The sequence below is a fragment of the Ciconia boyciana genome, chromosome 4, assembly GCF_034638445.1.
Source record: "Ciconia boyciana chromosome 4, ASM3463844v1, whole genome shotgun sequence".
Taxonomy (NCBI): Eukaryota; Metazoa; Chordata; class Aves; order Ciconiiformes; family Ciconiidae; genus Ciconia; species Ciconia boyciana.
Window position 1 is genome coordinate 57,951,852 of NC_132937.1, and position 117,883 is coordinate 58,069,734.

Genomic DNA, 117,883 nt, shown 5'->3' on the forward strand with positions numbered 1-117,883 from the left:
ATCTGACCTGGATGAAAAGATGCTTGAGCTATGCTCACTGTTTTGGTAAACTTTCTAGTTATGCAAATACATATGCATTAACACCTGGATCCACAGTTTTAGATCTACAGTTGTGCTCCTCAAATAGCATTCTACTTAGTGTATAGTTTTGTGCTTTCGTTCATCAAAAATCGTTCACTGTTTATCAAAACTGACTTATATGTTAAGATATCTTTCATAGACTTGAGTTAATGCTGCAGCAAATTTGCTTCTAGTCATTGTATATCAGGGCGATCAATGGCTCACTGAAGAGCTTTCATTCCAGGCTGTTATCCAAATAATTCTGAGGTTCATACAATTTAAATACTTAATAATTTATTAAATGATTAAATATTAATATAAAAGAATATTGAATTATTAACAGAATGTGTGGTTGGGTGTGGTTTTTTTAATCTAAGCAATGGCTACATTAGGATATTTCAGTATAACAGCATACATAGAAGATTCTTCAAATAAAGGTAGATGGTTGTGTATTTTAGGTATTTTACAGTGCATGACTGTAATCATAGGTCTGATAATTCTCATGTTTACTTAAATGTTTCTTGGACTGTCTTGTCATCCTGGTATCTTGTTCATGAGATACACATGCAAAGTAATGAGCGAACAACAGATGAAAAGAAATGAAAAATGTGATGTGTCTGCATGGTCATTCTCTTCTACTTGCACTTCATAATATTTATTTGTTCTCTGGTATAGGGCTTCAAATCTTCCACTGTTTTCCAGTTCTAATAAGTATAAATGTTCCCCAGCTACTAATAAACATATGAAGACCTCTAGAACTCCTTTGCTGGATGCCAGAAGGCAGTGGTGGCACTGTCTGGTTTCTCAGAGGTATGGAGCATCTGGCTATTCCCCTGCAGTCTGTTTGGGGTTGCTACACCTTTGTAAAGCAAGCCATGGATTCACTGCTTCCTTCGTAACAGAACACTTGAGGCACCTTTGAGAGCTACTTTTCTGCAGTATCTGATAGAGAAGTAAAAAAAGAAAGGAAGTGGAAGCGTTATGTTAAGAAATATCTCAGTAGAAAGGGGTAAGTTGGTGGGGCACAGCATGAAAAAAAGCATGGCAGAAGCAGTTTGTCATTTGGCTAAGTCTTACCATTACCTACATGAGATGTATCTGGCATGCAGACATGTTGACAAGCTAGGAAAGCAGTGTCTAAGGAAAAAAAGCCTTTTGAGCACAAGCATGTTTCAACATTTGAAGTGGAGCATTTGTAAGGGAAGGAGTTTCCTATTTTACTGTGGGACAGCTTTTTTATTTCTCTTGCATATATGCTGTCTTAACTCTGACATGCCCCTTAGTATTAGTATTTCTTTTGCCGAAGTAACCTTTCTTGGTGGCTTACAGCTCAAAAGACAAGGTGGATAACAAAGATTTTAAGCTGCAGAACCCGTGGGGTTTCAAAGGTTTTGCTTGCTTTCTCCATATAAGCTTGCTTGTTTAAACAAAAGTATTAATCTGCCTGGCACCTCCATCTGATTGGAAAAAGTGACATCTCTGAAGGTGTGCGGAGTGATTTCCATGGCAATCAGTGATTACCAAGTGGAGTCAAATAGAAGGCAGGAAGAGAAAGATCAGTCCAGCCATTCATTACCATTATCCACCGTAAAGCTAAGAGCATACATCTTTAATTAAACACATACAGGCATGAAGCAAAGTAAGACTACGAGGCATCCCAGTTCTATACTGTCACTTCAGGTTAGCACGTCTGTGTATGCATGTTCAGCTGTATGGGAGATGACGGTATTTTTAGCCAGAGAGATTTATCAGAGCTGCAAACAAATCAAGGGAGCCATAAAAATTTAGTAGCCACTACTAAATTTCTGTTGACCTTAATTTCTTTCCTCATTGGGGTGGCTTCACTACTGAAGGTCAATATAGTCTTTTCTGAGGAAAAGGGAAATGGGAACCTTTCTCTCCATGCATAACTGCTGTCTTTACAATATACTCTCTGGCCCTGTTTTGCAGGTGACTGGCCCCTTTTGTACCCCTTGCTGTTTACCACTGCTTTCTTCCTCCCCATTCCCACTCCTGCACATTCCTTCATCAGTCTGCACAGCTCCACCGACCCCCGTCGGGCATCCCGGACCCTCAAGTTTGCATCCTCATCAGTTGCAACTTTCCAATTTGCCTGCAGTTTCTTAATGACCCATCACTTAGTGTGACTGATGAGGTCTGTTTCTTGCCCTTGTCTCTGTTAGTTCATTTGTTGGGTTTGACAACAAATGTTGTCAAACTCTCTGTGTTTTCTTGTTTATGGTTTTCCCCTTTACTTTTTATACTGTTCGGTATCAAAAAGGTCCTTGATCAGATACCCTTAAGGGAGCAGAGGCTCTCTCCTACACACCCTTCCACAAACAAGTTTGCCTGTTTTCAGGGAAGTTGAAAACCTTGCTCCAGCGTAGTTTATCATGTCCCATGACAGCTTTATTCTTTACTTTCTGAAGCCTTTTCAGTTTGACTGGAAATGTAAAAGCTTTCAAAAAGCCTTAAAAAGGAATAGATTTATTGGTTCCTACAGTCCCAGCAAACACACCCTATTCAGTTTAGCAGTGCTTGACTTGAATTAATACAGAAACTAAAATATGCTCCCAGCTGCTCCATCTGTGATTGCACCATCTTACAGGGAAAACTGCAACTACTGCTCTAATTGAGGAATCGGAGAGGAGAGTGGGTGGCAGAGGTGAGAAGTAGTTTCTTAGGGGCTAGAATGGAGATGGAAAGGGAACAACATGAAATATAAATAGATCAATTCCCTTTCTGTGTTACAAGACTTCGGGTTTTCTCAGTTAGCAGTAGGTCTTCAATTATAACAGCCCAAATCTTGTGTGAGAAGGAGAACATACTTGAATAAATGAAGTGGATGCCACCTGGTTAAAAATAGGGATGCAGACTTAAGATGCTCATTGGTACACAGCAGGGCGAAGCTGCACTGACTCATATTTAGGAACTGGAAAATGAACTGGGAAAATGTCAGTTCTTTGCTATCCCTGCTAACAGTACTAATCACTGCAAACTTACCAGCACGTGGGTGAAACTGTCAGATCACCTGTGGGAGCTAGTAGAAACTAGCACTGGGAAGACTGTGGATGAGTGTGGACATTGAGGAGACAGAAAGGAAGGTACGTATCTCCATCCCTCTCTAATTAGAGGTTACCATAAGGGAAGCAGAAATATAAAGCATATTTTCCCTTCAACCTGGAGGGCAAAGGAGGGCATGAGGAGAAGCCTACTGAATTATTTAGGTCGTTGTCACACTGAATGTAAGATGGGGTCACTACCCGGAAGGAGAGTAATCACACAGCGTGAGAAACCTGCTTTGCCACTGCAGGGAGTGGGCCAAAGGACCTGCTTGTCAGAAGATCTCAAGCCTGATCCGTCCCTTTTGTGATGGATAAAAGCTGCTTTATGCCGAGTGTTTCTGGGAGTCTGACTATGTCAGTGAAGTTGAGCCTTCCTTACGCCTCCCCGTATGGTAACTAGTTGGCAAGATGTTGTCATACTTCTGTTTCTCTCCCTTTGTTATTTTCTGGACCAGTGAATGTGGGTGTTGCCTTTTTTTTCTGTAGTGCCAAAGGTTCAATAGGAGGAACAAAGAGCATGCTCCCACTCAGGCAAAGAAGATAACTGTGATTGAATACAATATGTGGTAGTTAAATGTGCTAAGCAGTATGCTGTGGCATAAAACAGGAGTGATTTGTTATTGTAGTTGTTTGCGTTTTGATGAATCTGCAGGAGAAGGACAGGATTTCATCTGTGCTTTTTTGTTTAGCACCTGGCTGCTATGACTTTCGTTCTGAAGGGTTTAAGTCATGTCACATGTTGTGAAAGGGCTTGTAGGTTACACTACAGCAGATTATTAACGACCAGAGGTAATGGAAAGAGAGAAAGGAAACAAAGCTCTTTGGTCTTATAGGTGTTGATCCTTGGAGTACAGCACTTAATAGTGTTTTGGTAGTCAACATTGCCATGGCTGGCATCTCTATGCTTAGGGAGTCTACAATGTTTACTTCATACTGGAATGAATGGCATTTTGATATTGGTATTTGACATATAGGATTGGATATTTTCTTTAAGGACAATGAATCTAGCTATTAATGCTTTAATTCCATATTTTGCAGTTTTCTCAGTTTTCCTATGAAATAAAGCAATATTGCCCATGCTTTATACATATGTTATTAACATAGTAAAGCTAAAGACTAAAGCTGAGAAAAATAACCAATAATTTTGATCCTGCTTTGAAAAACCTCAGGCCTTTGTATACAGAGCATTTAATGATATACATCACATTTTACATAGCCCTTCTAACATGCAGCACAAAATTCCTTTTCAGTGGCAATGCTCTGCATTGCTCAGCACACCACAGCTCCTACTAGGAACCCGAAAAAACAGGAATACTCAGTGTGCATATATTTAACAAAATGCAGATTGGTTAATGCACTGTCGCACGAGACACAGCTGTCTGGCTTGGCTCTGAGCCTCCACAGGCCATCCGTCATGCACTCAAAGGAGATAAATTCAGTCTGCGTGGAAAATTTTTATTCCCGTTTGAGTGATCTTTGTCTTCCTATTTTTTTTCAATAATACAAGAATATATATGCATGTATATATACATTTTGTGATTTCAGTTTCTAAATTCTACAAAAATAGTAGATGGAAAGCGCTTAGATTAATGAGTAGCAGGTGTAATTTTTACTAAGACTGCAATGTTGTAACTGCAGCGAAGAATCCATGGTGTTTTTGTGTTATACCACATACGAACCACAGTATTCAGTCTTCATATTGATACTTTTTGTGTGAACATATTGCATAGAGAAAAAAATTCTAATAGGTTAACTGTTTAAACTCCTACTTACCACAGTTTGCTTCAAAAACTGCTAGTGAAATTAATTTCTGCACATATTGTTTTCACAGCAGCCTTGAGTCAGGAAGGTCTCTAACACTAGAAGTTCTAATTTCAAACACCATCTTCTGTTTCATGTAATTAGTTACATTGTAACAGTTAAAATGCAAACAGTTTACAAATAGCAGTCTTGCTATGCATTAATTATCTATGAAGCATATTATTTTCAATGTAGACCAATATAAAGCAATAATACTATAAATCAATAAAACCAGGCTTTATTTTAATAAAAGTTAATCTAAAAAAAAAAGTGCTTCCTGCCTTCTTCACTCTTTTAACATACTTCAATGTATCCTTATGGTGACATATTGTAAAACCATGACAATAAAAAATGATGAGAGGTCAGAAATATCAGACCACCTTCAGCTAAAATTAAAATAAAGTAAAACAAAGAGAGTACACAAAACCGTAACAGTTAGCTACATCTTTACAAGAAGACTAACTTTTTTTAAAGGAACTGTGCTGTCAATACTTTAAATTTGTCTATACTGGTTTGGTAACACATCTGTCTCCTGTAACTCTCCTAAGAGGGACAAAAATGTAGATCTCGCATCTTCTCTTCCTTGTGTCTTCCTTCTCTGTGAAAAAACGGTTATATGTGAACATACATTTATGTACCTATGTACCTATTTTGAGCAGGGAAGAAATTTCCTCACCAAAGTAATCAAAGATCCCATTTCTTTAGCAACAGCCATAAAGCTGCCTTTCACCTTAACTTGGTTCATATGCTAATGCCAGAACATTTCTCAACTAGCCATCCACTGACCCCTTTCACTCACTTGTACCACCTGCTCTTTCCACCTCTCCAAATGAGAGTCATCCTTAAACCTGACCCAGCAATCTTACTTTACAAGAGGAAAAAATGTCAGTGGAGAAGAACTGTGCATGAAATACATCGTCCTTCAACTCTACTGGACTTTATATCTCATTTGTCGCTGCCATCTACCATTTGGTGACTAATGTTTATGCATAGTCCCCCATTAAGTGAAGGTTTTACAAATGGAGGGTATAAAAGGATCTTTCTACACCGAACATAACAGACATATCTGAACTTGACCTAAACAAGCAGACCTCCTCCTGGGCTCATTTACTTTGACAAGGAGGATGCTCCATTCTCAGCACAGAGAGTAACACACTTAACTTTTAGAAGTTGATTTATCTCTATGCTTCACCATCACCTTAAAAAATGTGTTATAACAGACTTCAGATATATTAATAGCTTTTATAATTTGAACAAATGCAAATATTAGCGTAAACACAAGTCTAGACAGATCATTCTTTTTCATTTAGTCTATTCCTTCTGTGTTCTCAGAGAACATGAAGACTATTTCAATTTTCCACAAGGCTTTATTATCCAATTCTACTCATCATTAAACCACAGAAATATCCCTGACTTCTTCTATGACAGCTTCTCTTGTGTTGGGTCTGCTAACTCTTGTATATTTCAATTGCTTCATATTTCAGTAAAAACTGTTGACTTTTTTATTCTTATATTTGTTCCTGTGGTCTGAATGCAGGCCGCCACCTGGATTATTTCCCCATTGATTTGGAGTAAGTTAGGCTGGGTTGGGTTTTTGGCTTTGTTTTTATGTATTCACTGAGCTTCAGACAAGGCACTGACTCCCTCAGACTTATATGACTTTTCTCTGATCAGCAAGGCCCTGGTATCACAAGTTATCATGAAACTGACACTTGAAAAGGGACCACATACAATTAGTGGCCACTTTAAAATGAAAAAAAAACCAACAAAAAACCAGTTTCACTGGCAGTTCTCTTTCAAGCAGTGTTTAAAAGAGCACGTGTGGTGCTCAACAGCAGGTGTGATATAATGTGATATATTTTTTGCATGGGATAGCTACCACTGCGACATTTATATGCTTCAAAGAAGAAATGATAAAAGATCACACCTGATATCTGTCACAAGCTTCACTCTGAAAAAATAGGACTTGCGGAGCGTTCTGAAAACCCCCACGTGCAAGTGATCTGCTGGATCCAGTAGATCACTAGCAGGAGGGAGTTTGTGCCTCTGGGGATCCTTCACTGGGAGTACCTCTTTTTGCTCTCTCTTGGACTTCCTGGGGCTACCAGTGGAAGTGCCTCAGCTGAGGTTCTTCCCACTTGCTGAAATGCAAAACTAAAGCTAGCATGAAGGATACCGGTGCTAAGGCATTAATTTAAAACCTGAAATTGCAGGTAGGAGGCTATGGATTAAAAAATGGCGCTGAGCCTAATTCCAGACTGTTTTTGCCAAGCAGCTGGGCTGATGCCGTGACTGGTTCCTATGGCACCGCATGCCATGCTAGAAGTACCTGACTCCAGGAACCAGCGCACCAGTGAGGGTACCATTTGGCTTGTTGCTGAAGGGACAAAAAATCCCCATTGAGAAAAAAATCCAGTTGCCTGATTAATGATACAGCCATTTGGGGTTTTTCACATTCTGTAGAGCAAGCACTCCTACTGTCCGTGCTCCCTGCAAGTGTCTTTGCCCAGGGGTTTTGCCTACCTCACCAACAGATGGAACGGGCACCGACTCTGCCAAGTCCTACACTTCTTTCAACCTTGCAAACCACATGCCACTGCTGCCTTCTCTGAATTAGGCTTTAAACTCACTCACATCCCCCTCCCTGAGACACCTCAGAAACTGCACTGTAATGGAAAGATGAAATGGAGGTGAAGCTATCGGCAAAATCACACTGGTAGAAGTCACACAGTCCAGAACATCCCTTTCAACTTTTTTTTCCCTGTATGGATGAATCTGAACCGCAGGCTGGGACTCTGCAGCGTCGCTGTTAGAGAAGGTCATTTGGGTGGACTGACAATGTCCTATCTCCATCTGCTGTTAGCTCTCAGATGGGGAAGAGCAAGGTGGTGTTGAATTGTCCTGTCCACTGTGTAGATCTCATAAGCAGGTAAATTAACGTATAAAACCAGCCGTGGAGCTATTTGGTGCACTTTGGCAGCATGCCAGCGGAGATTGCTACGGGAAATAATTCAGGTCTGAAAAGAAAGGCCTGGAAAATGGGAAGTCAAAGAAGTATGAGTGACATTCAAATCTTCTTGCTAAAAAGCTTAGCGCGAAAGATATTCAGAAGGAAAATGCTCGTGTCTCAGGAGTTTTTGGTGAGGGCAAAGAGAAGCCATTTTCAGCAAGACCATATTTCTTAACTCTTGCCTGAAAAATGCCTTCATACCACGCAGCCCCAGGGAGGCAATGGCAATGCCTGTGGCTGTTCCCAGGAGTCCCAAACCCACTCTTGGTTCCAGCAGCTGCCGACAATTAGGATGCTGCCAACAGGTCAGCCCCTCAAAATCTCACGTATGAAGGTAGCTGAGGAGGAGTGTAAGGTAAGGTAAATCAAGTCAGTCTTCTCCAGGCTCCCTGTGCTCTCTTTCCCACTGTTCACATGTGCTGGCTCCTGTAACCTACTAAAGATCTATCAGGGTCAAACTACAAGGGCAGCTGGCATATTGTTTTAACCTTTTTATTCCTTCCGAGAGGTTCCTGATGTGTAAGTTTTGTTACAGATTCCCTTGTGCACCTGTATGAAAAATATGAAAAATCCCAGTTGGGTGTACTAAGTGCAAGATACTATTTTCTGAATTCATTGGCTTTGGTAAATATCACATTCTGTTCAAGGCTGCTCTGAGAAAAAACAGCCAAAGCAGTATGAAGCCAGGTATTTTACACAGATAAATTCTTCAATCTGATTATAAAGTAAGATGCTTTATACTCACTACACAAACACTTCTTCTGACTGTTATACCTGGAAAATACATTTTATTTTCCATCACTGTGGTCATTAAAAGTCCTAGGGTGTTCATGTCATAGTCTGAATGTATATTATAATCTATAATACAAAGGAGGTTTTCTCAAATTGCCTTTAAACTGTTACAGCTTTTTAGAAAAATATACAGTTTTGGTTTATTCAACAGTTCTGTATAAAGAACCACTATCAGCTTTATTGCTTACCTATGCTTATGTCTCAACAAAATGTAAAAACAGCATGAAAATGTGACTGATTCACTAGTGAAGGGGAAGAGTGAAGCAAACGTTCTACAGTCTGTAAGAAAGGGGATAGTAAATTGAGAATGACCTTCAAGTAGATTATACTACTTTAGCATACTTCCCAACTTTCAAAATTGCCTACTTCAACGTGCTGCTGCTGAATTCCTCAAATACTACCACATATCATGATATTATCCATATGGCTGATTCCTGACTGATTATTTGTTCCTTTTATTGTACCTCAAGCATTCAGAATTTTTTTAGATCTTTGGGATTTTGTTTATTTTGTGATTAAGTCTATTGCCTAGTATTCTGGAGGGCACGACAGTTTTACTTTCTTATACCCTGAAGAGCTTTCTCCTTGCCAGCTGTGTATTTAAGGCCTCTTCATAGATGAGGCTGCATTCTTTATAATTTAAATTAATTAAATATTTAGTATATGGCCCCTCAGACAAAGTAAATGCTTCAAAGCATAACTAGTGATATACTGTCCCCTCAGATCATTATAATCTTAGAAAAACGACAACGTGTTTTTACAGGCTATGGGTGGGCAGGCTACAATAATTGCAACCCAACAGAAATGAAGTTTTCTATGCTAATATATGTGATGCCTGCTCCAAAGCTTGGTCAATGGGATGATGGGAATCATCAGAAAATAAGATTTGTAGAAATCTGCACTGAACGTTTTGGGAGCCATGACCAATGCTTGAAACACCTCTAGGAGACTTCAAGGGGTGTTGAATCCCAATTAATTAGAGGCTATCTTGCTGGTGTGTCATACGATATAATCAAAGAAAAGGGAGAAGAAGCACTTACAGAATAAAACCTTTGAGATCTTCCAGTACTACCTTAAAGAATACACTCATTCAAGTGATTAAGAAAATGCCAGACACCCTCCTTGTGCACTCCTCAAGTACAGCAGTGCTTGAACATATGTTAAGGTATCATTCCCTGGCATGGGAAATCACTTTATGAAGGAACATGCCTGTGGAACCTAAGTGTTTGTTGTGCTGCTAATGAGTTACAGACTGGATGCAGACACACAGTGAAATTTTACAGGTATGTTATATGGGAAGTCAGAATAGTTGACAATACTGGTGACTTCTAGGCTTGAAAACCATAGATCTGACTCCATACTCCTGACTTAGCTATTTCAGACAAAGCTGATCAAGAAGACAAGCTGGTTGAGTCTAGGAGATATTATTCATAGAACTGCCTTCCTTCAGTTCATTGATCCAGTATCAGAATTTGAAAACATTTCCATTTCTGAAAGACACCTACTTCAGTACCAGCAAGCACCTCTGAAACAGCCTACACTCTTCTAGCAACAGATAATTCACGCACTACTAGAGTCAGAGATTAATGCTTTTTGACACATGAAAGCTGTAATCCCAAGCTTTCGGACAGTAAAAAGCATTCATTTCTGTCCCTCATGGACCTTGAGCTATTTGACCTTAAAACTATGTCAAGCTTGCACTGGTCTTTTCAGCGTGCAAGAGCTGTTTTGCCCAAGGCTGAAAGTAGCAAGTCATGGACCTAGGATCATTGCAATGTCCAATTCCTGAAAATACATACAAACTGACTAGATTAGCAGACTAGCATAGTAAAAACTGTCTGAGCTGCCGTGGCCAAGGCTTTTATCTAGGCTAATGGGTATATAAATAGAGGTGGAATGTAGACATGCTGAATCCAGTTAATGTACTTTACAGAGCATAGTTTTTTTCCTGAAAAGAGAAACCTTCAGCATAACTTCCTCCCCTACGAAATATCCAGGCCCAGCTAATGAGACATCCATATGAAGCCTGGGCCAGGCTCTTCCCCATGAGATAGATGCTTTGCGGATACTCACACAGCAGCTTGTGCCAAATGACCCTAAAATATTACAAGAACAAAGGCAGACTGTGGTGTTGTGGAGCAGATTTAGAAACCCCGTACAACTCTGTCCACGAAGCCCATAGGAGCTCTGCGTGTACGCTGGAACCAAGGGGAATGAGGGCTCTCTCAAATCTGACAATTTCCGTCTGCCTTTCTACCTTCACAGCAGCGCTGAGCAGCAAGCACAACCACAAGCTGTATGGGCTGGTCTCAGCTGGTGCAGGACCCCTGGGAAGGCGAAGAAAGGCCTGTTTACACCCATTTTCCCCTAAGGTAAGCATGTCTTGGTCACTGGGGGGGGGGGGGGGCACCGAGCCTTAAAAGCCGTTGACACGTGGGATGATGCAAATGCTTGTCTTTAAATTGAAATACAGGAGGGGAGCAGAAACTATAGACAATGAAAAATCGGTTCAGTGTAAATAGCACTATTTACATAGCAAGAGTGAATATACCAGAAGCTGGCTGATTCGCATTTGTTACAGAATACCACAATGACTTAGAAAACTGTCACCCTCACAAGGTTATCATTGCATGTCCAGCAGATTGTATAGATTCATCCACAGCATTACTTCATTTTTTAAAAGTTACAAATTAGTCTCAGTGCTTTGGATACTAGCTTTTCAGTCAGTTTTTTAAATTTACTATATTTAAATATGAACTGCTCAGTTTTAAAAGGGCAGTGTACATTTGTCCAGGACGTTAATTTCATATAAGCATGGTTTTACAAAACTCAAAATTGTTTCTACATTTTCAGAAAGAGCTAGAACAAAACTGTGTTGCATAAATGAAAGCTTTATCCTGAAAACAAACAGATCGCAATTTCCAGCATTTTAATTGCAAAAATTGACAGAGAAAAAAAATTGGCTAATTAATGATGATCAGACTGAAAACATGTAAGAGCCTGAAGGTCAATGCTAATGCAGCATACTAATACTGTTGCATTAGCAGTAGCATCCCTTCAGGTTCTCAGACAACCTGCGCGCTAGAAGACCTGTCATGATGAGCTGTGAAACAAATGGGGTAAAATGGAGCTCTGGAAGAAAAATGCATTTAGGATATGGAACTTTTCTTGGATATAATTTAGCAGTCATGAAGACTGCTGTTATTAGTCTTCTGAAATTGTAAGAATGTAAGAGAGTAAGGTAGGTCGGGAAGGACCTCTAGAGGTCATCTGGTCAAATCTCCCTCTTAAAGCAGGGCAAATCTAGATCACATTCAGGCCTAACTGCTTCTTTATTTTGAGAGAGAGGACAGGAAGAAGGAATTGAATCACAAGTGAAGCGTTTTACCTAATGTAACTATCCAAGAATCAATAGTTTTGGAAGTCTCTCACATGCATTCTATGCACCCTAAATTGTGGTAACCTGGGTCCATACCAGGGCCGTATATCCAGGCCATAGAAAAGAAGAAGGGAACAGAGATCTCCTCCAGGTTTTGTTATTTTCGCTACAAAAGTTATCAGGTTGGAAGATGTCTCCAGGATAGGAGAGAAAAACCTCAATGAATAAAAACTATTAGCAAAGGAAGAAAAAAACCAAAGTGTTGCAATGTATTAAAAATAGAGGAAAGGATTTTGGCAGCCGTTGCCTAAGCAACAAAAGTCACTCATATTTTCTTAACTTCTTCCTTCTTTTTCAACAATTTTTTTTTCATACTCTCATTTTCAAAGCCTTCATTTGCAGAGTACTGCAGCATTTTGGCCAGGATATAAAAGAACATCTGTGCTTACAGAGTGGCTGAACCATATCATAATAGGGGAATAAGCGCTACCCTATTACCAAGAACCGGAAAGTCTCTTTCAGGTATGTTTTTGGAAGGGGAAAAACAGAATTATATTCCAAACTAACATGGTGTTATCATAGTAATTAACTACAAGCCTTTATATGTACAGATTACTTGCGATAGTTTGCAGTGGGGTGTGCCTAAACACTTCACGGATGTTTACCACATTCTCTGAAGAGACAAATTCACAATACTATCAAAATGTACCAATTTAGGTTGCGAATACTACAATTTTGCATTAGTTGTCAGGCATCTTAAAGTCTCCTATCCTTTTTTAAATGGAAAACTGATTAGATATCAATCTGGCTGTGAGAAAAAAAAAAAAAAGTGTGTTTCTTCTGAGAGTTTATTTTGGTTTTGACTGTCCAGCCATATTGATTTAAATACCATAAAATGCAAGACACTGTCTTGAGGAATTTAGGATTTTTTTTGTACGTGTGGAATCACTGAGGCAGTGAAGTACGAGCAGCAGCAGCTTGGAGAAGCAGTTACGAGATACAATAGCTGTTACAGGCTGGGCTATAGATGAAACGTAAGTACTAACACTATGTTCATGTGAACACAGGAGTAAGTGGCCCTCTTTCAGGAGAGAGGCACCGGTAAGAACTTTCTAGCAGGGAAATAAGCCTCCATACGGGCTGCTCCCACACTTTGGTTGGGAGCGCAGCACCTCGGTCTTGCAGCTTCTTCGCAGCTGTGGAGGGTGCCCGAGGCCGGCTAGCAGCTGCAAAGAGGATGCACCGCCGTGCTACATCCACCTTGAGGCCGTGCAGCTCCACGGTGGGAGCCTGCTCCTCTCTCCTGGGGCAAGCCAGGGCTGCGGGCCCGCGCGGAAGGGACGGCGAGAAGACAAGGTTCGCTGGGCCTCCCTCGCTCTCCGCTGCCCACGCAAGAGCTGCCGTGTCAGAGAGCGCCGAGCGCTTTATCGGGGGCCACTTCTGCACCGCCCGGAGAGCCGCGCTCCTTCGGGCCGGGCCCCCTCCGGCCGGCTCCCGCGAGGCCGCCCCGCAGCCTGCCGGGGCAGCTCGGGCCTCTACCCGCCTCCGCGGGGCCGCCACCCCCGCGCCCCCTGCCCGCCCGCCCGCTCCCCCGCGCTCCCCCTGCGCCGCCTTCCCGCGGCGTGCGGGGCGGGGGCGGCGCGGCACGGCACGGCACGGCACGGCACGGACCGGCGCGGCGCGGGCGGGCGCGCTGACGCGGGGAGGGCGGCGCGGCGCGGCGCGGCAGGAGGGGCCGGGCCGGGCGGTGCTGGCGGCGGCGGCGGCGGCAGGAGGAAGATGGTGGCAGCAGCAGCAGCGGCCGGCTGCCGGGCTTTCCGCCCTGCGCTGCGCTGCCACCCCCGCCGGAGCCGCCCTGCCTGCTGAGGCGGCGGCGCGGACCCGCACCAGGTGCGGAGGGGCCGCGGCCGGGAGCGGGAGTTGGGGCCCGTCCGTCGTCCCCCCGCCCCCCGCGCCGGTGGGCGGCGGGGAGGCCGGCGGGCCCGCGGGCGGGCGGCGCGGGGTGGGTGCCCGGTCGGGGGGCGGCCAGCCCGCTCCCGCTCCCGCTCTGCGGCGCCTGCCGGCAGCGGGGGGCTGCGGCCGGGGTGGGCGGGCCGCGGCGCCCCGTGTGCGCCCGGCTGCGGGCGAGGCGGGCGGCTCTGCACCTGCCCGGGCTGCGGGGAGCGGCATCCGCGCCTACGGGGATGCCTGGATTCCGGCCTGCGGCGGGCAGTGACGTGCTCTCGCTCGTGTCATCGCTTGGATGGCCTCATGTCGTGTTGGTGGGCATAATACTGCGTGGAGCTGTGCCTACCCTACTGCACTGGTCTGCTGGCTTTGCTTTTTTCAGTTATGTTTTTTTCCCACCCCGCATCTTTTCCGTGGCGAAAAGGGGAAGGAGAAGTGGGGGGATGTGGAGATTCTGCGGCCGGGCGGTCACGGTCGCAGCAGGACGGGGAGCAAAGCCCTCTCCTGCAGGAGGTGCTGCCGGGCTCTCTGGCCGCGTCCCGGTTTGCAGAAGGGAATCCAGCGGGGCCTGGGTCTTGCCGTCCTCCCTGTGGGGTGCAGCGAGTCGCCTGCTCTGCTCTCCATCCCTGGGCTGGGGGGGAGGTGACATCTCCTGCCATCACGTACTGGTTCCAGGAAAGGGAAGGCGTCTTGATCTTTTCTTCCCGGAAAAGCAGTTTGATGTAACGATCGCCTAAATCACAGTCGTGGTCACTGCAGCCCTGTGTGCTGCATCTGCTTTCTGGAAAGATCAGTGTTAACAGGAGCAATTTACCGAGACCTGTTCTACTGCCGTCATCTGTAAAGCTGCCTTTTAAGAGAGACGGGAACTTGGGCCTAGGCTGGAAAACTGCAACATCTTTTTGCTTTCCCCTGTTGTAGTTTTTTTGGGCTGTGGAACTGCAGTTTGCTTTAGAGAGCGCGTTGCAGATCCGGCTGTTTTCATAGCTGCTGAGGCACTACAAGGCAGAGATGTTTGCCTGACTCTGCATATATTAAGCGTGAGCTAATGTGGGTGTAGGGCAGATCGGGCATGTAGCATTTTTCTTGTCTTTGACATGCGTCATGTTACGCCAGCTGATAAGAGTACGCCCAGGTGGCTGCAATTTCGCATCTGCGACCGTGGCCCATGGGGTCCCAACCAACTTGCCCTGGAAAATATTCCAGTCACAGTACCCCAGGTTCTGCTGCATTGCTGTTAAAATCTGGACTGGCTGCACCTGCCTTTGCAGCCCATGGCTGGAACAAGCATGTGATGCCCGATTTTCCCAAACACTGACGGTGACACAGAATGTGTTTATTCTCTCGGTGCTACGTCTTAGCAGTATGTAGATAGCCAAAAGTGAGGTGCATCTTTACCTTGTGCTCTAATGTAAGATTACATTAGAGACTGGGGGGGAGGGAGGGCGGGGAGAAGGGTAGACTGCCCAGAAACGCTGTTTGAGAGTGAAGGAGAACAGTTACTGTTGAATTCTCTGCATTTGTGTGTATTTATACTGAAAAATTAAGTGTCCAGTAAATAATAGTGGAAGACCACAGGAAACTGCAAAAGCAGAAAATTTAGTGTTCTAACGCACCTTGGGAGGGATGTTGTGGATGTCTAATGAGTGAAAGACAGCTTGCCTTCATTGGAAAATGCGATCTGAGGTTGAGACATCTGTGAGCTTTTAGGCCAAACTGATTTCTACAAAGTAATGGCAATTCAAGGTTGGCTGTGTAGTATGAATCGTATAATTCATTGGTCCAAGTTTTCTTGGACGTTTCTAGTTGTAGCTTGAGGCGATACTTTTATCTTACATTAATGCATTGTCCTCACTTCAAATAGCAATTTTTCTGGCTACTATGCTGTCTTCTAACAGATGCAAGGCCAGCCTTTTGGAAGGCTATTAAAATAAAGGTATTCACAGATTAGCCCTTTGGTTATAAAATGTAAGAATGCTGGGAAGGTGAATTGGTACATCTAGGTAGATAGAAAAGTTAGTTTTGGTGTGTTGGAGTGGCGGGAGAGACACGAAAGCTTTTTACTATAACTCTTTTTGGTTACTTAATGTAAAATCCTTTTCACAGTTTCTTGAGTTAATAATTTAATTCTCAATCATTTGTTTATGATAAGTTTGCAGTTCCTTATGTGTTGGGAAGAGTGTAAATGCATTCCTAATTTTTTATTTGTTAAAACTGTCTTTGTGTGTTTAAACCATAGGAAGTAATACTTTGGAAGAAATTTTGTGATGCTGGATGTGGTGGCATGGTGGACACCAGAGGTGAAAATCTTGGTGTAGTCCATCATGCCCTTATTCTTGTGGGGCAGGGAAAGTGGGTGTGGGTTTTGGGAGATAAGCCTGAACCTGTTGTTTGCTCTATGTGGATATAAAGACTCCATAGTGCTTTGAAATCGGGGACTACTAATTTTGAGGCTAAAGTTTGCGTCATCTGTCTAATAAGCAGCACTAACCAGAAGCCTGATTTCTTTGCATATGAGATTTGAAGGGATTTTAATTGGACCAGGAATTGGCTTTTGACTTCTTTGATACCATTTTAAGCTGCAATCATACACAATGCTTACATTCTTAAGCTTAAAAAGCCTGCAATATGAGGATTATGTGCATCTTTAAACTTAGTTAGCCTTTTCTTTTTATAAGCAGTGCCTACCGGTGCTAGAGCCGACATGAAAGACATGCGGGTGCAAAGAAATGGGATCTCCTGTTCAGCTGCTTATTTTGTATTTTTAACAGGCCAATGTGGGTAGTCATTTGCAGTGGTTTTGTTGTTTGGCTTTAGGTTGCCTCAGTGTGTGGTAGTGTTTATGGCAAACAAAATTCAGGAAAACTGAATAGTAAATCTGGAAAAGGTGACTGTGAAAATACACACTATGCTGGTTCTGTGGTGTTACTGCATGTATGTGAGTTCAGGGTTAGTATCCCAAACTGATGATCATGTTAAAAAATAAAAATTATAAAATACACTTCAAAGTCATCAAATAGACAAAATGAAGGAAAAATCAGAGAGCTAAAACTTTTAAGTTGCATCTCATTGCCTAGATACTTCAGATGAGATCCAGCATTTTTTCCCTTGGCACACAAATTGTCTGCTATTGATCACAGCTGTTCTGGATTTATATGAGATTACAAATTAGAAGAATCAGACCTTTTCTCTTATGCTTAAAAAAATAAATAATAATAATAATAATAAAAATTAGAAGTGCTTCAGATAGTTTAATACATGTTGTCCATAGACAGTGCAGCTTGATTAACTGAAGCTTAACTTTGAACAAGATCCTATTACTGTAGGTTTAAGTCAAGCGTTGATGTTCCAGTAATGCATTTTTAAATGTGGTTTTCTGGTTTCACAGAAGGTGAAGATTCCTGCTTAATGAGAGATCTAGCAAACAACCCTCTGCTCATTTATTTCTAATAGATTGCATGTAATACATATTGTATAGGGGTTAAAGGTTTCTGAAAAACAGATTGATTATTTTTGCTTCATAGTATTGATTGATTTGATAAGCCAGATGCTCAGAGCAGTGTGATAGTATTTTTCTGTTTCCACTGCATGAGACTGTGTTCTTCTAAAAAAGCTGTATGCTTGTTGCTTTACTGAAGGGGCCTAGAGAATATGTTTATTTGCTGCTTTCACATATGCAGGCTAATAATGATGATAATACCTGTACTAATTCTGAAGAAATAAATACAGGAGCAGCGTAATGACAGCTGTGGATGGCAGAGGACTTAGCTGAGGATACTCTAGGACCATACGGCGGTATTTTTCCGCTAGACCCTTTCTGCTGGAGAGGGTCCATCTTGACATGGGAGGAGGAGTGGGAATAGGAGTGCAAGTCTGTTTCCAAGGTGTCAATAGGGAGATGCCGCTGGGAAAGTAGCATCTCACCTGGTCCGTCGTGTTGTCCTTTACAGGATCATGTCCTACAATGTGTTTCCTGTGCTGTGTTCTGTCTAATTGCAAATACTTACTGTGAGAAGTTTCCGTCCTCCAATAAGCCTGTATAAGCAACTGTTTGTGGATAAGCAGTGGGGTTTTGCACATCATCAAGGAAACTAGGGAAAGAAATGGATTAGAAGTATTTAAAACAATAAATAGTCTAGGTGAGGTAGACCTCACTGGGAGCCTCTGTTTTTCCCATTGCCTAGCGAAAGGAGGAGACATTCTGTAACGTTTAGCCAATTATTTCAGAACGTTTAAAAAAATTAAAGTGTTTAAATTTTTTTTTTAGACAGGTACCCTGCCCCCATGCTGTCCAACATGTTCTTGGATTATCTATTTGGTCTGTCAAATCTTGCTCATAAGCCAGCAATTAAGCATTACTTGCTTCTTTCTTTTTAATGAGCACTTCAATAAAAATTACTCTTCGTAAGAAGATGACCACCTTGTCACCCATCTGAGGAAAACGTGAGAGTAGGGAGTGAGAGACTTCACTAAAAGTCTGTGGGTGAATGTGACAGATGAGCCGCACATCCTTGGAATTGGGGCTGAATTCTGTGGTATTTTCTTTTTTCAACTAATTAAACTCTTCTGAACCTCCATGGCACCCTTTTTGTGCATCAAGAACATCCCTGCTGAATTTGATATTCAAACTTTAAACTCTAGAAGATGAGCACAGATCAGGAAGACACCAGGACAGTAGAGCCATGGAGTCTACAAAGCTTGGCCATCTGCTACCAAGATTGATTGAGCAACTACCCTACAATAACTCACTGTTGCTTTATTTTTTCCATGCTGGGGATGTATACCAGGGGAAGAACTGCCTTTCTGTATATGTGTGGTTGAGGTACTGGTTCAATATCTAGGAGATACAGGTTTGGTACCCTATATTGATCTGGATAAAGAATTTTGTTTCTCTGCAATTATTTTCATTTTTGTGTACATAAGAGAAAAGTTTTCTGATTGTTCCTCTTCTGGTGGTCATTCAGAGTTTTTCTTTGACAAGAAACATATTTTGCTCAAAAACTGGTGGGTATTTGGGTGGGCAAGACCTTAGGGGCTGGGTAAAAGAAGGTATCTTTGAAAAGAAGGAGGAGGAAAAAAAATCAGAACATAATAGAAGACTTAAAACATACATGAATATGACTTTTTTTTCCCTAACATATGCATAGGTTTTATTCGTGGATTTTCTTTTTTTTTAATCTGATATACGAGTTGCAATTCTTGCTGACAGTGTTACTGTTACCATGTATTTATATAGTGTCTGTTCTGATGTGACTTTGATCATGTTTGGAATCTTGGTGCTTTGGAAATCTTAAGTATAACTCTTCTTTAGACTAAATAAATTTAAATTAGAAAAACATTTTTAAAAGAACAACTGAGAGTAATATCTAAAAAAGCTGCTGCCAGAGCAGGGGGAGGAAGTGGAGGGTAAAAGCTCTTGCTCTAGGTCTTCCCCAGGCTAACGTAAACAGAATGCTTTAACTAACACTCTTCAAATCCAAAGAACAGGCAAAACCAGTAGTTTTCTATATGTTGGCTGTCTCAGGTGCATTTCGGGAGGGTGGGTACTGCCTTCACTGCTGGAAGAGGAAATTGGTACATTTCGTGTGATGTGTGTGGGGAGCTGAGGGTTTTTTTCTTCTCTTAACAGCTTTCTCACACCAGCTTTTTTATGATCACAGAGTAACTTGAGTTGGAAAGGATCCCTAAATGCCATCTGATCTAAGCGCTGCTCAAATCGGGTGACTAAGGCAAGGGCTGCACATGCCATGTTTGTAGCTCTTGGCTTACCTAAAGCATGAAGCTCTGAAGCCGAAGCGCCGTGCCTCTTGTGGGTTTCCTACACGAGTGTGCAGAAGGTTTTGCTTGCTGCCCCGGCGGGATGGGGCATGGCTGCTGGAGGCAAGCCTTCCTCCCACCTGCCCTCCTCCTCGGCCGGCCGAGCCGCCATGCAGAGAGCTGCTCGCTCTGCCACTGCCATTGGGGCGATGGGAGTGTTGGATGGAGAGTGTCTACCGTGTGAGGGAAACGGCCATTACCTCCTGATGGGTGCTGGTCTTTAAGTCCGTCTTATCATAGTCATTCCACCCAGGAAAGGGCTGAAATACAGATGTATTTGCTGTATTAGCTTACCCAGTGACCGGGTAATTTTTTAATTTTTGTTTTTAAATTGGATTTTTAAGATGATCAAAACAGAGAAAAGTAATGTCCAGAAGTTTAGAAAACATTTTTTTGTGTTAAATTATGTTGCAACAGTTCAAAAATTAGACCACTAGTTTTAAAAAATGAAAGATTTATTAAGCAGCATTCCTACTGTTTATGTGCTCTGCAGTTACATTTACCTAATGAAGAAAATCACCCCCAGTAACTTTGTGGTGAGCTGACAGAGACTTAAAAGAGTCAGTGTAAAACCACTCTGGTTTGTAATTCCATTGCATTTTCAGTGGGCATTTTACATACCATTTCCACAAACTTCATGTATATTGCTGATATCCACAGCTATTGTACCTTTTGCCTCAGAGTGATAAATAGAGATGAACTCAGGGTTCTGCTCTCGCTCAAGAATTATCTTCCCTTGCTGATAAATGATTAATATAATCCACTTAAGAGATTGCCATGACATCATTCAGATTTTGGCATGCTTAATTTTATTTCATAACAATGAGAAAATCCCCAAATCCTTGACACCTTCTTCGTGCAGGACCATACTAGGGCTGCAAGGAGTGTTGGAGAGACGTTTGGGCTCGATCCTTTCTTGGCAAGGAGTTGGGTATCGATCCAGGGGGACAGCACTGTACTTTGTAACGTTGTCTCTGCGTTAGCTTCAACGTGCAGGCTTTAGACTTTTAACTACAGTCTTACGATAATTAGTCTGATTGCTTAGCCCTAGTTTAAAGTCTTGCCCAAGCCAGGCAGTTTTAATGTGCTGTATTTTGAGTGTGGTACCCTTTGGGCTGCATCAATTTTGGAACCAGCAGTTTCAGTTGCAGTTAAAGTTGAGTTAGGCACTTAACACACTCTCACATATCCTTTTATTTCTTTACCTAAGATAACTGTAAAGAATGGATGTCTTTATTTCAGCTTAGGTCAAGCTGCTTTTGAATGCAAATTTAAAGGTAATTAAGGCTACAGAAAACTCGTCTGTATTTTAGGAGTTACACACATTTAATGCAATGTACAATACATCAAAACATGTTCTGGATTAAAATCTAACTACTTTATTAAAAAGAACTAGTATTTCTAGTTAGCTACTGACTTGATTGTTTCTGGTTTTGGAGCCAAGATATCCCAGCCTCCCAGTCTTAAACAAAATTTTTGTCTCAAGGAAAGCCAAATAAGTAAGCTGAAAGGAGAAGAGAAGAATAAATTGATTAGGATGTCTATAAGCTGCATGTGTCACTGCTTATTTTAGATAAAAAGTAGTCTCAGTAATGTATCAGGTAACTCTTTGGGTTACATTGGTTATCACAGGTGACATGGAGCATCACCTGATGGCTTGTGCTGCACTGATTACGAGAGTGCCTGTGTCACTGGGATCCAGTTGTTAGCTGTTGTCGACCAGGAATAACAAAACATTTCCTAGAGGAGATCTGGTTCTCTGTCAGACCCCGCTCAGGATAAATTACCCCCTGATAGCCACTAGAAGCATTTTGAACTGAACGGCAGTGTGCAAATACAGTTGCATGGAAAGTAAATATTAAAAGCACAATTTATACAGTTAGTATTCATATAGTCAATTTTCAAAAAAGTATTAAGTTCTCTACTCCAAAAAGGATTGCCTTTTGGTGATTCTCTAGGAATTAAAACTGCAATCAACAGCCTTTTTGTGCATGGAGAAAAGGCAATTTTTATATATCACATTTCTGGTATGCAAATTCATATTTTATTGAAGATACTTTTTCTTCAGCATCTTTATCCATGAAGATAATTACTTCTTACGTAGAGATCCAAAGATATTTTTTATTTTTTTTTCCTTCCAGTATATAACTGTGTTGAAACCTGAGCAGCCCACAACTCAAATTTTGATCTGCAGTGTTAAACCCCGTGTTATGGTCTTCTAAGCAGTGGCATCCACAGGCACTGTGGTGCAGGTTTATATACATACACTAGATATGCTCTGGATAACAGAATAGCACAAACAGCAGTAAGATAAGAGTTCCTTTTTTATTAAGGAACAGCACTTTGTTTATTTGGAAGAGGAAGACTTTTTCAGCTGCCTGTCCAAGGGCCTTGTGTTTTCAAATGGCAGAGTGTGTAGAACAGTGACTTTAGGGCCACTGGACCCTGGAAACTGAGGGATATGTACAGTACTTTTGTAGGTGTCTTATACCTGAAACCAGAGGGTGAAATTACTGGGAAGGAATTCACAGGGTGGGGCTGAATAATTCAGGGCTTCTTGTGATGTGAGGAGGAGGAAGATATTTTTTCAGTCAGTTAAGGTACTTCTAAAGTCAGTCTGAAGGGTTAGTAATCATATGAACTGCAAAGACTTCATAACAGTACACAAAAAAGCTGTTATTCTTCCATTTTTATAACATTCTGTGTCTTCGTTATTAATGCTTAGTATGTCAAAAAATCAGACACATGGCCCTTAAAGACTAACCTCCTCCAATTAGCTGCACAGCTACCATCACTTTATTTACTCTGTGCATTGAAGACTTTCCCTCTCTCCAATGTATGACACGAATCCTGCAGCTTCATGGCCTTTCGCAATATCCCACACAGTTATTACAGCGTAGTAGCCTGCAAACCTTGGTGGCATCCTTTTTGTGTTGGCTTTTCAGATGTAGTGAGGTGCTGAATAGTGGGCATACCTGATAATCCAGATAAAACTCACTGCTTCAGTGGCTCTGAGAAGAATCCAATGAAGTCTTTGGGTGGATTTTGTTGATCTTTGCCTGGCACCTGTGGGGGTTCGTGCTACGGAGAGAAGACACATTTGCAAATACAAAGTCATCAGATCTTTCAAGTGTGAAGTGGTGTGCTGTGAAGTCACCTATAATTATTCATACTTAGTTGGAACAGCATGGGAGACCCGGCTGAAATGCTGGTGGGTTTTAGGAAGGAAGGCTCTGCTTGCAGAGAAGAGTTGCTCAGTGTGAGGCAGCGGTCCATTGCCGCAGCTTTGCTCGAAACCCACCTGTTTTCCACTGGTGCCACCCAACGAGGAAGAGGCTTTGCACCACGCTTGTGGTCGGTCTGTCCAGCGGCAGCAGTCTACAGGTGACACATGTGCGTAGGGGGGAGAATAGGGGAAAGGGAGGAGTCTAGTTAATTTTTTTTTTCTCCCCTAAGAAGACAAGTTGGGATGTTGAAAATGCAAAAAAGTATCAGTCACCTGTTAAGGCAGTGTCAGGGGAGCTTGCATGAGGTTGGTGTCAGGAGTGGATTATTTAGGAAAAAACTCAAACTTGCCTGAGACTTTCAGTTGTGCATAATTCTGTGTGCACCCCGGTCAGACTAGCCCTTCCTGAAGCCTTGCAAGCACTGCGGCAAGTACAGCTTTGTAAATGGTTTCAAGATGAAGACCAAATTTTACCATTAGTTTTGACTAAAGTGCAGCAGTGATCACGCTTTGGTAGGTAAGTTATTATCAACATAGGATTTTCCATGTTGGCGCCTGTCATCACTCTTTAAAAGTTGCATCCTGTTTGGAGGAGAGGAGTGGGGAAGGGAAGAGACTTCGTGTAACTGGAGCATCCATCTGGTGAGTTTTGATGACACAGCATGTTAGTGAGTTGAGTTATCTCATACTTGCTGTAACCAAGCCAATGCCAAATACATAACGAGGACTTAGCATACAGTATAAAAAGCACCTACTCTTGTACCCGAATATTATATATTCAGACTGTTATAGTTTCTGAAGTCTGTTTACTCTTGTGCACTTGTTTATTAACTGAATCTTTTGAAGACACTCTAAGATCCCATGACCACACCTGTTTAAGAACAACGTTCGTGAAATACAAACTTTTTTTACCAAGAGGAAGGAACCCCCCTAAAGATCTCTACCATGCTTTTATTATCCAAAGAGCAAATCTTATAGTTACAGTCCTGTCTAAAGAGAAAACGTATGGATCAACATGTTAAGCTTCAAGGGTGCAAATCTGGAAGCCGTTTTCTGCTGAGGAGAGACTAAAGCCTTAGAAGTTTAGTCTTTTGTTCTGTTGCTCATCAGCTGTGATACGCTTTCCCCACAGGCAGTGGTTTCTGAATCCTCTTTTAGTGGCTCCTGGATCTGTTCTTGCTGATGTTTGTAGCTTATCAAGCACTGACACAGAGAACCGATGAGATTTTTGACACTTTCACTTGTGAGGAGGCATTTCAGTGTCAGAAGCAAGCACAGAGTGAAAATATACCAATTTCAATTTGCATTTTATGAGATGGCGGTGGTATTGTTGCCAGTTTTTGTCTGGGGAGTCAGGATGATAGCAGTACTTTTATTTGTATTTCCAGGATTATCTTTATGATTGCAGATTCTTCAGTCTCAGCCCCAGGTACCTCAGAAAAACCTTCCTGTGTGCTAGTTACAATTTTATTTTTCCGGTCCCTAAGTGTAGCATGTGAAAATTGAATTCCTTCTTGTAAGGCATAGCATTGTCATCCTTCAGCTCCATCTGCACGTGCATGGTGCTTGTGACAAGGTCTGGAAGGTAACCTCACGTATACATTTTATTCTGCATCTGGTGTGTATCTGTGCTAGTTTTGCTGTGGGTAGTTTGTATTTTAAATGCCTTTGAATTTTATGTGGTGAGGATTTAATCCTCTTCTTTTTTCTCTTCCCTTCCATCTGTATCTGGTTTGTAAGTTACGTCATCATGTTTTCCATTTGTTCTTCTTTGTCCTGAGGAGGCTAATTCTTCTGCCTCTAAATGTAGCCGCATTCATGGGTTCCCAGTGCGTGTGACATATTCCCCAAGAAAAAGCAATGATGTAATGGTGGATTTTTATCTGCAAGGGATTGAGGTTAGAAAAAACGCCTTTGCAAAGGATCTGATGAACCTGTGGAGGACACATGTGGAGAGAGTTGAGTGAGTTCATGTCTGGGTGTGCATTTAATCTAGAAACATATGTTTCAGAAAAAAATAACTTTATTTCTTGGAAATTATAGGGGAATCATGGACTGGGTTATTGGGAAAACCTTAGAGCTTAAAAATTGGCAGGTGCTTCACCATTGTGATAGAAACAGCTTCACAGTCCAGTTTGGAGCCAGTGGCCCACAGCGTCTACATAAATCTTTGTCTCTTCATGCTAAAGACTTGGGAGTGGGTGGTTACCGTTCTGCATAGCTCTGATACTCCAGACTTGGGGAAAGTCTTTCCATTTTCTGTAGCCTAGTGAATTTATGGTCAAAGAAATAATTTTTTCTCAATTTTGCTTTTTTTTTTAATTAATGCTGAATATATTGTTGGATTGGTATCTGTAGGTACGTGAATAAGATGGCATCTGGTTTTCTTCTACCACACTAATAAAGATGCTCAGTGAATTACAGAAATAGAAGACCTTGTTGTGACAGGTGCGGACACAGTTTCTCTTGTTACCATCTGCATATCAAGTACATGGCACTTCTGTAGTGTTCAGTTAGCAAAGGAAGTTACCCCGTTGTTGCTTCTGTGATTGTACACTGCTTTATATGAGGGTTCATGTGGTTTTATCAATTCATTAGGGACAAATGCATTCCTGGATGCAGAAGCAAACTTTCTCCATTTTACTTGGTGAACCTTATGCTGTCAAGAAAAGAATTATAGTAATGTTGAGCAGAAATTGGGTTATTAGTCTACCCTGTGAAAATTACATTTTGTTTGTTCAACTCTTTGAATTGAGACATGACAGAAGTCCAAGGTTAGTCAGTTTTAATGTCTCTTGTGAGAAAAGGATTTCACTCTGCCAGTTTTTGACCTATTGAAGAGAGACAACAAGGAACACAGGGACTGAGTTAAGGGTAACATTAGAATCTTAATAGCAAGTTTCCAGTGCTGGAGCCTAACTTGCTATAAAAGCTCTTTGCTTTAAAAGAACTTACAAACTTTTGATCTCTGCCTTAGTTGTGTGTCTTTTCCAATGTGGGTTGTTTGTCTTGAAATAAATAAATAACACAAGGATGTTCAAAGGGTAGGAGTGATTCTTAGTAATTGGAGAGGACTGAAATGTTACCTCTTTTTTGTTAATAAAGGGGAGTAATCTTACCTCCTAACCAAAAAGCACTGGCAGAAGCAGCAGGAAACAGAGCTATGTATGGTAAGGAGGGCTCAACTGTGAATGATGGGGTGAGATACAGAAAGGAGAACTAAGTGGGGGAAAAAACATTGTAAAATAGTCTCCCAGGGAGTGAGGGAAGATACATTTTTGGGTAAGTGAATACTCAGTGGTGCAAGGGCTTCAACAATACTGTAAGGAGCAATCCTCAACTTGAATAAACTCTTTCTGAGGGATTTTGATGTGGCTTTGCTTTTCACAGTCTGGGATGACTTCATCCTTGAAACTGATACAAGCAGATTTTCTTTTCCTCTTTTGTTTGTTTGTTTGTCACCAGATGTGGTTTTCTGATACCTTTTTTTTCCATGAGAACAACCATTTGGTGATGTGGTAAATTATTTTCCATTTTAGTTTTGCCCTTGAAGCAGCAGTCCATGACTCTTTCGATGGTCAACTGCTTTAGGTTGACATTTAAAGTTTGATTAAAATATAGTACAGGCTAGGAATGAACATTAGTATGTTTGATCCTTGCAAAAGAAGATCAGAAGTTACTGGTGAGTCAGTATCACCTGTCTCACAGGTGATCATAGTGTAATTGCATATGGTCATGCTTTGTAGTGATTTTTTAATTTCTTTTCAAGTGAATGGAATGCTTCTAACATGTGCGCCCTGTACCAATGGGTCTGTCTTTGATGTAATTCCAAACATTACTACAATTTGTGCTACTTGCCTTTCAGCCTTAAAAATTACAGGGAAAGTAAAATCTGTAGAAAAATCATTTAAATTGTAAGGATCATATAGATGCACAGTGAGTGGCAGAGGGAGCGCAATACAGGTGCTGGATAAACAGAGATGAAGAGAAAAATGGTAACACTGTATAAGTACCCTCAATGAAATTATGTCCAGCATGGGAAGGGGGGTTAGTTAATTTTTTTTTAAAGTGGTAGAACAAAGAAGAATGTTTTGGAGTTAAAGGTGTTGGAAAAAAATAATTCTAAAGGTTAGGAGAAACTGTGATAATAATGCTGGATTAACTGAAACATTGCTAGGAAGTATGTTTGGAAATTACTTGTAGGATTTGGGAGTTAATATAGATCAACAAAGAGTTTTTCAGGTCCTGATTGTTAGATTTTACTTCCAGGGAGAGTATAATTTCCAGCTGAGGTGTCTTTGGCTGCCACAGCTGTCTATCAAAAGAAGGTGCTGTGTGTTTGTACACAAACTTTTTTTGCTGGAAAGATTAAGTAGATACTATGATTGCAAGATGCCTTGAGCTATTTCAGAACATCTCTCCTCGCTTCCCCACAGGCGGTTCAAGCAGTGCCACTGTAGCCCTGAGGATTCTCATGTTTGCTTCTCTCTAAATCTTGTTTCCCATGCTCTTAAAATCTGGCATTGTGGCAAATGCTTGTTAGTAACTGAAGACTGATTAACATTATTTCTGTAGACTATTGCTGTCTCTGTAGTCATCCCAAATTTAATGATGTTCTTCATCATATACCCGCATTTACACATTTTATGTATCACTGTAATACCCTCAGCATGCAAAGCAGGCAGTGCTGCCTGTTGAGCACTCACAATCCATACTTGCGCAGGACCAAAAGACAATAATTAGGCATCAAGCCTGAATCTATTGAGTGGTGAGTTTTCGACTGCAAATGGTGTGATTGCAATTGTGTAGAACTGGTGTTGTGGCTTCAGTGCTCCTCAGAATTGAGAAAATTACTGTACAGCATGCCATTGAATTAGCTGATTCCTTGGGTGTATTTTGCTTGCAAGTATTTAACGGTATAGCAGGTTGTACATATTGTTTCTCCTTCCCTTTCTCCCTCAACTTTTTTGCCAAAGAAGAGGCTAAGTTTTGAGTCAGAGCTGAAAAACGGTACAGTCTCCAATAAAGCAGCTTCTATAAGAGGTATACAGCAGATACTGATATATTTTATCTCTTTAAGATTTTTGTCCTGCTTTTGAAAGCTGTGTGAAACCCATTAATTTGCCAGACCTTTCCAGATCCGTAGAACTGGAACAACGGTGAAGTAGGGTGGAGAAGGTAGTGTGGTTCCCATAGCCATGTGCTGTGCGTGGGTTGCTCACTCTGGTGAGGTGACCCAAAAGGCTGCTGCAGTGATGGTTTCCGATGTGGAGGCCTGTTCAGTGAAACAGAAGTTGCCTGCTGTACTGGTAGTCTGCCTGTCAGTTGTGCTTCGCGACTGCTGTACTTTTCCTGTGTTGTGTTAGTAGTTTGAGGAGTTTGAAGACACACCGTAGCTTTGAGGATTTTGAAGGCAGACCAGAAAATCTGCCAGGGAACTGACAAAATCTATTTCTGTTTTTTGTTTCTAAGTTTGATAATAAATTGTTGACGTTGTAACCCAGTGTATGTAACCCAGATCTAAAGTCATTGAGAGAGTGGTGGAATGGTAGGGCAGCTCAGGTGCAGAGTTTGTGACTTCCAGGAATCTACTAACGTTTCGAATAACATTAACTTTATCTTTTCAATAAATACAAAACATGTAATTAAACAACTACTGCCTGATGCCTGGGGATTGTTATTAAGGCAATTCACAGTCTTCCATGACTTTTGGCTAAATTCACTGAAGCTTGTGCAGAGGTTTAACTTGTATGTGTATCGTGTGAAAAGTGCTACAAATACCTGGAAATGAAAAATATTTCCAAGTGTCCTTCTACTTGTTTCTTTCTATGTAGAGTGACCAAAAAAATATTAAGGTGACATTGCTGCTTCAGTGTTGGGGGAGTAAGGGTAGAAGTAATGAATTGATAATCCTCTCCACGTGTGGGAGATGACCTTTTTTGTTTAAAGTAGCACTTAGTTTATTTTGCTACTAGTTATTACTTTGCATGCGTCTGTTTACATTTTCACTTACTGCTTGCTCTAGAATAGCTCCTAGAAATGCCCCACAGAGATGAGCACGCTGACATTTTCCGAGCAATGAATAGGCTAGCAGAGTGTGGCATTGTGGAAGCCCTGGGTAGCAGCTGAGGCTTATGCTTTTGAGCCGTGACATCCAAAATCTCTGAGGAGGAAATTAGTTAAAGTGAAGGGTATTATCAACAGCATTCTTTCTGAGTGTAGCTATATCTTCCCTAAGTGGGATTTTCTTCCTGGGGATCCCAGGATTGCAAATCCTTGGGAATTTGAAAAAGTACCTGAGTAGGAAATAGAAAATATCTGAGACTCTCAAAGATCCTTTGATTTAGGAGGTCTCACTGATCTGCTTCTAGCATAACTAGCCAAGTCCCAAGCAATGATTTTCACTTGCTCCAGGAGTGCAGAAGAAACAATATTTTTAATGAGGAAAAAACAGTCTAGAGGCATTTGATTTAAATCTCTGTAGCTCTGCTATAACCCTGTCAGTGACAAAAAGCCATACTCAGTTTTGTGGAGCCACATTTATTTAGAATAAACTGGAGGTCTATCCTTAGTATTTAATCCATGTGTTTGTCACTGTCAAAGGCTTACTTGGGAACTGAGCAGTGGCACCGAGGCGTTGTGGACATCTCTGGAGGATATGCCCATATTCTATTTGCAAGGAGTTTTGCTACGTAAGTTTCCACATTTCTTTTTTTGTTTTACTGTTCTCAAACAAAATCTGTTTAAGTAACTCTTTTTTTCTCATTGTGAGCTGTATCCCATACTCTTGTCATGCTTGCACTCTTAAATTCAGAATGGCTCAGTTGATTAATAGCTTTTTCAACTTTTTGATGAGCTCAAAAGCAAGGAAAACTTTTAAAAATTTTGTACACTTGCTTGTAGCTGGGAAAGAAATACACCCAAAGAAATCTGTAAGAGAACAAACGTGCTGAAACGACTGTTTCCTAAATAGTCCAAATCCTTATCCAAATCTTTCTTCAGGCAAAATTACTTTATTACTCTTCTGTCTCTTTTCCTCATGTTGTTAGTTTTGATTCTGTTCTTGCTGGAACGATTTGCTTGTTTGGTTTTGGTTTTCTTTTTTGTGTGTGTGTGTGTTTGGAGATCTATTGACCAATACAGTAAAAACAGACAAACAAACAAACAAAAAACCCCACCGCCCACAAAAATCCCAAACCCAGATACTAGTCAATTTGGACTCTAGGCAGCTGTATTAAGGCGATTTTGGTGTTAATAAGGTATTTTTTATTATGAGCAACTAAAAATTGTTCTCCATTAATGTACAGGTTTATGAAGCTTGAGGGAATTAAAAAAAAAAAATAGTTTCCTAGCCAGATCTTATTTATAGGAATGTAGATAGAATGAAAAAAGTACTCCAAATCAATAGTTACGTAGTAGTTTCCACATAAAAGACTGAGGTGTTTTAAATTGCCTGCCTTTAACGTGGATGGATTTCTTTAGATGGAGTACAGAACCTTCCAAAAGCTTTTAATTATTGTTTTGTTTGTTTATTTCTAAGTTTCCACACAATTTAGTCAGTGTTTTTGGCATTAATAAGCATCATGAGAGTTTCTTGTGCAGGATTCTTCAGTCATTTGTCTACAGTGACAGAATGTATAGATTAATACAAAAGCCAGTAATGAAATTCTGCATATGCTTTTGGGATGGAAGAGGCACCATTTAGCCTTGTTTTCTGGATATATTTTTAACTTCTCCTTGGAGCCATTAGGTGGATGGGAAAATGCCCCTTCAAGGAGTTGCCACTACTAGATCTGCATTTCTGATCTGCACAAGAAGTGCTCTTGTGCAGTTACTCCTGTGCTTAATCTTTTTCTTTCTGTCATAGTTTGTCCTTAGTTGATGGTCTGGTCAGAACCCAGCAAAGTTCAATAGGCAGGCTGCAAAACTTAGTAGAAATCAGTCCTGGAGTAAAGCCAAGCAGGAGCATTATTTATCAAAGAAATGATTGCTAAGTAGGTGGATTCTGTACACTGGGAAGGAGCTAAACTTTTGGGTAGTATGGTGTTTGGCTGGTTTTATAGGATCTCTTATATTAAACCTGCAGTTGATAAGGTTACAGCAGACAAACGGTGTATCTTCCCTTGTATGACTTATAAGTGCGTTGCACACCTCCTCCACTGCCCCGGCATCAGCACCTGGCAGGCGAAGGTGGGATGCCTTCTGATCCCTGTGACACTGGTGTAAAACTGTGTCAGCTCCAGGTGTTTTAAAATGTAAAGCCTTTTCAGTTTCTTGTATAATTCAAAGCAGCAACCTGCCTGGACTGCTCACCTTCACAATACAGTTAGTTTATGTTTGGAGATGACTGAAAGTGAATTTAGGAAACCTGGTACAAGACTGGCTAGCGCAGCTTTTCTCAGGGAATGGGCACAATCCCTTCCCCGCCAGAGACCAAATGGCCTTTCTATGTCCTGTGCATGTCCCATGCAGAACCCTTGTGTAGCTCTTGAATATGGCTTCCTCGTGGCTTTTCCCATGGGATTTTGGGGTGTGCTTTGTAAATCTGTAGCAGGTTTATTGTGTAGCATCATGGAGAAGCTGGGGAGGGGATGGGCGGGTCTTCTGTCTGGCATCAGGCCCACCCTATAAGTGACACGTTGGCAAGGTTTTAAGCACGGACGTGAAAGTACTACTATAGGGAAGAGCTTCCATGAGAGGATCTGGGAGCTGGGTCTGATCCAAAGCCAGGACTGGTTAAATGAAGGGAGTCTGGCATTGGAGATCTGTGTGATGCACTAAAGACAGCCACAGGACTGCGATTCCCCTGGTGCTTTGGAGAAGAAGACCCGTAAGGAATTACACAAGCACAAGGACACATGGAACCCGATTTTTCATAAGATTCATAAGGATTTAATAAGTCTGCCTTTCTTTTACTGCTCTGTTGCTTTCTTGTCCCAGTCCCTATATCCTTACTACACATCTCCCAAGAAAGCCAGGGAATTGGTCAAGAAGCAGAAGAGGGTGAGGACAGCACCAGGCTGAAGAACCGCTGAACTGCTGGCCCGGTCATGCCTGCAGGTCGGTCTGTCTGCCGCTGCCAGATTTCTGCTCGCTTTTCCCCTACTGGGAGGATAAACCGGGATTGCCCGTGAAGCTTATAGGAAGTCCATTATCTTTGAGACTCTTATAAAATAAATTTAAAATTGGCCAGTGGCTAAAAACTTAAGGATTGGAAATAAAGAAATGCTTAATCACTTTAAAGTATTGTTTGTGGATTATCAACCTAATAAAAGAGCCTACCTTCCAGTCTGTTTAATCATAGGGGGTTTTTTTTCAGCGTAATATTATGCCCAGGTTGTAAATCTTATAAGCTTGTGTGGTTCTTTGTTTTCTTTTTGGTAAACAGTAATTGAAAATCAGCAACGTAATGTATTAAATCTTTAATGAAGCTTTAATTATGTCTCTGCATTTTTGTTTGAGTAATATCAGCTTGCATAAAAACTTTATGTACACTTCACATGTGTGATAGGCTCTCCACAAAACTGCTCACCTCTAGATAAAATAACATTCATCTGGTTTTTATTTTATAAGAAGTTCTTTCTTGGTTGTGGTTTTGGTGAACTCTTGTGTTAGTTTGTTTGGGTTCTGTATGGGTCTTTAAAGAGTTGATGCTATATGAAGTACAGAATTTGGATTCATGTATCTAAAAATAGATTTTAAATGTTTTGCTTTTAAAAAAGAAAATTTCTTCTGTAATTCTGAATACACTATATATCAGACCATGACTACTTCTTTTTCCTTTTTTACTTCCCTTTTTCTTTCTCACAGACACTTGAGTTATGATTAATTGAATAAACAATTACTGAGGGAGATTATTAGAAACCTTTTATGACTTTTCATAGTTTTAGCACTTGTCATTTTGCAGTTGCAGTGTTCTTTCATAAAAAGATCATGAAGTTAATAGTAACATTTTTATTTGCACAAACAATTTTTTACAAATGAATGAGCTCTTCAGGAGATATTTTCTGTTACTTTAGAAAAAATATAGAACTTTGTGATAATCAGACTTTTGCTTTTTTAAAGTATTTTCTTTTGACATTTTTCAATAAACATTTGAAATAACTTTGAATCCCTGCCATCAGTAGTGGTTGTGCCACTACTGCTGTACAATGAAAAGTAGTGGGTTATGGAGAGGAAAACTCATCAGTTAGAAATAGGTTTGGTAGACAGTGGGCTGATTTCATGTATAACGAAAAGTGAAAAGCACTGCCATGAAACAGAATCTAAGCCATCAAAATTAATGTATTAGCATAGCTTAGTGGAAAGGGGTAGCATGTGGACTTCCTTTTTTGTATTTTGTTTTCTGTCTTGGATATTATTATCTGAATTGACAGATGAAAATACAGTGGACATCTTTTATTCACAGCATATGATGATAACTGGGTGTGTCTCTCACCAGCATTTTTATCCACCTTACAACAATAAGCCAGCACAATTTCTCCACCGTTATCCTTTTCCTACAATACCATGGTGTTTTCGCTCTGTATGTCTGATTGCTAAGGTAGACTATGAAAGAACTCTGCCATATTGGAAAGTATGCAGTTGCTATGGAGGCTACTCACTTTTGGGGGTGGTGGTGGGTTTTTTTGTTGTTAGGAGTTTAATATTAAACTTTAGATTGAATAGTAAGCTTGTTTGGATCTCAGAAGATTGAAATTTCTTTAATTTTCTAACCTGTGCTTTGACCTTCTACTCAATTTCCCATTATTCTTTCCCAGTCGATAAATTTTCATTCAGAAGTTAATCGCTGTTAATTCCACTTAAGCAGGAGACATAAGAGTGCCAGACGATAGTCCCACTCCACCTTTGTAGGAACAGATAATGATCTGCCTTCAAAAGTATACCACCTTCTGTTAGTGTTAGTGTTGCCGTTCCTGTTTGATTTGAAGAATGGCTTGCTGGTTTCTTTGATGCCTCTCTCAGAGGATGCTCTTCAGTATTGTTCATGGAGGAAGTGGTACTTCATCACGTCTCAGAAGTCAGGAATGCCCTTTGGTGGTGTCACACTGGCACTCCCTAAGTACCGGGGTTTTTACTGCTGAAGCGCAGAACCAGGTATGTATGCTATGGCAGGGTTTACTGGTTGAACCTGAACTGAGGCGTTTTGTCCCTGTTTTCTCACATCTTTCATGGGTGAAAACTTGTTGGTTAGCGGCAGAAGAAGGCCTTTTTAGCCTGCTGCTAGTTATTATAAATTAGTGTTTGTTCTTCTGTGAAGTGCCTATGTACTAAAGTAATGGGAGCTCTGTGTGTTGTTGCAGTGAAAGAGCGATTCAGTCCATAGGAGTTTTAAAACAGGATGCATCGCGTTCTGTCACGTTCAGCCTTGTGCAAAACTACATGGGCCTTACATTGGTATGACACAGTGCTCTGTGGAACAAGGTTAAGTAGCTTAAGGAGATGTATGTGTTCTTTGTCGACGCTGAATCAAGAGATTTACTTTAAAAAGCAGGTTAAAGATGTAAGAAAGAATCTAATTGTAGTGTTCCTCTTTTTTCCGTTTGTAATAATTTTAAATATTTATTTTTATTTTATCAATGTATGATTTTATTAATCTGTTGCCTTCTACATTTTTAATTCCACTTCCTGAGGGAGAATTGTTCAAAGACTATGACTGTTTTGATGATTGATTATTTTGGCAATGTTTTAAATTTTTTTTTCTCTGGTAAGCGTGAGGTACAAAGGTATCCTTGTCCTACAGTCAATTCAGCTTTTTTGGGGTTATTCTTTTTTTTTTTTTTTTAATTTTAAATTTAGTATTTTTCTTCTCTTTGCAGAAAGTTTCCTGATACGCTTCTGGTCTAGATTTATTTGTTTGTTTCGGTGGCAGTGGGAAGAGGCTGGGTGAATTCCACTTTGTGCTTCCTGTGAGATTCATTTTAATCTTGGCCGTAAGACATACTATGCAAACCACAGAGAGGAACCTAGTAACTCCCTGTTGAAAGGGAAACCTGCATCAAGGCGGATTTTGCAGGATTTTGTCAGCAGTACTCAACATTCTCATTAGAGGTGTGAAAACTAGAGTAGAGAGGCGGCAGTCTGGGGGGACCCACCAGGGTGCTGGAGGACAGAAAAACGATCAGGATGAGTCTTCAGAGGGGGAAGGGAGAGGGAGGTGCTCTTCGGCAGGGACCAGAGCACGGTGCGTGGTACCGCGGTGAGGGAGCAGCTGGTGAAGGAGCAGGTTGGCAGAAACCTCTGCGGGGGTCGCAGCTAGTGACAGCGTAAGATGGGTTGTCAGTGACGAGTTGTTACTGAAAGGCAGTTGCTGTACTGAGAGAACAGGAACATAGCCTTAGGAGAGGCACGAAGGACACTCGCTGAGGGCTCAGGTGGTGTATCCTGTTTGGCACGCTGTGTTGGAGACAGCTGGAGAGAGTTTGAAGGAGACTACTGGAAGTCTATAGTCGACAGGCAAGACCATGAAGAGTGAATCCCCGCTATCAAGTGGGGATTGTTTTGGCCAAAGGGGAGAGGGTCCGTACAGGGCACTGAAAATAGCTGCAGTAAAGAGGCGGCGGGCAGTCTGTGCTTGGTTTGGCAGAACTGGGTATAACTAACCAGCTTCCACCAAAATGGTGAAGAGTCAGGTGAGATCTTGGGAAAACTTTACCATGAGCAAGAATACTGAAACACTCAAATCTGACCAAGTAACCATTGATGCTTGGAGGCCTTTGAGAATGGGTAAATAGACATATCAGAAATGTCATCAGTGTCACTGATGCTGCCTTCATGGACAGGGACATTGATATGTTTGTGTCAGATGGCATCTCAAGATATGACTCAGTGATTGCAGAGTTTTTGGTATGCTGTCACAGAACTGTGCCGTTTGATTGTTTTTGTAGACGCGGGTAAAATCAATCCACTGGAGGGGGTTTAAACGTTCCCCCTCTTGCCTCCCCCCCAACTTGCTATTATAGAGAAATTTGCACAAGCCTCCATTTTCCTTTTTTCTCCCAGCAGTACCCTTGCTGGTTAGTTCCAGCCATATTTGGAAGAAGAGTAGAGACCTGAAAAATAAAGCAAGCCATTCATTTTTAATGAAGCTGATGATCAGATAAAGGGAAAATGCATTGACTTTCTCCTCTGAGAAGACGACAAGCTGAACTCATCTATATATAAATTTGGCAGCCACCGGTTAACTAGGCAGTTGTGTGTACTGGACAACCATAGCTTGTGTAGCTCACTGTAGATTATTCTATTTCTTGTCTGATCAGGATTTCTTCAGGTGCTAGAATTAATTTTGTTGTAGTAATAATAGAAGGTGGTTTAGATGACAAAACATAGAAAGCCATAGGGATTTGAGCTTGAGTTGTCTGAGCAACAGAATTGTTTTAATTTATGAAGCAGTAATCCCAAGTGTTCACGGAAAGAGCACCTCCATCACAATACTCATATATATCATTCTATGACTACCTTTATAGTTCTTGACTCCATCTGTTATTTTTTCCTTTGTACTGATTAGATTTCATATGTAATCTGTAGCAGGCAAGGTAAGAACCATGTGTGTGTTTGAGAGAATACCAACAGCTTTGTCAAAATTGTAACCAGTGATTTCCAATATACAATTTAGATACTGAGCTGAAATCTTACGACATATACCCAGGAGGCATCTGAAAAGGGAGTCTGTTTACAGTTCGTGGTTTTAAGTGAGGGCTGTAAACCCAGTGTAATGGCTGCTTGTTTACTAGTGTTTTAAACCTGTTAATTTGTATTCTGTATTGAATGCTAGCTGTCTCCCCTGTTGGTTAAAAATTGTAACACATCTGAGCATCCGCTTTATGTGGGTAAGCGGATGGTGGAGGGGAAGGAGTCTGGCTTTCTTGCTTTTCAATTAGATGTGAAATCACAGAAAGCTCAGGTCGGCTGAGCCTCTCTCTGTCAGAATCTGAAGCCTCTACACTCGTCTATACATGTGAAGTATTTTCACCTGACATGGATCCTGTGTGGTTGGTAATCTGACAAGAAGCTTTGACTTACGGTGGGGCATGGATTGGGTTCGGACAAATTTACTCTGTGAGCTGTGATTATGGCTTGTTTCCTGCCTGTTTCCTTTGAATGCAAGTTCTGTGATGCAATTTAAAAGGAGAGTAGATGTTTGCAAATTAATAATGTCAAAGGCACAGCTGAAGCCTGGAGTAATCAGTTCTGCAGGCTGATGTTGCTGTTGCTCAATTTTCCTTGGGTGTTGTCTCTAAAACTAGCTCTGCTCTCCCTTTTTGCTTACTGAGTGATTCTACATTAGGGAAAATGTCCAAGATAATTCCCAGAGGAAATGGAAAAATTTGAAGGAGATTGGTTTGGTGCGAAATACTGTCATATCTCTAAGTAATTGAGAATAGCAATGTAATTCGGTTCATGTCACAAATAGAACAGTATGCCTGAGAGAACACAAATGGAAATTGCTTATGCAGGAAGGGAGAGTGAACTGCAATATGTTGGGTACTATTTTGCAAATGTAATCCACAAATCCATTCTGCTCACATTCTTATGCTATGCCTCTCTCTGTAGTATTACAGAGAGCCTCAGTATAAATGAATGGGTAACGTAATTAGTTTATCTCAGCATTTCTGTAGGCTGAATTTCAATCCAAATTGTACTTTGGCACATCTTGCCAAAGTCTGGTGTGGTGTAAAGTTTCTAGAGCTTTCAGAGAGAGCAGCATAGTTAAATTTATGGGAGCGTTTCAAGTTGGAATTAAGTTTCTTTTATCGTACGAAAGCAAAACAATAACGTGTCAAATCAATACAAAGTAAATGAGTGCTAAAAATGAGCAATCAGGAATTATTCTGGTTCAAGTACAACTGTTTTCCATCTTTTTTTTTTAGTTTTGGGTCATTAGTGACTACGCAGAAGTCATTTATACTGTCTGTGTTCCAGAAATCAAGTTTTTATCTGGAAGAATTTGCACGGCTGTTCTGTCATCTTTGAAAGGTCATGCAGATTGGGAAAGGTCCCAAGGTTCTCAACTTGAGAAAGGCAAACATTGCACCCATCTTCAAAAGAAAGAGTCAGTCATGGAAACTACAGTCTGATTAGCCTCACTTCTGTCCCTGGAAAAATGTTGGAGCGAGTCCTGTTGGAACACATTTCTGGACAGGTGAGGGAGGAGGCAGACATCAGGAGCAGTCAGCATGGACTGACCAAGGGCAGATCATGCCTGACCCACCTGATTGTTTTCTGTGATAAAACGACCAGGTTTGCAGACAGTGGGAGAGCAGTGGATGTTACTTACCTTAACTCTAGCAAGGTTTTGACCCTGTCTCCTACAATATTCTTATGTCCATCTGGGACATTACAGTCTGGGAGGGATGACAAGCAGATGGGTAAAAAACTGTTTGGATGGTTAGGCTCAGAGATCATGGTTAATGGCTCATATGCTGTCTAGAGGCCAATATCAGAGAGGTGTGTCCTGGGACCTGTTGTGTTCAACATCTCTCTCAGTGACCCAAAGGAGAGGACAAAAAGCACTCTCATAAATTTTAGCTAATGACACCATACTGGGGGGACCAGTTGATATGTTGGAGGGCAGGGCCGCTGTTCAGAAGAACTGAAGAACAGGGACCTGATGAAATTTTAAAAGGACAAAGGCTGAGCCCTGCTCCAGGGGTGGCAGAGCCCCTGGAAATGATACAGGATTGGACAAAAGGAGGTGGAGAGCAGCTCTGCAGAGACCAGGAACTACCCTGTACCAGTGTGCTGGGTTTGACCTTGGCTGGCTGCCAGCTGCCCACCCAGCTGCTCTCACGTTCCCCCTCCTCAACAGGACAGAGGGAGAAAAAAAGATGAAAAAGCTCATAGGGTGAGATAAAGAATAGGAAAATCACTTACCAGTTGCTGTCATGAGCAAACCAGACTTGACTTGGGGAAAATTAATGTAATTTATTACCAATTTAAAATAGAGTAGGATGGTGAGAAACAAAGACAAAACTAAACCACTTTTCCCCTACCCCTTTCTTCCTAGGCTCAACTTCAGTCCTTCATTCATGATTCCTCTGCCTTCTCCCCACCCTGTGCAGCGCAGGGGGATGGGGAATGGGGGGTTACAGTCAGTCCATGACATCTCCTCTCTACTGCTCCTTCCTCCTCACACTGTTCCCCTGCTTCACCGTGGAGCCCCTCCCATGGGATACAGTCCTTCATGAATTGCTCTGTTCATGGCATGGGGCAGCCCCTGGTCTCTTCTCACAGAGGCCAGCCCTGCAGCTCCCCTGCTACTAAAACCTTGCCACATAAACCCAATACAGCCAGTCATGGCTACTTCCAGCCAGGTCTAAAACTCATGAAAACAACCTGTTGTGCACCAAAACCTCAGCCAGTCAGGGAAGCATGTGGCATTGCTGCTCAGACTTACTTGAGAGTGGCTGCTGGAAGGGATGAGAAACAGAGGAGACATGTGGCTGGAGGTGCACTATTGGAAGGAGATGACCCACACTGGACCAACGTCACTCCGAAGGGACGGCAGCTCCCAGGCAACCCAGGCTGGGGCACATTGCCCCAAGAGATCACAGGTCTTGGAGGACCCACACCAGGGCAGGGACACCCCTGACAGACTGCAGCCCGTGGAGGAACTCGAGCTGGAGTGGAGGAAATGAGTTAGAAGCAAGCAGTAGTGGAGGAAGACAAGTAGGAAGCAAGGAGCAGAAGAAAGAAACCATACAACACTGGCGTCAACCTCCTGCATTGCTTGTTGCTTGACCATAGGAATTGGGAGGGACTAAGTGTAACGTGGTGGAAACAAGAGAAGTTGAGACTGGGATGGGGGAAGAAAAGGTGTTGGACTGAAGTTGAGCCTGGAGAAGGGAGACAAAGAGTGTTTCCGTAAGTGTTTAATTGTTTATGGTTTTTTCTCAATACCCAAATCAGTCATCAGAAGTTTATGTTAACTTGCAATAGGTGAAATGAAGTAAAATTCCCCGAGTCAAGATGGTTTTGCCTGCGACAGTGCCATAGCTGTTGTGTGATGCAACTGCTGAAAAGCCAGCTTGTGACATGCCTTTTATTAGTGGAGAACTAAGTTGCATGTTGTGAAAATGTTGATCAGCTAAATGCTGGTCAATTAAATGTAAGCTATATACCACTGCACTGCATTACTGTAGCATTTTTGCAAAAATATAACAAAACTGCATTGATTAAAAAATGCCCACAAGAATAGTTCTACAGTGTTAGTAAAGTCCATTATCCAAGTGTCCTGTTTCTAGCCATGAATGCTTAGGAAAAAGTATAAAACCAGAGAGAGTGTGTTGCGACGCTTTCTCAACCTCACAGCATTTCAAGAACTTCCTCATTCAGAAGTATAGAGTTATCTTTTCAAAACAAAAAGAGAGGGAAACTTATATAGAAATACCATGCTACATCAATTTGGCGTGTTTTCACCAGTTTCTGATGTCTCAGATAATCCCTTACATAAAATTTTGGTGTCTTAAGAACAGCTAGGATTGAAGGATTTTTTTGTTGCTTCCACTAGAACTCCCATTTGAAAGCCACTGCAGAACCAACTTGTTATTTCCTGTCTAGCTTTTATTTATGCTTATTTGTCCTTTTACCAACACCATCCTTCAGTTTAAAAAGGTTGGGTTTTTTAACTTTCAACTTCTCAGGTTTTTGTTTTGTTAAGATCAAGTTTGGCTCTTCTAGACTCTTCTTGTAAGGAACTAGAAAGCTTGTCCTAATTATAGCCTTGCACATTGCCTCTGTGCCTGCTTGTTGTTTCTAACTGTGAGATTCCAGCTGAGGTCTGAACGAGGTCTTGTGGTTTGGTTGTGAGTTTGGTTTGCTGCATGAATTCTGATCTTGATTCCTGGGAACTCCAAACAGAAGCAATCCTGAGCTACACAGACGAAGAGAGCCTTCTGTACTGAATATATGTAACTATTTCCCTTGGGCTAATACATGAGGGGGTGTATTTACTGCCCTCTTGGCCCATGAAGATATGTTTACAGCGTTTAAAACTGATGCCTGGTTCTTGAGCAGTAAATCTTAAGATGCTCTAGTCTAGGGGGCATTAGAAGTATTTTAAAATATGCAAACCCCAAGCAGTCTAAATGATGAAATCAATGCAAGTAGATATTTCATTCCTCTAAATTGTATCTTTACCTTGATTGTCCTGGCCTTATAGGTCCTTACAGGTTTTCACATTACATTAATTTTTTTGCAAATTCTGTACTCCTCTTTGTGCCTAGTAACCTTTATCTGAAGTTTAAACTTTGATCCTTTAGGGGTTTTTGTTCAATGCTGAACTTGTACATAAAATATAGAATAGAATGGCAAAACAACACTTGCATTCAGAAAAACAGTCCTCAGTGTATTTCTGAAGTTAGAGCCAAGGAGGAGAAAGCAAGAAAATTTAACTGCATTTTTCACAATGCTACACATGAGCTACTTCACATTAAAAGTATTTCAGACTAAACCCCTGGTGTTAAAGTACCTTTTCAGTCTTCCCAGGACACCTCTGAAAAGTATGTTGTGAAGGCATACTTAAAATTAGCTGAAAAAAATCAGAATTTGTTTTTGCCAATGAGTTCGTATTTGCCTTGTGTAGAGCTTACACTGCTGTGCAGTGTAAGGTTCATACCTTGTTGGACTCTTGAATCAAAGGGAGGACTACAAGAACAGATCCTTCCGTGCATACACAGAGATTTGCTTGTTTGTAGCATGGGCTGTGAGGTCCACTTGGATGACTGATGTAATTGGGGCTGGAGTTTGCAGACTGAGGTTATTTTGTCACTCAGCTGAATTTGAGAAATGCAAAATGGATAGACTTGACCTTTTAAGTTTTCCATACAGCATGGTTGTCTATACGCTGCATTCATTCAGCCTGCTAGCGCGCCTGCAACTTTTGGTCCTAAACAGTTAAAATACAGGTTGTTTTCCATATCTCCATGTGCATCCAGCCCTGGGGCTGTCTGCTGAGAAAGCAAAAGTGTGGACGGCAACCTGTTGTTTGTACCTTGAATAGTCGTATGCCATCAGCGGGGTCAGTGGCACAGGTTTGCCTTGTGAAATAGCAGTCTATGTTTCAGGAAGCCAACTGATATGCTGCCTGTTACGGCTCCACCAAAATCCCATCCCTTGGGATTATGTAGTTAGCTGAGAAGCTGGAACTGATGCCTGTGATTACTGTTTGGAAGGAAAGAGCTGATCCTTTTTTCTGGGAACAAACTCTATTAAGCTTGCCTCCCCCACTGTCCATGGAATTAGAAAATAAATTGCTTCAAGTAGGTGACATTAATCCCTGATAAATTCAACAAAGTTGAATTGGGCCATTATTTTGAGGCCAGTGTCTGTGAGATTATAGGTTTTTAAATCCTATATCTTGAAAACTATGTTGTCTTTCTTAATGGGTTGTAAGGTGGCATTGTTAATGCAAAACTTACGTTTGGAAGGTGTTTTAGCCTTTTCTCTTTGTCACCCCACTCTGCTGAGTGGAGTGGTCTTAATAAAATGCCATTATTGAATTCTACCAGAAGAAGGATTTGCCATTTTCATGTCATTTTTTCAAGCAATTTTTTAAAGGAAAAAAGAACTGGGATTTTAAATATTTTGTAGCAGGTGACAAAGCCTGTGGCCAGTCCTAGAGCTCTTATTGAAGCCACTGGCAGTTTTCCTTGCAAAGTAGTTTCAAGATTAGATAGGCAGCATACATGGATTAAGGGGATCAGTCTGTGTCTTGGCCTGTGAGCCTTCTGAAGAGAATCTGGGTCTGCCCTGTGGTGGGAGTGGAGCTGCCGTGCTGTGAAACTGCTGAATCGCTCTCTGCTGTTAGAAGTGTTTCCCGCAATAAGTAGAGACATTTACAAGGAATCTGACCTCTTCCTGGTGCCCATTTGCTTCAGCAAGGCTACAGCAAATAGGACTGCCCAAGCAGTCCTAAACCATATAAACTGAGAAATTCTTTACTTTTGCTGAAAAATTTAGCATCAATTTCAAACAAAAAGCTGTAACACTTCAGCTTACCACCAGCTATTTCATACTTGGAGGACCTTACAATCTTGCATCATGAAGAGCAACTCAACTCACTCCATTTGTGACACCTCTTCACTATCTTATAAGCATACCTGATTTCAATTGCTGTCCAGTTTGATTTAAAGAAAATAAAATAATCCTATGCTGTCCTGCATTTCTGTCAGGGTGCACAGAGAATTTGGTGGTGCATTTTACAGTTAAATTCTGTCCCTATTTATAGATATTTAAATCTCAGTCAGCTGCAGTACACCTGATTTAACTTGCAGTGAAAAATTCACATCACATATAATTAATGTGCTTGAGATATGTTTGATTTAATTATTGCTGTTGCATGCACTTATGTACCAAGTACACATTTCTCATAAATTCTCCCAGATTATTATCTTCAGGAGATTTGTTTCAGGATGACATCGTTTCTGTATTTATAAACTGAGTGTGTAAGTAGACTGGCCTTGTTTTAAGCTTTATTTTTATCCCTGCTACAAAAATAAAATAGATGAAGGAAATAGGGTGTAACTGTTCCCTATGCTTATAGAAATTGTATTTCAAAAAAATTGTTTCTCTTCCTCTTCCTGACTGTATTTCATGTTGCCAGTGCTGTGCCATTTTAGGACTCCTCGCTGATGCAAATTGTCCTTTTCACTTTCAGAATTCACTACAAATAAGCACTGGTTAATTTTCACTGCAGTTTAGTAGCCTGATAAATTTTTGTGCCATGCTATTTGCTTGTTATAGATAGGGAAAGTAAAGGAGAGATTTTATGTGACTTGCCCACTGTCAGGAAGGGATTAGATAGAAATCAGGAATTTCTGACTGCTAGCTATGTTCTTGGAGCATCCCTTCCTGTCTCAGTACAGAAATAATCAAAATATTACAAACTTGAAGCAGTGGCACAAGGTTTATCATAGAAATTGCTTAAGCATTGCAGCTACCTATCTCTTTGTTAGTCTTACTGGAGAAAATTGGACTCTTACGATGTTTCTTCAAAAACACTTTTCTAGTGGTGATTGGTAGAAATACTCCATATTTGTTAATACTATTTTTATTTAATAATTTTTTAACCCATAATAATGTAAGTCAAACTGATTTTGATTTAGCTTCGTAGGAGTACAGTGCATTGCTTGCATATTGGGTTTATAAAGCAGGTGTAGTCTTGTCTATATTTGGTTTAATACTGCACTGTTAGAGGAAAACAGATCATGCTGGATCCGGCAGCCCGAGGGAGGTGAGGCTGCTGCTGCCCCGTGGCCCCAGGTCCATCCAGTAGCAAGGCTGAGCCTGTGTTCCCAGTAGACACAATGCACGCACCACACGTCAACACCACACGTATACATACACACACAGCCAGATCAGACGGACACACAGAGCACTCACACAAGCACAGACAGCACCAGGGACCTCATCCTGCTCCTCTCTCTCTCAGGGGAGGACCAGGTCCCCTCGTGAGACCCATATATATACATATGGGAAATGTGGATCCTGTCAGCAGCTGGGGTCACTCAGCCTGCCCTGTAGCTGCCCCTGGGTCCCAGCTGCTGGCATCAGGGCATACGAGCGCACACACACAAACACACACAGAGTTGACCAGGACTCCCCTGGTCCCGTAGCTGACCCACTGTGCTCTCGTCCTTGGAGATGCACAGGACCTCTCGCACCCAGGGCTGGCTGTTAGAGGCCCCTCGGCCCGCGGCTCCCAGGCCCCTTCCCCTGCTCACCAGCTAGTCCGGCTTCATCTTTGCTGGCGATCACACGCTCACGCACGCGTGCTGCAGTGCTGGCGCCACGGACACGCCGGCCCTCCAGCTGGTGGTCTGACTCCAGTTGCTGCACCCAGACCCCATACACACACGCACATCAAGCAGACAGTCCCTCACCCAGGAACGAGTTAGAAAGGCATTTAACAAGCAAACAGGACAGACTGCGCCGGTCAGGCACAGGGCATGGCCAGACAAGCATACCGACCAGCCCTTTTTATCCCCTTACTCCTCTATCTTCCCACACTCATTCCTCACCAAATCACCTAAATCCGTCCTTTTTCCTGTCTTTGGTTCCTCCCCTAAACTTCCTGTAATGAGTCCTGTGCAATTCCCAAATGCTCTTCCCCTGCATCCCATAATGTGTCCCACACCCCTGGACAGCAGCCCCACTTAGTCCAAAAGGTGATCCAGAGGGCTGCTCCCGGTGACTCATCTTGGTGGGTTTCACACGTGGACAGGGGGGCTGAGGCTCTCCTGCGTCAGCTCTGGGAGGGGCCCAGACAGGCTGTTCCTTCCTTAGCAGTCTGTAGTTTGGGTTCCCATCTGCAGTTGTGTGCCCCTGTGCTCCTCTGGGCTTGTGGAGATGGGTCTCTGATGGGCTGATGGCTCCTGGGAGGGGCCTGGGGGTAGCTGGGGCAGGGTATTATTTCAGCTTTGCCCCTGCCATTGTCTCTCTGTGCTGCTTCGTGGGTGAGGTTTTGTCACATAACCTCCCTCATACATCATGTAAGAACGTCAGAAATAATTGCTATGTAGATACATTTCTGTTAGTGCCAAGGTTTGACACTCCCCCCTTTAGAATGGAGACTTGAGACTTAGCTGATGTGAACTGTTAAGATGTTTATTGATTAATGAACACTCTAAGAGGAAAGAGGTAGAGCAGCGAAATAGTCTATGCAAAATAATCTATACTCTATGCAATCAAATATACCAATATACAATTTTATAATGATACAGAATGAAGATTCTAAGGAATCACATATGTGATTACTAGTAAATTACAGTTCTCTAAGTACTGAGGTGTAAATCTATTTCCTGCCTCCACCACTCCCTCCAGATTTTAAGAACATAAACCTGATGGAGAGTCCAGCATGTCATCTAAGGGGATTTCCTCCAGCCTCCTCATGGACTTGAATCCATGTGTCAACATTACTACCATCTGTAGGTGTCCACACACCTACCATTGGAAGACCCACCTTCCTTTTTTCTCCACTCAGTTTGGCATTTTATTCTCTATCTAGTATTTTATTCTCCATTTTTTTCTGAGGTTGGGCCCAGCTTTTCATTAGTCTTGCACCTCCTTGTCTCTGCCAAAACTCCTCCCAAGTAAACAGCCCTCTCTAATTACTTTTTTGACATTGGTCCCAGTTTTGCCACATCCATACCCAGATTTCACATTTCATATTGTTATACAGGCAATGTAAGCCTTATGCAGTGTTATCACCAGGATTGTCTCAGTGTGAGTGGCTTGGCAGCCCAAAATTCACCTCTTACTACCAGCTCAGAGTGTTTGGATTTGGTTTACATTTTTCAATTACTAGGTATAATTATTCTCTTTTGGCCCTAGATCTCTGCCTAGATCCAATTCATCATGATAAGGTTCTTATGGATTTTCTTGATTTTCACTTGATTTTCACACTTGTGCTGTGGGCTGTCATGGTTCCTTACTAGGGCCTTAGCTATTTTGAGGCCTTGTGCGCTCCAGTTTGACTTCTTACAATTTCCTTTACATACAATCCATTTCTTACTGAAGTCTTTCTGTTTAATTTACTTGGAAGTACATGAGTACCTTGGTGAAAGATGTAGAGCTGAATCTCTTTTGATTTTCTTCCCTTAAAGAAGCCTATAGATGTGTTAATAAACAGGAAAAGCTTACTGCTGTGAAATCTGCATATCACTGATGTGGAAGTATAGGGCCAGAATGTTTTTCCAGGCTTGAATCTAATTAATTCCTCTGTATATAGGTATGATGAATCACTTAAATCATCCTCGATTAGATAATTTTCTAATCTCTTCTTAGGTCTCCAGATAAGGAGACAAGAGCTTCCACAGCCTCCAAAAGTAATCAGTTTTAAAACTTTATTATCCTTTAAAGTTACAATTGTATTTTTGTTTGCTTTTTTTGTTTCTTTTTTTTTGTTTATTTGTTTTGTTCCCTAAAATCTGATCTCAGTGGTTTAAGTTGCCTTTTTAGGCTGATTTTTTTTTTCCCAGGGGACTAAACAAACTCATTTCCTTCAGTCTTTTCTCAGAGGCCATGCATTCTAAGCATCTTGTAATTATTTGTTCTTCTCTGGTGTCTCTCCCAAGTCCATTATCCTCATCCTGTCACACTCAGAATCCTGCTGTTCTTACAATGCTAAACTTCATTGTTTTGTGATTGTGACACAATTATCTATCACGGTTCGATTTTCAACACTAATTCCTCCATATTTAGTCAGAATAAAATGTCCTTTCCTGGTAACTTTCTCAACATTCTTAAGCGACAAAGATCCTTGCATACTTCTAGTACTGTGTTGTGTCACTTTCTCACCCAGTACCTCAGTTAATGAATTCTTGTGCCATCATAGGCTGTCTTTTGGGTAGTTGAGATAACTAGTTAAGAATAAATGTCTGTATTTGCTTCAAAATTTGAGAATCTGTTTCACCTATAATATTGCCTTTGTTGTTTTCTTCCCTGCCTTTCATCTTAACTTCAGCCCACTCTTATCTTTTCTTGAATTTCAGAATAAATGCAGTATTCCTGAAGTACAATATAGAACCTTGTTACTTTTTCCTCCTTGCCTCAGTTGTCCTTCATGAACAAGCTGTCACCTTCTATGTTACTATTACAGTTGGTTTTAGTTGTCCCACAGAGTTTAATGGTGCTGGGTAGGACATACTGCAGAACTTCTCAGATAGTTTGGTATTTTTGGCATTTGTGTGGACATTGTTGGTGTTTAGGGAACTGTCTTTGGACATTCTGTCTTTGTTTCTTCCATAACCCTGTTGCAATTTCGAACTGCTTCCTAGAGGCTAGTTCTACGACAAAGTTGCTGTTGTCTTAATCTGTAAGGGCTTTTCCCATTAGTTCCCTCAAAAACTAGTTTAATGCCTTTTTGCTGTTGCTAGTATTCTGAGCAGCTCATCCATCTCTGCATTTTTGGGCCATCCTTCATTGGCCAAACAGGCGCTCTCAGTCGAGAAAATTAAAACCCTTCTGCTGATGCTGTTTGTGCAGCCATGTGTTCATTTCCAATTATGCATCTGCCCCTACCTGAGTCTTTACACCTGACTAGGGGATTGAAGAGGTAGCCACCTGTGTCTCTGACTACTTCAGCAGTCTCCTCCAAAGGAAATATTTCTGATCTGTTACAGCCATATCTGGCAATGTGATTAGTACCAGGTGACTAGGTAGCACAGGGCAGGAGGGTCCCCAAAGGAGACAGCAGGAAGGTAACTGAACTCTTTGAAGCAAATAGTCTTTTAATATTACGGAACAGAATACTACAGGTTTGTTTGGAAGCCTGTAGTCTCTTAAAGTCATGCAGTATTTAAACTTCCTAAATGGGTTTTGAATATGAGCCTTAGGCAGTAGCATTCACGTGGGTGCTTCTGAATATGTCTGTGGTCTTCAGCCATATTTCAGAGCATGAGTGCAGAGGAAATTCTGTTACCTTTATGTTCTCAGTCTGTGCTCTGCAGATTAATTGGGTGGTTGCTGTGGTTTCTTTTTTTGTCCACCTGCTTGAATTGCAGAGACCTGAGACATGTTTCTGCAATGAGATATTTGCAGACAGAGTCGTATGGAGGGATCTGTCAGTCTATTTGGTGCAAGAGTTACTAGCAAGTTACTCTGAGGTGTCCTAGAAACCATCTTTTACCAACTGAAGCTTTTTGGAAGTGCTTTGTTTGTTTGTTTGTTTTTGTTGTTTGTTTTTCCTCTTGATGAAATAATGTGTAGTAACAGAATAATTACCTCTTGTCATTTAAAGAAATGCAGAAATGTAGAACTGTTTAGGAATGGATTTGAAGGAGAAGCTGATTTCCTTTTGCAAACTGCCTAACATTTATTTCTGAAAATTTAGTATACTGACTTAACTTCAGTGCCCCAGGTACCACGTATTGGAATAAGGACAACTATATGCATTTTAGTCAAGGAGATTATTAGTTTGCTCCAGTTGCATGGAGCAACTGTTGTTCGATGGTTTGCACCAGTGATTCTTTAAACTGTTAATGAAAAGACACTCAAAACATAACAACTTACATGAAAATAATTCTTAATAAACATGCTGGCCTTTACAAACTGCAAACTGGTTTGTAGAAAAAAATATTGTTACAACAAAAGTCAAATATAATAGAGTATTTAGTTTAATTGAGACATTGATGAATAGTTCATCAGATTTGGACATCAGCTTGGTGTTTTGTAGAATCTGATGTTCCTTACAAGAGAAACTGAACTAAAGTTAGGGTTTTGGACTTCTGTGGAATTCTATGTGTAGCTCTGGAGGATGTCAAGAAACTTTTATTCAGTAGTCAGTATGTTAACTCTAGCTTGAGTGTAAGCTGTTAGTTTTATCAGTATTAACGTCCTGGGACAAAAATAGCATATTTGGTATTCTCAGTAATGCAGACTATTTTTAAAAAATTGTATCAGTAAGAAATTAGTAAGTGTCTGTATTGCTGACGACGTCTGTTTTTAGCACAGTGTATGATGCCTGCAGTTCAGCAGTTTTTTTAACTGATACAAAACATCACAATTCTCATAGAAGGAAAGGATAAATCTGGGCTTAAAAATATTATTTAATTTTAATTTTGAATAAAGTTCTTTCTGACCTTTTGACTTCTTTTTGCAGTTCTATTAAGGTAACACCATATGTTGCCATCTGAAGCAGCTGAAGGTCACGAGTACTATAGAGCAGCCCCAAAAGACTTTGAGAGTACTAAAGATCATGGTATTTGTGTTTTGCTGCATCAAAATATCTAGAGAAACTTTCTATTAAAAAGATGCAAAGCAATTATGCGTGGAAATACTCCCACCTATGATAAAATGGCCTGGAGGAGAGAATGGTCACGAAACTTGCAAAACCATAGGAGCTTGTGGCTGCTCATCTATGCTGCTTTTGAACGTATTATCATAAGAAGTCACGATGGCTTTACTTTTTTCATAGTCCTACCTTGAGTAGAAAGGTGTCACAACTTTGTGTTTGAGTCTTGTGACAGAAACTCTGTTCAGAGCTGAAAATATACAAAAGTATAAGCAACCCATACTCCATTTAGATTTTATTTAAGACAAGACTTAGCCATCAGAAAAACAGACAAGAGTATAGATAAGGATTTTGAGGATTTAAATCACTGACGTTGCTATTGTATAATAAGCTAGGGGAGGCAATTTCAGAGGGTTTTTTTAATTTATTCCTACAGTGCAGTCTGTAAAATGGGCTTTTCAGTGCCAAGATAGTTGGAGGATTGGAAAAAACCAACACCACACCTCTCGAATCTCAATTCTGTTGACATTTTTGTATCTTTTTTACAAATACCACCTGTGTTTACTGGTACTGAAAGAACTTAGAAGTATGTTATTTTCCCCACCCTACCACCCTTTCCCATAATTTCAAGTCGTGTACCTGTTAGCAATCTCTTATCTAGATAGATGTTTTCTTCTGCATTGAACAAAGAGTTGTGAAGGCTTAGTCTTGAGAACACTGCAGAGAAGAGCCTGGTTACCTACTCATGTGAAGCTGGTTCTCCCCATGTCTGTATTGAATTAAAGAGAGTTGAATATATGTTAATACTTCTCTCTTAATAATTTTTTTCTTTCGGTGAGCATGTGATGAGTTGACTTTGGCTGGCTGCCACCACCCCCACCCCCCCGCCTCTCTGTCACTCCCCCTACTCAACAGGACAGTGGGGAGAAAATAAGGTGGAGAAGCTTGTAGTTGGGATAAAGAGATCGGTTGCCAGTTGCTGTCATGGGTAAAACAGACGTGACTTGGCAAAAATTAAATTTATTGACAATTAAAATAGAGTTGCATGGTGACAAACAAAGACAAAACCTAAAAACACTTTCCCTGCCCTCCCCCCTTGCTCCTTCCCAGGCTCAACTTCGTTCCTCCGTTTCTGAATCTTCTCCCTCCCTCCCCCTGAGTGGCACAGGGGTGTGGGGAATGAGGGTTGTGGTCAGTGCATAACAGCTCCTCTGCCGCTCCTTCTTCCTCACGCTGTTCCCCTGCTCCAGCGTGGGTCCTTCCCACAGGCTGCAGTCCTTCATGAACTGCTCCAGCGTGGGTCCCTCCCATGGGGTATAGTCCTTCAGGAATGGACTGCTCCAGCGTGGGTCTCCCACAGGCCGCAGCTCCTGACAGAAAACCTGCTCCTGCGTGGGCTCCTCTCCAGGGGCTGCAGGGGAATCTCTGCTCCGGCGCCTGGAGCACCTCCTCCCCGCCTGCTCCACTGCCTCGGTGCCTGCAGGGCTGCTTCTCCCACGTTTTTCTCACCTCTCTCACAGCTGCTGTGCAGCGTTTTTTACCCTTTCCTAACTATGCTTTCCCTGAAGTGCTGCCCTCTTGGCCGAGGGGCCCAGCTGTGCCCTGCGGTGGGTCGGTTGGAGCAGGCTGGAACCGGCTGTGTCTGGCAGCGGGCAGCCCCAGCCTCTCCACACGCCCTGCAGGCCCGGCTACCAGCGCCTGGGCACTGCACCCTCTACAGAGCAACGGCGGTAGTTATCTCGGGGGGGAAAGTGAGTGGTTTCTTCTTCTTAAATTATGACTCGGATTCGGCAGGTGTTTGTACTGGGAAGCTTAGAGCCTAGAAGCAGTTACGGCAGTGCATAGCTGAAGAGTTGTGGGTAGCCTTAGGTTCACTTAGGGGACGCGGGGTGGGTGGTTTTGGGGTTTGCCAGGAGAGAGCAGTGCAGCTGCCTGGGACTCTGGGCTGGGACTTTTTGTGCAGCGGCAGGAGAAATGCAGGCCTTGGGACAAAAAGGGTAGGAAATGTGATTTATTTAAAAAATTACAAAACCCCCACCTTGGTAGGAAGTCCGGGGAAGCTAATGTGCTTGCAGATGGTCCTTCAGTACCATCATCAGAGTGCTTATGTTTGTGATTGGCAATGCCCCTACACCAGCCGGTGCTGCAGGTGTCGGTCCGGACATGGACTTCTGTCCCTGCTGCCCAGCTAAGCTCTTGCAGAAGGGACCTGGCTTTCCCCATATGTCTACATGCATAGGAAGAATTGCCTGGCATACAACCAAAATAATTTTTTGGGGGAGGGAAACAGAGATAGTTTGTTTCCACGTTTCTTTAATACTGTTATTTTGAGGAGTTCAGATTCCTCTGGGCAAAACAGGCAGCAAAGGGTTAGAGCCACAGCTGCATTTTCTAAAGTGCAGGAATGGGTCTGAGGTGAGGAAGGCCTGGGCGGTGATGCTACAGAGCCTGATACCAGCAAAGTCAACCTTTCTGGGACCTACGGGGAATGTGTGGGGATGGGATTTAGCTGCGCTTGCCATGGCTGAGAGCCAAGGGAGCTGTCATATTGTCGCTGCTCGGTGGCCTTCGGCTGCGGTGTTTTGTAGTCACTCAAATGCTGTTGTTCCCTGTGTGGTCCCAACCAACGCCCTCTTGCTTATTTTCCTTTAATATTTTCTGGTGGTTTAGTTCTTCGCAGTAGGTATGGATTATTGATCTTGAGCTTGTTGACTTTGCAGTTGACTCTGCTTTGTTGTGCCTTGAGTTGGACTGGTGGATTTGCTGATTTTTTTTTGTTGTTTTTTGGTCATTCTTTGTAATATTCAGGTTTCCCGGATGAGTCCTTTAAAATGTTTGTCTGCATGCTGTTACTCCTATAAGCTGAAAAATAAATCTGTATTTTGGCTTCTCAACATGTTTGGTTACCTGAATTATGATTGGTATTGTTACTGCCAAGCCATGCGGAATTAAATATCATAGTACAAAGAATTCATTGGGATTTTTTTGAACCTTCAGGAAGGAAAGGGATTTTCTGTGTTTTTATAATGTAGCAGTTTTTCTGTCACTACAGTGATTTTTTTCTGTTAGGTTTTTGCTGTTAGGTTAGGTTTATTTTGTATTTTCTCTCAACTTTGCTAGAACAGGTATTTGCATAAGATGTATCTTGCTTTGCACATGCAACACAATGCTCATGTTTGTTCTGATGTGTTTGGAATCGTATGCAGAGTTGGGAATCTTGCTTTGCTGCTGTTATTTAGGTCCATTTCCATACTTGATAAAAGAATTGAGGTCATAGTTTATCTGCACAGTTTTCTATTGCTGACCTTTTTCTAGCTTTCCGTGTTTCCATTTATGGTTACACACTGTCCCCTTGAGAAAATATTCAGCCTAGTATGTGCTAATTTGCATTCTCCTCAATGACTTTGCACACCGATATAACTGATGCAGAATGTTTGCTGCTTGCTTCCAGACTGTCTGATTTAAATACTTGGTATTTGTTTTATAAACTCTGGCATCATATCCGGCAAAAACCTATTGCCAGACTCTCCTGTCCAGTTTGAGCTATGTGAGGAAAAGCTATTTTTACCCTTTGGGTTTTTTTGTAACCTGCTTATAAGTGGAAGGTTTTGAATGCTTGCCTCCACCTTAGAGCTTGGTGGGGGTGTGTTTGCTTCTCTAGTATTTCTCATGTTTGTGGCTGTGAGTAGCTTACAGTTAAGTATGCTGGGTTTGCAAAGACATGCCCAGAGAGCAGCATGGCAGGGCATCGTGACATTCCTTTCCATGTGAATGTTAAAGGTTTCGTGATGTTGGAGTTTGTCCCTCTGTTGCATCTTTGCTCCATGAAAGCCCTAGTTGGAAAGTTTGCAGGAAAATCTGAACGGTCTGTTCCACTTTAGTGGAACTGCTTTCAAGGAGTCAGGACATGACATCATTTGATTCATTCCCACTCTCTGATCCGTAGTGTCCTGCAACTTTTCCTGTATGTGTTGGAATGCCTATCTCATTGGATTAAAATAACCTTCTGATGTCAAATAGTTTGACCAGTACCTTCCAAATGCCTGTTACACACTTCTTGTCTTTTGGTTTGCACATTTACCTTCCAGCCTGATCTGAGGTTTGCACATGTATGCTTTGCTTAATGTAGAGTGGACCCGCTGCTTATCTCCACTTTGCAGCTGATAATCTCTTACAGTGTGTGAAGTGGTTGGTATATAGGTATTTGAACCAAATTTCATGCTGAGCTTTACAATAGCTGAATGTTAGTAAGTCAAAAAGTAAAAAACTTAGTTTTATATGGAACATCTTACTTTCTTTGTTACTGGAGATATTTCTGAAAATACTACTTGGAAGGGAATAGGTCACTTAAGTTTTGGAATTTAGTTTTTCGTTTGATAAATCTACAAACAAATTACGTCAGAAATATCTGTATTTGCAAGGGTCATTCCTACATATTAGCAGAAATTATAGGCAAGTCTTGTGTTGAATATTCCTAATCTGAATACAGATTCATATATTGCTCAATTTTTTGCTTGAAAGAGGTTTACACATTTAATAATCCCTTTTGTGATGCAGCTAGCTATGAAAAATATGTTTCCAATGGATGGAAAAGCCAATCTGCAGGCTTGAAAAGAGGGCTTTTATCTGGGATAGAGATATAGAAGCTACATCTTCACCATTGAGCTTAGTTGTAGCTCATTTTTTATAGAATCGTAGAATGGTTTGGGTTGGAAGGGACCTTTAAAGATCATCTAGTCCAATCCCCATGTTGTTACAAAAATCTAATAACCTGGGGACTGTGTTACCTTGTTGATATTGCCAGACAACACACTATTGTAATCTTGATTGACAAAAAGTGAGATCTGCTTAGCTTAAAGCAGCTATCCGTGTGTGTTTCTTAGCTCAAAACCACACAGAGAAGAGAAAAAGGATTCGAACACTGCTTTAAAAAAGTAAGTGCTATTAAAAAAGACATGCATCTTTGTCACATCTGAAGTAATATTGAAATAAAACACTGTCATTCGCCCTAATCTGCTTCATGGACAAGTCTTTTCTACTTGCGCCTTTTCTGTTTGTGTGGGGCTTTTTTCTTAAATGTTTGGTCTTTTTGCAAAGCTACTTGGGGTAACTTGTGCGGCAAACTGTTTTGCTTTTAAGCATTCATCTAGTGGTGGATGTTTTTCTTTTGGAAAGGTGCAGCCTGTTTTTTGATATCCTGTTAGATTATTTTGGTAGGACCTGAAGTTATCTCCATGAAAGAAGTACCACAGTAAGAATAAGAGATGCAAAAGCTGAAACTCACAGGAAAACATTTTTGAACATGGAATGTTTTTCAGAATCCATTGACGTCCATCAGTGATTGTTAAGCCAGAATAACTCTGGCAGGTAAAAGAAAGAATTTTGAGAAGGAGTTTTGCGTGGCATAGTTTCATCTTGTGGGAAAGCATCATAAATTGTTTCAGTATCTGCACAACGAGCCATGCTCCTTCAGTCTGCCTAAAGATGTGTGTGTGTGTGTGTGTGTGTGTGTGTCACAGAGCAATTGGTGCGTTTGGTTCAGAGGTGAATTTTGTCTGTTGGACATTACTGCATTTCCTTAGTTTTATGGTGCCTTAAAGCAGTTTTCTTCCAGTGGTTCAGAGGTAAATTTACTTACAGAAGTGCAGTGTTGAGAGTTGTTAAATGAGACCCTTTTGACAAATTACAATGCCTTATTAAGGCTTGTAGGTGTTTTTTTGAGAATTGCCCCAAGGCTGCTCTGAAGTCCATAATTTTGTGCATGTACAAGTGGAAGAGTCATTAAACTGTGCTGCAGCCACATCTTGCCAGCACCATTAGTCATATTAGGGAGTAGTACGAGTATGCTTAGGAGCCTGTAAACAAACCAACATGTAGACAAGAGTTGCTCTAGCATTACAGGATTAATTTTTTGGGGCCTGTAATATGTAGGGGGTCAGGCAAAATGGTTTACTGATCCACTTGGTCCTAAGAAAAAATCTGTGTGCATGCATGCAGACTAGTGCTTACCTTTCAGGAATGACAGCATAAGAGAATTAACTCAGAAAGCTGTTTTGTTCTTCAAGTAGTGAAAAGTGCCTTCTTGACCATAACTAAAGTGTTACATTGGTACAACTGGTACACTGTACTCTTGTATCCTGTGTGTTTGTGTGGCAAGGTTTTGGTAGCGGGGGGGCTGCAGGGGTGGCTTCTGTGAGAAGATGACAGAAGCTTCCTCTGTGTCCGACAGAGCCAATGCCAGCCGGCTCCAAGACGGACCCACTGCTGGCCAAGGCTGAGCCCATCAGCGTCAGTGGAAGCGCCTCTGTGATAATGTATTTAAGAAGGGAAAACAACTGCTGTGCAACAGCAGCCTCAGAGAGGAGTGAGAATACGTGAGAGAAACAGCCCTGCAGACACCGAGGTCAGTGAAGAAGGAGGGGAGGAGGTGCTCCAGGCGCCAGAGCAGAGATTCCCCTGCAGCCCCTGGTGAAGACCATGGTGAGGCAGGCTGTCCCCCTGAAGCCCATGGAGGTTAATGATGAAGCAGATATCCAGCTGCAGCCCGTGGAGGACCCCACACCAGAGCAGGTGGATGTGCCCTGAAGGAAGCTGTGACCCCTTGCAGAGCCTGTGCTGGAGCAGGCTCCGGGCAGGACCTGTGCCCCCATGGAGAGAGGAGCCCAGGCTGGAGCAGGTTTCCTGGCAGGACTTGTGACCCCGTGGGGGACCCACGCTGGAGCAGTCTGTTCCTGAAGGACTGCACCCTGTGGAAGGGACCCACGTTGGAGCAGTTTGTTAAGAACTGCAGCCAGTGGGAAGGACCCATGTCGGAGACGGTCGTGGAGGACGATCTCCCGTGGGAGGGACCCCACGCTGGAGCAGGGGAAGAAGTGTGAGGAGTCCTCCCCCTGAGGAGGAAGGAGCGGCAGAGACAACGTGTGATGAACAGACCGCAGCCCCCATTCCCCGTCCCCCTGCGCTGCTTGGGGAAGGAGGCAGAGAAATTAGGAGTGAAGTTGAGCCCAGGAAGAAGGGAGGGGTGGGGGGAAGGTGTTTTAAGATTTAGTTTGTATTTTCTCATTATCCTACTCTGATTTGATTGGCAATAAAATAAACTAATTTCCCTGAGTCGAGTCTGTTTTGCCCATGATAGTAATTGTTGAGTGATCTCCCTGTTCTTATCTTGACCCATGAGCCTTTCATTTTATTTTCTCTTCCCTGTCCAGCTGAGGAGGGGAGTAATAGAGTGGCTTGGTGGGCACCTGGCATCCAGCCAAGGTCAACCCATGACACCCTGGTACATGAAAGAAGAATCTGTTAATAGCATCTTCAAATGTGGTTCCATGAAAGTTACAATCTTTTCATTAGGAAACATTGCATGTGTGCAAAGATACTGGAGCTGTAGTTTCACTTAGCAATTCCAGTCTAAAATAAGAGTCATTCAGAAGTCTGTTTTTAACTGAATTAGGTTAATGTGATTCTTTGAAAATTTTCAGTGCCACCAGATAAATCTTAGCCAATGTCTAAGGATCCAATACAATGCAATTCACTATATATTTAGGAGTGAAAAATGGAATTCCTAAATACCCTTTAAAGAAGTTAGCTGCCAGTTTTCCCTCCTTTTTTTTTTCCCAAGACTTGTTATTTTTCTTTATAGCTTATGTAGTTTTGTTATGATTCTTAATGCAGTTTTGAAAAATATTTTTGAAGGCAAAAATACCAGGACACTTGCAAAGAAAATGAAAGTAAAACATGGCCATGGATTTAATAATAAGCCAGTGTCATTGGCTCTCATCTTACTTACTTTTGCAGGAGTGAGGAGTCCAAGACTAATGTGAAGAGTAAAGAAGAATTTAAATTAAACAATCAAGAAATATACCACTGGTAAGGTTTTAAAACTGAATGCCAGATCTTCAGCTAGATTACTTGCAACTATTTGAATGAGAGATAATTGCAGAAGGCACTATTATGAAGCAATTCTTGCCTTGATAATATACCTTGTGTGTCGTATTACCCTTCTTTTCTGCTGCCCCTCCACCCTCCCTTTTTTGCCTTAAGTTATTCTGTCTCCTGGTCCTCTGGGTGTTTTTTCCCAAGCTCATGTTTACTCTTATGAAGAGGCGCATTACTTGAACAAATGAGGAATTTGGTGGTAAGGTCAATTCTGATGTTTCAGCTGCACCATGTTATCATAGTAATGCATATCTAGATTGAACATAATGGAAAAATTCTTCCCTGTAAGGCTAGTGCAAAACCAGAACAGATTGCCCAGAGAGATGGTGGAATAACCCATCTGCAGAGGGTTTCGAGGTTTGGCCAGACAAAGCCATGACCAACATGGTCTGGTATTGGTGTTAGTTCCACTTTGAGGAGCTGGTTGGTCTGGATGATCTCCAGTGGTCACTTCCAATCAACATTTTTCTGACTCTGTGAGTTTGTAAGAACCGTTTGAGTATGCAAGCAGGTACCAGAATATACTGTTTTCTCAAATATTTTATCTGTGTCCATAATGCTTTTGTCTTTCCTTTTCTTTATCTTCCCTGTCCCACTATTGAAAAAGCATCTGAGGGAAAATATTGCTGTGTGATTAAAAGAGTGAATGTAAGTTAAAAATGATGATTGATATTATCAAACAAATGTTTGTGTGGAACTGCTCCACTCTGGGGATGTCCCTGACTTAGCTGCAGCCTGAGTGGATCTGTAGGACAAAACGTTTGGTACCAAGGACATAATGTACAGCCCTACACACATTTGAGGAGTCTCATATCACGTTAGCTCTGGACTGGTCCTGTGCCTGAATGCTCACCAGCAGATTGAACAAATTAGGTGCACTAATGGATCTCTCTTCTGCCAATTGATTGTTGTTTGAAAGAAATCCGTTATGTGATCTCCAGGTGTGCTCTGCGATGTGCACTGAAATGCAGTGTGTGGGGACCAGCAGAAGCTGCCCTTCAAAAGTGTACTTCGGATCCAAACTACAGCACAAATGTAGGCCCACTCTGAGAAACTGGCTCTAACAAGTGTAGACGACAATCTATTCACTCTTGCAAGCTGCAGATTTTTTTTGTGCTCTTCCCCTCCCTTCCCCTCCCTTTCCTCTCCTTTCCCTTTTTTTCAGACTTTTTTCCCCTAGAACTGATAGGAGTCAGAAGTTCAGAGACTTTCAGAAAAGCCAAAACCCCAGTCATAGGTCTGAAAGAACAAGCAGTGTTTTCCCAGGACCAACTGTGATTTTTTTTAATTGTGTGCCTGCTTTAATCAAATTTTTGAAACATTACTTCAGCTCGTAGTGACTCATTTTTAGTTCCAGAGCTTGGATGTTGTGTGTTTGAGCTCAGGATCTGCACAAGTAACTGTCTGCAGAAACTGGCCAAAAGTCTTGAAACTTGGCCATGCTGAATTCCTACTGTTGACCAGCTGCTTTTGTAAATAAAAATTGTTCTGTTCAGGTAACTGATTTAACATCTTTAGAAAGGTGTGGCAGAAGGTCCTTTTGGACTCTTAGTTTTCAATAGCTATTATAACAATGCCAGAGTCCCAGAATACTGTAAGGAAGTTTATGTTGTGTTAATATTCTAAAAGGTAAAGTGAATGACTGGATAATCGTAGCGTGGCAGCTTATCAGTGCTGTGTAGGATAATGGAATGGATACTGTGGGTTGACAAACTGTGAAAATGGCAGGTCTTTCTAAATGGTTTACGCTGCAGTTCAAGCTAGCAAGAGCTTAGGGGGTCTTAATGGTTTGTGCTTTTTAGGAGGTCGGATTTACTGATCACCATGGGTTTTTACAACTTTTATAAAGCTAAAAGCTTTATTTGTCCAGAGAAGTCCATGTAACTTAATACCAACAGTGCCCATCTGCCTGACTGATTTGAAACACAGTGTTGAATTCTGTAGTAAGGTGGTGATTTTAACATAATCCTATAGCAACCTATAGAGCCGTGAGAAATATAGAATTCTTTATTATTTTTATTGCTTTTTAAGTCCACTTCCATATTTAAAGTTAATTCAGTGGCTTCCTACCTTCATTTTAAAGTGTGTTTCCATGAGAGAGATCACATCCTCAGTACTTTTTGTCCTGAATTTAAGACGTTAAAACCAAAATGATGCTGTAGTATAGCAAAGAAAAGGGAAATCAGTATGTGCATGCTTATAAGGTCACTTATGCAAAGGTCAGATATTTGAAGAGAGGTCCAAGCTGTTCCTTTGCCTGATGGGTAGCAGAGACCAGACCAGCAAGGCTTTTAATTTAAATACCACTAGAGAACAGAGCCTTAAATACTACACTTAAGCTTGGATGTCAGAAGAGAAAGACATTCTATTGTAGGAGGGATGATCCTTCCTTGAAAAGGAATAAAAAGATGAAGCAGAATAACTTTAAATATGCCATTCCCTGGCATTATAGAATCCCTCTTATCTAGGTTTTATGGAGCATTTAAGAGGCATCTTATTTTCTCTTTATAAAACATAATAAAGCAAAATAATTAGGGCTTCCATTTCCTGGAGAGAAAGGGTCATGAGTGTCTTTGAAATACATTGCCTTATTAATAACTTATGAGGATAAGTGAAAGGAGCCATTGACTCTTAGACTGTCTGCAAGCAAAAAGGATAAAAATGTTAATAGATTAATACCTAAATGTTTTAATTACTTCAAATATTGAAACATTTCAGGATTGTACTGTTGTTTCTGTAAGTTTATCCACGTGAAATGTATTTTACCTTACAACTGCCCTTTTTAGTTGCTGCTTTTCTCCGCTATAATTCCACTGCATGGATGTGTTAATAATATAAAAAGATTTTTTAAGGTTAAGAATGCATAATAAAAATATCTAAATGGAATATACTCTTCTACTAAAATCTAAGTATTGCTATATAAAAAGAGAAGACAAAGTAACCTACTTTTACAGAAATGTGAGCCATCTGAAGTTTTTTTTAAAGTCAGTTCTGTTTGGAAGGGAGACAAAAGGACTGCAGCAGGGTGGGAACAAATAATTTAGAAAAAGAAGACAGCTGCCACCCTACATGTGTTTAGAAAGTCTTTTATTTATGTTCTGTTTCGCTTATGACTGCATCTTTAAGTGCTGTTACGCTGTATCCTTTTCTCCCATTGTCTGTATGTATTACTTGACTTGGACTGGTTTGCGTGGAGGTTCTAGCTGTAAATGTTGCATAGGGATGTGAAAAGTGTGTTTGGGTGACTCCCCTCAATGTTCTTTGTTTTCTTCTGAACTCTCTCCCGTGTAGTTGTGTTCTGGTAAGTTTGTTTTCTTAGTGGGTGGAGACTGACAAATGTATGGAAGCTTTGTGGTTTTGACAGAATGCATCTGGTTTTGATTTTCGTGATCTGGAAGTAGTGTGTAATCTGGTTAACTTGATTAGCATCAACAGATTTATTTTTTTTCTTAACCTGATGGGAACCCTGTGACTGTAGCCAGGCATCTCTCCCATCTCCCTTGCTCAGACTGTAATTTCTGAGCAAGCTGCCATTTGAGAGACAGGCCTGAGGACCCTGAGCTGTGTACAGTGCAATGACTAATACTCTTCAAGTTCTGTTCTGAGCTGCAGATGTGGAGAAATGCCAGCCTTCATTAGGGTTTAATTATGTCTGGGGAACATTTCATGTGTCGCCTTGGAGCAGCTAATTCCACTAGCAGAAATGTGCCTGTGCAGAAAAGTAGGTCTCAGTTAAGATCTTCCTCAGTGCAGAGAAAAGAGAGTGATGTTGATGTCCTCCCTGTTTGAATAACTAACCCTTCTCTCATCAGCTCTGGGGAGGAGCACAGGGTGTATCTTGCTTCCTAAGTCACTGAAGGTGCAGAAATTGTTAATGTTCTGGGCTAGAAAAAACTTAGCTGTTGGGGAGCCTGAAACAGGGAGACAGGTCTGGTGAGGCCAGTCAAATGCAGGTAGGTGCTGGTCTAGCCAGACAGGCTTCTTGCAGGTGAAAATCTGGTGTGTAGTGCCTAGTGGTGCATCTACTCTGGTGCTGGCAAGTGGCCACAGCATTTCAGAAAGGTCATAACAGTGGAAGATGTGCTTGAGAATTTTTTCTCTAATAACTCAGGACTGTGCTTGGGAAGTAAATATATGACTTCCTTCCATGTAGTTTTGGAGAGGACCGTGGGGCTGTCTTTACAGTATGGCACTGTAACACAGCTGCAAATCTGTAAGAAAATCAAGTGACAGATCATTTTTCCTTCAAGCCTTTGGAAACTCGTGAGCCGGTCTGTGCAGCTTTGTTTTTTTTTAATGTGGACTGAATCAGCAGCTTGTCCTTGAAATAGAAGTAGTAAAAGGATCTGCAGGTGTTATTAGAACTTGATGGTTGGAGATGAGATTGGGCTTACTATGTGAGCTAAAATGGTAACAGAAAATACAGTAGAAGAGAAAGCTGTCCATGTAGGGGGAAGAAAAAAGTTAATTTTAATCTCCTGTAACCTACATCTGTGCATTCCTACTTCCTCCTCCTCTGCATCTGTTGTTTCGTTCCATAGTTTTTGTTTCTTGTGATTTTTACTTTTTTCCTGAGAACTGAAGTTATATAGATACAAGCTCAAATCTGTTGAAGTAGCATTTAATTCCAGGAATATTGCAGCTTGAAACCACTAAGATTTTATCTTTTTTGGGGGGAGGTGGCATGGTAACTTTATAAGTTTTCAGCTGTGTCTATACCTTTAAATGAAATCTCTTTGTTATTGGGATTTTACTGTTTCTTCACGATGTTTTGGTAGCCTGCAGCCCTTACATGCTCTTGCTTACCTAATTTCTGTGAATGTAAGCACATACAGGCTGAGATGTCTTGCTGTAACTCAGAAGGAAGAGACAAACTTGCTAATACTTAAAACCTTCTCAATAATGTAATCCAGGCATACATCAGGTCCTTGAAAAAGAGCTTATGTTATGGCAGCTAGAAAGTGTTAATTCAGTTGTTTTGAATGGTGAGAAGCGGATAGAAAAGAGCTGATATGCCCACCATAATAAAATACTTTGGAATTTTAGTTACCTCATCTCTCCTTCTTCCTCATTCTTCCCCAGTCTGAATAACATCACCACATCTTACATATTGCCCTTTTCAAGCCTTTCTAGAAAAACTCACTGTCAAAAAACATGTAGTAAAGCGTAAGTCTAATCGAAATAACAATTGAAATAAGAGCTGTTGGTTTTGAGGCTTTTATTTTTCTAGGATGAAGGCAGGGGAGGAATTGTAAAATCTGGTGTTTTCAATAGCTAGGTGTTACAGTTGCCAGGCAGTGGTACATTTTTAAGTACATGTTATACTATGAAAGGTAAGCAAGTTCTGTATCCCATCTATGCCAGTTTTCCAGCTTAACTCAGGTATAGCTCCTTTGAAACTTGTGAAATAAAATTAATTAAAGGAGGATCAGGTCTCTCACTTTTACGCTGTCTGAGCCATGTTTGGTTTTCATGAGGGATTATCCTTAGCTTGAAGCTCTCAGGTAATAACAAGTGTCTCAGAACAAATCCTTTTACTGATTGTCTGACAGAATCTAGGAAGGTACTGAAGTTTCAGCACCATTTCTGTCCATTTCATTGAGTTGATCCTGTACTTTTGGATTTGGGTTTGGGAAGATAGGAAGCAGATTTTTAGATCAAGATGTGTTGCTCAGTTGTCTCGCTAACTACTAGATTTGTTACAGATGCATTTAAGAAGTAAAAAAGTTATTGCTTAGGTGTCCTTGAGGCTTTTTTTTACCTCCACATGTGTACTATTCTGCTACTTCAGCCTTTTTTCTTTTAAACAATCTCTCCTGGAAACAGTATTCTGCAACTTGCTTCTCTCAGCTGAAGGAAGCTAATTAGACTAAGACTAACTAGCCAGACTTTACTGTCTGTTGTTTAACTTGGTGTTCTTGAAAGCTGCATATTTGCTGAAGAGCCTTCTCTCATGTTCTAGCAGACCCTTCTTCTTTTCTTGAAGTGGTCTCCAAATGTTTCTGTGGACCTGACACAATCTGTGGCTTGAGTGCATTAAAGAATTCAAAAATCTAGAGTTTAACTCACTTGAAAACTTTGCTTTCCATAACAAAATTGGTAAACTTGATTTTCCCCAAGTGACTCAAAAGTTTCAATGGATGCAGAGTGTTCTCGATCTTGATTCTTGGCTGATATGTCTTCTGTCTCGCTTATATGAAAGATATGTTGCATCAAGACTGCAACACCAACCAAGAATACAGCTGAGTAAGATTGTCTCAACCAGAAAGATTGGATGAAGTCTTTATGAGTAGGCAGAGGAGGAAAATCCAAGGGCTTTTTGGACATGCTAGTCCTTACTCTCTCTGTGAGTGAAGCTTGAGGCATTCTTATTCACCCTGAAGATAGCCATGCCCAGCAGCTTACTGGATCATATTTTTTAGCTCTGTCTGCAGTTGTTCTGTATTACAGTATTAATGGCATCTGAAAGGAGATGGAAAGGGTATTGGGCTTGCTGGGTCGATTTGGGGATTTTTTTTGTAGCATAGATCTAATCCCTTTGTTTAAATAGGGAAAAATTCATAGTTTTCATTGCTATAAAAATGTCACTAGTGTAAAGATAACATCATTTGCATTCAGAATTCATCACCGGAGAGTCAGCGTTTTCCACTGTGCTGAGACAGTTCTGCCCTTTTACAGAGAGGAGAAAAAACGGTGAATTACAAACAACCATATGCTCAGATTTAGTAAAGATTCATTTTTAATAATTGTACCTATAACAGAGATCGAAGCTAGTCTCACATTGTAATATTGATCTTAAATGTTGTTGTGCTTTGACATTGCTTATATACTATTTCAGTTTCTCTTTCTTCTTTGGAAATGGATTTTATTAGTAACCATGATATAAATACCAGAGTAACAATTCCAGTGGTCAAAATTTTAGATTATCTGGCTGCACATTAAAGATGCAATCCATAATATACCCAGGAATAAAACCAGCAGTACCCTGTCAAGGAATCACAGCAGAGTGAAAGGGAACCCCAAATTTCCTTATCTTAGCTGTTCCAGGACTTTTACTTATGATGGTTAATCATTCTGGTTGGTGACAGCAGTCAGACTTATTCCCTCGACCAATTACAATCTGGGGTTTATGATTTATTTTTTTTAAGTGTCGTTGGTCTGGTGTGTCTAATCATTGTACTTCACTGCAGAGGTTGCCTGTGGATCCTTGTCAAGATTTTTCTCTACTGCTTTTGGTTCATCTCTTCTGTTTGGGCCAGAATATCAGTTAACCTTCCTCTGACAGCAGATGGTTGGCTTCAGATACTCCCGGAGTCCAAACCTTCCTCTGACAGCAGATGGTTGGCTTCAGATACTCCCGGAATCCATTGCCTCTGGTTTTTGTGCAGGCAGGACTTCAGTGTTAAAATGTGGTGGGAAGGGTCTGTTCCTTTTCTGATCAGAGTACTCTCTCTCTTCAGTGCCCTAAAGCATTAAGAGATCTGGCCTGTCTTCACTGAAGATTACTGAATGGTGTTTCTTGCTCAAGTTTAAATTTTAGTTTTGAATAAGATGGGAATTGGAAGGGGAGAAGAGTTAAATGTTTTTTGAGAGCTCTCTAACTCTGGTAATTCTAGATCTGTTTACTATTAACAAAAGTTTGGGGTTCTTTTATGTCAGGTGCAGGTTTCTCTCAGCTTCCCTTTCTTTTCATGGGGGCAGGGATGGGCCTGGAGGAAGGAAGCCCATGGGCAGGAAATGAAGGAGCTGTTTTATTTTTTTTTTATCCTGTGTCTATTATGTTGGCTTCATCATTGGCTGCGTGCTGGTCATGAGCTATTCAGTGTGCTCAGGTTCAATGGAACTGGAAACAGATTTTTTTTTTTTTTCAGATGTTCAGTTTAATAATTAGGGTGCCTAAAGCTAATTATTACTTTTCTAAAAAAAAATTTTTATTAACTGAAGACTTGCAAAATGCTGCTTCTTACCTGTTTTAAACCCATATTAAAAACAGGTAGAGGTGATTTGCATAGGCAGTAAATAATTTCTGTTTTCAATAAGCTGTTAAATTTGTAAATATAATAATTTATCTTTTTATTCCTAAAGTACTTTTCAAGTCTTATAAAAAGTTGTAAGGACATTTATCAGATAAATTGTCATTTTTTTAAACTGGTCTTCTGTAGTTTCACCACTTTATATGCTGCAGTAGATGAAATGGGAATGTGCTTTTGGAAGACCTGCAGCAAGGGTGAAGTTGTGTTATCAAAACAAAAAGTTCAAAAACAAAAGTAGGTACATAGAATTAAAAACTGGAGAGTTAAAAATGCTGTTGAGCAAAAACATGCTGTGATCCTAGTATTCTGTTACCCAGGGAGTAATGACATTTCCAGTCTCCACAAGAGTTGTGTGACTGGTTCAGGTTTCTTTAGTTATGATGTCAATTCAATTTAAAGAGATATTTAGCAGCTGATGTAAACAATTTTTAAAGTGGAAGCAGAAATTCAAATTAATTCCCTGTAATCACAGGGTTAGTCTGAGATGATGTGGTTTAGGAAGTCTGGTGCTGACACATGTTCCGCCTTTCCACCACAGAATTTTATACCCTGGTGAGAGCCAAAGTAGATTTAGACACAGTGGGAAACTGAAATCTGATGTATGATTTGCCTTTGAGTTACTCAGGTGCACACTGTGGCTTAATCCAATTCACTTCCATTCCAGTGTGGCTTGTGTATTCCGTGCATTATTGTTCCATATGGATCTCTGGTGTTAATAGCATAATGTTTAATTGTGTTATATATGGGGAAATTTATAACTACTCATCTCTAAACAACAGATGTAATTATGTCTTCTCAAAAATTTGTTGCTGTTGTTTATTTTTCTCCTGCAGACTTAAATCCCTTGATGGTCCTGTTCTAGTAGCTCGGTGGTTCTTTGGTCATAAATTCATGGTTTTGCATTTTTTTCCTCTGTTGTGCCCAAAATTTGACTTCTTGTGTGCTTTCAGTTGTGGAGAAACCTGAATGGTAAGCCACTGACTGAGTCTTGTGCCACAGTGCTTGATCTTTGGCTAGTTGTGGTTCTCTTGTTAGGCACAGGACTTCTTCTAGGTGCCATGGCCAAGCTGATGTTGTAAGCATGGGCTGGTGTACAACTCTCTTTTATTCTAATAACAGTATTTCCTTACTTTTTGTTAGGAATCTGTGTACTCTTTTTGACTAGTTGTGGTCAGAAAAGACTGATGCAGGTAAAAGCTACCCCGTTTTGAAGTTTACATACCTTACTAGAAAACAAAAGGCTTTTCTGTTGAACACCGAGTACTGTGTGTTTTAAACTTTGCTCCTGCTGAGTTCAGAAGCAGACCGGGGACTCAGAAGTGGAAGCTTCCAAGGTTATTATGAGCAAAACTGGAGTAAAAGACTTTGCAGAAAATACTAAAGGCAAATTATAGTGTTGAAACTAATGTGTTTAACTTGTTTAAAATATTACAGTGATACAAGGATTCCACAAACACTTGTAGAAAATTTTGTGTGCAGAGCAATATTGTGCATGCAGCTTTTCTGCTTTACAATTACAATATTATGAGTGCTCATAGTTGTTCAGCCTCATTGGTATGAACCAATGTGTGTATCTGGTGGGGTGTTAATGTCACTTTCCAGGTGCTGCTTTCACTGACTGGCAAGAAACATATGTTTCACAGCTTTTTTTTGTTTAAAGCTGGTTTTGGATAAGCTTACTTAGCACATGGCAGCAGAAGCAATCAGCTTTCCCAAGCAGGTTACAGTTCAGAAAAGAGAGAGTCGTCTAACACAGGAGAAGTGGGGAATTCTCTCTAAGGGGGCATTTTATACCATAGGAGCTCTTTTAAAAAAAAAGAAAATATTTTGAAGATGAGTCTCAAAGACATATGTTTCCTAAAAGACTATGTTGGTTTTTTGGAAGGTAGCTTGTGTTCATATGTCTTGTTGAGATAACTGTATCTGTACAAGTGAAAGATTGGTGTATTGCTGGAGTCTGGAAAAACATAGGTGCTTTGCGAAATTCCTCAGAGAATGTGCCAAGACAGCTTGCATTTGGGGTGGGATGCCTTTGCAAATTCAGTCAGAGGTTTCTCTGCTTCTAGTGTGACTTGGAGTTCTGGGTAAATATGTTCAAAGAATAGCTATTTTTTATGGAAGACATGGGCAAATATGTCCAAAGGTTTTTAGGGAAGACAAAACTATTTTTGCTTACACGCTCAACTGGCATACTAACCTTTCTCTTGCAAAAGTTCTGCAAAATCAGAGGAGACAGTTATGCTTCTTATAAGTGAAAAGATGAATTGAAAAAAATGTATGTATGTAAATACTCCTCACAGTGATACAGGCTGGGGCTGGTGGGGCTGAGGAACAGCTCTGAGGCACAGCCCAGGCAGCAGAAAAGGGGACAGTGGTGCCTGGGGCGGTGTGAGCAGGACACGGCCCGAGAGCCAGGGGAGGGCAGGGACTGTCCCCTCTGCTCAGCGCCTGTCAGACCCCACCTGCGTACCGCCTCCAGTTTGGGTCCCCAACCCAGGAATGACACTGACAAACTGGAGGGAGGTGAGGGGACGCCACCGAGATGGTGGGGCTGGAGCCCTTGCCCTGCGAGGAGAGGCTGCAGGACTGGGGCTGGTTTAGCTGGGAGGAGGGATGGCTTCAGGGTCACCCAACAACAGCCCAGGGGGTGGAGGAGATGCAGCCGGGGTCTTCACAGTGGTGTGTGGCAGGAGGGTGGGTTAGAGACAGCTGGCAAATGCTGAAACGGGAAATTCAAACTGACTATAAGAAAGAAATATTTTCCCCACAAGGACAGCCCAGCAGTGGAGCTGGGGCCCAGACAGCTTGTGTTGTCTCCAGCCTTGGAGGTTACAAAGCCCCAGCTGGATAAGGCCCTGAGCAGCCTGGTCTGAGCTCAGAGCTGGCTGTGCTTTGGGCAGGGTTTGGAGACCTCCTGTGGTCCCTTCCTTACTGACTTATCCTCTTATCCCATGTGTGACAAAAAACTGTGTATGTGTGTGTGGGGGTGTAGTCTTGGTTCCACATGGCACACAGCTTTGTTTTGAGGCAGTAACAATAGTATACAGACCTGTTGAGAGTGTGATCTTTTATTCCAAAAAGTCAGGATTAGACTGTGGAAATATGATGTGTAGTGCTCTTATAAAGTAAACTCTAAAAGGCATATTTGGAATAATTAAAAAAAAGCTTCATTTCTGCCTGCATGCACGAGAAAGCAAATAATTATACATCTGGACTTGGGAAACAAATAACAAACCAAATTGGAATCTGAACACCCACATTTTCACTTTTTTTTATTGCATGTCTTTTCATGAGTAGCACTGGGCATGGATGTTGTGGTCTTGCTCTGAGATGGTAGTATCCCCTCTGGTGGTGTTTTAAATACTTCTTTTTTTAATATAAAGTAGCAGAAAAAAAGTCCTTAAACTTCCAACTTTTTCTTTATGTTGCTTGAGAAATATGTGGAGATGTTTAATTTTTCTTCTTTACAGGCAGGAAGGTAGTTTAACCTTCAGCAAAGAGCTAGTTGCAGTAGTAAGCAACCTCTGATTTCTCTATTTTGGAGACAGATTCATCCATCAAGTCCTGAGTGCAAAGCTAAGAGTGCTTACAGAGCACTTTCCCATATATGTTTGATTACTGGTGCACAGCTGCTGTTCTGGGTAATTAATGTGCGAGTATAATATCTTTCAGATGGGTGCTGTGTCTTTATTTCCAAGGTCAGATGACCTCTCGTGCTTATATTCTCTTCTGTCTATGGCATTTTATGTAGGTTATTGATTTTTGTTTGCTTGCTGGAAATAAAGTGCTTTATGAAGGCCTGGTGAGAAAAATCGGGCAAACCTTGTATTTGCTTGAGGGAAATGCTACTAAGAATAAAAAAATGTGGGGTTTAGTAGTCTTGCAGCTACCATGTATGAAAAAGGATTTAGTGCTTCTAACCTCCAACCTTAATAGGTGGTTCTTTAAATTACTGTCGTAAAGACTGATGGTTAAACAGTCAAAGAAACATACTTGACTTAGAAGCTTACTTTTCATTGAAGGTTATTGCGGCTTGGGTAACCTAAGGACATTTATTCAGATCTACAATTTTATAAGTAAACTTACCTTCTTTTCTAACAATTAAAATTTCTCTTTTTTTGAAAATTTCAAAATACATTTGAAAATAATATTTTATTGTTTGCAAAATTAAAAAGTGAAATTCACTTGAAATTATTGGAGGAAAGGCAAACAGAAGAGGACTTTTTTAAGTAAAAAGCTTTGAGTAAAGCTTAAAGTTTCCTCCTCATCCCCTCAAAAGACACAACCTTGAAAATTTCAGGATATCAATATTTGAAATTAACCTGAGATCATTCTTCAAATGAGGGAAATTTCACAAGTGGAACTTTGGAAACTTTCAGTTTGCAAAAGGAAAATGTTGGGGCTCTCAGGTGGTTTTTAGCAATATTTTGTATGGTTTGTAATCTCTGTGGTTTGTTTCTCACAGCTAGACATGTCAGCGATGCTGTCTGTCCATAGTATGCACTATGTTGCAAGCCTGTATTAAGACTTCTAAAACAGAATCACATATTTTCAGATATTACCAGAACTTTCGGTGTTGTAAATATTGTGGCATTTGATACCTTATTTGATTTGAGGTATAGGTAGTCTTCATGCAGTTGAATTTTGCCTTCTTTTCTAACTTAACGTGAGTCAGTTAAAGATGTGGCAGGATACATGTGATAAAGATTTCAGAAAGTTGGTCATCATCCCGTGTTCATGTGTAACTTCATTTCTTTCAACTAGTACTGCCCTTTTTCTGTGGGTGACCAGTGACACTTAGGTGTGAGTCAGGGGCTATGTTGAATGCAACAGATTTAAGGTAGAATTTTTAAACAGTCCTCTATTTTAGCCTAATTCTGTCTGTGTGCAAAGCAATGGAAATTTTATAACTGACTTCAATGGAGGCAGGAAATCCTGCTTGGGATGGACTTTTCAAAGGGCTGTTATGCCTTGGCATCTTCACCCTTCTTTTTGTGGGCTTAAAATGGAAAGCTCTCCAATATTGTTGTTTTTTCCTTAAATAATACGTCACATGCTGTGGGGAGGAGAGTGGTTTGATATTTCTGGCACACACCTGCATACACACCTGTATTCTGCCCATTCTTTCCTGATTTCTTGGAAGTCTTAGCTGGAAAAGACCTTACCTTGTCACTGAAGGCTTCTTACTAACACGACTTCTTTAGCTGGAAAAAAACTGAGTTTTTTCATAGTTGTTTTGAAAAAGGATTAGTTTGTGTAGAACATGTTTATCTGTTAAGTTAATGTGATTTATAAGCTATTATTTTACAACTGAATTTTTTATATACTGTATGATATACTCTACATTTTTCTCCTGTGTGATGAGGGTGGGAAAGGCAAGTCTTAGAGCTTAAGCACAGCATGCTAGGTTTGCAAAAGCTATGTATGAGCTGTTTCTGAAAATGAAAAGATCTGTCTGGAACAAGGGCCAAGATGTATTTTGTTTCCTTTTTTTTTTTTAAGGACTCCTAAGTTTTAAAGGCTAAAGCATTAGGTGTGACAAAGACAAGGAGTGTTTGCTGAGCTGGAAGCTGTAACCACTAGATTTCCCATGGAAGTATAGCACAAGTAACTCCCACCTAGCCTTGCCTGCCTGTCAACTTTTCTAAATAGAGGGCAACTGAAAATTACTGTTGCTTTCTCGTCACGGAAAGTTATTCCCAGCGCTCTTTTGCACAGAGCTCATTTAGTCAGCAAAGTGTCACCTGGGCCTCCTTGCATCAGTTCAGTAGCTTTGGTTCAAGTTCTGTGTTACATTCACGTTAATTTTTTTAATTGGTAATTGATACATGGTTTTATAGATCCTTCAAGTTAGAAGTCTTCCAACAGGTACCTTTTCTTTTAGTACTTATCAGTAAGTCACAGGCTAGAGCTGCATTTTACTTATGGATATGTGGTTTGACTTAGGGACCTAAAAGGACATAAAATGTTCTTTTTATGACACTACATTTTAAAAACATAGGGTGAGGTTCAAAATAGCTGAAGCTGTTACATAAAAGTGAAACCTTATGAGCTAGATAGGCCTGTTTGCTCTATGAAACTTGTAGAAGCTAATCTGTATTCTCATGGAGTTTTCCTGTTTCTATGGCCTGCATATTTACTATTATTGGCAGACCTCTCTAGCAACTATATAATCTTTTGAGATTTTTACTCAAAGTCATCAAGGCTAAGATGCCTCACTAGTCTCAGTGTGGTTGTGGTTACGAATATTAGTAATGTCTTCTCCATGTTTTAGGAAAGGTGTTTGGTGCACAAGCCATCTGAAGTGATTATAGATACATTCCATGAAGGTAACTATGTTATATCTAGCTGTCATGTACTTCTCCAGGGAGAAGGAACAGGTGCTTCAGGTACCCTGAGAGTGCATTTTTATTTCTAATGATTTTTTAAAAGTGCATAGGGTGACTAGCTTAGCTGAAGACGCCATACTGAAGAAGTGTAGTATGCATAGCTGTCATGTATCTGAGCAATTGCAGGCTCCTGTGATGGGACTAAATCTGTCATTTCACATTACAGCATCCTTCCTTTGCACCGAGTTAGTGAGCTGTAGGGAGAATGGTGGAGCAAAGGTGGAATATTTCTGTCATATCTCTGCCATGGCTGAGCCCCTGGCAAAAGTTAGCTTTTCTAACATGCGCCTGCCAACATCATCGAAATGCTGCAGCAGTCCGTAGAAGCATCTCCAAGGAGTTGCTTGGAAATTACTCTTCCACAAAGAATTTGTCCATAGAAGTGAGAAGTGCAGTCCCCAAGGGGATCGTTGTTGGTTGCTGCTGTTGGAGATCATTTGCATGGGAGGTCATACTGTTGTGTTGGCTGTCGTCTGACTTCAGAGCTGATGAAGTCAAACGTTTGTCCGCTGGGGAAGGAAGGGTGCCTTTTGTTGCTTGTGTTTATTGACTCCACTTTTTTTTTAAGAGTAACGTCAGAGGTTTTTTTTATTTCTTTCCAGCTGTGATAGACAAAATGTCAATAGAATAAGTGACCTACCCACCAGAACTTGCCATGAACCATTTGGTTGGACCGCCTGAGGGGGAAGTAAGTGAAGAGCCAGCAAATGGAGCAGTGAACGAGTCAGTGGAGGCTGACCTGGAGCACTCAGAGGTGGAAGAGGAGCAGCGGTATGCAACTCGCTACCCAAGGCTTACAAACAGCAGCCAAGGGGCCCTGTCTGGGCAGGAGGAGGAAGGGATGTTAGCTCGGTCAGCCAGCACTGAGAGTGGTTTCCACAATCACACAGATACTGCAGAAGGGGATGTGATAGCCACAGTGGAGGACAGTTACGACACAGAGAGAGTTCATGAAAATGAGGATGAAAGCGCATATGCGGTGCAGTACAGGCCTGAGTCCGAGGAGTACACGGAGAATGCCGAGGCTGAGCATGGCGAGGCCATTCATAATCGAACATTGCCCAATCACTTACATTTCCATTCCATCGAACATGAGGAAGCCATGAATGCAGCCTACTCGGGTTATGTCTACACACATCGGCTCTTCCACCGAGGAGAGGATGAACAGTATGCTGAGCCTTACGCTGACTATGGACTGCAGGAGCATGTGTATGAGGAGATAGGAGATACACCAGACCTCGATGTTAGGGAGGGGATCCAACAGTATGAGCGGGAAAGGGAGGAAGCCGACAATTACCGCAAGGAGGCACTTGGTGCCCGCCTTCACCATTATGATGAACGGTCTGACGGAGAGTCTGACAGCCCTGAGAAGGAGGCAGAGTTTGCGCCCTACCCAAGAATGGATAGTTACGAACAAGAGGAGGACATTGATCAGATCGTAGCAGAGGTGAAGCAGAGCATGAGCTCCCAGAGCTTAGACAAGGCAGCTGAAGACATGCCAGAGGCGGAGCAGAGTTTGGAGCATGGTCATGCTCTTGCCGGTGGTGGGCATGAAAGTAATGGCCAGCTCCCAGCTGGTTCTCGAGTTACATCCAGCTCGGTAGAATCTGTACAGAGGTACAGCAAGGAAAAGAGAGATGCAATTTCACTGGCCATCAAGGATATTAAAGAGGCTATTGAGGAAGTGAAGACAAGGACCATCCGTTCTCCTTATACCCCTGATGAACCTAAGGAGCCGATCTGGGTGATGAGGCAGGACATCAGTCCAACCAGGGACTCTGACGACCAGAGGCCACTAGATGGAGATGTGAGTATACAAAGCTTTCAGCTCTCAAGTTATGTATGTCTCATTCCTTTAATTGCGACATACATGGTGAAGGACAGTGCATTTTGTTCTTGTTCTGTGACTCATCCTACAGTAAAGTATGTAGTGCTTTGTCTGTTTTAAGTTTGTACTCCAGAGAGCATGTAAGAGGTAAGCATGTGCATTATCAGTGGGCCAAATTTTTCTTTATGAAGCACTGCTGACCCCAGTTATACTATACAATAATTTGTCACATGAAGCTCTTTACTTGTTTCTTCTGAAACAAATGCTGGTACATTTTTTACTGCCATGCGGTATTTTAGAATAGCTACCAAACACTTTGTCTTCTATTATCTATCCTTGTGTGTTTCTTTTAATTCCAGGTTTCTAAGTTTCATTTTCTGTCACATAACAATCCTAACAGTTCCATCAGAAATCTGTTAATATTCTTTATGATGGTATCATAGATCAGATTCATATTCCAGAAAAGTTGCAGGTTTTTTGTCCACTTGCAGGCTCTAGAAATGTGTTATGAACCTCAGAATATTACATTATTACTGTGAAGTGTATTCACTCTCCAGCAACCTAAGTATCAAAGGCCATGGTTTGGATTTACAGCATCAGCATTTCTGAAATTCTGAACTTAACTTGGATCAGAATCAGTTCGCAGTTTGTGGTTCCAGCTGCCTGTATGATAATCTTTACTTGAAGTTTTATGGGTTTTCTGCATTTCTAATAAAATAAAGTCATAAACAACTGTTAACTGCATTAAATTTATGCCTGATACGAAAAGAGCTGATAGGCTAAATTTACTGGCCAAAAATAGCCTATCATATGGACCCATGCTGTTACTTCAAGGATAACTGCACTGCAAACATCTGCTCCATCCTCTTTATTGCTGTGGAATGTTTTTTGTGACCTATGGTTTTTTGGAAGAACACTGAAAATAGAACTTTTTGTGTGTTGCTTGGTGTTTTAAACTGAATTATTGTAATGTTCTAGGACTGCATCAGAACTATCCAAAACACCTCAGCCTCTGCAAAAGGAATTCAGATGGAGAAAAAAGATCACATGCTGAGTAGATCTATGACAGGCTTCTGGTTTTTTTATCTGCCTTTAAAATTATGAAGGCTACTATTCTACAAATAGGAAGAGATTTTTGGAGCATGGTGTTATGAGCTGCTGAAACAAACATGCAAGCTGATTGAGACATGTAGCTTCCAGATTTCATTTTTTCTTGAAAACTGTTCGAAACACACAGTGATGAGTATGTTTGGGTTGTTTTTTTGTTTCTTCATAGTTTCATTGAAACTTTTGTAAAAAAAAAAACCTATATTGCAAAAATTACTTCTACAAATATTTTAAAAATTATGGCTATTACAGAGTTGATTGGCAGTCACATGGAGAACTAAAGCAATCTTCCCAGATTATTCTATATGGGAGAACAATTATTTTTAACTTAACTTCTTTAAAAATTTCCAAAAGCTGTAATTATTTCTCTCCCCTTTTTCAAATAGATCACGTTACTCTTTTGCTGTACATTTTGTTGACCATTTTGTCTGTGTTCGTAAGTGCTGTCTTTGTCTGGTAGGATCAAAGAACTTCCTGTCACTTCCTGATTGTCTGATTGTAACACCCAGTACCGTGATGGTATCAGTGACATCAGGTTGGGGTTCCTAAGAGCACTGAGTCCTTCACTGAAGGTGCTCCAGCTGCTCTCCAAGATCTTGCTGCACCTTGCAGAATTTAACTTTTCTAAGGTATGCTGGTAGGACTCAGCCTGGTATGTTCATATAGGAAACAAAACAGGTGTTTCTGTTGGTCTGTATTTACATTAAGTATTGAAGTTCATAGGGGTTTCCATTTTGCACCAAAAGTTAATTTCTCATTCAATATTTTTCATAGCCTGTCAGATACGAATGTGACTAAGATTTTCAGTGCTGGCTGTAACCAAAACAGTGATGTATAATGACAGTGTATCTCAGTACAAAGATAAATGGTGGTTGTAGATGTGCAGACAGTCTGTGTTCTTGGAAAGAGGAAGTAAATTAAGCAAATAGTTTAGAAGATCTGTAGCAGATTGAGGGAAATACATGCTATAGAAGAAGGCACTTTGGGACTGGGTAGGAATTTTGGTTTTCACTGAAGATGAGGTGTGTATTTGCTTTACTGGATTCTTTAATTCAGATGCCAACTCGTGAACAGTCTGATTTCTTTCCTAGAATTAGAAGAATTGCTTTCTTCATTCCTAGAATTGCTTAGCAGTACATTGGGCTAAATTAGGTTGTGTTGACTAAGTGACCATGAGTGATCAATTGTAATAAAAATATAGTTGAAGCCCATTCATCTAAATGTAGATTTTTCTTCTGTCTCCCTTGAGAAAGAAACAGGATCTCAGACAGGAGGTTTTCAGTGTAACCAGTATATGCCAGAGATGTTATTCAGTCTGGTTTGTAACATTGAAATAAGACGGAATTACATAAAGAGAGTACCTTCAGGTACTTCAGTACCTTCTGCACCTTCAGGCAGACACCCTTTTCTTCCCCCACAAGTATCAAGGAGCTGCAGATAAGTGATGTAAATTTTGTGCTTTTATTACCTTCAGTTATTTTCAGGACTACTTTGAAAATTGTCCCCACATTGTTTTTTAACAAAACCATTTGCTTTTAGAGATAGAACTTACTTGAAAATGTTTATAATCATTCTGTGTTGTTAATCATATAATATTGAAACTGGTAAGGCCTCTTTAGATCCGAATAGCAGTCACTTTTTATTTAGCTAGGAGCTCTCCATGAGGGAGCAGTGAAGCCAGGGAGTCAGAAGAATGATTTGCAGTTGAGACTCATTAAATACAATCTCTTTTGCTTTTTTTCACAAAAAAGTGACTGTTACTCCCCAGTGCTGAGCATTTGGATGATACATTCACAGCAGAATGTTTGGTAGAATACCAGTTGGAAGTGTCCAGAGACTATTTTGAGAAGTTAACGATCCAGAAGTGTTCAGCCAGCCTGCAGCTGGATATAGTTTGGGACTGTTAGGAAAGACCTGCAACAACTGTGATGGTAAGAAAGCTACAGATCACTGTATCAGTTTGTTTTTAAGATGCCCAGTTTCCAGGTTTATTCACAGTTTACCAGGAATTTCAGTCATTCCTATGTATTTCTCCTCAGAAGAAATGTTTGGTAGGTATATGAAAAAAGAAAATTGCTCACAGCCAATGGGCAATTCTACTGGTAGTCCTGTGATGTAGGCCAGTAGCAGACTTCTGTGAATAAATAAATAGTGTACCAAAGTACCTGCTTAATGTTTAACAATGGAGAGTATTTGCTGTTGTGTGCCTTGTGCACCCTGGTTTAGTGATGCATGCTTTCACTTGAATAAGGGATGGTCTGGACATCTAGTTTGTGGGAAAGGTGTTGTCCTGGTGTATTTGATAAACACTGAAAAATTATCATAGTGCCCTTTGAATAAATGCAGTAAGATTTTTTTTTAAGTTTGCCACACATATGAGGTATGAATGGTTGATGTATGTTTCCAAAATCTTTATCAGAAAACTTTTTAAACCAAAGCAGACCATCACTTGAATATGGCCTCGTGCGGATATATTTTTCAAATACAATAGCAGTTAGAGCTGCACAACTGCAAGAAATGTGACATCAGGAAACTGACCCATGATGGAAAAGACTGTGGAACTGCAGTTAGGTTGTGTTTTCTGAGTGTGAAACAGGAGATAATCTGTTCAAATCGTACTGAATAACGTTCATAGCTGGAGACCAGCATGGAGCTTACGGTACGCACGTGTCTGAGAGTGGTGGAGGGGGATACCCTTTAGGAAAAGGTTTTCTTCTAGATGCACACGGTTAGTTCACTGGAAGGGAAGGCCCATATCCCATTTAGGTAGCTCTTGTCCATCATTCTTCTCTGTCAGATTCTCCACCAGAAACCTGCTGTGAATGTGCCTAGCCAAGCACAGAAATAGTGGTGTTTAAAGGTCTAAATAGAAGACATCTGCAGTGCATGGATCTGGACTTAAGGATGAACATATGTTCAAGGGGAAAAGGGAATAGTTTTGTGTAGTAGATATCACAGAATACAATTAAATGTTCTGGTGTATAAACTGTATGGTGTTCTGGTGTATAAACTGTATGGAACGTCTAAAAAAGCTTCTTTAAAATGTCATATGGCTTTGAGAATAGTGGCTTGCTTAGTTGTGGAAATACAGGGACCTGCTGAGAAAAGCACTGAAAGGCACAAAAGCTCAAGTAGATTTTTTTTGGCTGGGATTTAAAGAGCATTTCTGTCCTCTCATGTCCGGAGAAGAAAAGCAGGCTGCCTGCTTCACTTCTGCCATAATCAAGAGAAAGCGTTGGTTTGGAGGGAGAAATTCTCCATTTCAGTACTAAATACCATGACCTTCTCCTGAGGTCCATTCAGTTATCCATGGTGTTATAGATCTGAAAGCCAAGTTTTGTTGACCTGCAGGGCATGGTCTGTTGCTGCATACCAAGACTTCAATTTTGCAAAGTCCTCTCATCAATGTTCACAGTCTCTGTTCCTCTGCAGACACTTGAGGTGGTGCAATGTTAGAATAAACCCTAATACAAAATTAAAACACGTACATGGGTGGTTTGGATTTATGAAGTAGAAATTCAGAGCTGAAGACAAGCCTTTCATGTAGAACTGAGCTGCATTGTTTTGCTTCTCTGTTCTTTTTGGTTACATATATTATATTTCAACCTTTGAGTTCTCAGTTGCAGGATTTTTTCAATTCTGATAACTCCAGAAGTGAAGTGTTTTCATGGAGATGAATTTGCTTCACTTTTTCCACACCAGGAGTAATGTATTGTTAACAAGGCAATAGAGAAGTCTGTTTTAAATAATTAAGCAGGTTTCAGGAATAGATGAACTAAGGGGGGAAAAAAGAGAAAGAAAAGAAATTAAATAAAGATGAGTTTATATTGATAGGATATTGTTTTCTGTTTCTGAGCAGCCCTTTTAAAGCTCTTGGTTGAGCACGCAGAGTACAGGTCATCTTTCCATCATCTGTGCAAGACCACAGTCTTAAAATTTTACAGAAAAAACCCTGCCCCGAACAAACAAACAAAAAACATTTTAATATCCAGGGCAGAAAGCTTTATGCTGATTCAACAATCACACAGAAGAAAGCTTAAATTTATCAATTAGTCTGCTTGAAGACGAACACTCTCCAGATGAATTACGGGCTTTTAAATTACAGTGAGCACTGGATACATAACCCCTTGATTTTTTTTTTGTTTGTTTTATTATGTTCTTTAATTATTGAAAGATAAAAACAATTTCAAGTGTTTTTTCTGTGCTGTTGAAAACTAGAACAGCACTTGTTACAGTTGAAGTCTTTTGAAAACACAGGCAGGATCCACACTTAATTTTTTCAGATTGACACATGAAGCAGCATTTGAACAACAAGTTCAAGTGAAAGTACAGCTAAGGAAGTCAATACTTGAGAGAGAGAAACAGCCAGCAGTTATCCAGCTTCCAGGAGCCCTGCTGCACTGGCAGCCTTCCATCCAGCATGCATGCTGCTGGACAGGCCCTACCCACATAGCGTGTGTGCGTGATCTGATGGGCAGTCAGAGTCTGTACAGTCTAAGGTTTTATTCAAAGAGAAGTTACCAGCTCACAAAGTGTGACTGTGGTACTACATGGTTACTGCTACTGACTCATGTGGCCAAGAGACTCTTTGACATGGGCAACATAAAGGGCTGTCTTGCCCTAACAGGCTCAGCTACATTTATTGTTTGCTCACTCGGACTTTTCTGTGTCAGATCTAAACCTCTATGTATTCTTAGGTATATTTTTATTTTGTGTTTGAGACTTAGTAATATAACAGTAACAGGCGGGGGTCTTTCTTCAAAGACGTTGATTGAGGTACACAGTTACTGCTCAGGTCAAAATCTCTATTTTTGTAACTTCAATGAATTTTACTGAAGAATTACAACTCGGTGTTGTGCAGACACTCATGGACAGTGTGTTTGTTTTAAAAAAGCTAGTTTATTCAGAGGGTTTCCATAGTTTTAACGTGTGGACAGTCAGAGCTCTCAAGTGGGATTGTCAGTCATCGTCCAGATGGTGGCAAGTGGCAGGAGGCTCTGTCCTTGCAGGGCATCATCATCTGGATCAGAGGAGATTCCCCAAACTAAGACGCCCCAAACTGCATTTGTTCTCAGGTCTTACATACAGCTGGTCTGTGATCCTACATGACCACTCTAGCACGTGTGATCCATTGCTGTAGTTTACCTTAAGCTACATACAAAACACCTCCTGTGTTAACTATGTACAGAAGACTGACATACATGACCTTATCTGCATCTTCAGGAATAGTTTCTGTTGACTACCGGCAAGTATCTTCTCCATGTACTCTTTGGTCATTTTTGCAGCAGAAGCTGCGTGGGGGAGCTGTTGGGTCAGCCACAGTCCCTACCCAGGATGGCAGTTAGCACTCTGAAGTGGTGAATTGTGCCTTTCACTTGTCATATGCACAGGAGGAGCCTGCTGGGGGAATCTCTGAGGCTACCTGAAATTCCTGTGTGGAGATGTCCTGTAGCAATTAGTCAAATGCTTTGTTCTGAAGTGAGCAGTTCAGTCAGTTACCTTCTCTCAGGTCAACTTGTTGTATCATCTGTGCACAAACTGGCAGGGGGCAGTTCCTGGACCACCCAGCAAACAGATGGGTGAGTGCACTGGGTATGTGCAGAGGCAGTTACATCACAATTACAATTACAGCACGACTACAGTACAAACTTAAGTTTCATCCTTATATCACAGTCATAAATAAAATCGCATAGATTGTGCCGTAGTTTGCATGTACGTGTACAATAGTTATGAGTTGGTTTTATTTTTTCAAACCCTCCATTTTTAACACTATAGTTAAAGCAAATTTAAACAAAGACAACCAATAAAGGTGATTAGTTATTTTGTAAGGAAGTTTGGCTTTCAGCTCCATTCTTTATTGAGTACTTTATCCCATCTAAAAGTTATGAACATATGTTGATGGTCTCAATCTACCTTTTAAAGAGCAGAATTTCAACTGTTCAAATCGCGCTAGATATTCTGCCACAACATAGTTGCTCTAAAACCGAAGAGGTTTTCTGCCATAGTTGTGCTGTACTGGGCGGTGCTTGTGAAATTATGTATCTGACTATACTTGCATGTTGGACCTGAATATTTCATAATGCTTTGACCTTTGCCTAATGTTTATGGGTACCCCTCAGAAGACTTTTTATCACTGAAATCAAATAAATTTAAAAGCCTTGCTTTATCCAGTTGTCTCCTCTGAACTAAAGTACAAGAAGACTATATTTGCCATTCCTCTGCCAAGAAGCCTGTAGGTGGACATTAGTGTCATATAAGTAATGACCTCTTGTTTAAGTGAATCTTGCATTGCTGTTGATTTCATCCCCTCTGTCCCAGCCATGTGTGTGATGATGTGACCCACTAGATTATATTCTTTTCAGATAAGCTGCTGCTAAAGGCGAGTAAAACAACACTGCTTTTATAAAGCAAGAGCAGGTGGTTGTATCTGAAGATGTTCCAGTGTCAGTTATGTTTGTCTTCATGAGCTATTCAGTAGCCAGCTGGGTTCAGCTGGATAGGTTAGATGCAACACAGTCCTCTCCTGTTACAAGTTCTGTTACTAAATCCCTCTGCACAATAGCAAGGAAGGTTTCTCAGGTGGGGTGGGTTGCATGTTAGTTAGAGTCAAACGACGCCGAAATTGAGATGGAGAATTTTTGGATGTACCAGGTTGAGTATCGTAAGAAAAATGTAAGTAGATTTTCAAGAGGAGAAGTGGGATAACTAGTACTTTTTTGTTGCTGCACTTAAGAAAACACTTTGTAATTCCATTGATGGATGTTTCTACGTAATAATAGCATGCTTCACATGAACTTACTATGTTTGTTCTGACAGCATTTTTGTTAGGCTTCTAAGATTTGTTTTGTTAACAGACAACAAAGCAGTCACTAAGCATTTACTTTAGACTTCAGTTGTAGTGTTTGGAGCAGCTATGCAAGTTGTCTATCCACTATGATGCATCAAAATATTTCTTGTTGTTGCTGTGACTGCATTCTTTCCTTGTGCATTGTATATGATACTTCTAAAAATGCATTTTGATGCAGAAGAGAACTGAGTGTTTAGCCTTCAAAGACTGAACTTTTTTGTACAGATGTTTTTGGGGACAGCTCTCATGTTATGTCATGTAGCAAACTTTATAGTATTTTTGATATTTGGGTTTGGTAGTTTTGGTTTTGGTTTTTTTTCACATAAAAACTTGAGCAGACATTCAAACAGAGTACACAGAAAGCTGTGTGATCGTTTTGATGGTTGCTTAGTTCTGATACTTTGTACATGAAAGTAGCTGAGTAAAAGTATTTGCAGTACTACTGGAGTAATTGTTAACACATTTTAAATGGTGCAAAATTTCTTAATGTCAGCAACCAACTGGTTTAAATGAAATAATTTATTGTTATCACTTCAGTGTGTGAATATAAGAACTTCCAGGCATTTTAACAAACTTTCTTTTGTGTGGAAACATTTGATACTAAAATATGATATGCCTTACTTAGTTTCTTTGTTTACTATTTACAGCTCAATCCTACAATATCCCGATGCCATTATTAATTTGATAGTATTGTGCACCTTTTATATTTAATCCTAATACAGAAATACTATGTAACTATTGGGAATGTCAGCACTATGAGGATGCTTCCTTAAGTAAATAGGAGTTGCCATTTGTGCAGTTGAGTCTCTGTGGCACTGTAACTCTGGCAGTTACACAGCAAGTCAGGGGAGCCTGTATCTCTCCCACAGCCCGTGCCTGAACGCTGGTGGTGCAATGAGCAATCCTTCAGTCTGATGGCACAAGCATATGCCAGTGTTCTAGGGACCGTTTCACAGCTGCATCTGGTTGGAGATCATTTCACAGCTGCATCTCCTTTTTGCCCTGCAGTTGTAATTCAAAATACGGGGAGGTGCAAGGACTGCTCTTTTACTCAGGAGATACCTGTAAAAGGAATTGCTTTGTAACTCTGTGGGAGCCTTTATTAGTTAACTGCAATTCTAATATTTAGTAGTTAGCCAAGATAGACCTTTTAAAGGAATGAGGGTAAAGAGGAGAAGGTAATTTTATTTTCTTGTTTTGTTCTGTGTCTGTGAAGCTAAGCTTGCAAAACTTAGATTTTTTTTTTTTTTTTTTTTTTTTTTTTTAATCCCCCCCACACACTATTTCATTCAATTCAATGTTTCAGCTGGAGTGGAGGCATAGCAGGAGGACCCTCCTAGATTGGAGCTGCTACCAGCTCAGAGCCCTGGAAGTGTAGCCCTTTTCTGGTGTGACTCATTGGCTTAGAGAAAAGCCATGTCACGTAATTGTTTATGAAACCAGAAGAGTAGTATTTGACTGTTTTGCCATCAGTGATGAACTGTTGAGCTGGCAAAGCTAGGGCCAAGCTCCCTGTGTCAAAGGAGACTGTAGAATGCCAGAGCTTCTGGGCTAAACACCCATCTTGCATAGCTAAATGCTAAACCTTCCTTTGAGGATTCACATTTTGGCATGCAGACTGACATGTTTTGCAGGTATCTCTTTAAGATCTGCCTTTAAAGATGCCTGCTGGGTTGAAGCTTTGTACTCTCTTTCATTTTGTTCACCTTCATTAATTCCACACTTTGTGTTCTTGTGTCATACCCCCATACTAGTCCCCCTTGCTTTGGACTTTAGATACCTCACTACAGCTTTTTAGTGTCAACTGCATTCATTAGGAATTGCCTATGATTAGAATATCCTTTCCCAAAGCATTCTTTCCCTTTACTAAGGTACTTGCTGACAGATCACATAGATCTAGATATTCCATGATACTGCTTTTCTGTCTATCTGATGCTGTTCCCCTTGTTTTTCTGCCATGACATTCTTGATGATCATGAATGACTAGGACATGATTGGAAAGACATCTCCACTGAATTGTTTATGGTGAAGGGAGAAAAATGAGGAAATACGATCTAGAGAGCATGTATAATACTAAGATCATAGCATGAACTGTGAAGTATTTTCCAAGTTTGCACTGTCTAGGATGAGGAATCATACTCCTTGATTACACTGGTATTGAGTAGTCCTTGAACATATTCATAAGTCCTTGAATACATTAGTATTACTCTGTACAATTTATAAAAGTTGTTTTCGAAGATGATGGAATAACACTTATGGACAACCGCTGCAGCCTACCTCTGCTCATTTTAGATTAGTTTAGCACTTCAGGTTAATTATACCTGAGAGTATGTGTGCTTATGGGGAAATTGCAGTCTTTTCTTCACTCTCCCCAATTTGACAACTAAGTATTCTTTAGCTGAATCCCTGTGTTCCGGTCATGGTCAATTCACCTGTCTCCCATCACAGCTTACTTCTTAGTGACTTTATCTTTTCTTTCCTAGAATGTCAGAGCTTAGGACATCAGTCTGCTTTGCCTTCAGCCTTCAATAAGCTCACAGTCATTAGGCTGCATGCAACAGGCATGTACTTGTGCAACTGAAAAGTCCTGTAACTGCAGCTTAGTTCAATGCTGACAGTAAGTGTGAGTAGTTGACCTAATACCAATATAAGACGATCCTCCATTCACCTTGCAAAAATACAGTTTTATGACACACTTTTTGGCCGAGTGTTGCTTGCCACTGAGTACAGCTTCTTATTTTCCAACTGCTTCATTTCATACATTACTGACAAATAAACACAGCTGCTCTTAAAAAGATTTAGCTGTTCAGAATAAGTCCACTGAGATATTGATATGTGATCATTATGATAAAAAGCAAAGGTTACAACATTTTAAAAGCATTTGTCTTGTTTTTTCTTTTTGTTTCCCAAGTTAGAGGAAAATATGGAAGAACAATTTCTACACTGGTCACTGAGATTATTATTTAATTTTCTTGCCATATCTAGTCTCCATCTCCAGATTCCTCTTCACCTCGTGGTGCTGAATCGTCAAGTAGGCAACATCACCAGGATGTCTGCAGTACAGCAGAGGCCTCCAGTAATAAAGAGGTAGAGTGAAATCTTTTTAAAAGCCACAGTCTTGTTCATCCTGCTTATGCCTTTTTCTTTTCCTTCTCCCTTGTACCTGTGCAGTCCCTTCTCTTCTTCTAAAATTGCAACAGACTTTAAAAGCTGATTTGTAGCGCTTTTCCCTTATGCTTGCCTGGCTATCTGAATTTCTAACATACTTAAGACTTTATCATGGCCTTTCTGACTCTGTGTTCAGCTGCCACTAAATTTATTTAACAGGCTGGGAGGTATTGATTTACCAAACAGCCAACATCACCTCTGTCTTAGAGGCAAAAGGAGGAAGCCCTTTTCTTTTTTCCATGCAGAATGTCTTCCCTCAAAGAAAAGAAAGTTTCTCAAAATTAATTAAACAGTAATTGCAGTAATGCTGCTTAATATTTGGTCATTGTAGAAACTGACCTGCCAGTGATTCACAGTGAGAAGTCAGTTCCTGAGTCCAGGCTCCTCAAAATAAAGCTAAATACTTACTTTCTTTTGTTTTTTCTTTCTTTTTTTTTCCTGTTTTTTTTTTTAATCTTTTTTTTTCCTCACCTGGCAGCTTTTTACACTGCAGTAGTTCCACCAACACAAAATGAGAAGTGTGAGTAGAACTTCTCTCAGTGTGAAAAGAAAATCATTTGACATAAAAAGTATTTGGATTAGTATAGAATGGCTGTCTCTGTAAACAGAAAAATCTGCAAATATTTGGTTTACTTGCTTTTTGTTTTTTAAATTTCAAAAAAAGTCTAGAAACTAGTCTAACAAGATACCATATTGTTACTAGTAGCGATGCATGAGTTATCTTCCACAATGAACAAAACTAATGTACTGTAACTGGAAATATGATTAAAATTGAAATACTAATTAGTAATCCATTCTTTCTTTTTTTCTGTTGTTATTATCAAGGGATTAAAAAGCTTGTAACATGTATGTATTTGTGCCAGTTTGTATTTGCATTTAGAAAATAATGAAAGGTTTCAAAAGACTTAAGAAACTCATAATTTCTCATGTGCTAAAGCCTTCAACAATAGATTGTGCCATTAAATTTTCATCTGCTATTTTGTTAGCTTGTTAAAGCCTTTAGCTTTCTTCAGTACAGATTTTGTCACTTCATATATATCCTAACTTTTAGCAGTTCTCAGGTATCGATAAGCTTACCCAAAGGAAGAAAACAAACAAGATGCTAATCCTTTCAGTTTTTAGCTTGTGCTCACACGTAGTGACAGAGGCGATAAACCAGGTTTCACAGGAGGATGTGTCAGGCTGTTTGTTTCCCTCAGATGAGCAGTAATGCCTGCTTTAGTAATTCCAATGCAAGAACAACAGTGATAAAGCAGCGTCATAATTTTTGGGAATGTCTTTTAGGTCTTAGTAAAACCTTTTTTTAAAATATAAATTTTATAATACTAGGTGGCAATGAGATTAACAGGAGTAATGAAACATTAATGCCCTTGGTATTTCATTATTCATGGATGTGTAAAATTAAAAGGTGTAGGTTTCCTCCTATTAGTAACTTTACCTGTTACTTTGCTATTCCTGTGGTCTTAGTAGAATGTTTTTCAACCTGGGTAATGAACAAAAAAACTTAATTTTGTGTGTGAGTTGTTGCAATAAAAGCATACATGATGACAGTTGACACCACTCTATCCTGAAAAGAAGTTGCATCAGCTAGTCAGATTGCTGAATAGTTGCCAAATCTGTAATTACAGACTTTGTTCACCCTGTTTAAAAAAAATAAAAGTACTTTGGAAAGGGCATTTATATGCATGAGCTGTCTCTGGTGTGTAGGGGATTTGTCCTCTAGGCCTGTCATCGTCCAGTGGTTGAATCTCCCTCGTAGCACTACACCAGCAGCAATTACAAACAATTGTTGAAGTCTGTATGGGTAAGTGCTCCAGTAAAAACATTCATCTGAAGAGGTGAAAGAGCCACAGATCTGAAAAGGCGTGTCGGTGTCCTCACAGCAGCTTAAATGCTTGGGCAGCATGAGATCGTTGTTTATTGACATCTTTGTTTATGCTAGTACAATCTCTGATGGAGAGCTTGCTTGGTTTTGCAGTACAGCTTAGTCATTTTCATAAGGAACAGCAAGTACTTAAAGTCTGTGCAGGCTCTCCTATCTGTGTCATGCACCTTTTGTTTTTATTTCCCAAGTTTTTTTATTTTATAGCAAGACGAGCATCGTTGGTTGGAAAACATTACTTGTTACATCCATTTTCTATTTGTTACAGTGAAAAACACTCCCTGGGGTTAGTCACTCGACCTGTCACATAACTGACCTTCCTAGTTTACTTGTTTTTTCCAGTAATACACAGAACCTAGTAAATTGCCTGTCATAAAGGAAAATAATCTGGCATATATTTCAATAGTTAGTGTCTGGAAATATACTGGAAATTGTCTAAGATGATATGCATTATTCTGATCATATATAGATTTTCTTTTAATAAAACTGCATTAAGCAGTCATTGGAGGAGTTATTGCTAATACAATCAGTTGTAGAGTCATTAAAGTTTTGTAATCCTTGGACTATCCAAAATTCTTATCTGCAACACATAATATAGCAGCAGATATTTCAATATACCTATTACCATCTATACATTGCCACACAGAATTTTCTTTGATAAATTTTCCTATGTGTTTTATGTTTTTGATTATAACAAAATGGTGAGTCTTACTCACTGAAAGTTGTACCTTTCAGGTGTTTCAGTTATTAGTCACAGAGTCTTTCACATAAAATTGCAGTTGGAAGCAAGGTCTTACTTTAGACTGTGTATTTACATATGCAAGTCAGGATCTTTTTTTATTTGTTCACCTTTTATGAAATTGAAGCTACCAGATGTGTTTTTGTGCTTGATACAGTGTAAACATAGTTGGTGGTGAAGTGTTAGTGAATTCAGTTACCCCACAGGATACAGGTTGTTACCTAACCTGTTAAAACTTAGAAGGCTTTTTGTAGGCTGTATGAATGTGAGTGATACATCTAAGAACAGTCCTAATGAATAACAGAATTTGGTTAATGAATAACAGAATTTTGTTAATGAATAACTGACTGTGCTGATGGTTTCAGTCATGAATAATAACAGTATAGCATAATTTTATATATTCTTGCATGTATGTATTTGTAGTTGGAAGATCCAGTGTCTTTGAGATAAGATGTATTTTCCTGCATACTTCTTGGTTAGTAAAAGTAGAGCACCTATTGGTAGACAGTTAATATACTGTTAAACACCAACAAGTAACTGAAAACTGGGCCTAGCATGTTGCCTGATAGATGACAACACAAACGGAATACATTGAGTTTAACTCTAGTAGGTGCTTAGTGTTTGAAAATACTAAATATAATAATAAATCTGAAGAAATAATGATCTTCCTTTGCTAATAACTATGACTGATTTACTTCTTAATTTTTTTGGCATGGAGAAATTTTTAATGCATATTTTTGTATGGTCTGTTCTGTTTGAAATCCTTTTTGTCTTCATTACAGTCCAGAAAAAGCTTGGCTGCATTTCCAACCTATGTTGAAGGTAAGATAGTTCTACAATTCCTAAATGTTTTTTCATATCCAAAAAAGGCCAATATTTATAATGTATAAAATTTTATTTTTATTTGCTGCATAGAAAAGCTGCTAGGGTTGAGTGTGCTGATTTAGATTAAATTGTGTTCAATCTGGAACCTGAGCTAAATCCTACTATGCTCTTTCAGAAGTTCAGAAACATGGAGCTTTTATTTTTTTAGTGTTTCATTCATAGTTTCTGTCTCTGTTCTGCTGTTTTTTAATCAGTATCACTTAAAACACTACTAATTTTTAATGGTATTTACACAACACATGTGAATGCATGTGGTCAAGGAAAATAGGTTAAGCAAGAAGAGTGTAGTGCTTTTCTCCAGCACTGATTTCAGTTGGCAGGCTCAATCCAATCTCAGTTGGATTAATTACCAGAATTGCATTAATTGGATTAACTGGCACGCCTGCCAGAGGAAATCTGCACTGCTTTACAGCTACTTGTCCTCTAACTAAATCGTGCTTCCTGTCTTAGAGTTAAGGTTGTGCTTGTACTAGTGCTGAGTTTATTCAGAACAATGTGAAAAAGCAAGTTGTCTGCTACATGAACTGCTGTTACCTTTTGTGTGAGTCTGCATCCTGTGTATACAGGAAGACCACATGCTGTAAAACCCAGTTATTTCATTATGAGAGCATGACAGAAGCAGAAAATTCGAAGTTTCATTTGTTTTTTTTCTCCTGACAGTGGTTGTTCCATGTGCTTGATGAAATGCCAGAAATACAGTTGATGTGATACATCATTTGGACTGTCTTGGAACTCCTTGGATTGCTTTACAGTGTGCTATGTTTAAACTATTATGTGATCATTCTTTTTAGACTACAAATTGGTCATTGGTTTAGTCTTCAGTGTATGAGATGCATATTTTGGAGTCTGTGGCCAGAATGTCAACTAATGTAAATTTTATGTATTGTTTTGAAACTAGCTGAGCTTTGGAATTTTGCAGCAATGAAGGATCTCTCTTAGAATGGAAATTCATTATGTAGTGGTAGCCCTGTCTATCAAGGGCTATCTTAAATAGTCCTCCCCTCCTTAAAAAAAATAATTGTAAACTAAAATTTTCTTAGATCTTGGTCCAGTGCAAATTCCTTAGAAAAACAAATTTTCAATTTTTATGCACTAGCAGTCCAAGAAAAACTTGCTAGCACCTATGCTACGCTTTCGTTCAGATAATAATGTCATTGTCAGAGGTAGTAAATGGAGGGTGTCTTATAAAAAGCAGTGCTGTCTGTGTGTTCACATCTGATGAAAACAGAGCACATACCTTTTTTGGTTTTAGTATGCTTCCTTCTGGAAGTCTTACCTACACCTCAGTCTCTATTTTTTTGTGTTTTGATCAAAAATTGTACTATAAAGTACCCTTTATAGTACACTTCCACTTTATAGTGAACTGGTGGAAGTGGTGAAAAGGCCTTGACATGTAGAGTAACAAATAGCAACACTTAAAATGCTGTATGGTTTCAGGACTGGAAGAGTGTGCAAATATATAGTACTTCCAGATGCATACATTTACCTAAGGAAAAAATTCCCTTTCTTCGGGTCATGTACTTGAAGTGACTTGTTCATTTTGAGAGTTTTCCAGATACATAGTATCTGAATCAATTCTGCACACTGGAGATGAGCATCTTAAAATTACTAGTCATAAATTTTCATATTTAAAGAAACCATAAAGGAGACAAGCTTGCTCATAAGATTTATACATCTACTTCTGTCTGTGTGTATAGTTTCAGTGTGATACTTACCTCCAGTTCTTTCTTCTGTTATTTTAATCTTAATAATGACTTGCATTTCTTTGGGGCCGAAGTTACCTATGCTCATTCTGAGTGGTTGTTAATCTCTTCTGTTATAATTAGAACAAAACTGGCATTCTGAGTAATGTTAAACTTTAAGCCCCATCACCTTATATCTCAAGATATCCCTTGAACTAATAAAAACTCCGTTCTGATATTGTAAGGTTTTTGCTTTGTTCTTAGAGGAAAAAAAGGCAAACCTAAAAACAGTTTATTTTTTTGGTGATAAAATCTGGACACTTTTACCATTAGCATCCTTTAAGGTGATTTGCATTTTCACTTGTCTTGAACATCAGTTCTTTTTCCTTACTTGTAAGAAAGCAAGAAGCTTCTTAGGTTAACCAGCCTCCCTTTTGGATCATGTCAATTTTAACATGTAGCAAGGTGTTAAAATAGAACATTTTTACATATACAATTTTTAGATATAATTGCCAAACACCAAAATTCTTACAGATCATAAATGCTGCTTTGTAAGGATTTGCATTGTTAGGCACTAAACACTTCGCCACCCTCTAACTTTCCACAGAATTTGATGGGAGTCAGATCTTTAAGAATCTGTGGGACTAAGAGAGTAGTTTTGCCATCAGGAGAGCCTGTGCTCTGTTTATTTAACATTTTTATTTAACTCTGTACTTTACCTCAATATCTTTGTTGAGACTAAGAATGATTTTTAAAGGTCTATGGCGTAAAAGTGCTTTGCTTAATTGGGCAATCAGTCTTCTTGGTAAGGAGAGACCTGTTGTGCCTGTAAAGCATTCCCGGGGAGGTTCCGCTGCCTGTTCTACTAACTGCAGCTACTCACAAGTGAGCAAGCGGCTGATGGCTGTTATTAAATTGCACCCTTCCTCTTTCTGTTTGTGACTGTTGGTCTTAGAATTGCAAGGCTGGTTTTGGTGGGTGAGGGCCAGCTGAGTAACTGTGCCTGTCCCTTTATAACAGAACACACAGAGATTATATTGCTCCAGTGTGATCCCTGCTCACAAAAGAATGAGCTATTGTGAGAGACAGGCTGGACTAACAATTATAGCTTTCGCTGGAGAGATGTTGAGAGCATTTGCTTGGTGTTTTGTACCTTTGAAAGTACTGGTTGCCATATCACCATGCTAAACTGAAGTATTTCAGAGGATGATTTGCAGCCATCAGGTGCAGGCGCCAGTTGTCAGAGTGCTGCTGTTTTGCCGTGGTTCAGCATGATTTTCTTCAGTTATTGCTTTCCTGCGTTACAGTTCCTGGACCTTGCGATCCTGAAGATTTAATCGATGGAATAATTTTTGCTGCCAATTACCTTGGCTCAACTCAACTCCTTTCTGATAAAACTCCCTCCAAGAATGTGAGAATGATGCAAGCTCAGGAAGCTGTCAGCAGAATCAAGGTGAGAAATAATTCCTGCTGCTTCCCATATAGGTGCCTTAAGGTTGTGGATATGAACTTCTTACGTGTGCAGTAGTTTTTTCAGGTGGGGTTATCTGTGGTTTCAGAAAGGTTAAGTGCCTCATCTTTCTGCAAAATAAATCACATGTTTAATGCTGCTTTTGGATCAAGACTGATAAGGAAAAGTTACCAGATCATTTTAGGGTAATAATTGTGCTGTGTACTCTAAGCCAGAACCTAAAGTGAGTGGTGGTCTAAGTTATATATTACCTGGGAGTTGAGGGAAAACAGGTTTAGGGTATAACTAGTAAGTACTACAGCTGCTTCTGCCTTGGCACTTGATGGAACTGATACTGTAGTAATGCCTGCAGTTTTTTTTTTTTACCCTGCTGTGGATACTAGTTTCTCCACCACATAACAGCTATGAGCTGATTTAAAAAGAAAAAGAAAAGCCAGTGACGGTACAGAGTTGTATGGAAAAAAATAATCTGTCCTGGAATCTGGTATGTTTGCTTTGTTTGTTTGGAAAACAGAAATGCCCACCATTTTTTGTACAGGCTGCAACAAGCAATGGGCACGCTGCTGTATTATAAATTGCAATGATGACATTGTGAGCTGAGATTGAGGTGTGTGGATGAAGTATTGCAGGGTTGTAGAGGATGCTGCAATATTCCTGCTATCCATACATAATTGGGTGGTAGGCACACAACTTCATCTTCTGCTAATTCAGCTAAACAACACGGTCTTATCTGAAAGTTTTCCTTAGTTTAATATTTGTGTGTTCTTCTTTTGTATAGTTTATTTTGGATTCCAACTCAGATTCTGTGTGCAATTGTATAAAAGAGAGTGGAAGAGAGACAGCATGTTATCAGCAAGGCCAATAGCACTATCTGTTAAGGTCGGCTGATGCTTCCTACTGTTATTATTCCTTCTAATGTTTTCCATGCCAGGTATTCAGTTTGGTCTGTGTATGAAACTTTCCCATGGAAGCTCTAACTAGAAGCATTGAAGGACTTCCAGAAATTGTAATTTTGCTGATGTTCAAGTACATAAGTTCTTGTAACCTTGTCTCTGAAAATGGCTAATACTCTAGCATTTTAGAGGAGGCAGGGATCTAGCCTTCCTGTTATAGATAAAGTAATCTTCTGCCATCTCTGTAGAAGTTTCCACAAACTTAAGCAACTACTGAGCCTTTTGAAAAAGAATGATTTATCTGTGTTCATTGGAGACTCTGGATTCAGTGACATTTTTTAAAAAGATTTTTCACTCAGCTTTCTCAACCCTGGCAGGTCTTGGTGGGTTCTTCCCAAAGCTACAGTGGAGACTTTCCCTTACAGAGTCTGCTTCTTTCCTGCTCTGGGTGCAAGTAAGGCTGTGCCTGTCTGTTTAGTAGTCCCCGTGTGTTCTTTCCTGACGCTTGGCCGCATGGTAGAAAAGTTACCTGATTTGAATGTACAGGAAACTAAAGGTAAGATAGAGAAGAGAGAGAAATAAGGGCTTCAGTGAGGCTGGATCTAGGAGGGATGCATCACTGGAGGTTGAAAGGAAAGATTAGCATCAGCTGTCATAGGAAACTGGTGTCAGGAGCCTGGGGCTGGGCAGGAAGTTTGCTCCTAGGAGGAACAGCTTGCATGGAAGTACACGATAGACAAAGATTGAAGGTATGTGTTAGAGAAAACTGGAACACAATTGATTCAAAGTGGGTCTATGAGGTATAAGAGTGAAGAATCTTTCTCTGATACTAAATGTATTTCTTAGAAATTTGTTAACGAAGTTCTTTCTGAGGATTCTGTTATGCCTCAGCACTGCTATGCTTCAAAACAGAAGAAATCTATTTAGCTCATTTCACTCATAAAACCCATAATTTATACATCTATATAAGTCAGCAGGCATGCATATTCTTGGTTGTAGTAAATTTTCCTCAGGGTGGAGGCACAAGTAGTTGTATTATTGACCTGGTAAAACCCTAGCTTGTGCATATAATTTTCTGAAACTGTAAGTGTATTTCAGAAAATCATTGGCATACTGCATGGCACACAATACCATTGTACACTTCTTTGACAGTTACTGCTTTTCCGCTTCTAGGTGAAGCTCAGGCAATGTAAATATACCTCCCTGTACCTTAGGGTCTTTGGTTTATTACGGTTGGTTTTGGCTGGTTTTGTTGCTGATTGCCATTAAAGCTAAACTTTTTATGTGATAAATTCATTATGACAGATGGAGTTCCTGCTGACAGATTCATCACTGCATAAGATAGCCTTCCATTCGAACGTGTAAAATATTGCTCGCACAATGACTGTGATACTTGTGCCCTACTTGTGTTTGTTTACAGAGTGTTAGGTGTTGCATGTGAAACATTCTTCTACAGTTAAAGAAAACAGAGGTTATGAATTAAGAATGAGCTTTTAAAAATTTGCAGACTTGAAGTTAAGAGTATTAAAAAGGGGGAAAGAGCTTTGTTTAAGGCCCACCGTGTACACATACCTTCCATATGAGCGTGTTCCTTTTGAATTTAATAATCCCTATAATGCTTCCTTTTAGCAGAGCCTTCAGACCACGTATTCCTTTAGAATATGAACAGATTTTGAAAACAATTCTCCATGCTGCTGCTTTAAACAAGTATCTCTTCATTTGAAAGTACAAGAGTTGGGGGTTTTCTTGCTTGGATGTTCATCTCTGTGAAGTCCAACTAAGTTAAAACAGATACACTGCTTTGAAGGCATTCGTCAAACGTAGTTATTTCATATTTCCACTCAGAGATACTTTTAGTAATAGAAAAGGTATTTCTATTAAAGGTAGAATGGTATTTTACCATTTTCAGACTGTAGTCACATTTCTTCAGATAACATAGAAAGAAATGTCTTTTCACATTTTACTTGGAGTGGATCCATAATACTTGTAACAGTAAAAAAGTTGATATTCATGGTTACAATTCACAGCTGATCTGTGCTGTTATGTTTCATATGCGAACTAACAACTTTCATTTTTATTTTTCATCAGCAAATCTGAGCTGTGTGGCAGGTTTTAACATTTTTAGATAACAACTCATTTAATTACTGAATGTAATTTAAAATAGAACCCGTATGTGGAAATAGTTTAATATTCTGCACATTTTGTTTACTCAGTGTCATCTAGGTGTTCACTGAGTTGCAGTACATTTTTTGTAGAGCTTAAATGGGTTAAGTATGTTTAAGACATCCCTGTAGCAAAAGTGGAAGCTTGCTGGTTTTTCCCAATTTATAATTTTGGAAATTGCTACTAGATACATAGTTACATTTCATTTACCTTAAATGAAAAGCCTGGACTCTGTATGTTTTAAAAAAATAATATTTTGTTTAGATTAGGTAGTTTCTGTTTTTTCTAAGAATATAGAAAGAATCTTTTGATCTAAATTAGCAAAATAACATGGTGATAAAGAGGATTTGTCTGATAAAGTGTCTTGCACAGAATTATCCTAATTTGTTTTTTTTTCATGGACCATAACTTATTTTATGACATTTCTGTGCAGTGTTAAATCACTTATGAAAATTGGTTGTTCCATATCATTACCTTAGTTTTATGAAATACTTGAAAGTCATTCTTCAAAAAATTAAAATACCACTAAGACCAGATGCTTCCATTGCAGGAGCAGAATTTTCAATACATTGAATGATAGTGTATTTTGATTAATCTTTGATTCTGCGTTGTAAACCTCTAGCTCAAGGATTTTTTTCCCCCTTTTTCTTCTTTTTGGCCTGTGCTTTTCTTCTTTTATGAGCTCTATCACTCTGTAAAGTTTGGGGAGGGGGAGAAATTGTCTGAAGGGGAGTTTGATTTTGGAAAGCAGTTTAAATGATCTACCTCATGTCTCCCCCGTGCCCAGTGTATGGCAGGCAGCTGTTATTCAAGATGAATATATTATTTCTGAGTACCAATGTAAATTAATATTAATGTAACAAAGACTCTGCAGCGTGAGGCAGTTCTAATTGCTTTTGCAATAGTTTGCAATCACGAGGCTATCGAATATTTCTTAGTTTGAAAAAAGTGAAGAAAAGCTGGCATGAGAATGTTCATATTTGTAAATAAGCACCACGATCTAAAGTTCCAGTAGCTGCTTTCAGATTTGTTTAGGTGAAACCTGACAGATTTAAGTTGTGAGCATCAGTATAAAACGTTTGATGTGTCTTGTGATTCAGGCCTCCTGTTCGTTCTTCATAAAAGTAGTTAGCCACGAATCTCTGTGAAGCCTGTAACAATAAGCCTCCTTCCCACCACAAGAACACCTGTTAATTTAATTAGATAAGAGGCTGTTACTGTTGGAAATAAAAGGATATCTGCCAGCCTGGTGAGTGTTCCATTTCTTCAGTGAGCAGGTCTGTAAGTTCAGTTCACCTTGGTTTGAATTACTGCTTGCAAGACTGTAAGAATGGTGCTCACTCGTGTTGTTATTGTTGCCACAGTAGTAGCACGTAAGGAATCAGTTTGTTGCAATGGGTTGATATATGTCTGGATGTAAATCAATTAAACTACTTAGTGACAAGGGACCTGCTTTCAGGTGTTTGTGGGACTGAAATACATGCTCCATTGCTGTCTTGAAAAAATGTGGTAGTCTTGTAGTCTAACAGGAGCTGGTGGAAGGCCAGGGCTTACGTAAAGCTGATAAGGGGGATTCAGGCTGGAACGCAGAATGTCTAAACAAGAATTACTGTCCTTGGGAGAAAAGCACATCCTGGAGAGAAATATGTAAGCTAATTAAGATGTTTTGGGAACCATCTGAAACAACTAGTAGAAGTGTGATAAGAAGCACCCTCACGCAAACTATCCTCATTATAATACCGAAAGTCACATCCCTTGAGCTGGAGACCCCGGCCCAAGCAGAGACCCCTCACCTTTGGGCATGCGCAGAATATTACAGTAGCACTGTAGCTTTAAGTTGAAATAAGAGAAATGTAGACCAATAGAAATCTGCTTTGTGTAATTACTTATGCATATGCATAACTAGACTGTATAAATACTGTACCTGTATGACCGAACTGTGTGCTAGCTTTGTGGAGCTACCACCTAGCACCCATCTCTGCGCAGACATGAAATAAAATCTCTGCCCTGTGTGTATGTTGGCGTCTCGCACACTGGGTAAATGACCTCACACTTGTGGGATAACAGTATGGACATAGCTTTGTGCAGGTGTCACAGGAAAACCTGTTGTCCAGATATGCAATGCTAACATTGGTATGGGTATATTTGCACAGAAGGAGGAGAAAATGGAGGTGAAAGTTACCTTCTGACATTTTGTTTTTCCAGGAAAAAGTAGCGTAGTTTTAGGGAGGTTGTTTTTTGAAGACTGTTTGAGAGGATTAGAAAACTTGAATCTAAATTCTGATCTGAAAAAAGCTGGAATAATAATGGTTAAGATTCTTCTCTCACCTTTTACACTGGTGTTGCTTCAAAAGAAGTAACCTCACGGTTTACGCTGCTGTAAATTCCTTAAAAAAAAAAAAAAACAAGAAAAAAGAAACAAAACCCCCCCTTGTTTGTTGCGAGTAATGTTTTAAATGAAAACAACAAAAAAATTCCTTTTGTGTTCTTCCTGACTCTTTTGATTGGGTTTCTTTTAATTTTTTAAAGTAATTGTGCTAAACATGAAATTTTAGACTTTTTTTTAAGCCAAAAAGAAAAGGAAGAAATTAATCTAAGCAGGGACTAATTTAGAACAGCTAGTAGTCTGTGAGCCCTGGCATTAGCATGCAGATTCCTGCTTGACTTGGAGTCTCTGTAAGTTCTTCTCTAACTATTCTCCTGTCTCTGTTTGTTCCATGCTAAGCAGATGGCCCAGAAATTAGCCAAAAGCAGGAAGAAGGTGCAGTACAAACTCCATCAGCTTGATGTTATGCCTGTTCTTTTGTTTTCTGGGAGGGTTTTTTGCCTTCTTTTTATTTTGCGTTTTTATTTTCTGCATCCAGCAAGTTTTTTTTAGGATTTATTTCTGAGCCACCATACAAGTTGACATTTCTCAGAAGTCAGTTGCCTGACTGGCCATTTTTTGTTGCTTATCATTAGCCATTTCATGTTAGAAATAGAGTAAAGATTGGATGTATCAAATGGTTCCAGGCAGTACCCAAAATGCATACTAAAGAAACAGGACTGACATGGCAAAGGTTTTAACTCTGTAAAATAATAGATTAAAATTCAGTCTTTTTTTTATTATTTTATCTTTCTATAAAAGTGCTTTGTTTGAGTCACAGATGTGTCAAATTGCTGGATGCAAAAAAGAAAAAAAATTATGTATATACACACAGTAATATGCTGAGATTGACTCATCTTAGTAATAAGTTTCGTTTATGGAGTTTTTAAGTATCTTTTAACAAATCTAATTTTTTAAAAAATTACAAGTGTTTGCTTTCTGTTAACAAAATATGACTTCTAAAGCGGGTTAGTGCTTGAATAGTATGTTGTCTGACTGTGAAGGTCTTCTTACCAGAACTGCATTATGAATTGCTTAAACTGTACCCACCTGTGGTACAGGTTTTTCCATTGGTCTTGGCAGTCACTGTTAGTCCATATAGAAATTTCTCAGGCAAGAGATGCTGTTAGGCCTTTCTATGGCTTGTGTGAAAAACCTTCTTTAAAGTGGGATTCATAGTGTGGAGAAAATGGGAGCATCATTTTGATTTTCATGAAGTCTTTATATAGTTCATGTTGCAGTCAGGTATGATTTTACTGAATTGGGAAAAATATCAGGGAAGCTTTTATGGGGTTAACAATTTTTCAAATAATATCCAATTCACTTTCACATGTATGTATATAGTTTCCATATCTTTGTGTTTATCTTTAGCTTCTGCAGTCTAATACTCTATCTTGCATTGCTGTTCTGGTGACTGTGTCTTAGTGCACCCCTGTTCGTGAGCTAACATAATTAGTAAGTATGTTACCTAATGTGTTTGTTTGACTCTAATCCATTTATTTGCAGGCTCCAGAAGGTGAATCTCAACCCATGACTGAAGTGGACCTCTTCATTTCTACACAACGAATAAAAGTACTGAATGCAGACACACAGGTATAGACAAAGATGCCTTTGTCACTATTGTGGTAGTAGGCTACTGAAATAGACTTTCACCTACCTGCCAAAATTTGTCCTTCAAAAAGTGCTGGCTCTTGTATTTCCTTCCAGGATTTCCTAGTAAGAAATCCATGCTCAAGAACTGTGTCATACATGCAATTATTCTGGTGTGTCTGACTGTAGAAATTATTAGAATTTGCGGGTAAGCCAATTGCAGACAGCTCATTTCTTACAAGCCACTATGTGTCAAGTATTGATTGTGCCTAGAGTAGCCCAAAATGCTTGGTTGTGATAATTTGAAGTTCGTAGTCCTTTGCACATACATGCCCAGCATATTCAGGTTCTGATGCTGAGGTCTTTATGTGCTAGTCCACAGAAAACACAACTTTAATTTGTAAATCTTGCTTTTTGCTTTACTTTTGGAAAGTGAAGCTCTTGTTTTCTATTGGCATCTCCCTTCATGACAGGTATTAAAGACTTCACTTAACAAAGGTCTTATATTGCCATTTGTTTGTTCCCATAATACTAGGTGTGCAATGAGAACTTAATTGAAACAATTGCTCATGTTGTTTTTTGTATTCCCCAGGAAACCATGATGGATCATCCCCTGCGGACCATTTCTTACATTGCAGATATAGGAAATATAGTTGTTTTGATGGCTCGTAGGCGAATGCCACGATCTAACTCCCAGGATAATGTGGAAGCATCTCACCCTTCCCAAGACGGAAAGAGGCAGTACAAAATGATTTGCCATGTCTTTGAGTCTGAGGATGTAAGGAATTACTCTGTCTTGTAATTCTCTGGGGGTGGAAATGTAAGCACATTTTGGTAGGCTTGAAGTCCATTGCAAGTGGTTCTATTTGTTCATTAACTGCAACCAAATATTTCATCTAAGAAGAGGAACTTGCCTTCTGTTTGCATGTTTGGATTTGATATTTTACTCACGAAACTGATGTTTATAGAAATGCTTCCCATTTTTAAGCTACTTCAATGCCTTCCAGTAACAAAGAGAGGAGCATCCAGTTGCCACAGCTTACAAATACCAGCTCAGATTCTGCATGTGAGAGTGAAAGTCTATCAGAGATGCTTATTTTCCTAGGGAAAATTTAATCCCAAGTATTGCATCAAGGATCATTGATACATGCTAGAAAGGTGATTTTTTTTTTTTTTTTTGAGGAGACTTGTGTTGGGGAGTAGTTGCTGACATCATATCAAAAAGCCAGCAAAGAAAGTTGGTAATTCCAGCAATCTCAAAGTATGCTGAATAGAGACACAGCTGAGTAAATTTTAGTCTATGGGGCAGGTTACTAAGTTATCTTGTACAGGACTTGACATCCTGTCTTCACAATCAATGTGCATAACTTGCTGGTTTTATGCACTTTTTAAAGCTCAGTAACTGGAAGGTAAAATCAAACATATCAGATTGAAGTGGCTAGTTATGTAGTTGTCAGGATCATAGTCAGGTTAGCCCTAATAATTTGGGAAAATAAAAAAATCTCAGTTTTAAGCCCTCCAAATAGCAGAGTATTACTTAAAAGAAGTAAGGTGGAGATAGCAGTTTCTTATAAAATCCTCATATGTCTTCCACTCTACAGTGTATCAGCAGGGCCTTTGAGATGGGAAGGTTTTCTTTAATAAGCAGCTAATTTTATGTAATGATGAATCTGTTCTAAGCCCATGTGTGGATAAATTATCTGGTTGCAGATGAATGTACATACACAACCCACTGCTGAGGTTAAAAAGTAAGCACTGATAGAAGTAATCTTCTACCAAAATTTTGACAGAGAGCATAAAAAATTGTGGATTTTTTTTCCCCAAAATAACGTAAGCCTGTTTTGCAAAGCCTTTCAAGAAACAGGTGTGAAAATAAAAAGAATAGCTAATTTTTTTTTGCTTAATATCACTTGATACACTGCCTGCTTTGAGGCTGCTTTTCCTGTATTTCTGTCCACAAGTTTGGACACTGCTAGCTCTCGTACTGGCCAGTTGAAAAAGCAAAAATCAAACTGTCAGATGCCAGAGGCTGGGGCTTATTTTCCTTCAGCATGTGGTGGTCTGACTATGATCCAGACTTCCTGGATCTGTTTCCCAGGCTACTATTAATACTTTGGCTAGTTGGAATCTATGCTTCTTTTTGGGGACCATGGACATTACTTCTGTGGTTTGTTTGGATCAGCCCATATTTGTGTCAGATGTGATCCTCCCTGTGCCACTAGATATTGACCTGGAAAGTACATGCCTGTAGATCCAATAAAAGCATTGCTCAGTGGTGTGAAAATATGCTGAGAAATTGCAGGAGATATGTCAGCTCTCCTTACTCAAGGTATAGTTCACAAATAGCTTGCAAAATTTATCTCAAATACCCAAATGACCAAGAAAGAGTTAGAATGGAAACATTTTAGCACCTGTTAGCAGCAGGGAGATGGCAGCTTCAAAGATTTTGTACATCCAGTGGAGTAGTACAGCCTGTTTGTATTATAAAACTCATGTATGTATCATTATCACCTCTTCTTCTTCTGGGACAGCTGGGTATTTAGAAGAATTTACCCAGTAACTGACACAGAAGTTGTAAGCCCTCAAGCGGGTGTTGGCCAGAATGTGTCTCTGCTTGGAAGAGTCCTTATCTAAGGAGGACAGCACCAGATTTTCAACTGTATTTAGAGCGGGATCTTCAAATGAGCTGAACCCTAGTGACGTGTCCAAATGCTGGGTGTCTAAATGGGAGCTGATCTCTTCTTGGAGAGAAGATACATGTGTGTGAATGTAAAGTCTGCGTTTATCTCCTCACCTGGGTTACTGAGCTATGGAGGTGTAGTTTTCCTATGTGCTTGCTGTCTAGTTCTTGGTGTCAGAACTGGGTTGATCAGAGCATTGGTAAAATACTGCCGGTCTAGATACTAGCCTTTTCAGCAACAGCAATCATGCTATTCTCATCAACAGGTTTAGCGCTAGTTTGAGTTGCCTTAAGGTACAATCAGCTTTTTATTTCAGGATTGGGAACCTTTCCTTTATTAGGGACCAAGCTGGACTTTAAATACAGCTGGTAGGCTGCATAAAAATACACCTCAGCAGTATTGGTTCATCACCAGCACTCCCCCAGGCCCACCTTGTCAGCTGTGGAGCACTCCTCTTCCCTCCCTTCACCACAGCCAGCACCGTGCTCCAGGGGCTGTTTCAGTACACATCACGGCCAACTCCTGTGCACTGCTCAGTGCTTACTGCACATATCCAGTGCTTATTGCATGTTTCGCTCCAGGTATGCACAGCAGTACTCTGCACCATGCTGTGCTGCTTTCCTCTCCTGTCCATTACCTGTCTCATACTAACCATGGGCACTACTTCAAAGGGAGGCATCCCTCTGGTCTGCTGTTTCCAGCTGCATCCCCCACCTTGCATGACACAGAGCTTTCCCTGTGTCTGCCTCATGCCCAGTTTCTCTCCCACTGCTGCAGATGTAGAACAGCTCATGGTGGGAGTAATGCAGTGTGGTGAGTGGTGCGTTTGGTGCCTTTAGGTGCAGAGAAGGCTACGGGAAGCTGCAGGTGCAAGAGGGTGCACACAGAGGACAGGCTGAGAAGGAAAGGGGAAGGGAACTGGCAGAATCATGGGAGTTGTAGGGAGGGAAACAGGAAATGGAAGGGAGAGAGGCTGAAGGAGGTAGCAGGGTGGAGAAGGAGATGTGTGGCATTTCCAGTCACTTCAAGGCCTGGATCTGATCACTAGTTACTGCCCTTTTCCTGTTTCATCTGAGAATGAGGTAGGAGCAGCTAATATGGACATGATGCTTTTAAAGGAGGGTAAGAAAAGGAGGAAATATCCTTTTAAATGTGGTTGCATGTTTTCTAGTAGACATTTTAATTTTCACTGCTGGCTTGTCAGAGAATGGCATTGCCTCTTCTAGAAGGGAGGGCCATCTGGGAGCTGCATGTGTGGGAAGAATTGTAGGTGCAAGCTACACTCACTGCAGCAGGTATACCTTTACATTCATATTAGCAGTTCTTACCTGTGAAAGGATGGCTTTATTTATATTTCTCATTTATAATTGCATACCAAGTTGGATTCATGGCACAGGTGAATGTGTTGACATTTTGTGGGTCTTTTAAATTAATTTTTAATGCAAGAATATTTTTGAAACTGGATTGCAGTAACTTGACTTGTAGGTTTGTCATCTTGACTTGATGATCCATTTTACAGTGTGATTGTAACAGAGAAAGTGTCAGTGGACAAGACCATCGGAATATTTCACTTTTTTCTTTTCTCTTGTCTGGGAACTGTTACAGGCACAGCTGATTGCACAGTCCATAGGTCAAGCATTTAGTGTGGCCTACCAGGAATTTCTGAGGGCAAATGGAATCAACCCAGAAGACCTTAGCCAGAAGGAATATAGTGACTTGCTCAATACCCAGGACATGTACAATGATGACCTGATTCACTTCTCCAAATCTGAAAACTGCAAAGATGTATGTCTCATTTTTTTCCCTAACAGCATTAAGCTGCTCTGTACCAGTTGCAGGCCCATGCTGGTGGAAGTCAGAAAACCATTAATACTTCCTATAAATTACCTCAGTGAGCCTAGAATATCCTCCCAAGTAGGACATCCTGTCATCAGTTCTGTTCCAAAGGCAAACAGTGAACCCAAAATTTATGAGCAGAGAAATGATTTACCATCTGTTTGTGTTCTTTTTACCATACAATTTGCAGACGTTTGACATTGTATGTTAATGAAATGAATTTAAAACAGATTAACAGAGTAATACAATTTAATGGATTACAGTAAACAATATAAAATTTACAGAGGCACAGGTGTTTGTGGAAGTGGCTGATTCCAGATTTTAAAGGATTGTATTTGCTGAAAGGATTTGCAGCTTGGTTAATAAAGCTGCACCACTGCAACACACAGGTAGTGGTTTTCTGATCCACAGTCATAAACTCTTGCCGTCTCTTCCTGTTTAGCTTTGTCCACTGAAGCCCATGGGACCAGAGTTTCTTCTACTCCAGTTTCCTCTGCTCATATGCAGAAATAAGTTGTGGGGGGTGTTTCACACTAAGCAAAATCTATATTATGTAGTGTTGATTATTTCATGTTTGAATAGAAATGAAATGTAATAGAACGCGTACCCTATTTTGTTTTGCCTTTGAATTAGAAACGTGGGTTGCAAAGAAAGAGAGGTATGTGTTGGTTGGTTACATTAATGTTTGGGGGGGGGGGGGGTGTTAGTCAGTTCCATATGTGTGAAGAAGCCTTTTTTTTTGAAACATTTTTTCTTATGATACAGGTTTACATTGAAAAGCAAAAGGGAGAAATCTTAGGTGTAGTGATTGTGGAGTCTGGCTGGGGATCCATTTTGCCTACAGTTATCATAGCCAACATGATGCATGGAGGACCAGCAGAGAAGTCTGGGAAGCTGAACATAGGGGACCAGATCATGTCAATCAATGGGACCAGTTTGGTTGGTTTACCACTCTCAACATGTCAGAGCATTATAAAGGTATGGAGAATGTTTCTGGAAGTTACACATTTTAAAGGGGTTACATAATAGGAGAGCATAAACTATAGAACTCTGAAGTAAATTCTTACCAAATGTTTGCATAGCACTCCATTTCATGATCTTTAAACTACAGTGGGAATTATGCTACACTGATTTTCTAAAGCCCAGAAAGTGAGCTGTGCCATTTACTTGTATAGGCAAGGACTCTGCAGAACTTCACTCCACAAGAGAATATTTTGTTCGGAAGGAAGATGTTACCAGATATACATCTGAAGACACTTAAAATTTTATGTGAAAAATATTAGGCACAGGTGCCTAATATTGTCCTAGGCCATATTAGCTATTTAAATGCCTCCTAATATCTGGCTGAAATAGAGCTAATGCTTGTTGTTGTTGTTGTTGTTTATAACTATTTTTAAAACTTTTAAACTTTGAATTAAAGACATACTTACCCCCTGTAGAAACTTTGCCTGAATTATTTGAAAGTGTGATGCTTCTCTTCACTTGGCTAAATGGGATATTTTAATTAGAAGAGCTTGCTTCTACTTGTCAGAAAAGTATGTGACTGCAAAAAGCATGCAGGTGAACTGAAACTGAACAGTGTCTGGGGTAGCTGTAGCATACAAGGGAACAGGTATTTAAACATCAGAGTTTCAAGAGCTGGAAAGGTGCATCACTAGGGAATGTTTGAGATGAAGCTATATGGACTTTGTTATTTATCTAAATAGCCCCACAAAGCTCCTGCAGATCATAACATGTAGACATGTTGGTGGTGCACTCTACAGAAATCCTTCTCTGATTGCTAGGAATATGCCTGTTAAACTTACTTACTCATTTATTTAGGCAACTTTCTGGTAACAAGTTGTATTATGTAATATGTTTTTTGTATTTTGTAAGTTTTTAAATTGAAAAGTAAATTTTGCATTTACAAAATAAATTTACAAAGTAAAAAAAAAAATTACAAAGTAGATATTTATTTTTTTGTCCATGGATTAGTTTCTTAATACTTGAACTAAGATGTTTGCTATAAAGTCTTTCCATTCTGGTTTCCAAAAATGTTAATGCTGAGTTCTGGTGAGTAATAGATGCATAAATCACTGAACCAGCCATTTTAGATTCAGTGAGCAGAAATGATAGCCTGGAAGTGTAGCATACTGAAAACATGGCGAAAACAGTCTTACATTTGTGAAGGAAGGGGAAAAAAATAGTATTAAATATCTTTGTGCCAGCTTCAGTAGAACAAAACTCCCTGCAAATTTAGGCTTTTTGTGTTAGCCATACTTGTTTCCTATCCCACATCAGTTTTATTTCTAAAACTGTGATGAGTTACACTTCTCTGATTCAGAGCCTTTTCAGGTGGAGTTTCATTGTGCTCGTCTGTACTTTCTCAAACCAGAAACAACCAGCTTTGCTGTTTCCAGCTTCTGCAGACCTTTCTCTTCCTCACTGATACTTACTGCTGTTGCCATAGGAACTGCTAGCCATTTATTTTGTCCTTCTAAAGAGAAGATAGTCTGTATGTTTGCGGGTCTTCATAACCATACATCTGGAGCTGTTCATATAGCAATTCTGATAACAAGTATATATACAACTGAATTATCTAAGCACACATTTAAATGTGGCAGAAAGGTCTCAGGATTTCAGGTTTCTTTAGCATAGAATCAATCATAGAATCATTAAGGTTGGAAAAGACCTCTAGGATCATCTAGTCCAACCATCAACCCAACACCTCCATGCCTACTAAACGATGTCCCTAAGTACCACATCTACACGTTTTTTGAACTTCTCCAGGGATGGTGACTCCACCACCTCTCTGGGCAGCCTGTCCCAATGCTTGACCACCCTTTCAGTAAAGAAATTTTTCCTAATGTCCAATCTAAACCTCTCCTGACGCACCTTGAGGCCATTGCCTCTTGTCCTATCACTTGTTACTTGGGAGAAGAGACCGACCCCCACCTCGCTACAACCTCCTTTCAGGTAGTTGTAGGGAGTGAGAAGGTCTCCCCTCGGCCTCTGCTTCTCCAGGCTGAACAACCCCAGTTCCCTCAGCCGCTCCTCATCAGACTTGTGCTCTAGACCCTTCACCAGCTTCGTTGCCCTTCTCTGGACACGCTCCAGCACCTCAATGTCTCTCTTGTACTGAGAGGCCCAAAACTGAACACAGTATTTGAGGTGTGGCCTCACCAGTGCCGAGTACAGGGGGACGATCACTGCCCTACTCCTGCTGGACACGCTATTCCTGATACAAGCCAGGATGCCATTGGCCTTCTTGGCCACCTGGGCACACTGCTGCCTCATGGTCAGCCGGCTGTCAACCAGCACCCCCAGGTCCTTTTCTGCGAGGCAGCTTTCCAGCCACTCTTCCCCAAGCCTGTAGCGTTGCATGGGGTAAGGATTCCTATAAAAACATGAGAATATTATGTAGGTAAGAAGAGTATCTTGCAAGCACTTCAATTAAGATAATTTCAGTATTATGGATGTAATCCTTGCCACTAATTGACCATAAACCAATTGCATACTGACAGAGTTCGGAAGAAGCTTTCCATACTTGGTGGTTATTCCCTAATTGTATCTTTTTCAGAAGCATCTGGTGCTGGCTACTATCAGAAGCAGACTCGGGGACTAGATAAGCAAATAAGTTGGTCAGATGATGCAATTGTTTTGTTTCTGATCAGCACGTATTACCAGTCTGCATAATACTGGAAATTAGCCACTCCTGAAATACATGTGCTTTCTGTAAAATTAGAAAATTATTTGTTGGGGACCACATTACTTTTTTTTTCGAGGAATACATATAAATAACTTGCACATTCATCAGGGAATTAAGTGTGCAATGGTATCAGTTCTGTTGAGGGCATGTAACCTGAGTGAAGTTAAATGACTGAAGTTAGATGCCTAAATTCCTCATAGAGATGGGCATTCCAGTACTCTGCATGACTCCTGCTCTCCTGGATTTAGAAGGCTGAGGCAAAAGCCCCTCAGCCTTTTGAATAAACATCATACCCACAGCTTAGTACAGGTAGATTAGTCACTGTCCTCTACTACGTGTGTTGTTGTGAATATAGAAGATGAATGGCCCTTGAGCATGTGTGGTGTGCTGCGAACTCCTCACCAGAGTGGAGGAGTCCATAGTCATGGAAGAGATGGGGTACCTTCTTTCTGCTGAGGGTGGAGTAGAGGCAGTTCCCACAGCCACGTGCTTTCTGATTTTGTGTTCACATGCCCGATCTCTTGGGCGTGTGAACTTTCAATAATGAGCCACGCTGAGCTCAGCACTGTGGAAGTGAGGGTAACTCTTTCCCATGTGATGATTGCATCCAGTTTAATGCACTGACAAAAAAACAGACTCTAAGGCAGTTCACCCTGGCAGGATGCCAGTCTAGTTGTTGAAGTCACTGCTGAATCTGGAGTTTAGCTCAACAGAATCAGCAGCAGTAAACTGGATGTAGAGACTTAAATGTATTACCTTAGCTATAGCAGGAATTATTTTTTAGAATTAACCTTTTGAAGTCAGTGTCAGACACCCGTTAGTTGCACTGGAATCCAGATTTCAATTGTACATATAAAAGGAATTCAGAAGTAGGTACTGGAATTGTTAGTTGTTGTATTAAGCAAGGTGGAAGTTGCTGTATTCTTTATAAAGCATTTCTTTCTTGATGTGGATTTTATTTACATATTTGTTTAAGGCTAATCCTTTGTGTGAATTAAGCATTTTGGAAAAATATCTTAACAATCTCCAAGAGCTCTGAATACTTGAAGTTGTACAAGGGGCCAGATTGCCGTTATCTGCATTTTACATTTGAGTTTTCATGGAGCCATGCAATTACAGAGTCTCTGAGGCTGGCAGTCACCGCGGAAGCTGGTCTAGACCAACGCTTTGGTTCAAAGTAGAGCACATTGCTTAGGGCTGTGCCCACTAGGGTTTAACTAACTCCAAAGTTGGATACTCCACAACCTCTTTGGGTAACATGTTCTGTTTTTTTGGCATCGTGACAGTAAAAATAAATTTTCCTCCTTAAGTTTCTTCTGGTAGCAAGGAGTTCATGACAAATGTGATATAACTCGTTTAGAGAGGGAGGAGGAACAGAAATTAGGAGCACTGCTTATACAAGCATGATGTGAACAGGAGCTGCTGTCTGCTTGACAGAATTGAATATATCCTATTAGGGAAGCTGCTTATTTGTAGCTGCTTATTTTTAAAATTTTATTTCCCATCCAAAGTCATTGGCTTTTTTGGTGAGCTGCATAGACCTGTTTAATATTCTTTTTATACATGATCTGTGTTATCAAATGAAGAAATTGCCGACAGGAAGCTAGTGTTCTTAAAACAACTGTGTCAGCTTCTTGGCAAGAAAAATTTGATATTTTTCTGATAATTTTGCCTTCACTGAATATTCTGATGCTTGTGTCTAGCATTCAGTGATCAGATTCTGTTGTAATGCATACAAAGAGCTGTTTATTAAGGGCTGTTCCCATATCAATATTTTGATACTTTTTTTTCCCCCTGCAGTGCTTATGTTAAATGTTTCACTCTGTCTTTGACAGCATGTTTCATGGTGATTTCTTTTCACAGGGTTTGAAAAACCAGGCCCGGGTTAAACTGAACATAGTTAGGTGTCCTCCAGTAACCACAGTCTTGATCAGGAGACCAGACCTCAGATATCAGTTGGGCTTCAGTGTACAGAACGGGATTGTAAGTAGCTTCCACACTCTCTGGTAAAGCTTTAATATACCTGAAACTTCTTATCCATTTCTGGGTAAGTTTCCATTTGGGACGAGGGAAACTGCCATTTTCTCCCTTACAGCAAGCAGGACTTTGCACATGTGTTAAGACTAAGATATAAAAGCTAAGTTAATCAGAGTTATTTTTTTCTTTGACTTACTTCACAACTTTAAAGTCAGCCAGAGGAACAGAAAAGCTATTTTAGGTTAGAGAAACAAAAATGTGTCAGAGAGGCTGCTTTCAGTCTGCATCATTCATGTCTCTAACCAAGCCATTGCATGATCTCACAAGAAAAAGACTGTCCTTGATCCTTTTTTGTTGTAAGGCATCTGCATCCTGAACATTGTTAAACTGTGGCCCTGCATACACTCTTAAATTTGCAAACCACAGCACTTGATGTACAACACAAACAGCCTTTTCTGACAGTTTGTTCTGCTCTTGGAAGAGAATATCCAGCACTTATTTGTCACTAACAAATTTTACTTTGAATCAGTGGTCAATTACATTTTAGAATTTGTTGCAAGCCTCTGTGTTTAACTGCTGATTTACAGTTTACAGGCAAAAATGGGTAATCTAAAGGCTCTGTTCCTTATCCAGACCCTGACAAATTTGTCCTTTCCCTTCCAGATCTGTAGCCTTATGAGAGGAGGTATAGCAGAGCGAGGAGGTGTGCGTGTCGGCCATCGGATCATTGAAATCAATGGACAGAGTGTTGTAGCAACACCTCATGAGAAAATTGTTCACATTCTCTCAAATGCTGTTGGTGAGGTAAGAGCAGGCAATGTGTCTAGACAATATAACATAGTTCATCGCTGTTACCATTAACAACCAGTGGAAACCAGTAACAAGTGGTGTCCCTCAAGGGACTATGCTGGGACCAATACTTTTTAATATTTTCGTCAATGACATGGACAGTGGCATTGAGTACACCCTCAGCAAGTTTGCAGACGACAACAAGCTCAGTGGTGCGGTTGATAAGCTGAAGGAAAGGCCATTAGAGGGACCTTGACAGGCTTGAAAAGAGGGCCCATGTGACCCTCATGAAGCTCAAAAAGGCCAAGTACAAGGTCCTGCACATGGGTCTGTGCATGAACAGACCCACATCAATACAGGCTGGGGCATGAATGGATTGAGAACAGCCCTGCAGAGAAGGACTTGGGGGATACTGGTGGATGAAAAATTGAAAGTGAGCTGGCAACGTGTGCTCGCAGCCCAGAAAGCCAATTGTATCCTGGGCTGCACCCAAAGAAGTGTGGCAACAGATTGAGGGAGGTGATTCTGCCCCTCTACTCCGCTCTGGTGAGACCCCACCTGGAGTACTGAGCCCATTTCTGGGGTCCCCAGCACAGGAAAGACATGGACCTGTTGGAGCGGGTCCAGAGGAGGGCCACAAAAATGATTGGAGGGCTGGAACACCTCTCCTGTGAGGAAAGGCTGAAAGAGTTGGATTTGTTCAGCCTGGAGAAGAGAAGGCTCCGGGGAGACCTTATTGCAGCCTTTCAGTACTTAAAGGGGGCTTATAAGAAAGATGGGAACAGACTTTTTAGTAGGGCCTGTAGTGGTAGGACAAGAGGCAATGGTTTTAAACTGAAAGAGGGTAGATTTAGATTGGACATAAGGAAGAAATGCTTCACAATGAGGGTGGTGAGGCCCTGGAACAGGTTGCCCAGAGAAGTTGTGTGTGCCCCATCCCTGGAAGTGTTCAAGGTCAGGTTGGACAGGGCTCTGAGGAACCTGATCTAGTTTAAGATGTCCCTGCCCCAAACCGGCAGGGCGGTTTGGACTAGATGGTCTTCAAAGGTCCCTTCCAACGTAAACTGTTCCATAGTTCTGTGATTCTACCTCAGTGAGCTTGTTGCTATTCAAATCTAAAAAGTGGAGGTGAGAGCAAGCCAGCACACCATTTCTTTTATTATTTACCAGTAGTTCTCCTATGTTTTAGAAGAACCCTAATCTGAAAATATGAAGTGTCCACAACTTTAGATGGTTCATTGATACTAAACATACTGTTTCATAAAATCACCACCTGCAATACTTTAATAAGGGTACGAAAACTCTTAGGTTTTACCTTTCCCTTCTGTCCTGTATGACTGTAGCTAGTTCCTTCACCAATGCTGTGTTGTAGTATGCATGTTAGGAGCATTGATTAACTTGTCTTATTTCCTCTAGATTCATATGAAGACTATGCCAGCTGCCATGTACAGACTGTTGACTGCGCAAGAGCAACCAGTTTACATCTGAAGCCGACGCCTCACTGTCACAATGTGCACGGAGGATGTTTTTCCTTATTAGTGCTTGTCTCTCTAGTGCTGCATTTCTGTGTCTGCAGAGACATTTCTCTCTCTCCCTCCCCTCCCCTCCCCCCCGCTTCACAGACACAAACACCCTGTCTCTCTCTCCTCCCTCCCTTTTTCCTCTTCTCCCCACCATTTTCCTGTATTTTGGGAAGGGGCAAGATATATCTATGGGACTATTTTGGTTGCATCTTTTTACAAGTGAAACTTCATGCAGTTCCACATGCAAAACAGGAAAATAACAGCAGCATCGTTCACAGCAGGATTCACAAAGAAGATTGACTCTACTTCATGCTACATAACCAGTTTTATTTTTGTGGCTATAATTTGACAAACTGAGTAAATTAAATGTTGTTGAATGAAAGATGTCTTTACCAAACAGATAAAAGCATAGGGTGCAAAGTGTTCTCTTGGATATCCTGCATGTGACTTTGCTTTTCCTGCCCTACTTTCCCACAGGCACTGGGCTCAGTATTAAAGGTTTATGTCTGTAGGGAAAGTAGGATACTGAAAGGATAGTTTTGCCCTCAGGAATAATTACCTGCTTATGAACGCTCAGTAAATGCTGCTGTTGTAAAATGGTCTGTCCAAATACACACCTTTTAATTCCCCTCTGTTATCAGTTCTTCACAGTAGTAGCACCCAAAAAGGTACTCTGCGAGTTGCTGAAACATGTTACGCTTGCGTTACTTACACTAAGAGATTTCAGGAGGCATTTTTTACAGCTGCCTCCCCCTCTCTGCCCCCAGGTTTCTAAGTCTTTGTTTACTTCTACTTTGTTTTTAAATGCAACATGTCTTTTATAGTCCCTTGCCTATTTTAGAGATTAAAGGACAGGGGGAGGATCTTTAAATATCTACAAGACAAATAGCGATGGGCTTTCCTGAATAGCTACACTTTTTCTAGGCTCTTAATTCTGAATTTTGTGCACACAGCCAGGTGTGCCAGTGTATATAGACATTTTTAAAATTGTGCTTGCTATTTATGAAGTTTGAATATAAGAGATCTGCAGACTATTCTAAGTAATTTTGTTCTCTGAGCCAGTTTTAACATATATTTTTGTCCAAAGACCTGTCTAATTTTATTGACTTTCTCTTTAGTTCGTGCTATAGATAACAGTGGAAGGGATGAGGTGGGAATAAACTTATTTATTTTGTTATATAATTTAACTTGTGATTTTTTTTTTTCCATATGTATGGCACTTAAAAGAGATATGTGTGTATTATATGCACTTGTATGAAGATGATAAACTGTAGGGATGTATGAAATCTAGGATTTGATTGGCCTCTAACTTGCATGCTAGAGACAAAAGGGGAAAAAAGGGTTGGGTTGTTTTTTTTTTTTTTTTAAGGGGGGGTGGGGGGGGGGAGGGAGAAGCAGTGGCTTTTCTTCCTAGCGAGAGGAAAATTCTCCATTCTCTGTAGTTACTTTTTACCAGGACTGTATACTGGTGTTTATGCTGAAATTGAACTGTGCATTTAGTCCAGGCTAATATGTTAATTTCTTTTAAAGAAACAGTTTCTGCTGTGTTTTACTGTGATAGAAAGGCTCAGTGAGATGAAAACAACAGCAGGCCACACACAGGCACAGACCACTTCTGCTTTGCAAACGTGCTGTTGGTCATGGTCACTTGTTTCTTAATTATTGTGGGGTGGACTGTGCAATGTAAGCGTTGTTTGCAGTCCAGTAATGATACCTAAACATTACTACAGAGATTAATGGAAGTGGATGTGTGTGTGTGTGTGTACGTGCATAGGCACACTGGGTGCAAACACTGCTGAGAGCCCTTGAGCAGTCTTGCCAGAGGTGCATTTGTGGCTTTCAGAAATCATGGATATCCATGGGCTGATCAGAGGTAGAGAATAAACTTTGTATTTCAGTGGGCAGTAAATATTTAAGGGGGATAATGAAGTGGTGCATAAACTATTGTAGTAAGTGAATATGTTTTAGTGTTGAGAGTAATGTATAATGACTTGATTTTACTGCAGTTCTTGTTTGTTATATAATTTAATCCCAATCTCCAGAATAGCAGATTGCACAAGAGAGCGGTGTTAGTATTCCAGGTTAGTACTTACCTCTGCTACCTGACTGATGCAACTAGATAGTGAATGAATTGTGAGTATATTGTTTAACTGTAGACATCTGGTTTATGATCATTTGAACTTTTTTCCAGAACTTTCCATATATATAGTAATATATGTAAATATGATATATAACCATGTACAATTTAGAAGATTATATACAGTGCAGCCTTTCCATAAGTTGCCTGAGGAAACTCAGTGAACTCTTGAAGACACAGTTATCATGCTTCTGGTTCCTGCTATGTTTACACCTCCAGCTTCACTTGTTTCTGTGGTTCTGTCCAGCTCATGTGGTGGGGTCTTTAACTGACTTCACTGGGAAATGATGAAGACCTGAACATGCAAATGTATTTTGGGATGAAACAACTGTTTCTTGAAAATCTTACAGCCAAGATTCTGTGAAGTTACTGGCACTGGAGTGCTTGAACAGTTCATGGTAAATAGGTGCTTAACATTAAGCAAGTGAATGCTTGCAGGATCAGAGTCTAACAAAAAATCTCAGTTTTTCCAATTACAGTGTGTGCGTAAGATTTCTAAACTGGGAGGTCTGGAGCGTGTGCACCCTTCTGATAAGTCTTGTGAACAACTCCATTTTACTTTGTAAAGGGAAAGAGTTTCAAGAAAAAGGAGCTTGAAAGGGAAAGCTGGCAGTTCTCTAGACTGTTGCAGCAGTTTGCTAGATTACATATGTGAATTTTTAACAGATTCAAAGAAACAAACTGCTGGTTTACATTCCTTCTTCAGTGACAGACCTGAGTTCTTTTTCATCCTTGCTGCTTCATACAGTCTAATTAAGTCTTCAGTGTTTACATTAAGGATGAAACATCCCTTATATTTTTTTTTATTGGCAAGTTTCACACATTTGTTTTGAATCTTGTTTGAATTTGAGACTCAGTTGGGATTTCCAGGTTTGCTTGCTTTCCTTGTTTTCTAAATGAAATGTATTTCTGAAGACAGCAATGTGGTTGAGATCTCTTGTACATATTTAGCGCAGTACCTAGACTATGAAGTTGTACTATTGTTCTGTAAAGAGGGTGAAATAGAAATTATTGTAAAGCGTTGGGAAAAGTATAGTATTGTATTTGTAACAATATTGTTCTTTGTAAACATTTAATGATCTCTATATATAAATATAAATATATATAAAAATATATGTGAGCCTGGAATGTTGATACTGCACATCTACTGAATGTAATTCCTCTGATGTTTTTTGCCACAGGTCTCTGACCTCTGTAATGAAGCTGCAGTGGTTTGATTTGGGGGGGAGGGCAGGGGGGAGAGGAGTGGGCTTTTTGTTTTGGGAGGGGCGGGGTGGGGGGGTCGTTCTGGCCAGCTGTTTTGTTGTGATGTATTTACTGTGCTACATTCCTTTATTTAACAGAGCGCTAATGTCTGTAAGACTTGCAACAATAAAATACAAAACAAAAATACCTCAGACAAGGCTGAGAGTTTGCTCATACTGGTCTAGGGGTTGGCTTGCCAATACTGAATGCATGAATGCTTGGAAGGTGTCTGAACTTCTCTTTTGTCACTTAGTCTGGAGAAATACTATATGTGTTTCTGCAGATGTGAACCAATGCTATTAACTTCATTTTTAAAACAGCATTATTTTCAGGTAAGAAATGACACTAGTTCTCCTAAATGAAGCTGATTCCTTATTTAAGGTTGCATCCCAGTTTTTACAATGTGAAATGTCACCATGTTTGAATCTTCCAAAAATATGTTATTTCATGATGGCTTTTATGTGGCAGAAATATTATTTCATTGTCTGAGTAACTTTAAATATGCTTTTTTCATGACTGAGACCTTGCTAAAAATTCTTTACACTTACCATCATTTCTGAAACCACTGTTTTTCTTCAAAGGTCATCAGCATGGTTTATTCTTAGAGACCTAACACCATTTGAATAAATAAAAAGTAGCATTGTAATATGTCTGTCCTTAGAATAATACTCGAACTGTCTGTGCCAAGGTTGAAAAATATTTATATAATGAGAGGTGGATTGTGAAAAACATGATGGTATTTGAAAGTCAACCAGCAAAAGCCAACAAAGGAGCATTTCTTCAGGTGAGGCTTCATAGGATTTTCTGTGCTTCATAGGTTGTCGTGAGTACTTTGAAACTACAGAAATGAAAACACACCCACAGCTGATTCAGAAGAAAACGGAACGTGGGCCTTCAGCCACTGACTGGCTATTCATAACATGAAATACAAATACTGCCAACATGGGAGAATGAAGTGTTTCACTTTATATGCTTATATGATAGAATGGAGAGATGTGAAGTCTTTGGTAAATGGTGCAGCAGACAGGCTGAGGTTGCTTTCTGTGTTTCCCTGCGTGCCACCTTCCATCCTCCTGTTTATTACCATTCTTGTTAAAGCTTTACATTCCGATTTCTGTATTACAATTTTTTGCATTTCAGTGGATAAAGCTAAGTCTGACTTTTCCTTTAGCAGTTCAGATACAAATCTCACAGATTTGCTGTCTTCACAGGGGACATTTTTCTTGTCCTCACCTCCAGTGTTTTAATGGTTTGGATCCACACTAGGAGGATGTCACGTTACAAATAGGAGTCTGAAGGGGGGGAATTCGGTACAGATGTGCAGGGGTTTTTCTGTCTTTACTGAAGCAACATCGGGCTGTGAGACCTTCGCTTCACCCCAGATGTCACTCAGGTAATTAGCTCAGTTGATTAACACTCGGAGTGTTAGGCTGTAAAGCATCACCTAAGATAAGCGTGTTGCTGCCCGGTGCTTATGGGTGCGAGATGAGCACGTTGCTCAGGGCTAACCCTGCTACTCCCCACTGATTCACAGCGACCTCTGCGTTCAGCGCCAACAAGTACGGAGAAGTCCAGGACCCCAGAGAGGATGAGCAGACCCCACCCCGGTTCCCGCACCCTGTAGTGCCTTGCAGGCTGGAGAGATGGTGCTGATGCTCTGGGGGGGGCACCGACAGTGTCTGAGAACAGGACTGGGATCGTGATTTAAATAAATGTTCAGTGCGGGAGCGTGTGGTAGCAATCCTGACCTGAAGACTGTTGTTGGACATGGAGGAGTCGGTGATCCACGGGTCAGTTAACGTGAGTAGGCCCAGGCTGGTGCTGTGCTGCTTGTACATTCAGGGATGTCCCTCGGCCACAGCATAAATTTATCTGGTTGATTATAAGAGGAGCCTACAGGCAGCCCCGCTTGGTACGGGCGGTGACGCCACTTGTGTGTCCTTGCCTTTGTCTAGAAGTGCCGCAAGAAGGTCCCATGTGAACATCCTTTTTCTTTGACAGTGGAAACGATGAACAGAGTTGTCTTCTAAGAAAATCTTGTAATAGCTCAAGTCACCAAAATGGGGTTACCCTTGCATGGATGGGATCTGCACAACTTGTTGCGCCCTGATCATAGGCCTGTTTGATGCTGCACAACTTGGGGTTCCCAGCATCTGAAGGGATATAAAATAATCTATACTATCCTCTTCCCTTATAGCATTAGCTCTAATAAATAGCATTTTAAATGAGACTTTACAGAGTCCGAGTGCCTTTCTTACTGGGATGATAACAAACCAGCACCTCCTGGTGCAAAACACTTATGCTTTGGAGTTTTGGTTCTGTCAGTAAGGCAAGAATAATGTCCTACCATTAAGTGAGAAGGTCACTGAGCCAAAAGATAACTTCTTTCAGGCTGTTTGTATTTTAATTACAGTTTGCAAATTAACAACCTTCTTCTGTAAAGGATAGTGTTAGAACTCTGAACACCAGTGTTTACTGAAAGCTTGCTTTGTATCTGAAGGTCTGCATTTTATGACTGGAGCTTTTAGTTTAAACCATAGTACTGATAATTTGCAAGGTTCTTCGATACTGCTTTTGACAGCTGCTTCCACGAGAATGATGCAGTCATACCCCGTAACTGTACAGGTTACCAAACTTCAGACCCAAGAAAATGTTTCTGTTTGTAACTTCAAATAAGGTGGCACATAAAGTGCCCAGATTGTGAAAGTGCATCCTGGTAGATTTTCTTCCTGGCTTTTCAGCAGTGTGACAACCACTGAGCAGTGGTTTCATTGGCCTCCACAATGAATTGTAACCTAAATTGTATATAATAGCCGTAGCTCATTAGAGAAACTGTTCGATATTGATGAGCTTGGTGTACAGGAATAAGGTGTGCATATACATTTAGCAAACAGAATTATGTATAAGGACATTATCCATGAATCTGCATGCTGACTTTTTTGCGGGAGGGCAGCAGCAATTCTTGGGAAACCAAAGAATTTTAACAGCATGTTCATTAAGAGAGGTGCTTCTCAGACCTAGTGCAAAGTAAGAGACTGCAGCACATACGCGAAGGGAGCTGTGTTTAAGCTGTTCTTAAACAGGTTGATTGTTGCTGTAAATGTCAATCCTAACTACTACTGTTTCTGTAAAACACTCTAGGGGGGACTTTTTTTTCCTTCTCCAGTACAATGTTTTTGGATACCTTTGTTTTCTCTGCCACT

The 117,883-nt window shown here is 40.4% G+C and overlaps 1 protein-coding gene across 1 annotated transcript; it reads left to right on the forward strand.

The window, feature by feature from the left end:
* Positions 1–13,868: 13,868 nt before the first annotated feature.
* APBA1 (amyloid beta precursor protein binding family A member 1) lies at positions 13,869–112,408 on the forward strand. The gene is made up of 12 exons (XM_072859086.1): positions 13,869–13,996; positions 72,787–73,991; positions 84,952–85,053; positions 88,538–88,577; positions 91,630–91,775; positions 98,721–98,807; positions 99,397–99,582; positions 103,091–103,270; positions 104,087–104,299; positions 108,873–108,992; positions 109,650–109,790; positions 111,192–112,408. The coding sequence occupies exons 2-12, from the start codon at positions 72,840–72,842 to the stop codon at positions 111,261–111,263; spliced, it is 2,439 nt and encodes an 812-aa protein (XP_072715187.1). The 5' UTR covers positions 13,869–13,996; positions 72,787–72,839; the 3' UTR covers positions 111,264–112,408.
* Positions 112,409–117,883: the final 5,475 nt, after the last annotated feature.

Excerpts from the sequence above, each read along its gene's own strand:
- APBA1 (XM_072859086.1), top strand. The coding sequence starts at position 72,840 with ATGAACCATTTGGTTGGACCGCCTGAGGGGGAAGTAAGTGAAGAGCCA. Across the intron at positions 73,992-84,951 it reads AGAGGCCACTAGATGGAGAT|TCTCCATCTCCAGATTCCTC; the intron begins GTGAGTATACAA and ends TGCCATATCTAG. Across the intron at positions 103,271-104,086 it reads AATCTGAAAACTGCAAAGAT|GTTTACATTGAAAAGCAAAA; the intron begins GTATGTCTCATT and ends CTTATGATACAG.